Genomic DNA, 144,179 nt, shown 5'->3' on the forward strand with positions numbered 1-144,179 from the left:
ATGGATAACATTAAGGAACAGTAGATTATTGACTTTAGAAGGGCATGACTTGCTGCTGAGATGGGATGCTTTCCTCTGGTATAAGGGAACTAAAACACAGGGGTATTTTAGAAGACATTACATTAGAGAGGCACTGTTTTTGAACTGGGAGAAGATAAAAAGACAATACTACTTAAAAATCCCATTATGGATATCTACTGTTGAAGCTTTTTCTTATCCAATAATGTATAAAAAGGTGTTATGTTCGGAAGGTCGGGCTCATAAAGACGAGAGACTCCAGTTCAGTACCAACAGCTCTTTATTTATCGGCTAGAACAAGCTTAAAGAATAGTAGCCATGCGGCTCTTTTATAGAGCTCGCTGGGGCTTGGCGGCCAATGACATTGCTTTCAGCCTCCCGCGCTTGGTTTTGACCAATCACGGCAGACTCTTAGCGAGCCAATCATAACCGCCCTGGTTGTCAAATCAGGTAGTGGTTGAAACGGACCAATGGGAATGCAGGGTTTCAAGTCTGCTAATATGGAACAACCCTCCCCTCTTGGTATCATCCAAGGGGCGGGGTGACATAGTCGCGCAGGTAGGCAGGTCTCCGTACCTGCCTACTTGACTTGCGTGCTTCATTTAGTCTCTGGTCGTCAGCCGGTTCAGCCGGGCTCTGCGTCACTCTCAAACCTCCCAATGGAACCGCCTGGAAGGGTGAGCTGGGCCTATAGCTGCGACTCCCACCTGGTTCGCCCAGGTTGGTTGAGTCGTTTGCTCCGCTGCTCCCGCCTGGATTTTCTGGGCTGGTCGAGCTTGTCCGGTTACTCCTTTCAGGTGAAGCACCCGTCTGCAACGGCTCTGTGTATTCAGGTGAGTATGGTTGGTTTATTGTTTGGTTTCTGCCTGGGGGGTGTTCTGCTTGTGTTGCATTTTTTTTCTTTTTCTATGTCCCCCTAATTTCTTTGTTAAAGTCTGTGCTGGCTAGCCTTGACCATAGCTGGTCGATGTGGCGCTTCAAGCTTCGCCCATCGGTTGTTTCTAGGCTATATGACCAGGGGTCGGTTATTTGGGTGATTCATGTGGGTACCCAGAGAGGGTTCCCGGTGAAACTTTTCACGAAGATGATGTTGCCGATGTTGAATACGCGATGTCGGCTAGTGGAGCTGGGGGGTTTCTCCGGATTATAAGTGGGATGCAATCAGTCTAGTGGTGAGCGGAGTCTTCTTCCCATAAGTAGTTCTGCTGGGCATTTGTTAGTGGTTGTGTTAGGCGTGATATGTCGTATCAGCAGCATTTTATTGATTTTTTCCTGGATATTGCTGTCTTCAATTTTTTGTATGGTTTTCTTTGTAAACTGAACCATTCGTTCCGCCCGCCCATTCGCCGCCGGGTGACCAGGTGATGTTAACGCATGTCTGATGTCTCGGGCCACGAGGTATTGTTCGAATGCCAGTGCCGTGAACTGTGGCCCATTGTCCGACACTATCACATCTGGCAAACCGTGTGTGGCAAAAAGTTTGTTAAGTTTAGCTATGACGGCCTCTGTGGTTGTTTTTTTCATAGTGCAAACTTCCAGCCAATTTGAGTAGGCATCTACAGTTATCAGAAATGTGTGCCCATGAGTGGGGCCGGCGAAATCAAGGTGGATTCATGACCAGGGGCCTCTGGGTGTTTCCCATTCCAGGGTGGTGCTGTGGGGGTGGATCACGTTTGTTGGCAACTGTTGCATGTGGCTACCCATGTTCGATCTGCCTGTCCATCCCTGGCCACCAAGCATAACTTCTTGCCAGGGCTTTCATCCGGACGATGCCCGGGTGCCCTTCATGCAGCATGTCCAGTACTGTGGTTTGTAATGTTTCTGGTATCACCACCTGATCTCCCCAAACAATGCACCCTTTTTGAGCAAAGAGTTCAATTTGCCAGTTCCTGAAGGCTTTAAAACATTCATCTTTGTCATTTTCCGGCCATCCCCGTTCTACCCAACTCAAGACTCGTGCCAGCCGCTTGTCTTTTTTTGTTTTGTGGGCAATGTCTCACGTGGTGAGGAGTGGGCTGGGTAGGATTTCTATTTGGAGGACTTGTGTGGTGGGTGCTGGGTCATCTTGCACATCTGGAAGGGGTGAGCGGCTTAAGGCATCAGCATGCAAAATGTCCTTGCCGGGGTGGTGTGTGAGCTGGTAATTATAGGCGGCCAAGAACTCAGATCACCTCGTCATGCGAGGTGACAGGATGTTTGGGGTGGTCTTGTTGCCCGCCAATATGCCTAGCAGAGGTTTATGATCAATAATGACTGAAAAAGTCCTACCGTAGACGTATTCGTGGAACCTTTTCACTCCAGAGATGATCGCTAAGGCTTCCTTGTCCAGCTGGCTTCCTTGTCCTTTCCGGCTTGGACAGGGTTCTTGAAAAGAAAGCAATGGGTGCCTCTTTTCCATCTGGTAAGATATGACTGAGGATTGCCCCCAATCCAAAAGGTGAAGCATCGCATGTAATTGTTAGAGGTAGAGTTTCACTATATTGGATGAGGACTGCGTCGGAAGTTAAGAGGTTTTTTATTCATTGAAAGGCATTTTCCTCCCGTTTTCCTCCCAAGTACAGCAGGCGGTTTTGTCCCACAGTCTATGCAAGGTTCTGCCACGGTCGCCTTTTGGGGTAGGAAAACATTATAAAAGTTAATGAGTCCTAAAAACGCCTGAAGCTCCACTTTGTTTTTCAGTCTGGGGGCTTCCTTGATGGCTTTGAGTTTTTTCTTGGTGGGGTGAATACTGTGTTTGTCTAGGAGGTACCCCAAAAACTCGACCCTCTCGGTGCATAGTTGGCATTTCTCTTTTTTAACTTTCAGGCCAGAGTCTTTAAATTTTTGGAGTACTGCCCTTAGGCGTTTTTCTAGTTGTTTTTTATTAGCCGCTGCCACTAATACACCATCAAAGTATGGTACTACTCCCTTAATGCCTTGCAGCATCCTTTCCATGATGCTTTGGAAAACCCCAGGCGCTATGCTGACGCCAAATTGGAGGCGGTTACATTTAAATGCCCCCTGGTGTGTTACAATCGTTTGTGCCTCAGTGGTTTCTTCATCTGCTGATAGGCTTGTGCCAGGTCAAGCTTTGCAAAGACCTGGCCTCCCCCCAGTGAGTGCAGGAGGTGATGGACTACTGGCACAGGGTAGGCACTTTGCTGCAAGGCATGGTTGAGGCTGGCCTTATAGTCCCCACAGATTCTTATGGAGCCATCTGGTTTGATTGGGGTGACTATAGGCATTTCCCAATGGGCATGGTCAGTAGGCTCCAATACCCCTTGGGTGATGAGCTTATTTAGTTGCTCATCTATTTTAGGCTTGAGTGCAAATGGCACTCGCTGCAGTTTGAGGCGGATAGGGGCGATATCTGGGTTAAGGTTGAAGGAGATTGGGGACCCCTTGTACTTGCCTAAGGTGTTGTCGAAGACCTCTTGAAAGTCCCGTGCAAATGCCGCTTCCCAATCTTCGTTTGTGTGGTGGATACCAGCCATTTCTATCCCTAGCGGCTCAAACCATTGTAGCCCGAGCAAGCTGGGGTGGTCTCTGTCCACGATGGTGAGTGGCAGTATGTTGGTGCGGCCTTTGAATGTGATTTTGAAGTGCCCGATGCCAGTTACAGGAATGCGGTTTCCCTGGTAGTCTCTGAGAATCAGTTTTTGGTCGCTTAGTTCGTGTCAGCATATGCTGGGTATTAGGCGCTTGATGGTGTGCCAGGAGACCATGGAGAGGTAGAATCCAGAATCTACCTCCATGGAGCATGGTTGGTTTTCGATGTTTACTGTTACGCGTACTTTTTGGGCATCTATGGTTGAAGAATGGCCGATGACAACTGTTTGATGGGTCTCTTCTTTCCGCAGTGCCTCATTGAATTGTTTGGTCCGTCCACCTCGGCTCCATCGACTGTCAGTCTGGCGATCCCGATGCTTTGGGGGAGTGCCGTCTCATCGTCTAGGGCTGCCACCTCGGCGCTGGGGGCTGTGGTTGCATTTATTTTGGCATACTTTTGCGATGTGCCCGCGCTTCTCACAATGCCGACAAATGGCATCAAGAAAATGGCATTCAGAGCGGGGGTGATCGCCTCCACATCCGCCGCATTGGAATCCCAACTTACAACCCTGCTGGTCTCATCGATCGTGTTCCGACTGGAGCTGGTGGATCTCTTCCTCCTCCTCATCGCTGTCAGAGGGGGATTTGATGTTGCCGTGGTGGGTGGAGGTGGTGTGTTTCTCCGGTGTTGAAGCCGTCTCGCTGACAGGATGGCGGTTGGTTCCATTTGATCGCCGCATTCGAGGCTCTGATTTGCGGGTGGCTTCTGCTGCTGTTGCTTCAGCTATGGTGTCGGTGAGGGAGATACTGCCCTTTGCCATCAACTTGCTTTGTAATGTGGGGTCTTTTAGGCTGAGGACGACCCGATCTCACATGGCCTCTTCTAGGTCAGTGAATCCGCACAACCCTCCAAGGTCCCTTAGATCGGCCATGAATTCGCTGATGCTCTCACCCTCGCGCTGGTTTCTTTGGTAAAAGTCGTGCCGGCAAATGAGGGTGGGCACAGCCGGAGCATAGTGGTTTCAGAGGATGGGTGCGAGGTCGTCCCAATCCATCATCTTGATATCTGTGGGTTTTGCCAAAGCCTTGGCCATTTTAAATACGGTGGGCCCGCAGTGTGATAGGAATACAGCTTGTTTCCGGTTGCCGTTGGCATCTTTCAGGTTGCTGCATTCCAAAAACATCTGAAACCGGTCGATGTAGGACTCCCAGTCCTCAGTGGCCGGATTAAAGGGTGCGGGTGGCGTGGCGTTGCTGGCCATCTTGATGGTTGTTTCACGCCATTTGCCATGTGCTGGATTGTCTCGTTGTCTTCTCTATCCCACCTTCATCGCCAGTGTTATGTTCGGAAGGTCGGGCTCATAAAGACGAGAGACTCCGGTTCAGTACCGGAGTCAGGAATTTTGCCGGACTGATGCTCAGAGTTCAAAATTCGATAAGACTATCTATCAGTCGCTAATTGGTAGTCTATCATACATTAGTAATTGGTCAAGGCCAGATATTGCCTATAGCATTAATCAATTGGCTCGATTCAACACTGAACCGGCTGAACGACACTGGCAAGCAGCAAAACGTATCTTAAGATATCTTAAAAGGACAATGCACTATGCATTGTATTTGGAGCCAAAAGATGATTTGATTTTAAGTGCATATGCTGATGCAAGTTTTGCAACAGATATAAACACTAGGAAATCAACTTCAGGAATGGCTATACTACTAGGAAAAGCATTAATTGGTTGGAGGTCAATTAGACAGCAACACATAAGTATGTCCACAATGGAAGCAGAATTTTCATGTCTATCTTTATTATGTACTGATTTAATTCTGTATAAAGAGTTGTTGTTGGATATGGGATTAACTGTTAATGATTCCATTGTTGTGTATGAGGACAATCAAGCAGCCATACAGATGGCTACAAATATTGCTGTAAATCGAGATCTAAGCATACAGATCTTAGATATCTGAATGTAAGACAATCTGTAAAAGATGGTGTAATAAGATTGGAGTATTGTATGACTGAGCAAAATATTGCTGATCAATTTACAAAAGCCCAAGGTGCAGTGAAACACAAAGAGAGTTGTGATGACTATGGGTTAAAGTTGTAAATAGCTATATATATTATTATATTACCCAAAAGGGGAGAATGTTAGGTATAACATTGGTCACCTAACTAGTTTGGGTAAGATAATATATATATATAAGCTATGATTCTTAGTTTAAAGTGTGTGTTACTTTAAAAGCAAAGCATGTAATTTTGGGTGTGGTGTGAAACCACCATAAGAGGGAGCAAGAGACGCTGACAATTTCCCTGACGATTCCCTGACGCTTTGCTGGCAATTACTGGAGTTGCAAACGGAAGAGAGGAGTTTCTGAGTTTGTTGTATATCTCTCTCTACTGCGAGGAGATAAATTACCGGACTATTATTTTGTAAGTGTACTGACCTCTCATTTTGGACATTGGAATTTGCAGATGAATAATCCCTGGACGGACTGAACTAAGTGTATGATATATGGACTGTTTTTGACTATGCTTTAACTCTTGCTGGAATAAAACTACTTTAATTGGCACTGTGTATGTTTTACTGAGTGTAAGCTACACAACACTTATCTCACATATTTTGCCTGCCTGCCTGCCTGCCCTGCAGATCCTTGCTAGGGTGTATCCCTAACAATATGTACCCATTTCATGTATTCATAACTATGTATACACTTATACTTATTATCTTGTAAACAATTGACAAATAAATAAAATAATAAATAAATAAATAAATAAATAAATAATATCTTTTAATCAGAATAGAGCTGGAAGGGTTCTAGTCCAACCCCCTGCTCAAACAAGAGACCTTATACCATTTTAGACAAGTGGCTGCCCAGTTTCTTCTTAAAAGTGTCCAGTGATGAAGCACTCAACTTCTGAAGGCAAGCTGTTCCACTTGTTAATTGTTCTCACCAGTGGTGGGATTCATTATTTTTTTTACTACCTGTTCTGTGGGCTTGGTTTGGTGGGCGTGGTAGGGGAAAGGATACTGTAAAATCTCCAGTCAGAGGTGGTATTTTCTGGTTCTCTGAATTACTCAAAATTTCCACTATCGGTTCTCCAGAAGTGGTCAGAAACTGCTGAATACCACCTCTGGTTCTCACTGTTAGGAAGTTTTCCCCTTAATTCCAGGTTGCTTGTCTCCTTGATTAGTTTCCATCCATTGTTCCTTATCTTGCCTTCTGGTACTTTGGAAAATAAGTTGATTCCCTCTTCTTTGTGGCAGCCCTCCAAATACTGCTATCACTTCACCCCTACTTCTTCTTTTCTCTAGGCTGACCATATGCAATTCCTACAAACGTTCTTCATATGTTTTAGATTCCATCTTAGTTGATCTAACAATGTCTTTAATGGCAAGAAATAAAGTTATGAAAGACAACAAAAATACCCAGAAACAGCAAAAAATACTTAATCTGTTTGTCTGAACACAACAAACAGATTAAGTATTATTGTTAGGAATAACAAGGTTACCTAACGTAGTTTGGGTAAAATAATATATATAAACTATGATTGTAAGTTTAAGTGTGTGTCACTTTAAACTGCAAAGCATGTAATTTTGGGTGCGGTGTGAAACCACCATAAGAGGGAGCAAGAGAACCTGATTGATTGCTGACGATTCCTGACTATACTGGATTGATGGTTTGTTAACTGCGTGTTTCCCTACTACTGAGTTGCTGAGTTGCTGAAGGAAGAAAGGAGGTGTGACTTCTTCATATCTCTACTGCGAGGAGATATATTACTGGACTGATATTTGTAAGTTTACTGGCCTCTCTTTTTTGACACTGGAATTTGCAACTGAATAATCCCTGGATGGACTGAATTAGTGAATGATATATGGACTGTTTGACTATGCTATAACTCTTACTGGAATAAACTATTTAACTAGCACAGTGTATCTGTTTTACTGAGTGTAAGCTACAAAAACGTCTATCTCATATATTTTGCCTGCCTGCCTGACTGCCATGCAGATTCTGCTAGGGTGTATCCCTAACAATTATTAATACTTAATTATTTCTTCAAGTATTTGTAGTGCTTTTCCATTCTTTTTCAATATAACCAGTTAAAACAATATCTGTGTTCATTACATTATGCACACTGATTCTGAAAGCTTTTAAAGACTGGTTAATATAATGTTCCTTATGTGGAATTTCTATTAAAGAATAACTTCTCAAATTTTCACCTGGGCTGAATTTAAACATAGGGAAAGGATGAAAGTGGAAAAAAATGTTGACATGTAAACTCTCCTGAAATATTGGGATTATGATGCCATTAGTTTAATTAAAATTAATTTTACAAAACAAATGAAGTTTTTTTTCTTATGAGAAAGCCTTGTGGCTGTCATTTATTTTGTTACTTTTGTTTGCATAATAATATACCATCACTAAAAAACATACTTACTCACAATGGAGATTCTCTTTCATCCATGTCATGATTCTTCCAAAAATTGTCTCCCCCCCCCTCCCCTTCCTCCTTCCCTCTCTCTCACTTTTCACACTTTTCTTTTAAGCAATAATTTGAAATTATAGAATCGTTATTTCAGCCTCTCTTATCTTATTTCCCTCAGAGATCTAGGTTTCAGATTATGGCTGTACACCCCCACCCACCACCCCCAGCATCAATAATGTTTTGATTCTGGATTTCCGGCTGTATTTCCATCGCCATTGGAAGCAAGGACTATGAGCTGCACAGCCCTGTTTCGAGCTCACCTTGTTGGAGGGCTCCAATCTGAGCCATAGCCACCCTGGAGGAGTGGTGAAGTAAAGGGGGACTATCTGGCAAGTAGAGGAAAGTCAGAGGAAAGCCAAGGGTGTCTTCTATGGGGGAGCAGGGTAATCATTCCTTACCAACTAAGGTGTCATATTTTGAATGTTTTGCATGAAGCGCATCCAGGGATAACCAGGATGAAGGCTTTGGCCCCACTTATGTTTGGTGGCCTGGATTAGATGAAGCTGTGTCCAAGAAGGTACAAGGATGTCAAGCCTGTCAGTTCTCAAGACCAGCACCCCCTGCTGACATACTAGGTGAGTGGGAAAATACCAAAACTCCATGGTCTCGTATCTACATAGATCTGGCAGGCCCTTTTTAAGGGGAAACCTCCTGATTTTAGTCAATTCCTCCAAGTGGGTGGAGCTTTCCCTGCTGAATTTTATTACAACAGAAGCTGTAACTAGGGCACTAAACCATATTTTTGGGACTCATGGGTATCCAGATACTTTAGTACCCAGATACAGTTTACGTGCAGTTCGAGTTATTTCTATCCAAAGGGGAATCAGACATTCACTCAGAACACCTTGGCACCCGGCTTTAAACGGCTTGGATGAACGAGCTGTCAGATCGGCTAAGGAGGCTTTAGGGAAAATAACCTCCAGGGATTGGCCTTCCCAGGTCATCCAATACCTCCTAATACAACACACTACTCCCGGTTCTACAACTAACCAATCACCAGCAGAACTGTTAATGGGCAGGTAATTGAGAACTAACTTAGACTGCTTGCAGCTGCCCCATTAAGTCTCTAGCAGCAAAGTTAGAACATCCAGTTTAAACAACCCTGTGTATGCCAGGAATTATGCTGGAAATCCATTGTAGCTTCCAGGGAAGATAGAGGTTATTACTGGTCCAAAATCTTATAGAATAAGATTGTCAGATGGGAGAGTTTGGCAATGGCATGCTGACCAACCAAGAAGTCGTTGGAGTGCACCTACAGGTCTGTCTTTGGAAAAAGCAAAGGCCAAAGCAAGCAACGTGTATTCCCCAACAACTGATGAACAAGACTTCAAGCTGATTCCAACAAGCGGTGTCTTGAGGCAGGCCTACCTTTGGAAGACTTCCTGCCAGTTCCTGAGTTGCTCCCGGATGAATTTCCAGCATTGCCTCTGGTGGAGACCTCCAGCCCTGCAGCAGATCCTCTCCCTTCGACTGCTCTGACTGAACTGAGAAGATCTGGGAGAATCAGGTGACACCCACCTATCTAAAGGACTACACATACTCCTAACCAGGGGGAAGGAGTATTGTGTGCTGCTGAAGTTTCCACTCCAGTCCGCTTTTTAAATGGGAGCCAGAAATGTTCCTGATTGTCTGATTCCATTTGTCAGATGAGTATAAAAGGAGCTGTCAAATGGAATCAGCTGTTACCTGTCAACTGGCCATTTCTTAGTCAGTGGCAGCCACAGGCAACCTGCAAACATTACAATAAAGCTGTTAGCCTTTCACTCTCACCTCTGCCTCATTACTTCCACATGCCAAATACAAAACCATTTATGGGGTGGAGTGCAGAGTGGGGTATACAGGCAGCCTGCCCCATGGTGTCCCAGCCAGCCTTCCCCATCCTTCCCTGCCAGGAAGAAGACTGCTGTCTCCCATCTTTCCTGCCGCAGCGCCCTCAGGCCCCACATGGTCGCCATCTCTGTATGGGCTCCATCCAGATAGGTGGCCCAGGATACTGTTGGGGTGGTGGGGCTTGCAGAGACCTGATGCTTGGTGTGATGAGGTGGCAGTGGTATGGTAGCAGCATCCAGACTATTGCCATGGCAACCAGCGGCAGCAGGTGTCTTTCTGGCTACCACCGCCAGGTGAAATGGAGAAAGGGTTGCTAAGGCTGCTGCTGCATCAGGGCTCTCCAGGTCAGGTGGCCAAAGATACTGTTGAGCCAGGGGACCTGCAGAGTCCTAATGCTGGCAGCGGTGGCATGCCAATGGTAGCAGGAATTCAAGCCACTGCCATGGGACCCTTTCCTGGGAGTGCTGTGGGAGCCAGGTGGGCCCCTGCTTCCCTCACTGCTTGCAGGCTGGTAGGCCAAAAGGTAGTGGCCCTTGAGCTTGCTAATTTGGCCCACAATGACCAGATAGGCCCTCCAGGCCATTTCATCAGCCAGCTGGACCAGATCTTCCTTGGGACTGGTTAGGCACATGGCTTATTCCAAGCTGCTCAGGCAGTGCTCAGTCGCCTGAGTAGTCCTTGCAGTTCTCTTGGTAAGATTTTTGAAGTGGTTTGCCATTGTCTCTTCCTGGGACTAAAAAGAACTGACTGATCCAAGGTCATCCAGTTGGCTTTGAATCTAACAAAGGATTAGAGTCTCCTAGTTTCTAGCAGGTTAATCCTTACCAGACTGGCTCTCAGATAGATAGGAAGTATTTATTTGAGGCTTGGACAAAGATAAATAGATAGATAAAATTCTTTATTGGCCAAGTGTGATTGAACACACAAGGAATTTGTCTTGGTGCAAATGCTCTCAATGTACATAAAAGAAAAAACACATTCATCAAGAGTCAAGGTGCAACACTTAATAATAGTCATAGGGTACAATAAGCAATCAAATCACACCAGGAAACACTCAATATAAATCATAAGGACACAAGCGACAAAGTTACAGTCATATAGTCACAAGCTTTTTCTCTGATAATATTACACTAATAACTAGAGTATACAAAACATTTGCTAGACCAATACTCGAATACAGCTCATCAGTCTGGAACCCACATTACACATCTGATATTAACACAGCTGAGAAAGTCCAGAAATATTTCACAAGAAGAGTTCTCCACTCCTCTACTTGTTGCCAAATACCTTATGCCACCAGACTTAAAATTCTAGACCTAGACAACCTAGAACTACGCTGCCTTTGGTCCGATCTAAGTACAGTATATAAAATCATACATTGCAATGTTCTACCTGTCAATGAATACTTCAGCTTCAACCATTGAGTCAAATGCTGAGTTTTGAAAGTAAGAAAATGCCACAAGAACTTAAGATCTTGTACTATATTTCTCAATTAGGTATAATAGTAAAATATCTAGAGTTGAGTGGCCAGGTCTAAATTCTGCTTGTTCATGGCCCCCCCAAAAGCTTTGTTCATGAGCCATTGAAATGTGATCAGTAATTTGTTTCATACTAGAAATTAATAGCAAAACTACACCTGTAGAATTAGGTATTGGTTTTGGAATATTAATTAGATCACACAGCAAATTAAAGCACCACCTCAAAGATGCCACACTAAAGCCAACAGAAATGTAATTCAAAACTTACTCTGGAGAAAATATTCCCATTTGAATGATTCTATAACTGCAAAATTCAGGGATAAGCAAGGTATATTGGATTTATATATTATGAAGAGATGGGCTAGATTCCGGGTTCATGACTGGGTGATAAGTTATTGCTAGCTAGGAATACAGATGCAGAAAATCAATATACCTCATGTAGCTTGGAGACTCAACTGAAATTCTTATGTTACCACTGCGGTATTTATTCCCCAAGTAGATAGTAATTGATGTACAAGCATCCTAAGCTTTTCCATTTGTGATGACAAACATTATCCCATTTGCATTCATAATCTATCACAGCGCTTAGACTTGTAAATATAATTAGGTCTGCATCTTGATAGAGATATGTAGTATATTGGACTGTTCTTGTTTATCAGCAACTTAAAAAGCATGCTTGTGATCTTGTACAATGGCTTGAGCAGTTGTATTTGTTGTAATTCATACAGACTCACTGAAATTAGTTGCTTTAGGACAGAGATCTCCAAACTTGGCAACTTTAAGACTTGTGGACTTCAACTTCCGTTAAAGTTGCCAAGTTTGGAGACCCCTGTTTTGGGAGTTACATTAACAATAGAAAAGACACTGTAGTGTCTCCTTTCTTAGAAATGTCTACCTGTGACTTTTAAAGACCCAAATATATTCATATATTCTTTTTGAATTTTTTTACACACACACACACACACACACACACACACACTTGATTTTTTGATAGAAAAGCAGAAATTAAACCACATCAATTCATCAATTAAACATTTCCTACCATCTGACATTGGAGAATATTTAATTTTAATTGTTCTATTATTAAAGTGTTTCAAAGTTACTGATTGGGCACTAGAAAACAAATATTTGTCACTCTTTGTGTGACAGAAGAATACTTTCTTGTTTTTCATTCTACACCTACTTTTCTCCACTAAATCTGTTCAGCTATTTTAACCCTTCATTATACAACTTTTTTCCACTCTGCCAATTTATTTAATTACCATCTGATACTCTCTTTAAAATACTATGTAGAACTAGACAAAATCTTTATAAAGTCTCACTAATTAAGAATAAAATGGAAGTGACTTGCAGAAATGCTGTAGGCTGTTTCCTCTATAGATGAATACTTTGGATTCACATCATAAAGCTTTTGTTACTGTACTGAGTTCAATTTGCTTCTCATGGAAAGCTAGTTCCTTTATCATAGATTATATACCTGACACATACATTGGAAGGCATTGCAATATAGTAGTTAGACTGCCAGATTGACTAGGGAAACTCTAGTTCGAGTCCCCACTCAAATATGGAACTCACTGAATGTTTTGGACTAGCATCTTTGTCTCATACCAGCCTAATCAGAAAGCTGTTTATGTGAGAAGAATGAGCCCATAAACTTTGGCATGACAAAATAGTATGTAAATGTGATAAATGTTGAAAAATAATTCCCTTTTCTAATTCATATCATTAAACATTTGTTTCTACAGAAACAGAATTGGTAATTAATACCAATTACAGAAACATTCTGAGTACAAGTTAATGGTTTATTATTGTTAAATTATTTGCACTGAATTTCATCCCATAAAGGAGAACAAACTAGGGTAGTTTAAAATCCAGAATATTCAAAATGTTATTTTCAATTCTTGGAACATTCCAACATTTCTCAATGTTCTTTAGAACTGACTGCATCTGGAATGCAATTAATGATTTCTGTATCTGATATATCATAAAACTGTTTGAATTCTGAAAAGAAATAAAGCACACATGGAATGGCTCCATCAATACAGCTGAGGAATAAAACAGAACGTTCCAGGGAACACTGAAACCTAGCTTTTTGCAGAGAGCTAAATTTTAATACAATTAGTTTGATAAATGTTTTCTAGCTGCAGACATTTTGCTATAAATGTTAGGTCTGCAAGAATCTCTTTTTATGAGGTGCTTTGCCATACAAAGCAATTGTGTCTAGCAGCAACAAATTGCTTTCAGAAGGACTTTTGTCCCAGAATCAAGGGGGGACTGATCTGTCTCAACAAGGAATGATCATTTGATCCCATTACCACCCAATGAATTGAAGTGATTCAGCCATCTGTTTCAAAGGTCAATATCAAAGGAAAGTGACCCTTCAAAGAGCTGCAAAACCAAGGTAGATTTTCTCTAAATACAGTAAGACTTCGAATAAACTAATACTATTTATTTATTAACAAAATAAAATATTTGGATTCTACTACATTTCACAATTTTCCTATTTTTGGCATTCAAGAAAAATAGGCCTTGCACAAGATATAAACCAATGGAAAAGATAATACAGCATGCAGCTAGGTATTGTTGAAAGGTGTCAAAATGCCTTTCTTTCGAGGATTCAATTTTCCCGCTGGGAGAGCTCCGGTGCAAGGATACGAACAACTGCTTGAAAGCTGGATCTTTTTATTTTTCAGGAAGGAGGAGAACAGCGAGAAGTCTGCATTCCTGGGCTGGCTAGCTTCTTATGGTAAGTCCCTGGTTTTTTATATCCTTTTCTCCCTTTGTAAGTTGATTTTGTGTGAGTGTTTGTATTTGTACCTAATGTTTCAAATCCTGTTTGAGTTTGTCTTTATTTCCGCCGGAGGGCAAGAAAGGGCTTTATTTCCTGCGGGGTGGCCAGATTGTATTATTGATTTTCTGTAATCTCTTTTAGCTTTAAGATAGTTTTTCATATTTGTTCTGTGGCAATCTCCTGTCTATCCCTTTTGTAATTTATATTTTGTGTCTTTTGTCTGTTTGTTTTGCTTATTTGGTATGTCCTGTGTTTGTAAGGGTTTTCTAAATTATCTTTTGTTTCCTTTTCCTATTTGTCTAGTTTTCTTAATTACTTAGGCTTTTGTCTATAGGAATTCTTTAATACTTTTTATTTGATTCCTTTTCCTATGTAAGTTTGTTTTCTGGCTGACCTGATGTTCCCCTTGGGCTTTTCCTGTTTTTTGTGACACTACTGCCTTCGTGAAATTCCCTTTCCACAATCCTTCATTTTTTTTTTAAAGAGGGTGGTCTCTGATTGAGTGTCTGGGTATACTTGGTATTCATGATCAAACTGGATCATCATCATGGCCGCCTGTCTCCCCTTCGATTTTCTCTTCTGAGAGGGGATACAAGCCTTTAGGCAACTAAGGCAGGGTGGTGTGAGGCAACACATGAGGGCTCCAAAGACACAAATTGTGACTATGGTTGTTATAAGGATTTTGAGCCAATGGAGATCTGGTATCCATGAGAAGAGCCATGAAAAGTCTAGGAATGATTGCTCATGACCAATATTTTGAGCTAGCTCTTTCAGGTGGTGGATGTCCCTCTCTTCCAGTCCTGAGGTTTCGTCTAGGTTGAAGCAACACATCCCGTGGAATGTTTCGCAGCCATAGTTATGCTTCAAGAGAAGGAAGCCTATTGCTGCCCTATTCTCCAAGGTGGCTTCTCTGACCTCCCTCAGTTCTCTGTTAAGGGCATCCAGGGCATGGGAGGTCGGATTCAAGCTTTTTGCCAGGGTACATGCTAGTCTATTCAAATTTTTAGAATTTCGCACTGCCAATCCAGGTAGCCCTACCAAGGATATTGCCAATGAGACATATTCTGCTTTGGTGAGAAGGGAGACTTTGGAGTCACAGTCTGAGTCTAGGGTTTGGAAGGCTCTCCTGTGCCGTCTCTGTAAGGATGGTATAAGCATGGTTAACCTTCCCAAGGTGCAAGGGCCGTTGGTGGCATTTGCAGGAAGGTATGAGTCACAAAGGAAAAACCACCCTGGTGGGAGCTTCAGGTAACTATATGAGAGTGATATGGTCTCTGTGTGGTTGCATTTTAGTTCTGTGTTGCTAAGGCTGGTGCATTCTGTGTCCCTAGGTGTGCTGCACCCAGTGACATTAAAGCATCTCTCAGAGGTGGTTACTGCAGCAATATGTAGGGTGTACACGGTGTGGTCTTTGGTTTTTTGATAGAGTGGCCCCAGCTAAAAATGCTTTCGTAGGAGTCAGGAAGGTTTCTAAATGTGGTGTAGTTAATGATGTTATGTTGTCTAGTTGCCACTCCCATTAGGCATGTGGTTAAGATGTCCTTGACTGGTTTCCCTCCTGCTAAGCAAAAGCTAGTGGTGTTGAGTATTTCCCTTGCTAAATATTCCCATACATTTCCTTTCTCTGGGATAAGCTTTGGTTCCAGGAACGCAGTTGCTTGTGTTACAAGTGTTACAATTGTTACAGATAATAATACATAGTATATATTGCATTTCATGTTTCCCATTGCTAGATTCCTTTTCTTCCCTCCCCCCGCCCTTTTTCTGTACAATGTAAAAAAAAGGTAACAATAAAATGTAAAAAAAAAAGGTATAGGTCAAGTCTCAAAAATTACTAAAAGGTATGGTTCAAGTCTCTTCCTTGTTTAAAAAAAAAACAAAGAAAAAAAGGAAAAAGAAAAAAATGGAGAAGGTGAGAGACAAAAATAAAATAAAAATAAAAATAGAGTTTTATAATTCAGCACCTGGGAGTCCAGTTTTGTGTAATTCAGTGTTTGAACTTGGTTCCTCACAGTTGTGTGGTTCAATGGTGTTGAAGATTGCTGCAAGCGTACATTGATCTGTCTCCAGATTTTTCTTGAGTTTGATGGGTGGGATTGATTCTGGTGGAGTTTGGCTATGGTCTATGACTGCTGGCTTTGCATGTGTCCAATGTATCCAAGAGTCTCGTTCTGCAACCTTTATGGCGGTGTGTGTAGTTAGTAAGACTTGGTAGGGTCCTTTCCACCTGGGTTGTAAAGGTGAGGTTCTGGTGAAGAACTTGATCCACACCCAATCTCCTGGCTCATATGGATGCAGGGCTTCTTCCAGGGGTAAGGTCTGTGTCAGCGCACTCAGGGTCCAGAGGGTCTGTAGTCTCTTTTGCAGGGCTGTAAGATAAGAAGAGAGAACCCTATCCCCACATCTAAGCAAAGGGAATGAGGATCTAGGCCTTGTAGGGTATCGGGGGAGTGGCCGGCGTGACTTGCGCGCGTGTTAGACTCCTTGGTCCGTGTTGCACTTAGATAGTAACAGGTGTTGCTCCTTTAAGTAGTCCTACTTTTGATGCATCCCAGCCCCATAAGGAGGGTGGCAGGCTTTTAAAATCTTCATGAAGCCCTGTGTTGCTGGTTATCAGCATGATTATCTTGTGTGTGCCTTTTCCTGGGATCTCCAATTGCAGCCCCTGTTTTCCACATGTTATGGTAGCTCCCATTTTACACAGGAGATCCTTTCCTAGTAGGGATAGTGGGGACTGGGAGCAAATAGTGAAGGAATGGTCTAATGTGAAAGGTCCTAGTTCTACTGTTACATTGTGGGAAAATTCTACAGGGATTATCCACCCCTCCACTCCCATTATGCTATCCCGAGGCCCTTCAGCCACTGAAGTTTTATATGGTGGTTCAGTAATTAATGAGGAGGTGGCTCCAGTGTCAACTAAGCAATTGTATTTTTTTTCCTCCTATAAGAATGGTGACAATGGGTTCCCCTTCAGGGCTGTTTTTTTAGGGGAATAACCAGCCCGTTAAAGGTAGCCATGAATTCAGTGTTTTCATTCTCATGTTCTAGTCAGGAAAGGGGCAGGTCATTTTCCCTTCTTTGCTCCCATTGAGGTCCATTGTTATTATTTATTTGAGGAAAAGGAGCGCTGGGTGGTGCATGATGATTAAAGCTTTGTTGTTCAGTGTAATGGACTGGATTATTGCCCGGCTTCATGTTTCTAGGTGGTGGGTGATACCGGTTGTGGGAAAGGCGTTGCCTACATTGCCTGCTGAAATGCCCTTTTTGTCCGCACCTATAGCAATGCTGGCATTTGCCTTGTTACCATCCTGCTTTATCACAATGCCAGCATTTCCTTGAATTATAGGGGTTTTTACCTGGCATTTGTCTGGCATCATGTTGCATTACAGCAAACATTTTTAAGTCCTCCTGTCTTTCTATCCTCCTTTTCCTATCTTTCTTTTCCTCTTTCAGTTTGTCTCTTTGATCATAGACAAAGTTAGCGATCCTGCGCAACTCTGCTATTTCTAAGGTTGGCCAGTTAGAGACAAAGCGGTGGAAATGCTCTTTGATATCCACGGTGGACTGGTCCACGAAGGCTGAAGCTAAAATCCTTTGGTCCTTCAGGCAGCTAAGGTCTAGATGGGCACATGCAATAGCTGTTTCTGACAGGTGGACCCAAAAGGCATCAGGGTTTTCCTTTTCTCTTTATGTCGTTTTTTGAAATTCTGACCAGTTTAAAGGCTTTTTACCTATTTCTTCTAAAGCTTCTAGTAAGTTATTTTTTGCTCTTGTGTATTCATCCCAGTGATTGGTATCATTGTAGTCCCAGTCAGGGTGATGTACTGGCCATGCGATGCCTGTCCAGGGATAGTTGTAGTTTAGCTATTTGGTCTGTTTTTTCAAATAGTTTTAATAGTTCATCTTTAGTTAGAAAGACTTGTAACAGCTGGGTCATATCACCCCAGGATGGATTATGGCTGTCTATGATAGATTTCAGGGTTTGAATTACTGTTTGAGGATCAGACCTGAAAGCGAGGGTATCCTTTTTCCAGATGACCAAATCAGAGGCAGAGAAGGGAGTGTGGGTTAAAACGTATTCTAATTGTCCCCTATTTCTGCCTGGCACTGGTTTGCTTAAAAGGGGAGCCATAATCCGTGCCTCAGTCTTTCCTTCCAGGGAATGGGTTTCAGGTTTTTCCTGATCTTTTCCCTTGGTCAGGTCTTTGGTCCTAGCCATTTCAGCCCAGCTGTACCAATAGGGTATTTGGCTGGGTTTAATGCATGTTCTAAGTGCTTTCAGGGTTTTATAATCTAAAGTACCGCTATCAGGCCTAATTTGTCTACCGTGTCATCCTGCAATAAAGCCCACTTTTTGCAAATTCTTTTTGCTTCTTTTTTTATGCATTCCAGTCAAGACAGGCATTTGCCTTTCGTCCCAAGCCTCAAGTAATTTATCCAAGGGGGTCTCTTCCATTGCCCTCAAGCTACAACTTCCCATATTCCCTGTTTGATGTGGGGATTACTTTGGTTTAGCCAGGCTGCAGCCGTCAGTTTTCAGACAAAAAGGTCTGGAAAGGACTCCGGTTTCCCTACACATGGAGTACAGGCCCCTTTCTTTTAGGGAAACTCAGCCGTCAGTTTTAAGACCCCCCCCCTAAAAACGGGGATCTTGGAGGACCATCTGCCCCCTAGCAGCTTCGGTACAGGCTCCTCCCTACACTCAGCCATCAGTTTTCAGATCTCCCTTAAAGGTGGGGATCTGGAAGGACCTTTTCTGCTTTTTTTTAGACAAACTATTTCCAATTTTGTTTGCAAGCAGCCAGTAGGGGCCCCTTCTAAATGCACAGGGCTTTGCTTCCTGGATTCACCGGGACTATTTTTCCTCTGCTTTTTATTTATTTCCTAAATATTTATTTCCTAAATTTATTTCCTTTTGCAGCCCGCTCGGTTTTTCTTACGTCCTTCAGAAGGACTCACACTCCGTGATCACCCCTTGCGTTCCCAAATCCAGCCGGTCACGGCTCGTGTTTGAGCTAGCAGCTGGCTGGGGTACGGCTGGCAATCACGGAGGTGAGGTCCCGCTGTTTCCGCAGAGAAAACCCACAATCACACACCTGTTCCACTCATGCTTCCACTCCCCTCACTAGTAAGATTATAAATTTGAAGCGGTACTCACCTGCTTTCAAGCAGCTGTTGAGCGGAAAAGCCCAAGGATTCCCTTTACTACCCTATACCTTTCGGGCTGGGTCCGTGGATGTTGTCCCTGGACAAAGAAGGTCCATGCCGGCTGGGTTTGGATCCACGGGCCCGGTCCGGTGGCAGGGTTGGCTAGGAAATCTTCATGGTCGCCAATTGTTGAAAGGTGTCAAAATGCCTTTCTTTCGAGGATTCAATTTTCCCGCTGGGAGAGCTCCGGTGCAAGGATACGGACAACTGCTTGAAAGCTGGATCTTTTTATTTTTCAGGAAGGAGGAGAACAGCGAGAAGTCTGTGTTCCTGGGCTAGCTAGCTTCTTATAAGTCCCTGGTTTTTTATACCATTTTCTCCCTTTGTAAGTTGATTTTGTGTGAGTGTTTGAATTTGTGCCTAATGTTTCAAATCCTGTTTGAGTTTGTCTTTATTCCCACTGGAGGGCAAACTCCGCAGGGTGCGGAAGGCAAACTCCGCGGGGTGGCCAGAATGTATTATTGGTTTTCTGTAATCTCTTTTAGCTTTAAAATAGTTTTTCATATTTGTTCTGTGGCAATCTCCTGTCTGTCTCTTTTGTAATTTATATTTTGTGTCTTTTGTCTGTTTGTTTTGCTTATTTGGTATGTCCTGTGTTTGTAAGGGTTTTCTAAATTATCTTTTGTTTCCTTTTCCTATTTGTCTAGTTTTCTTAATTACTTAGGCTTTTGTCTATAGGAATTCTTTAATACTTTTTATTTGATTCCTTTTCCTATGTAAGTTTGTTTTCTGGCTGACCTGATATTCCCCTTGGGCTTTTCCTGTTTTTTGTGACACTACTGTTCCATATCGATAGACTTGAAACCCTGCGTTCCTATTGGTTCAATTAACCGCTACCTGATTGGACAACTCGGACGACTGTGATTGGCTCGCTAAGAGTCTGCCGTGATTGGTCAATACCAAGAGCGGGAAACTTGAAGCGAAGTCATTGGCCACAAAAGCCCCAGTGAGCTCTATAAAAAAGCTGCCACGGCTGCTATTCTTTTGAGCTGAATTGACTGATAAATAAAGAGCTGTTGTTACTGAACTGGAATCTCTCGTCTTTGTGAGCCCAACCCTTGGAACTTAACACTGGCGATGAAGGTGGGATTAAGAAGACAACGAGACTAACCAGCAAGTGGCAAACGGCACAGAGCAACCACCAAGATGGCCAGCAACGCCACGCCACCCGCACCTTTTAATCCGGCCACAGAGGACTGGGAGTCCTACATTGACTGGTTCCAAATGTTTTTGGAATGCAGCAACCTGAAAGACGCTAATGGCAACCGGAAACGGGCTGTATTCCTAACACACTGCGGACCCGCCATTTTTAAAATGGCCAAGGCTTTGGCAAAACCCACGGACATCAAGGTGATGGACTGGGACGACCTCGCACCCATCCTCCAAAACCACTACGCTCCAGCCGTCCCACCCTCATTCGCCGGCACGACTTTTACCGAAGAGACCAGCGTGAAGATGAGAGCATCAGCAAATTCGTGGCTGATCTAAGGGACCTAGGAGGGTTGTGTGGATTCACAGACCTAGAAGAGGCCATGAGAGATCAGGTCGTCCTCGGCCTAAAAGACCCCACACTACAAAGCAAGCTGATGGCAAAAGGTAGCATCTCCCTCACTGACGCTGTAGCTGAAGCAACTGCAGCAGAAGCTACCCGCAAATCAGCAGCTCGGATGCGACGATCAAATACAACCGACCGCCATCCTGTCAGCGAGACAGCCTCGACACTGGAGAAACACACCACCTCCACCCACCACGGCAACATCGAATCCCCCTCTGACAGCGACTACAAGGAGGAAGAAATCCACCAGCTTCAATCAGAATGCGATTGATGAGACCGGCGGGGTTATAAGTCGGAGTTCCAGTACGTCGGATGCGGAGGCGATCACCCCCACTCTGAATGCCGTTTCCTTGATGCCATTTGCCAGCATTGCGAGAAGCGGGGGCACATCGCAAAAGTTTGCTGAAATAAACGCAACCACAGTCCCCGGCGCCAAGGCGGCAGCCCTAGACGATGAGACGGCACCCCCCCCCAAAGCATCAGGATCGCCAGACTGACAGTCGATGGAGCCAAGATGGCTGGACCAAACGTTTCAATGAGGCGCCGCTGAAAGAAGAAACCCATCAAACGGTTTTCATCAGCCATTCTTCAACTATAGACGCCCGAAAAGTACGCGTGACGGTAAACATCGAAAACCAACCATGCTCCATGGAGGTAGATTCAGGATCCTACCTCTCCATTGTCTCCTGGCACACCATCAAGCGCCTAATACCCAGCATACGCCGACACGAACTAAACGACCAAAAGCTCATTCTCAGAGACTACCAGGGAAACCGCATCCCCGTTACCGGCATCGGGCACTTCAAAGTCACATTCAAAGGCTGCACCAACATATTGCCGCTCACCATTGTGGACAATGACCACCCCAGCTTGCTCCGGCTACAATGGTTCGAGCCGCTAGGAATTGAAATGGCTGGCATCCACCACACAAACAAAGAGGATTGGGAAGCAGCATTGCACAGGTCTTACAAGAGGTCTTCGACAACACCTTAGGCAAGTACAAGGGGTCCCCAATCTCCTTCAATCTTAACCCAGATGTCACCCCCATCCGCCTCAAACTGCGGCGAATGCCATTTGCACTCAAGCCTAAAACAGACGAGCAACTAAATAAGCTCATCGCCCAAGGGGTATTGGAGCCTACTGACCATGCCCGTTGGGAAATGCCTATAGTCACCCAATCAAACCAGATGGCTCCATAAGAATTTTTGGAGACTATAAGGCCACCCTCAACCATGCCCTGCAGCAAAGTGCCTACCCCGTGCCAGTAGTCCAGCACCTCCTACACTCACTGGGGGGAGGCCAGGTCTTTGCAAAGCTCGACCTGGCACAAGCCTATCAGCAGCTGCCGGTCGATGCAGAAACCACTGAGGCACAAATGATTGTGACACACCGGGGGACATTTAAATGCAACCGCCTCCAATTCGGCGTCAGTGTAGCACCTGGGATTTTCCAAAGCCTAATGGAAAGGATGCTGCAAGGCATTAAGGGAGTAGTGCCATACTTTGATGATGTATTAGTGCCAGCAGCTAATAAAAAACAACTAGAAAAACGCCTGTCGGCAGTACTCCAAAAATTTAAAGACTTTGGGTTGAAAGTCAAAAAAGAAAAATGCCAACTATGCACTGAGAGGGTCGAGTTCTTGGGGTACCTCCTAGACAAACACAGAATTCACCCCACCAAGAAAAAACTCAAAGCTATCAAGCAAGCCCCCAGACCGAAAAACAAAATGAAGCTTCAGGCGTTTTTAGGACTCATTAACTTTTATAATGTTTTCCTACCCCAAAAGGCGACCGTGGCGGAACCATTGCATAGACTGTTGGAGAAAACCGCCTGCTGAACTTGGGGATAATGGGGGGAAAATGCCTTTCAACGAATAAAAAACCTCTTAACTTCTGACGCAGTTCTCATCCAGTATAGTGAAACTCTACCACTAACAATTACATGCGATGCATCACCTTTCGGAGTAGGAGCAATCCTCAGTCACACCCTACCAGACGGAAAAGAGGCACCCATTGCCTTATTTTCAAGAACCCTGTCCAAGCCTGAAAGAAACTACAGCCAGCTGGACAAGGAAGCCTTAGCGATCATCTCCGGAGTGAAAAGATTCCACAAATACGTCTACGGTAGGACCTTTTCCATTATTACTGACCATAAACCTCTGCTTGGCATATTGGCGGGCAACAAGGCCACCCCAACCATCCTCTCACCTCACCCAACGAGGTGGTCCGAGTTCTTGGCTGCCTATAATTACCAGCTCATACACCGCCCCGGCAATGACATTTTGCACGTCGATGCTTTGAGCCACTCACCCCTTCCGGACGTGCTGGATGACCCAGCACCCACCATTCAAGTCCTCCAAATAGAAACCCTACCCAGCCCACTCCTCATCGTGCGAGACATTGCCCACGAAACAAAAAAAGACAAGCGGCTGGCACGAGTCTTGAGTTGGGTAGAACGGGGTTGGCCAGGAAATGATAAAGACGAATGTTTTAAAGCCTTCAGGAGCCGCAAACTGAACTCTTTGCTCAAAAAGGGTGCATTGTTTGGGGAGATCGGGTGGTGATACCTGAAACATTACAAACCAAAGTGCTGGACATGCTGCATGAAGGGCACCCGGGCATCGTCCGGATGAAAGCCCTGGCAAGAAGTTATGCTTGGTGGCCCGGGATGGACAGGCAGATCGAAACATGGGTCGCAGCTTGTAACAGTTGCCAACAAATGCGATCCACCCCCCACAGCACCACCCTTGGAATGGGAAACACCCAGAGGCCCCTGGTCCTGAATTCATCTTGATTTCGCCGGCCCCACTCATGGACACACTTTTCTGATAACGGTGGACGCCTATTCAAATTGGTCTGCACTATGAAAAAAACAACCACAGAGGCAGTCATAGCCAAACTTAACAAACTCTTTGCACACACGGGTTGCCAGATGTGATAGTGTCTGACAATGGGCCACACTTCACGGCATTGGCATTCGAACAATACCTAGCTGCCCGGGGCATCAGACATGCAATAACATCGCCCGCTCACCCGGCGGCGAATGGGTGGGCGCAACAGATAGTTCAGTTTACAAAGAAAACCATACAAAAAATTGAGGAGGGCAATATCCAAGAAAAAATCAACAAAATGTTGCTGATACAACATATCATGCCTAACACAACCACTAACAAATGCCCAGCAGAACTACTTATGGGCAGAAGACTCTGCTCGCCACTAGACCAGTTGCATCCCACTTACAATCCGGAGAAATCTCCACAAGCCGACGTCGCGCATTCAACATCGGTGACATCTGGGTACCTGCACGAATCACCCAAATAACCGGATCCAGGTCGTACCGCCTCAAAACCACCGATGGGCGTAGCTGGAAGCGCCATATCGACCAGCTACGGTCCAGGCTTGCCAGCACAGACCTTTACAAAGAAATCAGTTGGGGGGGAACCCCGAACATTGAAAAAGAAAAAAACTCAACACAAGCAGAACATCCCCCAGGCAGAAATCAAACAATAAACCAACCATACTCGCAGAATATACAGAGCCGTTGAATATACAGAGCCATTGCAGACGGGTGCTTCACCTGAAAGGAGTAGCCAGACAAGCTTGACCAGCCCAGAGAATCCAGGCGGAAGCAGCAGAGCGAATGACTCGACCAACCCGGGCGAACCAGGCGGGAGTCGCAGCTATAGGCCCGGCTCTCCCTTCCAGGCGGTTCCATCGGGAGAATTGAGAGCAATGCGGAGCCCGTCCGAACCGGCCAACGACCAGGGACTGAATGAAGCGCGCAAGTCAAGTAGGCAGGTACAGAGACCCACCTATCTGCACGACTACGTCACCCCGCCCCTTGGACGATACCAAGAGGGGAGGGGTGTTCCATATCAATAGACTTGAAACCCTGCGTTCCTATTGGTTCAATTAACCGCTACCTGATTGGACAACTCAGGCGACTATGATTGGCTCGCTAAGAGTCTGCCGCGATTGGTCGATACCAAGAGCGGGAGACTCGGCGTTAAGTCATTGGCCACAAAAGCCCCGGTGAGCTCTATAAAAGAGCTGCCGCAGCTGCTATTCCTTTGAGCTGAATTGACTGATAAATAAAGAGTTACTGAACCGGAATCTCTCGTCTTTGTGAGCCCAACCCTTCGAACTTAACAACTACTGCCTTCCACAGTATTAAAGGGATTTCTTCCAACTTGATGTGATTATCAGATGTAAGCACTAATTGATAGAAAACAATGGGATTTTCTTTTTTTAAAAATATAGTTTATTAATTTTTACAATTAAAACCAGTCACAATACATACACAAATAAGCAAAAGAAAGAAAGAAAGAAAAGAAAGAAGAGAGAAGAGGAAGAGAGGGAAAGAATTTTAAGAAAAGAAAGAAAGAAAGAGGGGATTTTCAATTAGTTTTCATTGCTGTGTATTTTGCTTTAAATCAGAAAGTGCCATTTTCTCAGAGAATAAAATACTTTAAGTCAATTCTGCTTACAAAAACAAATGGAAGAACTGGGGTTCTAATTTATGATATAAATATTCACACAATCACTTGTTTGCTTTTAGCAGTGATACAATATGAAGTGATATCAAAATGTTGAAAATGTCACCAGATACTTGGATCATATTACCATATGTGGTGGACATGTGTAGAAGCAAAAAAATATTGGAAAAAAATACATACAGCACATTGATTTAAAATTCTTGTTGGGGATCTTACCTGGGAGGCTAGAGTGAGGTGTAGGGCCAGCTAGTGGTGGGATCACCCAACAAGGAGCCACAGCAGAGGGCCCGAAGAGCCACATATAGCTCCAGAGGGGCAGGTTGCTAACACCCAATTTAGGTGAAGTATAATTTATATTATAGCACTTGTATGCTTCTCTGGATCCGAGAACTATTGATTTACACTAGCCATTTCTAGATTTAGTTTTGGTCCTCAATCATTTTATTACTATCTCAAGGATAACATTAAACATAGAACAACTTATTCTGACTAATGCACTAGTGAACCCTCAACATCATGTAGTATGAGTTCTAGTCAATCTTTTTTCTGTCTTTCCATCCATCCGTCCCAAAACATCTCTTCATGGCACTCAGCACTCCTTTTAACAATTAACTAAAAAGACACATTACGCCAGCTTTAATGCATAAATCCATGAAGTACCCATGTGTTGCAGTGAACAAAATGTGGAACTATCTGTGAGTTTAACAACTGAAAGTATACTTGATCCTGGGCCTGTCTGGCCCTAACCCAATACTTTAATCATAAACCACACTGGCAGTCAGTAACACTTGTAAATAAAGACTGTACTATGTCTATATTTGCCTCATAAAGGAAGCATAATAAAAATTGTAAGTGAATCAGTAGGTAAACAGCCACTGACTATCTGAATTATATCTACTGAAAGCTAAGCTATCTTGAATCATCTGAAAACCTGGGCAAAGTCAAATCTTGCTACAGTAGAGAATGTAAGTAAATATTACCTAGCCTAATAATGAAATGTCTGCAGGAGGAGAAGCAAAAAGAGAACAATAAAAGTGCAACAGGTTCAGTTTTGTTTAATATTTTGATGAGGGACACTAGCAAACAGGGATATAGTCTAAACTTGAAAGATAAAAAATCTCTGAAAAGGGCAATAGCAAGCTATTTCTGTACTGTGTGGTGGCTAAGTAAACTGAATGGCTGTGACTGTAAAATACCAGGAAATGGAACATGACTTGAAAACTTTACTAGTTCACAGATGCTTTTCCAAAGCACATACATGGAAATGAAGGGTGCTTCTATTTCTTTTATCATTACAATAGGTAAGCAAGTTTGGTCAACATTTATAACATTTATTTTATTAAATTAAGTTAAATATACAGACATGTTAATTTTATTGTGTTGCTTCACTTTTAACTTGGTTTACAAATCTATATATATAAAACTGAAATACTACTCATGCATCATCACAAAATCTCCAAAATCGTAAAACCTACAAACTTGAAATTTGTCACCTATGTTCCTCTTGGCTTCTAGGCGCTCACTAACAAAGGATTTTTTGAAATGACCACCAGAGCATTAGTATTTCCTATATTATTATTAACACATTCTGATGTTAAGGAATTCTACTCCCTTCTCCCAACTCAAAAAGAAATCTGTTCCAACTGCAGTTGAGCTAAGCCATGCCCAGGCTCCTTGCTATCTCCCTCTTGCTCACACAGCTAATACAGTTTCAGTTTCCAAACACCCTCAACTCTCTCACTCCCCACCTGAAAAGAAATCTGTTCTAACTGCAGTTGAGCTAAGCCACATTTTGCTACCTTCTTGCTCAAACAGCAAATACTGTTTCAGTTTCCAAACAGCCCTAAACTCTCTCATACAGAGACAGGATGCTAGCCAGATGAATACCGATGGATGCTGGTAGGCAGACACAATTCCCCCCGCCTTTTCCTCCCCAAAAGCTTGCCCAGTCACATAGTTTCGTACCCTGCTGGGAATTAGATACAGGGCATAAAGTAAAATAATATGGGAAACTGCTTGCAGATTAGGCTAAATAGCATCTGTGGTCAACATACCTTGATGCAAACCATTTTGAACCGAGAAAATACCGAACTCCGGAAATACGTGTTAGGGTGGGAGCTTTCGGCCGTTCTCTTTTGTATCACGTATGGCGCAATACGAAAATGTATTTACGGATATGAGAATTAATAACAGGGTTTAAAGCCTGGGCATGTAGAGATCTGCGCGCTCCTGAGTCGGAAAGAGAAAAGCGTGAGCGAGATGATTGGGGAAAACGCCTTTATGAACCAAGGCTCGGGTTAACCTCCAGGCAGGGTTTTTCATACATTTCTTTTCTTGTTCATGTTCTTTTTTTCAGCTTGTGGAGTAACGGCTTGAGTCAAGAGAGGTCGGCCTAAGGCCGATGATTGACAGGCAGAGCGGGCTGAAGAGGTTTCATAGTGAAACGGGCAGGGAGGGGGGAGAAGCTGGGAAGAGGGAGGGGCAGAAAAGGAACTACTGTAAGAGTTAAGAAAGTCCTGCCCAGCTGTTTGCGAACTTTTTAAGATTTCCTGTTTCCCCTACAGCTAGAGAAAGGGAGCGACTCGCAAACGCACGTCAGAAGTACCCAAGCCGCAACTACTCCCGCTGCCTCGGCTGGGGCCTCTTTTTTTTTTTTATCCTGCATTTGCTTCAGAGCCGCTTCGTCCTCTTCCACCCTCGCCCCGAGTTCCGCCCGCTTCCCCTCGTCCCCCAGAGTTGTCTCGGCCTGGCTGTTTCTTATCCCATGTCTGCGGGCCGCCTCAGGGTGGAGGGAGATACAATGAGTTGGATTCCTAAGCATATTTTGTTATGGACTTTTCTGCACAGCACGGCTCACCCGCTGGGATGGGGAACAGGTAAATGTGGACTTTGATTTCCTACCTGAGATGTCTGTCTGGATAGTGTCTCCTTCCCAACCCTCTTCCTTTCCGCACTTTTCTCTTAATAGCATCCTAATTTGCACACCGCACTTCGAAAAAACTCATTAAAAGTCACTACCCCTGACTTAGGCATCCCCGGATGTGTGTGATTAGAGAAGTCCCATCACCCATAGCCAGTACGTCTGTTGGGTGCAGCATCAAGATCATAGTCGAGTATATCTGGAGCATATCAGATTTAGAGAGTCTGTTCTAGACAGTCTTTATTTGGGGTTTTATCTGTCTCTTGTCCAAATTTATTCTAATATTAACTGCCCCCCTTTCTTTTTTGAATCCTAAAGAACTCCAGAGGCACCATCCTTAGTATCATTATTGTTTTACTAGTTGGGCATATATTTGGGGCTTGCATTTCAGTAAAATGTAGTTCAAAAGTTTTAATCTTGGCCTTTGGTTATCAGAGACAGCTGCCTTATTTTGCAGTTCCAGCTGTTGCCACACCTAGCCTGGATGAGTTGCTGTTCATGTATAGGTCAGTTGTTCCCAGCTTGGCAGTAATTGTTGAGTTAGGATGCAGTGCAACAAAAAACAGAAAATGTATTATGCGCTAATGTTGTCTGAATCAGAAGTCCCCAAATTTGTTTTTAAGCAAATTTTCAAAACTCAAGTTGCCTTAATTTGAAAACACACAAAGTAATCTGTGGAGAAATAATTCTTCCAAATATAAAAGATGGCATAGCTAGTTGTTAGTAGTAATTTTCCCCAGAGAAAGCATATAGTAGTTTTGTTACTAAAAGCAGTGGTCTGGCAAGTTCATTTCTAAAATACTAATGCTAAACTCATGAGAATTTGGTCTTGGATCTAAGGCATCTCTATGTTCTTTTGCTTTCTATCTTTTTCAGAGGCAGGTCTTTGCATTCATATAATATACTTGAGTGCAGTATCATTTTAAAGAGATGAATATTTAAAGTTTTTTTATATATAAAATGTGATAGTAGTATTGGTTCTGTGAATTACGGTAGGGATAAAATGAATAAAGAGTGTTTACTTTCCACTGAAGCTGAGATTGGGTTTTTTATCATGTTTGTGGGTATATGTTGATTGTGTTATCTCAATGTTTATGGAAACAAAATTGTAATTAGGTTAGATTGAAGAACAGTAAGAATCTATGAGGTTAGATATATTTTAGGCTGGAAAAAAAAAACTTCTACTGTGTTTCCTAATCTGATATCCTGCAGATGAATAGGACTATAACCATTATCATCATTGACCAGTATGATGGGAGTTGTGATCCATTCATCTCAAAGTCTAGCTAGGGAAAAATTGCTTTGGAGCTGTATTATGTAATAATAATACAGGAACTGTCTAGAAGCCTTGTTATCCTCTTAAAAGTTTCTAGTGTGCTGGTTTTCTTTTCCTTCATTTTATGTCTGAAATACTTTTCTAAAACAATTTTTCCCTGCCCCCCCTTCAGACCCACTTCAAAAGTTTGAACACACTTTCATACACATTCATTTGTGATTTCTTTCCATTTGTTCTTACTAATCTAAAAATTCAGGATTCAAGTTCTTTAGAGCAGAGGAAATACCTCACTTATACATTACTGTCATGCTATAGTGAAATAATTTCTTTTATATATATTAAAATGAAATCATATGACATTACACATATAGTAATGATGCTTTTATGTTTCTTGAAAACTGATGATTTAATGCAAATTACCATATTGTATATATTTAAAATGCTCTTAATATTTAAATTAATACCAATAATAATAAGCATCCTGCAAGTTATTTTAAAAGGTTAATGTTTTATTCTCACTAGAGCAGCAAATGCATGTGGCAAATCATAATCACAGATTATGACTTACAATCACTTGAGTGATTGTAATTGCTAAAATTCTTGCATAGCTCAATATATTATTCCTGTAATGATAATGTGGAGTATGTCACCACAGTTGGTGGTATTGTTATGTGGTTGAACCTCAAACTGTAAGGCTCACTGAAGACTCTTCATAAAATGTGAAATATGTGCATCTTATAAGAAAAAAAGTCATGCTTATTATGCTAATGAATACATTGCTTGTCTTGCTAAGGAACTAGAATTTGATTGAGCTTTAAAGAGGTAATAGAGAATTAGATTAAAAGGTTAACATTATAGTTATTTTGTAGTTACTCCTGAAGATTGGAAGAGTTTCTGGAGCAGGATTCAGAATACCTGTAGTATTTGTTCCATACACAAGCCTGTTTGAGTTTTGGCCTGTGTAGCTGGATAGTTTAAAATTAAGGCTCAAGATGAAATAATAAACAAGCTTGCCTGTCTCCCAAAATTATAGTTGGAATGGGTGTCTTTAATTGAGAACTAATAATTTTTAATTGAAAATTCATAGAATATAATTAGAATATGTGAAAAGTGTAGTTAACAGTTATTTGGTATACATACTTTAGTTTTAGTCTGCCTTCCTGTTTCTGTTCCTTATGTCACAAATTTAAAATAAAGTAACATAAAGTACTTACAAATGTGAACATAGAGGCTGACTTCATAAACATCAAGTAGTTTTGAAATGTTCTTTTTTGAATGATTTGCAATATTAGGTAGGGGGATGGATATATTTTTTTCATTTATACAACTTTATTATAGCTGCCTAACATCACTAATAATTCATTTAAACATATATCAAGAATAAACTACATATATAAAATGGTTTATATCATTAAATAATATTTATCAAGTGAAGTAAATTAATTGGAAAAACTCCCTGCAAAATAGCAGTTTAAAAATTGAGATTGCTATTTTTGAATGGGTAATCATTATGAAAGCTTTGTTTATAAAATTAGTTAAGAAAAGCTGCTTTGTGTACCTTGAGACCTATATGAAAGTTCTTCAGCCCATCTTTCTTATTTTTTACAGGGACTAGTTTAAACTAATGAAAACAATTCAGATGTCATTTAAATACATGTTAGACAGTCAGTGGCATGTTTTTGTTTGAAAATGTCTTCAGTAACTTATAATGGGATGGCTCTACCCAGCAGTTTTCACAGATAAGTTTTCTGTAAGATAGCCATCTTCAATTACTTGCAGTGTAAGCTAATGTATGGCTAAGGAAGTAGATTGTAACTTGTTCAGACTGAGTCTGAGTTATGTGCATGTCAAGCATTCTTTCCAGATTTCAAAACAATATGAAGTCAGAAATGATATAGGGTTAAGGAAAAACATATAGAATGTCTTTACAAAGAAAATTAAAATTTTTGCAATCCAAAAGTAACTACTAGTCAATGAAATTTTGCATAACAAATAAGTGACATTGTCTTTACATTAATATCATGCCAGATGACATGTATTTCAAGCATGCTGAAAGGAGATTGGAATCCTTTTACGCTATTATTCCAGATAATGAAACACTGATGATGACCATAAACAAATCAGTAGAGTTTCTAAAGCTAAATCAAATATAAGTCTGCTTTTTTAACATACTTAGCATTCCTTTTCCTGGTTCTCTATGAGGAAAAAGTGGAGAAGCATGCAAGTGCACTGGAACTCTGGAACATTGCAAGTGCCACCTCCTCTTAGAGAAGGAGGAGATTGAGATCCACCTGAAGGGACGTGCTGAGGAATTTGCAGATTTTCTGGAAGACAAAATCATTGAACTTCATTCCCAGTTAGATGCCAGTCCGGTGGGAGACAGCGATGGCGAGAAAGGGACTGCTGCAGCTCGGCCTGGGTGCTTGGAATGCAGGAACGGGCTGCGCACCGGGACTTTTGCAAACTTGCAGAGCCCAAGGCTGGAGCACCAAGGGTAGCAGCAGCAGAGACGCTCTCTCGGCTCTTCTCATGCCCACCCAGCCGCTTGGGATTAAACCAAAATGCAGCGCGCGGTGCTCCCAGGTACCTCAAAATGTTTTTTTTCCTGTTGTTATGGGGACGGGGAAAAGCGGGAGCGACTCAGACGCTGTTGGAGACAGCGCTGGTGAGAGAGGTGCCAGCACCGGTGGGAACCATGGAAGCTATGGAGGCCTGAAAAGCGGCTGAAACGCTGCCGGACATCCACTCTGATGCTGCCCGCCTGCTGACCCGGGTAAGAGAGGGGTAAGGGAGCCCTCTGTGCTCCACCATGTTTGGCTGTTAGGAGCGGCTGATGGTGAGGCATAGATGCCCGCAGGCACTCCTAATGGCAAGTTTCCCCCGCCTTCCCCTCCAATTTTGCATATTTTAAACTAGGCCTAAATTTAACAAATTAGTATGATTTGCAAATGTTTCTATTTAATTGGAGAAAATAAGCCTAGGTAGTCATCATTAGATAATTATCAAAGAAGTTCAAACAATGCTTATTAATAAATACAGTATATATAATGATTTGGCTTTTGGCTTTTCATTGTCTTGAAACAAACACCCACAATTATTATATTTTAATTATATATTCTAGTGTATAATGAAAACAAATTTTGGACTTTTTTTCATTGATTCTTTATAATTCTGAAACATACTTTGACCAACTATGACAAAGTAATGGATACATTAGATTTTTTCCTAAGGAAAGCAGTTTATGATATCACCTTTCTCTTGCCTTTTATCTTTGGATAGTCACAGTTGAAAAACTAACCTTTTCTTTTTCTACCTCAAGGATGACTACTAAGGATATTGTTAGTAATATATAAAAGAATAACACATTAACAGAAATATTTGTGGACCAAATATAAATATGTATAAAATATCAACATTCAATACAGAAGATCCAGTCATCTTTTCCAAGCTAACCTTGTCCAGGTGTGTTGGATTACAATTCAAGGAATATCTAATATGAGTGTTACTGTCCTATACAGCTATCAAGTTTTAGGACATTACACTAAATCATAGGCCCCCAAACTTGGCAACTTTAAGATTTGTGGACTTCAATTCCTGCACCAAATCATTAAAATACAACATCTTGTATGTATTCTCAATGAAAAATAGGAGTTTGTTTTTTGATATGAAAAGATGTATATAAATGTATTGTCACTCACAGGAAACAAAATCTAGCAGTGTCATCTATGATTGTTTGTTTTAATTAACAAACTTTTAGTTAAAACTTTAGGTTAAAAAAATCAATATTTTTTGAATATTCTGTGATGCAATGGCAAGCATTCACAATTCTATCCAAAGTAAAAAAAATGCTTATATTTTTCAATATTACCAATCCTAATTGTTGCTAGAAGTGATATTAACATCTTTTTCATTGCTCCTCCTCTCAAAAAATAGTCTATTTTAGAAACCTGGTGTGTTGATGGGTGGGGATGCTCTTTTAGACTGAGATGATTATTTACCCGTGGCAATGTTGTTTTGCTTACAAGTAAATAATAATCCTGTTGCTAACAGTTGCATAAAACTAATTTAATTAGGATTGTTGTAGAAGAGGAAAAAGATAACTGGGTAAAAGGATCCAGTTTAGTGTAGTGACTAAGGTATTGCCTAGAAAGCAGGAGACTGTGACTTCTAATCCTGCCTTAGACATGAAAGCCATCTGGGTGACTTGGCCAGTCACACTTTTCAGCACAATCTAACTCATAGGGCTATTACTGTGGGAAAGGAAGAGGAGGGAATAATATGTATGTTTGCTGACTTGAATTATTTTTAAAATAATAAAGGCAAGATAAAAAATTAATAAAAGTTAAGTAATCGTTTCATGTCTGGTGTGCCATAATTTTGATCCTGAAGTGAAGTATTTTCACTCTCTGGCTACTACAGTATTTACTTATAAAGTGTTTTATAGTTTGGTACCTAAGTACGTGCAGAATCATCTCTAAACTGTACCAGTTCAATATACTAGATTATTAAAACTCCTATATAGTAAGGGCCATTGAAGCTAGAAAGTGCTGTTGTTGACTAAGAGCTGGATTTGTGGAATGTTCTCTCATGGAGATCAGTCTGGTTTCCTCCTTCATGATTTTAAAAAGATTGTTTAGTTTTTCAAGATAGTATTTCCAATGCTTATCTGTTGTGCTGTCTTTGACTTTTCTATTTTTGTTCCTTGGGGTTTTTATTGTTGCTGTCATGCATTGTCAGTAATTTTATTATTTAGTTTATTTTTGTAGTTTAATCTTTTTTCCCACAACATGTAAACCATTAAGGATCACAATATCAAGTCAAGATATAAATTTAATCAATAATTGAAGGCAAACATTCATTCATGCAACTAGACAAAAATGTGATTCTGAAGCAATATGTTACAATCAGAAAACCTTTTGAAAGCCTGCCATAAATACCTCTGGATTTGGGAATATTTTTTTCCTTACAAAATTGAAAGGCAAAAGTTATTCCTCGGAATTATACACTACCTTTGATAAGATAAACACACCCACCTGTAATCTATGACCAGCTAGAGAATTGTAATATTGTAGATGAATGCAGGAACAATAAACAAAGTGATTATAGCTTTATGAATTAAAATATATGCTGACATTATAGAGAACCTTCTCACTTCATTGAGTACATTCTACTAATAATGCTGCAAAGCAAAGTAAGCTCCATTAGGCTATTATGGGTCTGTTAGTTTTAAAAATACCTGTGTAAATGTATATGATATTATTACTTTAGATCAGATAATTATTTTACTTGCTTCTATCTAAAGATAAAAACATTTGCACTATTGCTTTTCAGTGTTGCAGTATAAAAGTGGTACTATAGAATTACATATCCTAATGAATATGAACAAACATCAGTCATGTGTAACTGAAAATTGCAGTATAAATTATTCCTCCTGTTTGTGATCTTATTATCCATGATTCATATATCCAGATTTTTGTGCATGTGTAAAGTATGCTTTTTAAGAAGTTAGATTGTGTCAGGCTACAGAACTTTTCCCATTCACTCAACTAGAATGAATTTCTGAAAATGTTTCCAAACATATCACAAAGGAATTCTTTATTGAGATGAGACAATTCCTGTAGGAGTTCAAAGCAGCGTCTGAGGTCTCTCAGCCATACAGGGATACATACGGGGGTTTAGAACCCCTCCCCTTATCTCGATGTGTATTTAGTGAAATAAAAGCCAGTATGTTAATTCGTCCCACCCCTCTTGTAAGGAACAATCTTTTCACAGTTTCCCAGGGCATACCTAATTTCCCCCCCACCTCCTTTTTAGAACGAACTATTCAAGAGATTCCCAAAGTACAATCTCACTGTGGAATTTTTATGACCTTCTCATCTCCTGGTTGTGCCTCTCAGAGGTGATAGTTCTGGCTATCTGGCTTTTCTCCCTCCCTCCCTCCATGACAGATACACGGATCTGACTTACTGCCCTCCTTAAAAAACAGATAGGTCCACCTGGAAAAAAACAAAAATCATGCATTACATTTGCAATTCAGGAAGGTTTATCAGGGTATTTTTGGTGGAACTTACATAGTAATGTGGGTGCTTTTACATGTTGTTTGGCTACCCACTGATTTTCTGAAGAAGGAAGGTGTTTCCAAGCTACTAAATATTGTGTGGATCCATGGTGAGTGTGTGTCTTTAATTTCAAAACGTTGTTCCCCATGTACCATGATGGGGGTTGGAGGTGTGGGAAGGGGGCGGTCTGAGGTTTGAAGTGATCTCTGGTTTGATCAAGGTACAGTGAAATACTGGATGAATCTGCCTAAGTGTTTTTGGAAGTTGAAGCTCTACCGTTAATAATTGGGGTTAATAATTCTGGAGATGGGAAAAGGGCCAATGAATTTTGGTCCTAATTTCTTAGAGGGTTGTAATGATTTTAAGAATTTTGTGGACAAGTATACACGGTCCCCAATCTTGAAAAGTTTAGGTTCGCAATGTTTTTTGTCTGCATGAGTTTTGTAAACTGCTCTAGCTTCCTGTAAAGATAATCTTACCACTGGTCACATGACTTGTAAGTTATCCATCCACTCCTTAAGGGAGGGGATTTCAGGATCTTTGGTGGGTAGTTCCAGCATGGGGTTGAATTCTTGGCCCGTGGCTACCTGGAATGGGGTGAACCCTGTGCTACTATGGACTGAGTTATTGTACGCTACCTCTGCAAACGGAAGGTCAGTCCAATTATCCTGTTGGTGACTAATAAAACATCTTATATATTGTTCTAATATGCTGTTCACTCTCTCCATCGATCCGTCCGTTTGGGGGTGATTTCTTGACGACAACTCCTGGGTTGAGCCTAATAGGTTTAAAAACGCCTGCCAAAATTTGGATGTGAACTGAACACCCCTATCTGAGATAATCCGTTGGGGAGCTCCATGAAGGTGAATGATGTGTATTAGAAACATCTTTGCCAATGCCTTGGCAGTTGGGATCTTTTGGCATGGGATAAAGTGAACCTGCTTGGAAAAAAGATCAGTTACAACCCAAATGACAGTATATCCAGCACTTTTGGGAAGCTCCACTATAAAGTCCATAGAGATCTCTTTCCAGGGAGCAGAAGGGTCTGCTACTGCTTGTAAAAGTCCAGGATGTTTTCCTTGTTTTCTCTTTGCAGCAGCATAGGTGGGGCAGCTCACAACATAGCTTTCAATGTCCTTTTTGAGGGACAGCCACCAAAATTGTCTTTTGATGAGGTGCAAAGTTTTTACAAACCCAAAGTGTCCTGCTATTTTGGAGTCGTGGCAGCGTTTCATGAAGTCCATTCTCTGGCTTGCAGGGACATAAAGTTTGTTCTCTACCCAAGCCAGTCCATCTTTGAGTAAACAAGTGTTTTTGTTAGCCTGGAGCCTGTCATCCTTAATAGTGCCTCCTTAAATATTGACGTCGTGTCTTCAGTCAGGGATGATTTTTTTTTTTTCTCTTGTGCCCGGGTGATTACTTTGGCTGCTAGTTGGGTCGGTTGGATCATTGGTTCTCCATAGAGCTGCTGCGAGCATCCAGAGTGGGAGGTGCTCCAGTCTTCGCTCTCACAGGCTGAGCTATAATTGAGGAATGCTCCTCCTCCTCCACGTGACTCCTCCGTAGCGTTCCCCAGTTTTAGCTCAACCTCGTAAGAGACAGGCAGCATTTTATAGCTCTTCCTTGGCCGATCCAGGATCTCTCTAAAAATAATTCAGGTTTGATTTCTTCTCTTTCTCCTTTGGTCCCTCGCAGTTGGTGTGCCTGATATCTAGCCTAGTGGGACATTTTTCGCCCCTCAGGGGGGAGAAAAGGGGAGCTTAACAGCCTTTTGAGCTAACGCCCCTCCCTCTCCCTGCCTTCCATTTTAAGCCGGGCTGCTCTCAGGCAGCAGCTTGCTGTTCGCGCTATTTATAGCACTTTATAAGTTGTTCCTTCAAAGGTGAGCTTGCTCCCTTCCGCCCCTCCTGCTTCTTTCAATCGAGGTGGCGTTTTTTCTTCCTTCTCTGTAGTTCGCGTCGGTCCCGGCCGCCATTTTGGGTGTGCCTTGTGGATGGCCGCCATTTTGAGTGTGTCTTGTGGCCGAATGCCATTTTGGGTGTGCCTTGTGGACGGCCGCCATTTTGAGTGTGTCTCGTAGCCGGATGCCATTTGGGGTGTGTCTCGTGGCCAGACGCCATTTTGGGTGTGCCTTGTGGACGGCCGCCATTTTGTTTTGACAATTACCTCAGCTGCGGTGACTTTGAAGGCACAGAGCAGGACCGGAAGGCCTGCTAGTGCCTTTGTAATTGGGTACCGTGACTCCTAGCCCTGCTACCCTATTTATCTCGTATTGTTGGCTATTCCCACAGCAGTATACAGAGGCGAGGTTCGAGGCCTTGTTAATACCTCCCATTTTGTTGGGAGACTGCCTCAGGAGGTCCTGCTTGTTTTTTTGTCTGCTTCTTTCTCAGTGTTTTTGTGGCCTCAGCATTCATTCGACTCATTGGCCTTTTTTTAAGTATCTGTGTTTCTGGTCTTTATAATCATACGGATCTGGTAAGCCCATTTGATCCCACCTCCAAAATATTTTATTAATAACAAATAAAATAAAAATAAAATAAATATAATTAATATTTGCAATAGACCCAGAAAACAGTTAATATATTTTTACGATAAAATTTTTTCCAAAAGGGGGACGCAGTTTAACTATAGGATATCCGGCCTTGTTGTAAGTCGAACTCCTAGGCATGCCAACCGCCTCTTTGAGTCTGCTTTCTGTATTTTTCACCTTCCTTGTTATGGCAGAGGATAATCCCAGAGGACCTTCTTTGAAGGCCAAGTCTAAGACACACCATCTGCGTAGGCAGGCCAAGGAGTCCTCCAAGGCTTCTCAGAGGGACACCTTAAGAGCCTTGGAGAAGGAATTTGACAGGCGTTCAAAGGACTCTCAATCTGTAACCTCAGTCCCTAATATACCCACCCCTTCTACCTCCGCTCAACCTCATCTTCTGCCAGATCAGATTTCTCTTTCTAGATGCAGTTCGCCCACTCGCAGCCCCCAAGCCGCTCGGGCACCATTATTCCAGACAGTATCAAGGAGTGGATGCAACTGGCCATCCGCCAGGGAATTGCGGAAGGTATCCAGTAGTTGTCCAGACCAGGTTCCCAAATGATGGCACACGAGGTCGAATCCGTTTCTGGCAGATCCCTCCCCAGACCGGAGCATCGCCATGGTCAGGTACTTTCTCAAAGGGAGATCCCCTTTCCAGAAGGAGTGGAGGAGGAGGAAGAGGATATGGGTCTTCAACACTTCGGGGAAGAGGAAGGATCAGATAGGGGGTCCTTACACTACTCTGAACCCTTGTCAGAGGTGGAACCGATGGAGGGAGAGATGTCTGAGGACGAGGGGATTTCTCCGGATCAACCCACCTTCGTAGGCCTATTCAAACCCCATCTGTTCAAGTCCTTGCTATTCAAGGCAAAGAACATTTCGGGCCTAATGTCCCAGTCACCCTCTGGCTCTTCCTCAGCAACTCCCGGAGACCCAGAGGACTCTATCTTCAAGCAGCCGGTCGTAGAGGCCGAGGTTATCCCCACTCCACCCATTTTCACCAATTTAGTTACAAAACAGTTGACATCATCGGGGCCCCACCCCGCCCCCTCCAGTCAGGACAAGAGATTTTTTAATCTCGATACGGATTTCTCTTCCTTGTTAAACACGCCTGAAGTGGATGACCCCATAGTTAGATTAGCATCATCCTCCAATCCAACTGACGCCCTGGAAGCCTTAAAACCAGAGGACAAACGGGCCGAGATGGCGCTACGCCGAGCTCATTTCTCCGATGCCTGGGCCATTCGATCAGCCACGGCCGCATCCTTTTTCACTCAATCTTCCATCAGATGGCTCCGCCAGCTGAAGCAGCATATTCCCCCATCTAACACCAGGGCCCACCAGGACATTGCCAAGCTTACAGCTGCGGCAGAATTTGTGGCCGATGCCACCTTTCATTCTGTGAAGTTTTCCTCCCGGGCCATCTCCTCACACGTTACAGCCCGGCGTCTGCTCTGGCTTAAACACTGGCAAGCAGACATCAAGAATAAAGCTAAATTGGCTTCTGCTCCCATTTCGGGGGGCAAATTATTTGGCCCGGCCCTGGAACCACTGTTAATGGAAAGCAGAAATAAAAAGAAATTCCTCCCTTCTCTTTTTCGCAGGCAGGAGTCCAGAGTGTCCCAGCCCTTTCGAAGGGGCTCCTTTCGCACCCCATATCAATCAACCTTCTCTCCTAGGTTCCAGAGATCCCCATCTTTTCGCCCGGCTTACCAGGACCGGGGCGACCCGGGTGACAGGAATAGGAGAGGGGCCAGTTACAGGAGACCCTTCCGGGGCGCTGGAAGTAAATCGTCCCGGTGCCCCAGATAGTTTCACCACTATCCATCCCATTGGCGGCCGCCTCAAATTTTTTGCTGACCAATGGGAATCATCCACTTCTGATAATTGGGTCAGGAACACTGTCAAATTCGGCCTCTTCCTTGAGTTTCAGTCCCCTCTTCTGGAGCGTTTGATGGTTTCCCCCCTTTCCAGAGACTGCACCAAGCGTGCTCTCGTAGAAGCTGCTATTAAACACCTTTCCAAGATCAGGGCCATACAGCCTGTGCCATCCTCGCAGCGAGGAAAGGGGTTTTACTCCCATCTTTTCTTAGTTCTTAAGCACTCCGGAGGCTGGAGACCCATTCTAGATTTAAAGAGTCTTAACCGTTACATTGTCCGTCATAAGTTCAAGATGCATACTTTTCAGTCTATACTTCAGGGCACCAGGAAGGGAGACTGGCTCACCTCCATTGACCTTTCAGAAGCTTACCTCCACATTCCTATTCATCCCTCGTTTTTTCAATTTCTGCGATTTTGCTACAATGGCCAGCATTTTCAGTACGTGGTGCTTCCCTTTGGTCTAGCCTCTGCCCCGAGGACCTTTACCAAGGTTCTGGTAGCCCTTGCGGCTCACCTCAGGAATTTCCCCATCCGTATCCTGGATGAAATCCTCATCCTCTCCCCCTCCAAAGACCAATCTGAGAGGGACACTAGAACCACTCTCTCGGTTCTTCAGTCCCATGGTCTTCTCGTAAATTGGGAGAAGAGCCAACTTTCACCCATCACCCGGATAGCTCACTTAGGGACAGTTATTGACTCAGTTAAAGGTAAGGTCTTTCTTTCCTCTGAGAGGCTTCTCAGCATCCGAAAATCGGTCAGGGAGGTTAGATGCGCAAGAAAAGCATCCTTACTGAGTCTATCAAAGTTGCTTGGCAAACTGGTCTCATGCATATCCATTGTTCCCTGGGCCCGTCTACATACCAGATCTCTGCAGTGGTTCCTGCTACCCTATCAATGCTCCGGGAGAAGCAACTCAAGAGCCGTGGTGAAGGTTCCTCCAAGGGTCCTCGCTTCGCTCCTCTGGTGGACCAGGCCTGCTACCAACAAGGGTCATCTCTTCAAGGAGCCCCAAAGAGTCGTTCTCACGACAGATGCCAGCCTATCCGGATGGGGGGCTCACATCCATTTGTTTTCAGCCCAGGGCACTTGGTCAGCACTCGAGCAACGTTGCAGTATCAACTGGCTGGAGCTCCACGCAGTCTACCTAGCTTTACGCACCTTTCACCCTCAGGTATGCGGGCATCACGTACTGGTCCTGATGGACAATATTACGCCCAAGGCTCACATCAACCGTCAAGGGGGCACACATTCCATCCGACTCATGAAAGAGGCCGAGCGGCTCTGTCGCTGGGCAGAGTCTCACCTCTTATCCATCAGGGCAGACCATATCTCGGGGGTCTCAAATGTTCAGGCAGACTGTTTGAGCAGGGCCACTCTAGACCAGTCAGAATGGCACCTGCACCCCTCCCTATTCAAGGAGGCCTCAGCAATCTTCGGTCGTCCACTGCTGGATCTGTTCGCATCACCACTCAAAACCCAGACTCCCAGATTCTTCTCACACTACCCCACCCAGGAAGCGGAGAATCATGACGCCCTACGCTGCCCATGGCCCATGGAGCTCTTATACGCTTCCCCCCCCTTCTGCTAATCCCCAAAGTGATCCAGAAATTGATCCTCAAGAGGGCGGAAGTTCTCCTGGTTACCCCGTACTGGCCCAGGAGACCGTGGTTTGCAGACCTTCGCAGCCTGTCAGTGGCCCCTCTTTGGAGGATTCCGCCAGACAGGATCTCTCTATCCCAGGGACCTCTTCAGCATCCAAACCCACAGTGGCTTCAGCTAACCGTCTGGAGGTTGAGCGGGACCATCTAAAAAAGGAAGGCTTGTCCAATCAGGTCATCAGTACCATTCTGGCAGCAAGACGGCCTTCGACCACCCGCATATACAATGCCACCTGGAACAGTTTTTGTAAATGGTGCCACAAGTTGCTCATCAATCCACTTTCCCCATCAATTGCACAAATTTTGGCCTTCCTGCAGGATGGGCTGGACAGGGGCCTCTCCCCCAATACCTTGAGAAGGCAGGTGGCAGCGTTATCAACTGTTGTCTCTGGCAATTTTTCTGGCTTGCTCTCGCACCACCCGCGTATCCGAGCATTTCTTAGAGGTGCCACCAATCTGCACCCTCCTGTGATCCACAGATACCCAACTTGGGACCTTAATAAGGTGCTCGCGGCACTGACCAAGCCTCCCTTTGAGCCCCTGAGGGAGGCGTCTCTGCAATTCCTTACATTTAAAGTGGTGTTCCTTGTAGCTGTCACATCGGGAATGATATCGGAAATAGCAGCTCTATCCATTAGAAAGGATCTCTGCATTTTCCACGCTGATCGGGTGGTCTTGCGACCAGATCCTTCCTTCTTACCGAAGGTCAACTCCACTTTCCACAGATCACAGGAACTTATTCTGCCTAATTTTTGCCCCAGACCTTCTCGAGAAAGGGAAAGGCAGTGGCACACTCTTGATGTCTGACGGGCGCTTCGTATATATATCCATCGTACTCTTCCTTTCAGGAAGTCAGAGTCATCGTTCCTGTCATTTCAACCAAAGACGCTGGGTTTCAGAGTATCCCCGTCTACCGTAGGCCGTTAGATCAGAGCTACAATCTCCAAGGCCTATTTAACACAGGCGCTTCCTGTTCCTAGTGGAATTACCGCACATTCTACAAGGAGTGTGGCTACCTCAGCAGCCTGGGCTACCCAGGCTCCGATAATTGATATCTGCCAAACAGCCACATGGGCGTCTCCGTCTCCCTTTATTTGCCATTATAAAATTGATGTCTTTGCTTCAACAGAAGTGTCCTTTGGCAGGCGAGTCCTTCAACAAGTGGTTAGAGACCCAGAGGAGATTCCGGCCCAGACGGAGTCCCTCCCGTAGGACAGGCCATGCTTTGGTATGTCCCACTCTGGATGCTCACAGCAGCTCTATGGAGAATGGGCGTTGGTCCTTACCTGATATGCCCTTTCTCGTCAAGCTGCGTAGAGCATCCAGCCCCACCCTAATTTGTCAGTCTGGTGGGGAATCCTGTTTCGGCCAATGATTCAAGCAGTTTATAGTTGAGAGTTGTTCAAACGTTAAGATGAGGGGATGCAATTCTGTCTTCTCATCTTCGTAAAACTGGGGAACGCTACGGAGGAGTCACGTGGAGGAGGAGGAGCGTTCCTCAATTATAGCTCAGCCTGTGAGAGTGAAGACTGGAGCACCTCCCACTCTGGATGCTCTACGCAGCTCTACGAGAAAGGGCGTATCAGGTAAGGACCAACGCCCATTTTATAACCTCAATCTTTTTACTGTTGTATTGGGGTTTTCTGGACAGTGCATCTTCTAAGAAGTTCTTTCTCCCAGGAAAATATTGAGTGAAATTAAAACGATTAAAGTATTGAGCCCACCTTGCTTGTTTTTCGGAGAGTTTCTGTGGATTTTTCAGGGCTTCCAGATTTTTGTGATCAGTCCATACTTCAAAGGGGATTTGGTTTCCTTCCAGAAAATGTCTCCATGTGAGCATTGCCCACCGCACAGCATATGCTTCTTTCTCCCATATGGCCCATCTTTGCTCGGTTTCCATCAGTTTCTTGGATATATAAGCACATGGTTGTAATTGTCCACTTCCATTATTTTGGAGGAGGACTTCTCCAACTGCAACATCACTAGCATCTGCTTGGATGACGAAAGATTGTTCAGGATCTGGATGCTTAAGGACCGGTTCTGCTGAGAATAGACGTTTGAGTTTCTCGAATGCCGCTTGGCATTCCATTGTCCAGATAAGGGGTTGCCTTGGTTTGGGTTTCTCCCCCCGCTTTCATTTTAGCAAGTTTGTGATAGGGAGGGCGATGTTTGCAAAAGCTGGAATGAATTGGTGATAAAAGTTTGCAAACCCCAGGAAACTTTGCAGTTGTTTGCGGGTGTGCAGTGGGTCCCAGTCCAGTACAGCTTTTACTTTCTGTGGGTCCATCTCTATTCCCTCGTGGGATATTCTATATCCCAAATAGTCAATTTTTTCTTGGTGGAATTCGCATTTAAAGAGTTTTGCATATAGTTTAGCATCTTAAGAGTTTTGTGAGGACTGCATGGAGTAGCTTGATGTGTTCTTCCATCGTTTCCGTGTAGATTAAAATATCATCAAGATACACTAGAACCCCTTTATATAAAAATTCATGAAGGGTTTCATTGATCAATTGCATAAAGACAGCAGGCGCTCCTTGCAGTCCAAAGGGGAGCACTTTAAATTGGTAGCATCCCAACAGTGTGTTAAAAGCTGTCTTCCACTCATCCCCTTCCTTTATTCTGATGCGTTAATATGCTTCTCGTAGGTCTAACTTTGAAAAAAAAATTCCTTTCGAGAAGTGGGTTAACGTGTCCTTCATGAGGGGGAGTGGATACATATTCTCTAAGCAAATTGTGTTTAATTTTTTGTAATTAACACACAAGTGTACAGAGCCATCTTTCTTTTCACTGAATAACACTGGGGCAGCTATTTTAGGATGGGCGGGTTCAATGAAACCCCTTTTTAAAATTTTTATTGATAAATGCTCTGAGTTCTTTCAGTTCTCTGGGGGACATGCAGTACATTTGTGGTTTTGGGAATTTAGCCCCTGGTAGGATTTTGATGGCGCAGTCTGTGGCACGATGGGGTGGGAGTTCATCACAAGCTTCCTAACTAAATGCTTGGGCCAGATCCTGGTACTCATTTGGGATGTTAATGGTTTCAACCGACTGTCCGGTCATGGCTGACTCTCTGTTCTCTGTTCCCTCCTTTATCCTTTCCTCTGAGCTATTTGAAAATACTACATCTCTCTGGAATTCTACAGTTCCTGTTTTCCAATATATTTTTGGATTCCATTTCTGCAGCCATGTGAGATCTAGGACAAGCGTCTCTTCCATTCCTGGGGCTACAGTGAATGTGAGCATTTTCCTATGGTTCCCTAGTCTTATTTTTAATGGTTCTGTGGTAAACCTGGATGACTCCCCCCCCCCCGCTATAGTTCTATCTAATTGGTAGAAAGCAATGGGGTTTTCCATTTCTTTCAGTTGGATCCCCAATTTCTCTGCAAGGGAGGGATTTATTAGGCATCAGGTGCATCCCGAATCCAGCAACGCTGCAACTTCCTCCCCCTTCCCTCGGCTGGGGATAAACAATCTCAGGGGTAGGGTGATTGGTTCAACTGGATTGCTTACCAGCGGGTTGTCTTCTGGATCGCTTTCAGACTGGCTCAGGTCCCCTCGGAGCATTGGGGGTTCTTCCTCTGAGTTGGTGGGGATTGAGTCCCACATGTATTTGGCCTCTCAGGCCAGTCTCCTTTCCTCAAGGGCTGGATGTTCCGGGTTTCCCCCCTGCTGGGTGATCTAGTTTTCTGGCAAGGATCTTTGAATGGCATTGTGCTGCGAGGTGTCCCTACTTTCCACACTTAAAGCAACCAGATGTTCTTGGTGGATTGGGGTTTGAAGACTTCCCGTTTCCCCAGGGGTGGGGATCTTTTCCAAGACTTGCCACTGCAGTACTGGTTTCGAGTCATGTCTAGCTACGCCTCCTCTGCCATCATGTACCATTTGTGCAACAGGTTCGGAGCCCCACGGGCCAGGCAGGCAGTGTATAGATCATTTAGTCCATCTTTGAACCAACAGACTAGGATATCCTCTGGCCAGTCCACCTGGCCAGCCAGGTCACGAAATTCCTCGGTGTATTCTGCTACCGGGCGATGGCCTTGTTTTACGACTCTAATGCAGTCGCGGGCTTTTCTATCAGCGAGGGGGTACTTGAAGCGGTGGCGTAAAGCTGTCATGAAGCGATCGAGGTTCCTTAATTCTGGGGCATTGATGTTGTGGAGTGTCACCATCCATCTGGCTGCTGCCCCTTCAAGGGCCAGGATGACGATTTGTACTTGGGATCCCTGGGTTGGGAAATCCCGCCATATACTTGCATGTAGGTGAGCACTTGCGCCAGGACAAATCCCAGTTTCTGGGGGTCTCCATCAAATTTTACTTCCAAGGGTGGGATCTTCCTCTGCAGTTGGATGTCTCTTGGTTGGCCAGGGTTGATCCGGGACGTTTAGGGGTTGGGTACCTGGTATGGCTCCTGGTCCTTCGGCTTGTCCCTCTGCCCGTTCAATTTCCGCTGGATCAGGGGTGGTGGCTCGGGTTCTCTCATTTTCTGGTTCCCTCGCTCTCCTGCGATGTGCATCTCTCACCTCGAGGTTCTCCAGGGATTCCCTCATGAGGCGTTTTGTGTACCGTCTCATTCGGTCATCAGCCAGTGGCTCCTCATCCCATTCTTCCTGATTCGATAGGGCCTCCAGCTCCAATTTCCACCCAGGTTTACGATTGCGCTGGGTGAAGGTTACTCCTCTGGTTCTTCCATCCCAGCTGTCTCTTTTTCCTACACCTATAGACCACCGGGGCTTGGTGAAGATTTCGTAGGCAGCCTCTCTGTCTTCGATGGGGTGCACCAAGTCAGTATCTGGGTGGGTATCTGTCGACGTTTCTCCCCAGCATTCGGCTTCCCCTTGGTCCTTGCTGTCCTCAGACATTTTTTTTTCTTGCAGAGTCCCCTCGGTAGAGTCCCCTCGGTAGAAAAAAGGGTCTTTTTTAAAAAAAAATTTCCTCTCCGGGCTGACCTCTGTTGCAGACGCTGCTTTATGTCAGGCTACAGAACTTTTCCCATTCACTCAACTAGAATGAACTTCTGAAAACGTATCCAAACGTATCACAAAGGAATTCTTTATTGAGATGAGACAATTCCTGTAGGAGTTCAAAGCAGCATCTGAGGTCTCTCAGCCATACAGGGATACATAAGGGAGTTTAGAACCCCTCCTCTTATCTTGATGTCTATTTAGTGAAAGAAAAGTCAGTATGTTAATTTCTCCCCACCCCTCTTGTAAGGAATGATCTTTTCACAGTTTCCCAGGGCATACCTAATTTCCCCCCCGCCCCGCCCCCTTTTTAGAATGAACTATTCAAGAGATTCCCAAAGTACAATCTCACTGTGGAATTTTTATGACCTTCTCATCTCCTGGTTGTGCCTCTCAGAGGTGATAGTTCTGGCCATCTGGCTTTTCTCCCTCCATCTGGGTTATACAAATTCGATATAAGATTAAATATATTCAGGTTACATCAAGAAAGGATTTCTTTATCAGCCTCCCCCCTCTTTTCTTCTTCCACTGAAGAAATGACAGATACACGGATTTGACAGATTGTCTGTGTAATAATACTCCTGTTTTTGTTACTGTCTCCCTTCACCAGGTCATAGTGATCCTTACTAAATCATGATACTTGACATGACTTTTTTTTACTGCCCTATATTAGATTGACGACTTCAGGGGTCATTTGATTACTGCAATATGGTTTATGCTGACCTCTCAGTTCTGCATGGCTATCTTTCATGTCAGTGGATTGGCTTTTTGATTATACTGCTGTCCGCTAATGTTACCCACAGAACAGTCACAGGGATACCTTGATTATATCACTAGACACAGCTTGGAATGGATCTATTTATAGGCAACACTACTAGTATCCAGGGCATGATTGAGAGATCACTGTGATTAGTCTGTAGGTTGTACTGGGCAAGAATCCCTCTGCTGAGATTGATAAACAGCTGTGCAGAGCACAAAGTCACTATGAACCATCATGAGATGCCTCAGAGAAGCTGTGAAGAACCTCACAAATGGGCTGTCCTATTAAGATTTGCCATAATAAAATGAGGAGAATAAGGAGCAAATACAGGTACATTTCTGAGATAACTGTTATGGAAGGAAGTTCTTGAGAGGAAAAAGAAAATCCCTGGATCCAGACAGTTTTGTTACCATGATTTTATAATGAAGACAATTGCTATATATAATGAGGGACAATTGTACCATATGGTCACATTGCTGGTTATTGATACAAGAAGCTGTCTGGCGAACAATTATTCCAGATTAATTTTTATATGGTTACTGTAAATCATCAATTTAATGTGGGATATATATGTAATTTTATATCTTCAAGAAACGTACCTTGATTTGCCTTGGAATAAGGAAGTCTTTATGAGGCTCTCTAAATAATTAATTCTTATCTCTAAGAAACCAAATCAATGAAAATATCAAAGACATTAAAATGTTATGATAAGATCAGTTCATACTATCATTATAAAAAAATAATGTAAGAATAGTAGATTGTAAAAGACATTGTTTTCATTATTTAGAACCTTAGATCTGATTAATCTCACATATGTCTGTATTTGTCTAACTTTATTTTGGTATGCTGTAATGCAAGAGTCTTCAAACTTGGCAAGTTTAAGACTTGTGGCCTTTAATTCCCAGAATTCCTCCTCCAGTCATGTTAGCTGAAGAATTCTGGGAGTTAAAGTCCACAAGTCTTAAAGCTGTCAAGTTTGAAGATCCCTGCTGTAATGCAAATAAAAATGGGGAACTATGCCACTGTGCACAAACATTTAAAGGCTTGTAGCATTCTTATTTGGGGCATCTCTTGAAGATTACTTTTAATAAGAATAAATTGCAATAGACAACTGTCTAAATTTGCAATAAATGAATCATGCAATATTTGTAATGGACAATTGCTGTGAGTTGTTTTTTCTTAAAAATAAAATGGAAATATTTTGTCCGTATGGGAAAGCGTTTTTCTAAGAAGACAGAACACTTCTTGAAATTTCTTGTTTTAAACTTGTGTATTCTGAATTACCATTATCACTATAAACAGAAATGACTGAATTTAGGATCACAGTGAACAGTTCATTATTAATTGGAAAGTTTGTGTAATGATATAATTTATGGAGGCAAAATTGTTTTATGAAGCACTTTGCTTAAATGTTGGTTATTTGGAAAAAAAAACCTACTTGATACTCTAAAACTATAATATGCTGTAATTAAGATTTTTTTTCTGAAAAATTGTTTAGCTATTTAAATAGATGTTGAGATAAAAAATGTTAGAAACCTACACTTGTGAGGGTATTTTTAAAGTTGTTTAGCCTAGTAATTTACCTCTCCCTGTTATGGGAACCACTAATTAAAATAGGGTGGTTTTCTTGCAATGTTAGATGGATCATCAAAAAGTTAAAATCAAATAGCAATCTCCAACTACATAATAAATTGCATTGATTTGCATTGATTAACTATTATATAATCTACTTAATCTATAGTTTTTTTATTACCAGTGAAAAGGATCCCTTAAAACAGTGGTCACCAACCAGTACTGGGGGTCCGCGAGAAAATTTTGGGGGTCCGCAGATAAATGTCACCCTCGAAGTACCCCCCATATATAGATACAGATATCTATGTGTTATGTCCCACCTTCAAAAATAAACAGATAAGGCTGAAAGCAGCAGTCCTCGCAAATAAAAGCAGCAACCGGGAATCTTTACTGATTACAGCTGTGGTTAGCCTTCACAAAATAATCCAAAATAATAGTTCCAATAAATCCAAATCCCAACAAGATATTTCAGATTTAAATCCTCCAAACCAAAGTCTTCAGTTCTCCTTGCAAACAATTTGTTCTCGACAGCGTGCAGAGTCATCCCTCTTCCTTTTATAGAGCAGCAACTGATTAGTCTAATTACTGATCTGCCCTCCTCCTGTGCTCCCGTTGGTTTCTTCTCGTAAGGAGACGCCTGCTTCTGACATCCACCCAGCGATTATCTAAATTATTACTTTCACCTGAAGACTCCATAAGTTCCTCATTATCAGCCGTTCCCGGCTGATAACCTGATTGAGAAGCCGAAGAGGTTGAAGGTTCAGGCCGGTCCTGCAAATCAAATGTGACCTCCCTTGTAACATTCGCCTCCTCCTCATCATTGCAATCACTAATACTTGCTGATTCATACAAGTCCTCCTCGCTGGAACTTTCATTCAAAAAACCTGTAGCTGGTGCCGGAATCACAACATCTATGTATGTCTGTCGGTTTGTCTGTCTGTCTGTCTGGACTTTTTCCCTTCAACTGAAAAGAATGAACTTCTGAAAGCTAGATATTTCAAAAGGAATCCTTTATTGAAAGGGAGCGAATCCCAGCACTAGTCAAAGCAGAGTCTAAGATGTTTCCAGGCATATAGTAATAGATAAAGGGAATTAGAATCCCTCCCCTTATTTAAATGTATATTTAGTCAAACAAAGAACCAACATGTTAATTCCCCCCTCCCCATCTCTGGAAATGTATCTTAGGAGAGTTCCCAGGGGTATATTCCAGAGCTGGAATTTTTATGGTCCCTTCTCATCTTGTTATCTCTTCAAGAGGTGATAAGTTTCTAGACATCTGGCTCCAACCCTCCAATTGTATATCATGTGTGAGTTATACAGAATCAGTATAAGATTTAATATATTCATATATATTCAATATATATGTTACATCAAAAAGGATTACTTGTGCCAACTTTCCCCCCTTCTTCCATTGAAGAATGACAGATACACGGACCTGACATCCTGCCCTCATCAAAAGTTTGATAAATCCAATCGGAAAACATAAAATGTGTTACATTTACAACTTAGGATGGTCTGTGAGGGTATTTCAGGTGGAACTTCCATAGTAATGTGGGTGCTTTTACATGTCATTTTGCTACCCACTCATTGTCTGAGGAAGGAAGGTGTTTCCAAGCTACTAGATATTGTGTGGATCCATGGTGAGTATGTCAATCAAGGATATCTTTAATTTCAAAATGTTGTTCCCCATATACCATAATGGGAGTTTCAGGTGTGGGAAGGCGGGGGGGTTCTAAGGTTTGAATTAATCTCTGGTTTGAGTAGGCTACAGTGAAATGAACCTGTCTAAGTGTTTTTGAAGTAGAAGCTCTACCGTAACAGAGTTAATAATTCTGGAGATGGAAAATGGCCCAATGAATTTTGGTCCCAGTTTCTTAGAGGGTTGCAACGATTTTAGGGATTTTGTGGACAAATATACGTGGTCTCCAACTTTGAATAGTTTAGGATCACAGTGTTTTTTGTCTGCTTGAGCTTTAAAAGCTGCTCTAGCCTCTTTTAAGGCTAGTCTGACCACTGGCCAAGTGGCTTGCAACTTATCAATCCATTCCTTAAGGAAGGGAATTTCAGGTTCCTTGGTGGGTAATTCCAGCATGGGGTTGAATTCTTGGTCTGTGGCTGCCTGGAATGGGGTGAAACCAGTGGCTGCTGTGGACTGAGTTGTTGTATGCTACCTCTGCAAAAGGAAGGAGGTCAGTCCAATTGTCTTGTTGGTAATTAATAAAACATCTTAAATATTATTCTAATATGCTGTTTGATCTTTCAGCCCTGCTGTTAGTCTGGGGGTGATTTGATGACAACCCTTGGGTAGAGCCTAATAGGTTTAAAAACACCCGCCAAAATGTGGATGTGAATTGTACACCCCTATCTGAGATAATCCTTTGGGAAGCTCCATGAAGGTGATAAATGCGTATTAAAAACATCTTTGCCAAGGCCTTGGCTGGGATCTTTTGGCATGATACAAAATGAACCTGTTTTGAAAAAAGATCAGTTACAACCCAAATGACAGTATTTCCTGCACTTTCAGGGAGCTCCACTATAAAGTCCATAGAGATCTCTTTCCAGGGTGCTGAAGGTTCTGACACTGTTTGTAAAAGTCCAGGAGATTTTCTTTGTCTTCTTTTTGCAGCAGCACAGATGGGGTAACTAGCAACCTAGTTTTCAATGTCCTTTTTGAGAGATGGCCACCAAAATTGTCTTTTGATGAGGTGCAGGGTTTTTAACAAAAGGAAAGTGCCCCGCTATTTTTTAATCATGGCAACATTTCATGAGATCCATCCTCTGGCTAGCAGGGACGTAAAGTTTGTTTTTAAGGACGACTGGCTCCAGGCTAACAAAGACATTTGCTTATTCAAAGATGGTGTAGCCTGGGTAAAGTTTGTTTTTTACCCAGGCTACACCATCTTTGAATAAGCAAGTGTCTTGTTAGCCTGGAACCAGTTGTCCTTAAGTAGTGCCTCCTTAAATATTAAAGTCGTTGCATTGTCAGTGAATGATTCTTTCTTCTCTTGTGCCCAGGTGATTACTTTGGCTGCAAGTTGGGTTGGTTGGATCATGGGTTTTATAATTTCAATCTTTTTGCTGTTGTATTGAGGTTTCCTGGACAGAGCATCTAGCAAGAAAGTTTTCTTCCAGGGGATTATTTGAGAGTGAAATTAAACCATTTAAAATATTGAGCCCACCTTGCTTGTTTTTCTGAGAGTTTTCGTGGAGTTTTCAGGGCTTCTAGATTTTTATGATCAGTCCAGACTTCAAAGGGGATTTGGTTCTCTTCTAGGTAATGTCTCCATGTGAGGAGTGCCCATTGCACAGCATATGCCTCTTTCTCCCATATGGCCCATATTTGTTCGGTGTCTGTCAGTTTCTTGGAAGTATAAGCACATGGTTGTAACTGTCCACATCCATTCTTTTGGAGTAGAACTGCTCCAACTGCTACCTCATTGGCGTCTGCTTGGATGACAAATGGTTGTTCAGGGTTCAGGGTTTCAGGATTGGTTCTGCTGAGAACAGTTGTTTGAATGCCACTAGGCATTCTATCGTCCAGGTAAGGGGTTGTCTTGGTTTGGGTTTCTCCCCCGCTTTTGTTTTAACAAGTTTGTGATGGGGAGGGCGATATTCACAAAAGCTGGAGTGAACTGGCAGTAAAAGTTTGCAAAATCCAGGAAGCTTTGCAGTTGTTTGCAAGTATGGGGCGGGTCCCAATCGATGACAGTTTTTACTTTCTGTGGGTCCATCTCTATTCCCTCGTGGGATATTCTATATCCCAGGTAGTCAATTTTTTCTTGGTGGAATTCACATTTAGAGAGTTTTGCATATAGTTTGGCATTTAGGAGTTTTGTGAGAACTGCTCAGAGTAATTTGATGTGTTCTTTTGTTTCGGTGTAGATTAAAATATAGAGATAAACGAGAACCCCTCTGTACAAGAATTCATGGAGGGTCTCATTCATTAATTGCATGAACACGGCAGGGGCTCCTTGTAATCCAAAAGGCAGCACTTTAAATTGGTAGCATCCCAGTGGGGTATTAAAAGCCATCTTCCACTCATCCCTTCCCTTATTCTAATGTGGTAGTATGCCTCTTGTAGGTCTAACTTTGAAAAAAAAATTCCTTTAGTGAGGTGGGCTAACATGTCCTTCATGAGCGGGAGTGGGTACATATTCTCCACACCGATGGCATTAAGATTTTTGTAATTAACACATAGACACACTGAGCCATCTTTCTTTTCGTGGAATAATAATGGGGTTGCTATTTTTGGTTGGGTAGGTTCGATGTAATCCCTTTTTAGATTTTTATTGATAAATGCCCTGAGTTCTTTTAATTCTCTGTGGGACATGCAGTACATTTTTGGTTTTGGAAGTTTAGCCCCTAGTAGGATTTCAGTGGTGCAGTGTGTGGCGCGATGGGTTGGGAGAAGCCTCCTCGGTAAATACTTGGGCTAAATCCTGGTACTCGTTGGGGATGTTAATGGGTTCAGCCGTCTGACCAGCCATGGTTGGTTCTCTGTTCTCTATTCCCTTTCTTTTCCTTTCCTCTGGGCTGTTTGCAAATGCTACATGTTTATGGAAATGTACGGTTCCTGTCTTCCAGTTTATTTTTGGATTCCATTTCCGTAGCCACGTGAGTCCTAGTACTAGTGGCCCTTCCATTCCTGGTGCTACAATGAATGTGAGCATCTCACTATGGTTCCCTAGTCTTATTTTCAATGGTTCTGGGGCAAAACTGGCTGGCTCCTCTCTCGCTATAGTTCCATCTAATTGGCAAAAAGCGATGGGATTTTCCATTTGTTTAGTTGGATTCCCAATTTCTCTGCTAGGGAGGGGTTGATTAGGCACCAGGTGCATCCTGAATCCAGTAACACTACTTCCTCCCCCTTCCATTGATTGGTCCAATTGGTTGCTTACCAGCGGGTCGTCTTCTGGATCGCTTTCAGACTGGCTCAGGTCTCCTCGTGGCATTGGGGGTTCTTCCTCTGGGTCGGGGAGAGACCAGAACCTCACAGCTTCTCAGCTTCTCAGGCCAGTTTCTTTTCCTCGAGGGTTGGATTTTCCAGGTTTCCCCCCGATGGGTGGTCTGGCTTTCTGCCAGGGGTTTTCGAACAGCATTCTGCTGCATGGCGCCCCTCTCTTCCACACTTAAAACAGCCAACTGGTCTTGGGGTCAGGGTGGTTTGGGGTTTGAAAAATTCCTGCTTTCCCTGGGTGGAGAAGACTAGGATATTTTCTGGCCAGTCGACTCGGCCGGCCAGGTCACGAAATTCCTCGATGTACCCAGCTACCAGGCAACGGCCTTGCTTTATGACTCTAATGTGATCCTGGGCTTTTCTATCAGTGAGGGGGTCTTCGAAGTGTTGGCGTAGGGCTGTCATGAATTGGTTGAGGTTCCTCAGCTCTGGAGCATTGACGTTATGGAGAATCACCATCCATCTAGCTGCTGCCCCATCTAGGGCCAGGGTGACGACTCGCACTCAGGCCCCCTGGGTTGAGAAATTCCGCCCGTGTTCTTGCATGTAGGTGAAGACTTGCTCCAGGAAAAATCCCAGTTTCTGGGGGTCCCCATTGAATTTTACCCTCAAGGGTAAAACCTTTCTCTGCGGTTGTATGTTTCTGGGTTGGCCTGGGTTAATCCCCTGCTCTGGGGTGACAAGGGGCTGGGTAACTGGTATGGCTGCCAGTCCTTCGGCTTGTTCCACTGCCCGATCATTCTCAGATGGATCAAGGGTAATGGCTTGGGTTCTTCCAATTTCTGGTTCCCTCGCTCTCCTTTCTTTTTTTAACTTCTATTTTTTTTGTCCCATGCTGTTAAGTACCTGAGGATGGTGTCCAAATTATTTAAAAGAAATGACTATGAAATAAAATATAGTCTTTCTACTGATTCAGTAATTATGGGAAAACTTACTTCAAATGATTTTCGCTATGCAAATACATATATTTGCTATGTATCTATCTATATCTATGTCTTTACTTTTACCTATACCTTTCTATAAATCTATATCTATAGCATATCTATCATCTATCTATCAGCTATCTACCTACGCTACTTTTGCTGTCTAATAAGGAATGTTGAATCAGTGTATTCTATGACTTTGTAAATTAGGATTGGAAATATTGCTTTCTCCTGTGGTACAAGTTTGAAAATCTACTGAATATTACTTGCAGTTTAATTTCTTACCCTTTAGAAAGGCAAATCTGCTTTCTAATACTGTATGAAAAACTTGTATATGTATTGTTTGCCCTGAAAATAAATATTCATTGTGTTTTGAAGTTCTATCACACTTTATTTAGCAACTGAAGAGGAAATACATGAAAGCAACTGAAGAGGAGGAAATACATGAACCAGTAGATTTGCTATGTATGTTATTACTATTCATGTTTACTCTCTTCAGCTGTTCTGTATATTGAGGCTATTAATTACAGGGGGTTGACCCTGAATGTTGTTGCTTATTTACAAAGTCAAAAGATTATTGTGAAAAAGAGCAAAAATTGTAATAACAAAATATTCTAGAGCACCAGCATAACTTAGCTTCATAGTACACAAAACTTAACACAAATTCTAAACAAATACAGATTATTTCCTTCAAATTCAGAGCATAGTATTACCCACGTACAAACATTTGCATCTGACTGGTCATTCCATTAAAAAAATGGAAAGTGCATAATTCTAGCAGCAGCCATGCATTTTCCCTAAACAAAAGGAGAAAAACAGAGATTTTATCTTAAAACTTGGCTATGAAACCTAAATGCAAGATGAATATTTTCATTTCTCAGATTTAAAATAATCCCTTACTTCTAAATTTCTTGTCCCAGAAATATCCATTGCAATATGGCGTGCTTGTTTTCTTTCCCGTGTTCTGGCTGAACTTTTTTGAATATCACTTACATTCCAAATATAGGTGTAATTTGTGCAGTGTAATTATCCAAAGATATAAGATACATGCAATATCTGAATGAAGAGCATCCTGGCAAATTAGGATGGTTGGTGTGTTCTATGTTCATTAATGCATGTTGGTACAGCAATAATTTTGAAGATTATTTGTATCAAATTTTAAATTTTATTTTAAATTTAATCTTAAAATTATGGTGTCAGAATTTGGTGGTTCTACACCTTTGCTTTAGACAATAATTACCCTATTTCCCCATGTATAAGCCACCCCTTTTTTCCAAAATTTTCAAGCCCAAAAAGTAGGGGGGTGGCATATACAAAGCAGGTACACTTTTTATATGTGAAAAATGCATAAAATAATAAAGTAGGAATAAACTGGTTTTCCAGCTGTATGCCATACTTTTTTGTAAAAATTGTACGTGATGATACGATTATGAGTGCGAGTATGCGATAGAAATGCATGCGCTAGGCATCGGCCTGAATGCTTCGTTCCTACTCTCGTTCCGATGCGTAGATTGCTAGCGTCCGCCTGCACCGCTTTGGCGTCATGACCGAGTTGTAGATCTAGACGTCGAATTTTGTTTCTTTGTAAATTTTCTTTCTTCATAACTTGTTTCTCTAATAAAATATTTTTTCAAAACTTCACAGTCCAAAAATTGGGGGTGGCTTATACAAAGGGGGTGCTTATACATGGGGAAATACGGTACCTTTGCTTGATGTATGGTACAGCCTGGCCAAAAAATTATGTTGTATTTCCCAAATGTGTGTGTGTGCATGTGCGCGCATGTGCATGCACACGTATATATAATTTTTATTGGAAGGATATGTTTTTTAAAGACATAGATTAATATAAGGTTAAAAGTATGTTATTGTTCAGGACAATAGCTATGTAAATCTGTACTAGCTAAAGCAAATGTATTGTAGTCTTACCTTATTTTGTCAGATGGAAACAAACTACATTTGTTGAGTATGTTTTGTCAGAGTTTGTTGCAGAAAATCAAATCCAGAAAGCACACACAGATAACTGATTCAGTAGGATTCATTAGCTTCTTTACATACATAATAACACATGAAGTACATTTACAATACCAACAGCAGATTCTTCCAATGTGGTAGAGAGGAAAGATTGTAAGTAAGTTCTTAGTTTCAGTTAAGCAGGCAGACTAGATCAGACCAGACTAGTTTCGTTTTAGAGCTGAGCACAGAGCTAAGCCACGCCCAGACTCCTTCCTTAAGTTTCTGTTTCCAAAACAGCCCTCATTGGCTGATCTAGTTGCCATGCCTATTCATTGGCTGACCTTGTTACCATGTCTCTGCCATTTCATGAATATTCTGACATGTTTCTGATACAAAAATATTGTTCATAATAATACGTTAAAATATAATTACATATTAAAATATAAGTTGGCAAATAAAGTGTATTTTAATATATTCTTTGTTATCTATCTATCTATCTATCTATCTATCTATTTCCTTTGTAGCTGAATATCGTGAACATAACATCTTCAGTGGTGGATTCAAAATGGGAAAACTATGCAAATTTTGTGATGTTAAATTGACAACCTGCACCAATGAAGGTCATTGTTGCAGTAACTGCAACATCACTTCTATTTGTGAACATAAAAATGAAATCTGTGCAGCAGTTTGGTAAGTACATTGTATCTATGTGCAAGAATTGGCATTTGATTTATTGAGTTGGGTTTTGTTTCATTTTAAATTTGTCTCTAACTTCCACTATACTTTTTGATTATTGTGTCAGTTTTCGGAATAAAACCAAGCTTCAATTCATATCAACGTAATATATTGAAATTCTTACTTCTTATATTGCATGAGCATAATTTTCTTGCAAAATTAAACAAATGTATCATTCCGAAGAAGGGGGCCTATGTCGTTATGATCTAACGTTCAGACATCCAATAGCAAGTTCCAGTTCTTTTGGAAACAGAAGCAAAGCAGATGAGTTAGAATATAATCTCTTCAACAGATAGTCACTATAGACCAGATTTGATTAGAATATATTAAGTCTATTTAAATTCACTCTTGTATGGCTCACTATAAACACAGAACCGTACAAGCTATAATAGATTCTGTGTCTGAAAGCTGTATGGAAGTTTAAAAGATGTTCAACAAGATTTAATTAAAATGCATTGATCTGGTTTAGATTATCATATGGCTTAATAAGTAGGTATGAGGAAGTATTTTTGACTTCTACAATTCTCACAACATAATTAAACTGGGAGACTTCTAATTAGCATCAAGTTTTGGTTCCATCTGTATTAGAAATTAATATTACAAGATTTGAAACAAGCCAATGTTATTAAATTGCCTTTAAAATACTGGCTTGTTGCAGCAGTATTGATTAGTTTTCCAATGTGTACATTAAGAAGAACTTTGATAATAAGTTTTATAGGATGATCTAAAGATGGCAAATTGAGATGGTTCATGTATTATATAAAGATGGCAGATTGAGATGGGTCATGTATTATGTTCTTACTCTCCCTATCTGCTATTTCTATCAAGTTCATTATGCAATCTTCCTAACATGAATAAAATATTGTAGATACACATTTGTATATCTTAGACACCACAAGATGTTCCTCCAAGCTTCTGGGACAATCTTTGTTTTAGATTTTTATCTCTATTTTACTTTTTTATAAACAACTCATGACACACACATACAATATTACAACTATTTGTGCATAATCAGTGATTCCAAATTCACATTCTCAGTTCAGTTGTTGGCTTTCATAGTGCTAACTAAGGTACATTATGATGAAGTAAGGTGATTCTGGCTAATTTCATTTCACAGTAAAACAACTCATGTATAAGGCTGTGTACCTGGAGATTATTACATCATTGTTGAATATATTAGGATGTACACCTTATACCTTACCAAGCTAATATTGCCTGTATCCATTTATTATGATCCATGAAAGATTTACCAATCCTCTCATCTGCTATTGAAAGAAAAGTAGGTGACCATCTAATAAATCACAATGCAGACTATGCATGACTAACTAGTAAGCTTTTGTCCTGATGATTCATTTGTTATGTTTATTTGAATTGTTTAATAAGCTGGATAAATACAAGCTATTTCTGATAACTTTTATTTTGTATAACTAGCCATTCCTCAAAAATGGTTCCCAAGATGATTCAACACTGTACAGATCTATGCAAGACAACTATTTCAGTAAATAGATATACTGTGATGGAAGATAACATTGTACTTTCTATTTCAGACAATTTAATGCTGTTTAAATTACTGCAGTAATCATTATAGAAATGTTGTAAATATAGCACCTGAAACCTTTTCTGAAATTTAATTTTAGTGCAGTTATTTTTTTATTCTGTATAACCCCATTTTCAGTTGTCTTTCTTTAGAAAGAAATATTTGTACTTTAAAAAAAAAATTCCACCATTTTTTAGGAGAAAGTATAATGGGAACGTAACTCTAGAAACAATATGCCATGATCCTACACTAGAACTCCATGGATACAAATTGGATGATGTCAATTCAAAAAAATGCTTCATGAAAGAGAAGAAAGGTGCTGGAGGATTGCTATATATGTGTTCCTGCAAAGATGATGAATGCAATGATGAAATTATTTTTTCAGAAAGTAAGTGTGTATTGTATTTCATTTTATACATGGGTCCATTTTTTGCCCAGGTTTGTCCAGTTGATAAAGATTCTGAAGTGAGAGAATGGTTGCTTTAATAAGTCAATAAATTGTGAAATATTCCGTGCAATTTGCATAGTAAACTTACAGAACAAAAGATTTCTGATTATTATATTTTCCTCCAAAGTAGCAATAGTAGAATTATTCATAAAATAATAATTTAAAGGAACATTCTCATTCAATAGATTCTGACAGACAGTTCTCTATGAACTCATTATTGTTATATGTATGGAATATATATATTTACCACCTTATCAAATATTAACTAGACATTAGTTCTGAAAATTATTAATCCCAAATCTTTGTAGTAAGGGAAGGAAGGCAAAAAATCCTGGGAGATTAAATAATAGAATTTAAAAAGTGTTTGTACCAGTTTATTCCCATTACATTATTTGAATTCATCTTCTGAGATTGTAAAACGCTATCATCCCTGAATTATATGCTATTTACAAGAAGCATTGCCTTCCATTATAAAGATTTTAGTGACATCCAGAAAGTGACTACTATTGGTAGTGAGATATTTTGCTTTTGACTCAGTGAGTCCAAGCTAATAATTATGACTTCATAAATAAAGATATATTACACTAGTTTGGATAAGCGATTTGGCAATAATTCCATATCAATTGTTGGCCAGCTGTTTTGAGCAGTTTTTATTGAAGTAGCTTAGCTTCTTCTGTAATTCTCAATAAACGTATAAATGAACATATTCATTATTTTCTTCGTATGGCATTTCTTTCTTAAAAAAAATGTATTTTGAATTATAGAGTGATTGAAAATTTAAATATATGTCAATTATAAATATATGTGCATATAAGTATTAATTATATTCCAAATTTCCATTACACTTTGGAAAAAAATGTTGTCCTTTCCTTTTCTCTGTTTTACTCACATGAATAATCGTGAATACAACAATATTTTTTTTTTTAAGAACAAGTTTTATTGATTTTTAAAGACAAACAAAACATAACACATAGAGGTATAAAACCTCCTTTCTAAGAATTACTTATAAATTTCAACAAGACAAATAAAGCATTATTTTTTAAAACATGGTTGCACATTATCACACTTAAAGCAAAACATTGGAGAAAAAAAAACCTCCTTAGTTATCATTTATACATATCTTTTCCCAATTTCTCTCCCTTTAATTTCATTTCTCCGAAATTTTATTAATTTAGAATCAAACATAGATAATCCACACATTAAACATAAAACATAAAACTACTTTTGAAAAGTGACTTGGTCCCAGGTTACATCTTTTTTGACAGACCTAAATCAAATTCATGCCCACCTTATATACCCTTCATATCTTATTAACCATTTTGTATTTTCTATATAACTTCTCCCATCTTTTCACTCTCTTAATTATATTTTATTTATTTCATCTTATTTCAAAGTCATTATACTTATGTCTTTTGTCCGTTCTTTACCAAACATCTATGTATCTCTTCCCTTTAACAAAAAATTTCCCCTGTAATCGCTTTTGAAGTATGACGCCTTCTCCTAAAATAAAGCTTAAAATAATACATAATTTCCATCCTGATTCTGCTTAGTACCTTCTACATATTGAATCTTAAAATAAAAGAATAGTAAACTTATAGTATAATTAAATATATAATTTCTATTCTAATTCTAATTCTGATAAGTACATTGTTTTAGAATAGAAAAAATAAAATACTAAAGTTATAATAATATTAAAACACTAACAAATTAAACTTTAACTAAGCATTAATCATTAATTAATAATTAATCCGGTTGTAAGGCTTCGGCGGCGGCAGGAATCCGCTTCTCTGCGGGTCCCTGCTGCGCTCGCCATCAAGGTACCCCCGATCCAACTGGATTTGGGGGTTGTCGCTGCCCTGAAGGGGCAGCGGAAGACAGAGGAGATCCGGGCAGGGGTCTGGGGACATCGCACCCCCCTTCCCCAGCCGGCTAGACTCCTTTTTCCTGAGACGGATGAGCGGCTGTCTCCATGGCAGCCATAAAGGATTCTTCAACTGGATAAGTTTGCGCAGGAGGAAGTCTTAGAAGGAGAAGTTTTCTTGGCTAAACCACGACATTATGTTACTTTTAAAACACCCTGGAAACCTGACTTTGGATTGATTCATTTGTTTCCAAAAGAATCTGTTACATCGGCGAAAGTGCTGAAGGAAAGTTCACTCCCCTCCCTACGGAGAAAGCAAAGGAGCACAGAAAAACTTGCTCTCTAAAGGTAAAAATAAGCTCTTTGTTATAAGTGGGAAGGGGAGGACTAAAAAAAAAAATTTTTTTTTTAAACTTTGCTGGAGGAGACGCATTGAAGATTACAAGACCATTAATTAATGGTAATACGGCTTTTAAAATATATCTGGGATTTTGCCTCTGGAGAAAAAAACTGTAAAGAGAAGAAGAGGAAAAAAGTTTTGTTTGTTTGTATTGTTTGATAACATTTGGAAACTACTTCAAGATTGAAAGCATCTGGGTTGTTTTTTTAAAAAAACCTATAATGGTACCACCGGTTGATGAACTGAAAATGGAATATGAAAAATTAAAAAGAAAGACAACAAAGTGGCAAGGATTCTTTGGGAGCTGCCTTCCATTTTTAGAAATGGCAGTTTCTATGTACCAGCAAACACTGGAGGAAGGAGAAGGAGAAGAAGAAGAAGAAAGGGAAGAAGCCATCTTTAATGGACTAAAAAGTTTGATTAAGGAAGAAAATGGGAAGGGAGGAAGGGAAAAGGAGAATTTAAGATTTAATAAAACAACCAAGAAAAAGAAAAATAGGGTGAAAAGAAGGTACAATGTTAGAAAGCAATTGAAAAGAGAATTACAACAGAGAGGGAAACTTAAAAAGGGGGAGAGGAGAGGAGGGGGCAAAAAGACCAGATTGGAGAAGAAAGGGAGGGAAAAAGAAAAAAAAAAGCCACGGGTTAGGACAAGATTTTTTTAAAAAAAGTTTTTTTTTAGAGATGAAGGATGATAGATAGCTTATAATTAAAGAAGATTCTGCAAGAGTGCATAAGATAGTATTGTAGTATTTGTATTTGGAACAGTTTATTGGAATATTTAATGAAATATTAATGTTTAATAATGATGGATGTTGATATTTGATTAAATATTAGGAGACTTGTTAAATACAACAATATTATTAATAAAGCATTGTTAAAAGAGTTATGGAAAACATGCAGATCAAGTCAATCCTTGGGAGAAAAGGTGTTATCTTGTGACTTCTGGTGGAAAAGTTAATTGAGCAAGGATCATACCACAATTAAAAAGAGGATATAATATCAAATCATTTTTCATTTTCAGGGTAGGTTTGCATATATTTTAAAAACAAAAACAAAAAATGGCATACAGAGCAAATAAGTAAATAAAAGTCTTGAAATAGTATAAAAGACAGAGTTTGTACTGGATTTAGTGGTAAATAGAAATCACTTTATTTATTTGAGAGCCATTGCACAATCAGACTGGTTTGAAGAAATAACATGGTCCCACAACAATTGGCTGATGTGGAAAATCACAAAGGAGAAAATAGTTGGAGAAAAAACAGGAAGGTACAGAAGAATAGCATGGGTTTGCATTTTTATGAAAGGAGATGAACCAAACCTTGGCATTAAATACATACAACAGGATAAATAGTAACACAGACAATTATTTTTGTGTGATAAATATACATGTTGTATGATGTAGACATTTAGACAAAAATAGAAAGTTCTATTTTGAATATACTGGAATGGTGATTTAGTACTCAAATAGCATTTTTCAACATGCAAAATGTAAGCATTTAAAAATGTCCATTTAGAAGATGGACATCTAAAATGCTATATCCCAAATACTAAATAAAGTTTCTTAAAGCTATTTTCTCTTAACTAAAGCAGTTGGGCTCCTTGATTATTTGGCAGTTTGGAGAACTGAGCAGATATATCTCACTTACATTCTGTCTCCGTATTATAATATTGCAGATCTTTAACTGTGAGTTGTAAACTAATTACTATGTATGTGTAAAATCTCGAATGTTGTGTAACCAATAAACACCAATTGAGACTGTCATAGGGCCAAAATATTTTCCTGATATTTTAACTTGCTTTCTTGATGTAATAATATTTCAGTACTGATAGTCAATAACTAATAGAAGTCAAATAAGCCCCACATCCTCTCCGATTCTTGCCATGGTTTTCTCTTTCACTTATACCACCATGTACCCTCCCAATCCTTACTGTGTTTCCTTCACATCCTCATCATTCCCAGATAAGCCCTTAAGCTCATTGACTTTCCTCACATCCCCATCCTGGCCATCATCATGCTTCCTCACACCCTTGTATATCTTTGGTCACTCTTCGAAGACTTGCTGTTCCTCTCTTGGCTCCTGCGCACACTTTCTGAGCCATGCTGCATCTCCCTACATACATGCTTCCCCCACCCCCTCCCAACTGCCAGCAGCCATTTACTTGCTTACCAGCCTATTTGTGACCCACCTGTCAATTCGCTGATGTGGTTTGGAAAGTCGTTAGGCAACAATCTTGGGATTCAGTAAATGATGGCAACTGTGACTTCAAGAATTATTTTTGTTAAATGATGTGGTTGTACTTTATAAATAGATTGCTTAGGAACAGAAATTTCAGTTATTGTAAGTTGAGGATTACTTGTAGAATATTAGTCATAATTTCCCCAAATTGATGCCAGTTTTTGCCTAGGGAATGATCTATTTGCTTTCTATCTTAACACATTAAGTTAAAATTTAGATAATAGACATGCTAGCCACATTTCTTTTGCATATCCTAATTTGAACATATTTTCCACCTTGTGTTTTGTGTGTGTGTGTGTGTGCGTGCGTATATAAAAATAAATGAATGATTAATATTTCCTGATTCATTGCTTAAAATGAAGTAATCAATCTAGTAAGAGTATTTTGTTCTACAAAAATGCCAAAGAACTGATAGTGCTATTTTAGAGTGATAACCTGTATAACTTTTTATAAGACTTGATACAGTTTTAATGGGAAAAAGTATGCCTTTATAGAGTTCCATTTGAGTCTGTAACATTTAAAATGAAACTTAGGTTAATAGAAATAAAATCTAGTAGTCAGACATGAACAGACTTGAGGTAAATGGTTAGGTAAGGACAACAACCAGACTTCTAAGCAACTGGAACCTAGAATCTTGATTTTAAGAAGGCCTCAAAGCTCTATTAGTTCGCCATAGGCCCAGCAACTGGTCTTTAGAAATTGTGTCATTCTATTCTGCTGTTGAGTGAGGCCTTATATGTGAATACATATTAAAATTTACAGAGTGGCAGATGTTTCTTTGCTTGACCTATAAATTGAACTCATTCTTCCTTCACTAAGGAAAAAAAAAACCCCAGCATTCTATCTCTTCACCGTTGCCTTTTATTGGAAAAATTCAAAAATATTTATCCAAATTTAGAATTCACAAGACTATTAGGAGTACATTCAGCTAAAATCCAAAGGTTCCTTTTGTAACTTTACACTACATACCCAGTTGATGTGTCGTCATTTGGTTTTTATTGTTGTGGATTAGTGTTCTTTTAAATGAAAATAATCCCGTTTAATTTGCTTGTCTGCTTAGCTCTGGCAAGAAGACAAATTATTTTTACAGTATCAGACATGTGGTTTCCTGTCTGTGTTTAACGCTGTACAGAACATCATGGCCAGCTGGTCCACTGTTCCCCAGACAACTAGAGTATATCCTGCAATAATTTTGTCTGTTGGACTGTCAACCATATGTACCCTTGTCTCACCCATTGCAGGCGCCTCCTGCTGTTTGCTTAGTGAGTGGAGATTGTGTTATGTTGTATAGATTTTTTCTTGTCCTATTTAATTCAGATAAAAGTGGTCCATTTATTTCAGTTACAGCCTACAGAAATCAGTAATGGGCCCAGCAGTTGCACAAATGAATCTTAAATCAAAGTCCTGGTGCACTGAATTATTTTATCTTTATTTACCTTAATTTGGTATTGAAAATGTCCAGCTGTTGAAGATATATTAAAACCTTGATTTATGTAGGAACGTATTTCTACATACAAGACATATTTGTTTGGGCTAAAGAAAAAAATTATGAATCCAGCATCAGGATCTAATTTTAAAGAGACTAGACACTAGCTTCTAACGAAACAGTTTTTAAATACAGACAATTTAGTTTAAATAACTGTCATCCTTAATATTTTGGAAGTCAACTTTGCTATACTTGGTATCTAAAGGCTTATTTCTCCCTATTTAAATATGATTGGTCAGTAATGCCAGTTATGGAGAGCTTACAAGAAAGTTTCATTTAAAACTACTTAAAATGGATAGAATGAAGCTGTAAAGTCCTGATCTTATGTGAATTTTTATTTTTCAGCTAGCAGACATTTGAGTAGGTGAAGAAAAGATAACTTTTAACTAATCAAATTGATCAAACTTACTGATTTTGAAAAGCCATATTTTTGAATCCTTTTTTGGCTCAGAGGGAGTCACTTGCACAATCACTTGAGGCAGGGTGGGTCTTTGTGATGCTTAGAGGGAATGGATTTGAAAATGAGAAGCATATGATAGGTTAAGGATTCTATTTGCCAAATAAAATTGGAAAAGCTGGCAGGCACAAACTAGAACTTTGTGGTGGCATCTTGGTGGGAAAATGTCTAAAAGCAAAATACCCTGCCAATATGTTTTCAGTCACTCTTTATGTAACTTTTTGCCACAAGAAAACAGTTTCCATTTGAAATAAGAGAACATTTTCTTTTTCTTTTAATGATCAAAAGTGTGGGGAAAATGTACTGTCAAAATAAAAGATATTTTATTTTATAGACATAACCAGATCATTATTCACAAGAGCATCAATGTTTAAGAAATATATGTCCCTATTTATAACTAAATTATTAGATATATTTTTAGCTAAATTAGTAGGTCATTCTAGTCAATAAGATCTTTCCCTGATAAAAACTGTGAATTAATCACCATAATCACCATATAATTTTATAGAATAGCGTAGATCTATCTTGGGCATTTATGGCCTATGGGCCTATCTGGCCTGCAGCAGTGGTGGGGAGCAGCAGCAAGGACTGGAGCAGCAATGGTGGGGCAGCACCCCCTATCCCCACAACAGTCCTAGTTTCTCATATAGTTGATTGAGAAAATTAATTGCCCATCCCTGGCATAGATAATTAAATTTTTATTATTATAGAAATACTGTAGTTTTAAGCATTGAATTTTTTTAAAAATTGTGTATATTTTAAATATATCTACGCTGCAGTCAATTTTTGTTTCAAAATGATTTTTCAGAAAAAGAAAAGTATCAATAGAGATGATAATAACCAAACCTACAAGTTACTTTTTATTCTTACACAAATTTCTTTTCTTTTTTTTAAATAAATGTATTTCTCACCAGTTGTGATTGGGAACAAATATAGCAGTTACAGTGAATAATAATGAAAAAATTCCTAGTAGCATCAGTGGGTGTTTTTTTAATATTTAATAAAAACCACATTATTGACACTAATATTAATAGCTGCTTCATGTACTGGTTTATGATTTAAGAATATCCCTGAGATCTTAAGGGATTTCTTTCTAAATGAGTTAGAAATTCTTTACTTGTGAGACTATTGATTCAAAAAAAACCCAAATAGACAAGGCAATATCTCATGGGTTTAATTTTTAGATGGATGGTTTTTGGTTGAATGTTAGTATGTATATTTAATGATAACAGCAATTTGGCAATGAAGCCAACGACCTCAACATTTTTAATGGAGAAGGCCTTCAAGTAGATTGTTTGGAATGCTCTAACTCTGAATTTCCTACAACATTTAAGCTATTTGACTAAATGGTCTACAAGACTGCTTCGTCCAGTTTTATTGTTTATGAAATTTTCTTGTTGTCTTGTCCTTCCAGTTATCATAGTGGTGGTGCTGGTTTTAATAGTCTGTAATCAGCATGCTGTCTGAGTTTAAATCACCCTCCTATAGCTGAAAGTGAGTGATTGGGATGAGGCTACTTTAGAGTGAAAACAAAACAGACTAGAGAATTATTTATTAATTATTTATTAAGTAGCATCATAAAAATTAGTTTGTATATAATGACAGGTCAATCATATATCCACACTTAAAACCTAAACCAGGCTTTTAAACTGACAGCACTGATATATCTTAAATCACAGGTGTCAAACTGGTGGCCCATGGGCTGAATGCATCATGCATAAGCCACACAGACCACAGCCTCACAAAGGAAAAAAACATCACAAAACATCATGTGACGGCAACACGACGCTTTGAGTTTGATACCCGTGTCTTAAATAAATTACACTGATTAAATTTAACTTTTTACCTTTCTGGAACTATCCACAATGTAGCATGCTGATCCCTAGGTTTTAGTAATTTAAAAATAGCTCAATTTCTCTAAGCCATGCATTTTTTTTACTTATTTCTTATATTCCTTTTTAGTCACTTTTTTTCCTAACCCCAAACCCTAAATACATGGTAACTTTTTCTTATGACTGTTATATAGTGTTCCTGAAATATTTTCATTATTATTTTCTAAATTCTTTCAACTTACCATTATATTTTGGTGTTATGTACCCAATATTCTGTCGCCTTTACCCCACAGTCATGTATAGGCATTAAAATATTGTTCATTTTCAATTATTTCCATAATAATCCTCAGTCTGAAAATATACCTCTTTTATTGCACACTTAAATTTTTCATCTAGTTATATACTGTAGATTATGCTGTGTAAAATTTTTTTATTTGCTTCAATATTCATTAATACATTTACTTATTTTGAAATTAGGAGAATAAGATAAACTTGGATATGAGAAATAGTTTGTTTTAAGGAAATGGCAGAGACATTTCATTAATATTTTTAGCACGAACATAAAACCTTCATGTTTCCTTTGCATTATATGCTTAGTAGAGTTCTGGGTTACCTTAGTTTTTCTATATAAAGAAAACTAATAACAGACACAATTAATTTGTGTTTTCTAGGTACTGTCTGAATTGACTCAGTCAGAGGAAGATAAAGCATGTGCATTTTCTGAATGTGTAAAGTCCTAATTGTCTACATTTTGATTGTATGTTTTTTCACATACATTATTTTTTTAAAAAAATTTTTTTAATTAATTTAATTTTTAAAAAATTAAAATTTTTATATATGGTGCTGAATACTAGTACAATTACCTAAACATAATTGACCAAATGTTTTGTTATTTATTTGTTTGAAGCTATTGAGCCAATTAATTAAGACACTGTGAATAGATTTCCTATATTTTTGTAGAATATACTTCATTTCCACAATAGCATAATGTTTTTCTTTATTGGTTAACTTTTGAAACAGCAAATGTGAACCAATTTAATGCTTAAAAGCTTAGAAGTGTACAGAAAGGTAAACACAAAGAAAGCATTGCAAAAGCAAAGAGCAAAAGGAAAGGAATTTAAATAATTTCCTGTGCAGTGGCTTGTGTAGTTTTAGAGGCCAGCTTTAGATTTTAGTTTAACCTGTCCAAATAAATATTAGTAAGAAGAAAAAAATTGTATGTTCAGCTGAAAACAATACATGCACATTGACGTGCTTAGCAGTGTCTTCATGGATAATAGAATAGTTCAGAATGGAAAGTATATGAGAAGTTAATAGGAACATAGTGAAATGGAAACACATTGAGAAATGAGTAAACTTTGACAGACTACCAGGTAAGGAAAGACATCTTCAAATGATTAGAGACAATAAGACCACAATTGAAGAACTAGCAGATACCCCTTATCCTGATAAAAGATCATTTGTGCTCTGGATTGCTATACTTCACAATAGATTTCAGAATAGCAGTTTTTCCACGGATTAATAAGTAAATTAAGCATTATCTGCTTAATGCTTAAACCTTATTCCTAAGTATGCATATTAGAGCTGCTTAAGTTTTTAGTCTTTAAAAAAATATTTTGGAGCTTGAAGGAATATAAAGGTAAGATCTATAGTAACTTAAAATTGCAGTTGTGAGTGGAAAAATCATGCTGTGCAGCTCTGATATGTCCATTAAGGCTGCTTGGATTGTCAAAGAGGCTTTTTTTGTTGTTGAAGGTTCAAATAAAGTGCTTCTTCAGAACAGACTGCAAAGTAACACAGTGCCCCAATCCAAAGTCATGGATCATCTTAAGTCTCTCTGGTCCTAGTCCAATATTTAGTAAGACAACAGCTTATTAAAAATGTTTTCATTAGATATAATGTCAGAAAAATTAGAAAAGTATGTATTTAATATTACATGTTGCAACAGTAGCAAAGATTATATTCATACAACATTGGAAAAATGAAGAAACAGCAGAAGATGAAGAGATAATAAAGGAGATACTAGATTATACAGAAATGGACATATTAACATTGATAATTAAGCAGAAAGAAGACACAGGATAGAATTTATTCTACCAGTGGTTGGAAAAAAAGGGTGGAAATTAAGAATATAATTAGTATTGTTAAGCATGATGTTTATTAAGCACTAATTAATAAAAAAATATTTTTTTAAAAAAATCAGCAAATCAGCAACAACCAAATACTATTAGTTGTTAAAAATTCTAAAAACGCAACAAACACAATCAGGTATTTTTAATTCTTGTGATACCATGACCAATCTAACTCTAATAAATGAATGTGCATTCACCTCTTCCCTATGAATAAATCTAATAATTTCATTGGAGCTAGAATAAATATGCCACTTTTAATAATTTAACTTACATCAAATAAAATAATCATAATCCCTCAAATTAAAATTCTATGGATATATTACACTGCAGTTTCAGCAGAGAAGACATTTCCCGCTATCTAGTAGTCAGTGTCAATGAATAGCCAATATCTGGTAATAGTCACATCAGAGACAATACTGGAGGAAATAGTTTTGTCGCTTTCATTTATATTCATATTCCCAATCTGGAATATTCATTACACTTTAATCAAAACCAGTTGCAATAATTTCATTGCCATTTTTGTCATAAGGATAAATACAACCAATTTGTCAAATAAGTTGTCAAAATCGTGTTTCATACCTTGGATAATGATTTAAAGAATACAGTATTATTTGTGGCTCATAAATAAATGAAGCAGGTCAAAATGTGTTCATAAGGTTTGTTTTTTATTCTGTCCAATTGTGGGCAATTCTTGGAGACTGTCAGGATAAGTCCCTGCAGTTTTCTTAGCAATATTTTTCAGAAGTGGTTTGCCAATCCTTCCTACAGCTGAGAGAAAGTGACTGGTCACCCAGCTGTCTTTGTGCCAAAGTGAAATTAGAACTCATAGCCTTCTGATTTCCCACTTGATGCTTTAATTATCAAACAACTTCCTTCGTAAACTGAATGGTATACAAAAGTCCAAGCCTGGATGTGATAGCTCCTGTAAATTGGACCCCTATAGGGTTCTAGCCCATGTGTTCTGAAACCCTGATTAAACCCATAGACTATGTACTAGATAGAATAGTATTCTAATAGTATAGCATTATGGTATAACTTGTAAACCTACTCAAATGCTTAAATAGTTTCAGACACTTAACTATGTTCTGTCCTTGTTTGCAAACCCAAATAGCTTCCTATTCTAGTCCTTACTTTTCTAAGACAAGGTTCTTCAAACTTGGCAAGTTTAAGACTTGTGGACTTCAACTCTCAGAATTCCTGAGCTAACATGACTGGAGGACGAATGGGAGTTGAAATCCACAAGTCTTAAAGCTGTCAAGTTTGAAGACCCCTGCTCTAAGATCTCCTTTTAAAGTGACAATTGAGTTTTAAAATATATTTTTAAAGCAGTACATTGAGATAAATATTTACTCTGTATTATAATACTCTGTATTATAAATGTGTACTGCATAAATTGTAGTTATGTAAATTCAATGTATCCTTCCATGCCAATGATCCATTGCTAAAAGGGAAAGGAAAAAGACTGTTGTTGGCAAGGAGACTTCTTCGTTTTAAACTCTTAAGTGGTGTCCGAAATTGTCTATCAGAATTGCACAGCAAGCAGTCCTGTGAAATATGCAATAGACCAATCTGTTGCTTGACAAATCATGAGTGATCAAGCAGATGGTATGCTGGAATCTCTTGCAGGCCAATTTATATCACAGTATTCTGTTGAGAACCCATGCAAAATGCATGGATGTCTCCAGTCTATTAGCATTCATCTTTTTCCAGAGACAATCAGTAGGTTTCAGAATATTCCAAGAGGATGTGATAGTTCTTACTGAATCTACTCTCTTACAGATTATAGCTGTTTCAACATTGTATTATAGGAACTTTTACACATGAACTCTGGTCTATTTTATACCCTTTGACATCCTTGTTTCTCTGTTCCTGATGGAATTTTCTCTAATTTATTCCATCACTTGTTAGTGTTTTCTCTTACCTCTGTTTATCTTTAATATTTTGTAGCTTCCTGTCTTCATCTGAGAATTCAGAACAGCCAAGCTGTATTTTCAATAAGCATGTTCAGCAATTGAGCAAACATTTTTGCATAAGGAAAATATCTTTTTGAGGTGGGAATAGAAATCATAGTATGCTGCTTAATGATTCTTTCATTCAAAAATATGTGTGTGTATATGGGGAGGGAGTTATCTATCTGCATTGTGTTTCTGTGATAGAGACCCCCCCTTGCCTCTATTTTGATACACATGAATGAGTGGCATAATATTGCTTTCAGTATTTTAATGAAAATCTCTGATCCTGCAGACATTCTTCACCCACATGCTTCTTATTACCCAAGAACAACAATGCTAACCAATAAATTTTGATATTCATGAAATCCATATTTGTGAGACTAATAAGAAAACAGTTAAGTTGGGTCTCTATTCTATCAACCCTTGCAAAGGGAAAGCAGATTTGTCTGTATAAAAAAGCTGAATGTTACTGAACTTGAATATAAAATGTTGTTTGCCTATCAGCAACAAGGAAAATTGATTGCTCAATTCATTTTCTTTTACATCTGGAACTGATGTCATCAGGAGTGATCCAGGTTCCATTTCTTATGAAGCGTGGCTTGGTAGGGCCTAGGAGGAGAGCCGCCGCCTTCTTTTTTTTTTTTTTACAAAATTTTATTAAGTTAATTATTAATAACATTGGACGTGGTGTAATCATTCCGACAATCCTGATTGTCATACATATTATGGCATAGAATACATACTTTATATACATATTTACATTTATACATCTGTACATTTATGCAACAGTTTTCAATTCTAGTCATCTGTTCTGCCAACTCTCTTTTGATTCTAGATCCTTCCTTTTTCCCCACCATTGATAGAATTTATCTCATATTTTATATTATTCTATTTTGTCTTTATCTTTCATCTCTAAAGTTAATTTATCCATCTCAGTGCATGTCCATATTTTTTTTATTACAAACATTTTCATTGAGAATTTGTCTTTCCACTTTTGAGCAAAGGTTAGTTTTGCTCCCATAACCACATGTATTATTAAATAGATCTCTTCTTTATTGTATTTTTCTATTACAATTCCAAGAAGGAAAAATTCTGGTTTATATTCCACTTTATGCCCTACCATCTCCTCAAGCCACTTCTGTGCCAAAATTCCTGGGTTTTTCTATATCTCTACCACATGTGGTAATATGAACTGTATTCTTTGGTGCATTTCCAACAGTCAGGTGATACATTTTAATACATTTTAGACAATTTTGCTGGAGGAAGATGCCACCTATAAAACAGTTTATATAAGTTTTTCTTATATGATGTAGCCAATGTTATTTTTTTGTTTCTTTCCCATAAAATTTGCTAATTGTCCAAATCGATGCCATGCCCATTTTTTTTGCCTATGCCAACATCATTTCTTTTACCTGCTCTTCCTCCAGCTTACAATCCAATAAACATCTATAGATTTTCTATATCAGTTTGTCCTCTGATCCAAGTAATATTTTGTCCATTATCATAGGCTACTGATCCCCCATTCTTTCATAACTTGTCTACATGTTGATTTGACTTGTAGGTAAACCCTCCATTCCAATTCTACTCTTTGATTTTTTAGTTTCTGTCATGGTTTTAATTCTCCTGCCTCATTTATGATGTCTTTATAAGTGATGGCTTTCCCTTAACTAAAAAAGTTTGGGTGGACTAAAGCTTCGAGTGTGGATAGCCAAACTGGGGTTTCTATGTATGTTTGTTGTTTGATTTTATACCAAAAGTAGTGCCTGTCTAATCTGATGTTATTGAAAATAACGGTGGGTATCATGTCTGCCATAACATAGAAAGGCATGCCACCCTAGTTGTAGATTATGTCCTTCTAATGCTAACAATCTTCTATTTTTTAGTGTTATCCAATTCTTTACCCAGGTAAGAGATGCTGCCTGATAATATATTTCCCAATTCAGAAGACCAAAATCTCCTCTTTCTTTGGCATCTTGTAATAATTTAATCCTGGGGTTTTTTTTGCCATATAAAGTTTAATGTTATTTTGTTTAATTCACCAAAAAACTTTTTATCTAATTTTACCAGTATGTTTTGAAAGAGGAAGATTAGTTTTGGAAGAACATTCATTTTTATTACAGCTATTTTACCTATAAAAGATAACCTTAGGTTTCCCCATCTTTCCAGGTTTTCTGATACGTGTTTCATTAATGTACCATAATTATCTTCCCTAATTGTTGTACATCTTGCTGACATTTGAATCCATAAATATTTTATTTTGTTAACTATCAGGATGCCCATTATCTTAGTCAATAATTCTTTTTGTTTATTTGTCATATTTTTAGTAATTATTTTAGTTTTCTCTTTGTTTATTTTCAATCCTACAATCTCTCTGGATTCTTCTAATATTTCTATAAGTTTTGGTCCTGATTGTTGTGGTTCTTCCAGAATAAAGACCAGGTCATCTGCAAAGACTTGTAATTTGAGTATTTCTTTCTTAATTTCTAGGCCTTTTATTCATGTTTCTTTTCTAATTATCCTTGTTAATACTTCTAGCGTTAGTATAAACAGAAGCGAGGATAATGGACAGCCTTGCCTCATAACTTTTTGGATTTTAAAATTTTCCATTGTCTCCCCATTTATTATTATCTTGGCTTCCTGCTTACTCTATATTGCCGTTATTACATTTATAAATTTCTGACCAAAGTCTATGTATCTGAGTTGTTGCAGAATGAAGTTCCATTTAATGTTATCAAATGCCTTTTGGGCATTTAGAAACAGTAGGGCCACCTGCTCCCCGCTATGTTCTTCATAAAATTCCAAGGTATTTAAAATTACGCTTATATTATTTTTAAGCTGTCTTTTTGGTAGAAAGCCATTTTGATCAGTATGTATGAAATCATTTAAGATTTTTTTCAGTTGAACAGCTATTATTGATACAAAGATCTTATAGTCTGTGTTTAAGAGAGATATTGGTCTATAGTTTTTGATAAGTGTTTGGTCTTTATTTTCCTTAAGGATAATTGTGATGGTTGCTTCTCTCCATGTTTGTGGTATTTTCGCCTCTTCCAGAACTGCATTATATACTTCAAGTAACATATTTCCTAAAATTTCTTGCTGATCTTTATACAGCTCTGCTGGAAGTCTGTCTGGGCCTGGTGCCTTGTTTTTTTTTTTTTTTGTTTGTTTGTTTATTGCTGAGGAGAGCCTTCTTTCATCCTCCACCACCACCACTACATCATTCCTCTGGAGATCAGATTTGCCCCAAATCTACTGGCTTTTCCTAAGGCGTTGAAAACCTGCTTAGATAGGGCCAATGCATTTTGTTTTGGGTTTTTAATCTTAAAATTAAGATTTTTAGCCTACTTATAATACAAGTAGGCTAATAATACTTAAATACTTAAAATATTAGTTTTTGAGAGTCATTGCCTCATTCCCTAGCCCTAGAGAGAGTAAACAGTCAAAATCACCCACTTGGCTTCATGTCTAAGGCAGGGCTAGAATTCAAAATGTCCTAGTTTCTAGCTTTCTGCCTTTAATTACAACACAAAATTGATTTGGTTTTATAATTATAAGACTATAATTATCCTAATGACATTGTACTATATCTTATTGCAGATTCACCTAATGCTTTATATCTTTTTTCCAGATATCACCTCAAGTACAGAAGTAAAATATGTGATAGCTTTGGTCGCAGTTATATGCCTTGTCCCATTGCTGGTGATCACCATTGCTGTGATCATTATCTTTTACTTCTACCGTGTTCAGAGAAGGAGGAAACTCAACAAGGCATGGGAGAAAAATGTGAAGTCCAGGAAGCACAAAGACTGTAGTGACGTTTGTGCCATTATGCTGGATGATGATCGTTCTGACATCAGTTCTACTTGTGCTAATAATATTAACCATAATACCGAACTGCTGCCTATTGAATTGGATACTTTAGTAGGCAAAGGGCGATTTGCAGAAGTCTATAAGGCTAAACTGAAACAAAACACATCAGAACAGTTTGAAACTGTGGCTGTGAAGATCTTCTCTTATGAAGAATATGCCTCCTGGAAGACTGAGAAAGATATCTTTTCTGACATAAATCTAAAACATGAGAACATCCTACAATTTCTTACAGCAGAGGAGCGCAAGACAGATCTAGGCAAACAATATTGGTTGATCACTGCTTTCCATTCAAGAGGCAACTTGCAGGAATATCTCATAAAACACATCATTAGCTGGGAGGATCTCTGGAAACTGGGTGGCTCTTTGGCTCGTGGGATTGCCCATCTTCATAGTGATCACACACCATGTGGTCGGCCCAAGACACCAATTGTTCACAGAGACCTGAAGAGTTCTAATATTCTGGTAAAGAATGACCTGGCTTGCTGTCTCTGTGACTTTGGGTTATCACTAAGGCTGGATCCTACTCTTTCTGTTGATGACCTGGCTAATAGCGGGCAGGTAAGTTGATGCATGAAGAGCAATTTGGACAGCCTAAGGATTTTGATGAATAATGTCCTTGTTGAAGTATCTAGCTTTGTGATGGATTGACTGTGACTAGAAGCAGGCTTGAGTAACTGCATGTCATTCCATGTAGTATCTCTTCAATAAAATCTGGACAATCATTTGAAAGCAGTGGATGGCAGATTTAACTCAAACTGCATCAAATCCTTTTTTCCTAACACCTGTTACCATTTATGGAGGAAACCCTAATAATTGCACTTGGAGGTATTGATTAAGTGGGGATTAAAGTCATGAAAATTGAATCTACTTTCATCTACCCAGTATTTTCCTATCTACACACTTTGATTTTTGAGAAAAAATATTTCGCTTTCTGAATAAAAGTTAAATCATTTTAACTTTAAATGCTGACAGGTTGGTACAGCAAGATATATGGCTCCTGAAGTCCTGGAATCCAGAATGAACTTGGATAATGTTGAATCCTTTAAGCAGACTGATGTGTATTCCATGGCTTTGGTTCTGTGGGAAATGACATCTCGCTGCAATGGTGTTGGAGGTACGCTTGATTCCATTGATTAAGTATTCCTTGTCTATTATGTTTGCAGGTGGTATATTTATTATTAAAGAGGCTTGTTGTTCATAGATGGTCTCCCTTTCAGGCAGTTTTAGCATTTAGTGAGCTAGCCATCAAGCTATCTTATTTAACATGTTTGAAACCAAGAGCAGACAGACTTGCTGGCACAGAGATTAGCAAGCAAATATCTGCACATATTGTGCATTCCTTGTTCTTATCAATCTTGAGCAGTCATCTGGGGGGTGGGGGATTCCAGGTCATAGATAGCAGAAAATAAGCTGTTTTAAAATGGGTTTATTGGGACATGGGAAACATCCTCTCCCTTCCAGCAGTTCTATTCAACAAAGCTTGTTTTATCACTGCTGATGGGTGAAAACTTCCTGACTTCTCTGACTCCACAGTTCTCTACTGCACTGCTAGTGCTCCTTCTAGAACCACATTTAATTGACCCGAAGTCAATCTAATTGACCTGAAGTCAATTTGTTGAGAGAGATTATATGTACAGACCATTAAAAACTTTTGAGCATCAAAGTTTAGTTTGTAATTTGTAGTTAGACCAGGGGCTGTTAAATTGTACCCACAATTCTTTGGAGCTGTATGATCAGTATAGAGTTAGATCTAATAATCTTTTTAAATCTGACCATACTTGCAGAGACATTGGTGATAAAATTTGTGCTTGCTTTGCCTAGGCCACCACACAATAGTTAAAGGGAAAAGGGAAGGATTAGAATTAGGATTAGAAGAACTTTATTGTCATTGTACAAGTACAACAAAACTGTGGATACACCCCAGCAACTGTTCACAATACAATAAAACCAAAGCACTTAAAAATGAAGATAAGAAAAATAGAGTACCCACGTCTCCATTTGCAATTTGAGAGTACAATATCTACGGATATACACAAAATATACATCCAACACTGACTGTAATGCTTTGCCGAGTATAATACACAAGAGATGGATTGTACTATAATATGTTATTGCGGCTTTGCTCCGCATTAGGAGGGCTTCTCATTGAGTCCAATGCATCAAGAAAGAGACCAAGCCGGTTCAGTCTTGGATGAGAAGCCCCGAACACGCGCTCAGGGAAGCTCTTTTATTGAACACACATTGTCAAATGTCACAAAAGAGAAAGTTCAGTCTACTTTACATGTTAAAAGAGTGGGGGGTCTCAGTGGATACATTGTAGCGCCCAATCACAGTGCTTAAGGGATACAAAGTAATCAATCCGCGCCTGCAGTCCAGCCAGTAGCCCAAGGTGGGCAGCATCCTTTTGTTCCTGATACCTGCTTTCAGCCTACATGAGGTCTTGCAGGTATCGAAACTCCTTTGCCTACATGAGGCTTGGCATATATCGAAACTCCTTTGCCTACATGAGGCTTGGCATATATCAAAACTCCTTTGCCTACATGAGGCTTTGGCATATGCCCAGGCTGTTAGATGTGGATTCGCTGCTGCATCTCCTCTGTTTTAGTTTTACGCAGAGGGATTTCTTCTGGTTCTTCGCTATAGCCCATACAGAAGCCCGTGCGCATGTTCTCATCGGGGTCCTCTGAGGGTATAGCTTTGTACAGAGATTATTTTTCCCAGAGGGCATTGACCTGTGCAATGGCGCGTTTTTCTGCTAGCAGTGACAGACTATTGGAGATGGTGCGAACAAAGATTGATAATATACATGGAAGAATGACACACCCAGCAGCAATAATACCTATGAGCGCTACTATAGCTTGTAATCCTGGCAGTTTTGGGAGCCAGGAGCCAAAGATATTTTTGAGGTCCATACCTCGCCATACTTGATCTGGATTGTAGGTTAATTGTCACATCTCAGTAGTTAACTGCGCTACGACTTTGCCAACCTTGTCAATTTGAAGACAGCAATTTGTGAGATTAAACCTTCCACATACCCCCCCTTCCTTGGCTAATAAATAATCCAAAGCCAAGCGATTTTGGTAGACAGCTGTGCGTAATTTGTCTGTAGCAGTTGCAAGAGTGTTTAGAGCCTTATCTATTCGTTGACCTGCTAAATCTAAGACAGCTTGCAAACAAATGATTCTATTAAGCATATATATGGGGGTCCTGTACCCATAAGACCCGTCTTGGGCCCAAGTAGCCATGCCATAGGTGCAGACGATTCTTTCTGAGGTCCAGGTGTCCCCTGTGTATTCTGATTGGCAGGGGAAGCCTGCAAAAGCATTGTCGGCTTCCCTTTTTTTGCGAGACAACATGTCATAAACAGGGATGCCTAGTTCCTGCTTCACTGAGATTGGAAGGAGGAAGAAGGAAGGTCTTATCCATCCCAATACACATGATCCTTGCCAATCTGCTGGGAGGGATGGGTAGGCTAGGTTGCCGCAGATCCAATACATGTCATTGGGTGCAGTCCAGTTCTGGGAGGATGAAGTGTCCCTGAGATAAGGGAGGAGAGTTGAATTTTGTGGGTGTGGTAGTAGCATTATCAGGTGCTGTCCAATTCCGGTAGGAGATGTCCCACGTACCTAAACAAAGGAGATGTCCTACCGGAATGGACCCGTTTTGGGAGAAGCAGTTTCTACCGATTAGATTGGTAGTAATTGTCCAGATAAGGGGGTCGGGGGCAGTTCTGGCTGTTATGTTTCCTATAGAAGACATGTTGTTGAACAGTGATGGCGAGGCTTCTAAGGCTTGCCATGGCCACTGTTCTCCTGTGGTGGTTCCCCCGCAGACAAAGCAATTGGTTATTACAAGTTGTTTTGCAATTTTTTCTGCCATGTCCATGAATAGGTTTTTTGCTATTATGCTGGTATCAGGAGCTTTATCTAACTTTCTTAAATTATTATACACCAACCAGCCTAATGATGTTTCCTTACCCTCATATATCACTTCTGTTTTTATAGTAATGTAGGTGTTTGGGTCTGCTCCTATGCCATCGATCCCTATACCATAGGTATCCATGGCGGGGTGTTGTCTGGAGATAGTGATCTCTACCTTGTTGTCCTTGGTAGACCCTGATACTCGTTTAAAATGTGACAGATGATTGCAGCCTGAGTACCCTCCCCCAGTATAATCACAGACACAAGACCAACCCGAGCATTCAATGGAGCCCCCGCAAGGGATTCAATGATTAGGGTTTCCTACGGCCCAATTGATGGGCGTGGGACACAAATACTTATGATCATGAGCATATTTGGTTTTCCAATCATCTGACCCACAAGGATATCCCCCTGGTTTGGAACAAGCAATGCAAACATCAAAAGTTAAGACAATTGGGTCAGTACCATCCTTAAGCACAGTGGTGTGATTTAGGTAGTAAAGTTTTCCCTCCCCTTCAGGATCGGCTCTGCCAGAAAGGCTTTTGGAAGTCCGGCCCACAAAGTAACATTGAGGCGAACAGCCATCTTGGGGTCATAGCAAATAGTTTTTGAGTTCATTTTGCATAACTGATACATAGTCCCGTTATTCTGGCAAGTTTTCCCAGTAGAAAGGCATCTCTGTGGTTGCTGGGTATGGTAAATGAGAGTCAGTCGAGTGAAGCCTGCTTGTGTGGTTTTGGTCAAGCAGGGGTGCAGTCATCTGGTTTGGTGGGTTTTTGTGATCTTTTAATCCTATGCAGCAAAGGGGGTTCTGAATATGAGTGTCAGGCTGATTCACGAATTGTCTGTGATGATGGTGAGGTGAGCGAGGTCTGAGGATTGTCCAGGAGCTGTAGGTGTTGCGCGTAGAATCATGGAGCGTTGACCTGAACAATAGTAGGTGGTTGCAGTAGGATGGGATATGAGGAGTGTAGCTCGAGGGGTTGTTCAAGGTGTTGACCCGAAAGAGGCGTTGCTGGAGATGTAGGACCATGGCTGAGGAAGCGTTGACCATCTGAGATAAGGGGAAAAATGTCCCAGGATGCAGTGCAGGTCAGCAGGAGGGGGTGTCTGGCGTGAAGTATGTTACTCTGGATGGAATGGAAACTTTGGAGCGTGTGCAGCAAGGAGGAAGAGGAGGAGGAGGAGGGTCAGCGAAGCAGCAGGGCAGATCATGTTGATATGTCTGCAGCTGGTGGTTTTGCTACCTTGGGGTGGTATGGTCTGATGTGCCGTCCAGGAACCCACAGGACACGATCTGGAAGCTGGATAGCTGCGTAGCCGCGACCCCAGGTGAGGAGATCAGCAGGACCCTTCCAAGCAGGGTCTGGCAGTTGGCGGTAGTATACCTGTGGTTTGGGAGAATCAGGAGGGGAGGAAAAGTGTCGCTCCGCTGCTGTCGTAGCAGGGGTGTCAGAGAGATTGAGGAAATTAAGCGTATAAAGGCAAAGATTAAGGGTGTTTTGCATCGCCGGGAGGCCAAGGGTTTTTTTACCTTTGGTCAGATGTCGTTCTAGCGCTGTCTTTAAAGTTAAATTGGCTCTCTCTGCCAGGGCTTGTCCCTGGCTGTTGTAAGGATCCCAAATTTGTGGGTGACCTGCCACTTAGAGCAAAATTCTGACATAGCCGCACTAGTGTATGCAGGACCATTGTCTGTTTTTATTTCGTTTGGGTGTCCCAATGATGCAAAGGTGCGAATGCAGTGGTTAATGACATGTTTAGAGGCTTCTCCTCTCTGTGGGGTTGCCATTATGAACCCTGAATAAGTATCAATTGTGACATGCAGGTACTTCCAGGGGGCAAATGGAGGAAACTGAGTAACGTCCATTTGTCATATTTCACAGGCTTTCAACCCGCGGGGATTTACTCCTAAGGGGATGGAATTGGCTTGCTGACTGAAGGTGGGGCATTGCTGTCTGATGGCTGAGGCTTCTGCCATGGTAAGGTTAAAATGTTTCATGAGGGCTTTGGCATTTTGATGAAAGTAAGAATGGCTTTCCCAGGGAGTTAGGGTGTGCGTGGTCATAATACCTGCAGCCGCTTGATCAGCCATGTCATTGCCTTCCTGGAGAATTCCTGGGAAAGGCTGGTGGCTGCGAGTGTGGGCTACAAAGAGAGGGTGTTGTCGTTGCGCAACAAGCTGTTGCAGTGTAACAAAAGGAGAGAGAAGGTTCTTGTCAATAGTGGGAGAGAGGTAAGAGTCGTGGATGGTAGAGACTATTTGGGTAACATACAGGCTGTCCAAGATCAAGTTGAGGGGTTCGCTGAAATTTTGGAGGACTAGTATGGTTGCAGCAAGCTCAGCCCTTTGTGGTGAAGTCTGCACAGGGGTGGTTTTGGTGTGCCATGCTCCATTCTTTTGCCAAGTGCATGCCCCTCATTCCCTGCTGCCATCAGCAAATATAGTCAGGGCATTGACCAAAGGTTGTTTGCTGATGGGAGAGGAGATGGGTATGGTTCGAATGATCTGAAAACATGGGTCAGCGGGTGGGTGGCAGGAGACTAGCCCAGGCCAGTCGGATAAGGCCAACTGAAGCTCCTGGGAGTTTTGGAATAGAGGTTCCCAAATTTGCAGCGAGAAGGGGATAAAAAGTGTGGAGACATCTATCCCATGAGTGCTTTTGTGCGGCTCCTGCCCTTTACGATTAATTGAGCCAATTGAGCTGGTTTGGAAGTGATGGAGCATCGGGGCGTGTGGGAGAGATGGATCCACTCTAAGATGTGGAGCTTTTGGTCCTTTTGGGTCACTGCCGCGGTCATGAGCCTTGGGGTGGCTAGAATGACCATATCTAGAGGACTATTGGCAGCGGCCCTATCCACCCATATTCTACGTATGTTCTCTTCTATATGGGTCAGCGCTTGAAGCTGAGGTTGCTGCAAGGATATTTTGTCAGCGGGCCCTTTTCCCCAAGTAAGGGCTTCGAACAGCGGAGAAAGAGTGTCAGTGGTTAGTGACAGGAAAGGTCGGGCCCAATTAATGGTGCCCAGATATTGTTGAAGCTGAACCAGGGTAGGTTGAGGTTGCAGAGAGAGTGAGGGGAGTGAAGGATAGGCAGTAGTTGAGAGCATTTTATAGCCTAGATATGCATAGGGAGTCAGCACTTGTACCTTTTCAGGCGCTATGTGCAAGCCTCCCTTTGCGAGGATGGCTTTCAGGAAAGAGAACGAAGAAAACACTGTACCTGTGGGTCCAGGAGCAGCAACAAGAATGTCATCCATGTAATGATACACCAGAAATTGTGGATAGGCAGAACGATAGGGTAACAGGACCTTATTTACATAGTGCTGACACATGGTGGGGCTGTTGAGCATGCCCTGAGGTAGGACTTTCCATTGAAAGCGAGAGGAGGGAGAGGAGTTATTCAAGCGAGGCAGAGTAAAGGCGAACAAGGTGCGGTCAAGTTCATGCAGTGGGATAGAAAAAAAAACAATCCTTTAGGTCAATAACCATGAGATCAAATTTTTCAGGGATGATATTGGGATTTGGCAGACCACATTGTAACGCCCCCATTGGTTTTATAATCATGTTCAAGGCCCTCAAATCCTGTAAGAGCCTCCATTTCCCTGATTTTTTCTTTACAACAAAAATGGGGGTGTTGTATGGGCTGACACATGGTTCAACATGCCCTTTGACAATTTGGTCCTGGACAAGTGATTGCAAGGCTTCTAATTTGTCTATAGTGAGGGGCCACTGGCTCTGTGGTTTTTAGTTGCAGCCGCAGTGGGGTTTCAGTGGAGGATGCCATTAGTCTATGATGAGTTTTGCATTAAGTTGAGACATGAGATCACGGCCCCACAGGTTAGTGTGTAGTGGAAGCACCAAGGGTTGGAGGTAGGCAGTGCGAGAGACGTCAGATGAACTCACCGTAGCCAGTGTTTGCTACGGTGGGCGTGCTGAACTCCTCCCACTCCCCGAACGGCCGGGGCAGTTTCCAGGGGCCAATCGTCTGGCCACTCAGCCGTTCGGATGACACTAACGTCAGCTCCAGTATCTAAGAGACCTGAAAAGACCTTATCATTGATTGTGAATTGTAATACAGGCCTGGCTCGTTCCATAGATTGATGGACAGCGAATGCCCAGGCATCTCCAGTTTTAACAGGTACTGGAACAGCAGTTGCCACTAGTTCTCCCTTGCTAAATTTTGTGGGAGTATTTCCAATTACCGCTATGGCAACTGAGGAAAAGTCATCGGAATCTCTCAGAAATGGAGATGCAATAATTCCTTTTGCCATGAGGTCCCGGATGGGATAAATTATGAGGGGCATCATGGCAGGAGGGATGGTTTTCAGACACGTGGGGAGAAAGTACACAGTGCCTGGGATGTCAATTTCTGTATCTTCAGAAGCAACTAATTGGAAAGATATGGTGTCAGCCTTTGGAGTGGGGCTGGCTGACTGCCCCCTCTGGTTTCCCCTGTGGTTGCAGGGTGCTGCTGCGACACTGGTTTGCCCAGTGGTACCCTTTTTGCAACTTGGGCAAATTGTTTTGGCTTGTTGTTGTTTTGTGGATTGTCCCTAGCCCTACATTGTGCTTTGAAGTGGCCTGGTTTCCCACAATTGAAGCAATTCCCAGCCGGCCTGTTTTGAGAATTTGCTTGCTGCAGGGCCATTGCCAGGTGTTCCATATTGTAGGAAACAGTCCCCACGATTCTGCAAGCCTTTAGATAGTCCGAGAGGAAGCCCCCTCGGGCAGCCAGAGGCTGCAGAATCCTTTTGCAATCCTCATTTGCATTCTCAAAGGCTAATTTCAACAGAAGCTCTCTGCAGGCCTCTCTGTTTGAAATTTGCCTCTGGACAACCTTTGGAGCTCCTCTATGAATTCAGCATAAGGCTGATGTGATCCCTGGGTAATTTTGGAAAAGGAGCCTATGGCCCCAGAGGCAGGATCATCGACCTTATCAAGGGCTTTGATAGCAATGATACTGACAAGGCGAGAACTTCGCTGTGGGATCGTTGTCTGGGATGTTAAGTCAGCGAATCGGCCCATGCCAAAAATTTGATCTGCTTTTGAGCCACGATCGTGAGCAACTTTCTCAGCTTCGGCACGAAAGTCTGATTCCCACACAACGTACTGCGGTCCTGTCAGTATCATTCGGAAGAGGTCTTTCCAATCTTGGGGTAGCATAAAAAAGGAGGTGCTGATGGTGTTAATGAGACCTCTGACATACGGTGCCTGAATGCCATACATGGCCACAGCTTATTTAAATCTCTAATTAATTTCATGGATAAGGGTTCAAGCCTAGGCACCATATTCCCAGCTCCATCCTCCACATATTCTATGGGGCAGAGGAGAGCTCCTCTAGGGTAAGAGAGCCCTCCTTGCGCCCCATGCCATGGCTTGTGCAAATGCTCCCATGGGTGTCTGATCCCCAGCGGGATTTAATTTAGGAGGAACTGGGGTTCAGGAGCTGTGGGGAAGAGGCTTCCAGTGGGAGAGCGTCTTTGGTTTTGGTCTCAGCAGCATAGGGAGGGGGACCTCCTGCAGGGGTGTGTGTGCCAGCGTTAGTCAGCGATGAGCTGTGAACTTTTAAACATTCCATAATTATCCGCCAGGTGGTTTAAAATCTTTGGCGGAGCCCTGGGAGTATCATGAAAAAGTCACCCAAACGTTGCCATGTGGAGACTTTTAAGGACCTCTTTTCCGGGTAAGCCGGACACTGCGTGTGGATGTACTTTAAAAGGGCTATGAGGTCCTTTTTAGTTGGAGCCGGGAGCGTTTTGCCCTGATTCCTAAGAATCAAAATTGAGCTCTTCGTTAATTCCCTTAATTCTTGCAGATGCACCATCTGCGCTTTGAAAATTTCCGCCCATACTCACCTGAAGGGAGGATTTTCTCCTGGGGAGGGATCCGTGACACTAGACGGCGTCCCTGGGTTGCAACTGGCTCATCCGGCCGGGTGAGATGGGAGGTCGAAGGCGGGCGGGTCTGCTTCTTTTCAGCAGATCACGTCGGGGTCACCAGATGCGGCTTTGCTCCGCATTAGGAGGGCTTCTCATTGAGTCAATGCATCAAGAAAGAGACCAAGCCGGTTCAGTCTTGGATGAGCAGCCCGAACACGTGCTCAGGGAAGCTCTTTTATTGAACACACATTGTTAAACGTCACAAAAGAGAAAGTTCAGTCTACTTTACATGTTAAAAGAGTGGGGGTCTCAGTGGATACATTGTAGCACCCAATCACAGTGCTTAAGGGATATAAAGTAATCAATCGCGCCTGCAGTCAGCCAGTAGCCCAAGGTGGGCAGCATCCTTTTGTTCCTGATACCTGCTTTCAGCCTACGTGAGGTCTTGCAGGTATCGAAACTCCTTTGCCTACGTGAGGCTTGGCATATATCAAAACTCTTTTGCCTACGTGAGGCTTTGGCATATGCCCAGGCTGTTAGATGTGGATTCGCTGCTGCATGTTATTATACATCTGAATGGGGTGTTGAGATTTCACATCTTTTCACATCTTAATAAGGTAGTGACTTAGTGTTTATTTGCGGTTCGGATGGCCCAGGGAAAGAAACTATTTGTTAGTCTAGTGTGGAATTTTATTGACCTAAAAACGCCATCCAGACAGCAGCAGGTCAAAAAGATAATTGCCAGGGTTTGAGGGGTCTCCTTGATTCTGCTTTGGCCGTGGGACCTGGCTAAGTCTTCCAGGGAGGGCAGAGGGCAACCAATGATCTTTTGAACTGTGTTTATCACCCTCTGTACAGTTTTCCTGTCCTCAACTGTGGAGCCTGCATACCACACACCCAGACAATATGTCAAAGTGCTCTCCACAGAGGCTTTATAGAAAGCCAGCAACAGTTTCTTATCCAGATTGTTCTTCTTGAGAACCCTCAGGAAATGCAGCCGCTGCTGAGCCTTCTTCACTAAGGCCTTGGTATTATGGGACCAGGAGATATCAGCTGAAATATGGATGCCAAGGAATCTGATAGTAGGGACAGTTTCCACTCGTTCTCCATTGATGATGAGTGGGGCCTGGTCCTGTCCATGTTTCCTGAAGTCCATAATCAGTTCTTTGGTTTTATGGACATTCAGTGACAGATTGTTCTGTGAACACCAGGTAGACAGGTTCTCTACTTCTGCCCTATATACCGTCTCATCCTCTCCGGAGATGAGACCAATCACGGTCATGTCGTCCACAAACTTTATGATGGTGTTTGTTGCGTGGCTTGGTGAGCAGTCAAAGGTGTACAAGGCATATAGCAGGGGCTCAAGACACAACCCTGGGGGGAACCAGTACTGAGTGTAATAGTGGAAAAAAGGTGGGGAGCAAGTCTAACAGATTCTAGTCTGTTTGTCAAAAAGTTCTTAATTCAGGAGCACGTGGGGGTGGGGACCTGCAGATTATACAGTTTGGTTACTAGTATATCTGGGATGATAGTGTTAAACGCAGAGCATCCTCACATAGCTCTGTTTGTTCTCCAGATGGCTCAGCACTCTATGAAGTGTGATGACCACAGCATCCTCTGTAGATTGGTTTGCTCTATAAGCAAACTGATGCTGATCAAAAGGAGAGCGGGAGGCAGTCTCTGATGTGCTGTGAAACTAGTCGCACAAAAACCTTCATAATGGAGCTTGTTAATGCTATGGGCCTATAGTCATTGAGAGTGTTTATATTTGTTTTTTGGGGAACAGGGATGATGGTTGCAGCCTTCAGGCATTGTGGGGTGATGGCATGTGTTAAAGATAGATTGAACAGCTCTGTAAGTATTTCTACCAACTTTCTACCACATGCTTTAACTACTGCACCAGGAATGCCATCAGGCCCAGCCGCTTTCCTGGGATTTACTGCTCTCAGTGTTTTTCTCACCTCATGCACCTGAAGAGAAAGAGGTGCAGCATGAATTTCATGGAGTGAATTTCAACTGTTTTCCACAAGGAGAACTCTCAAAACTCTTCTACTTCAGTTGGGCATAGTCACAGGAACTAATGTAATACTATGAATTATGAGTTCCATATATGGAAATTAAAACCATACTGTAGTTGTAGAAAGCTAAGGATATATTTATTTCCTATGTAATTATTCATTTTATCCATGAGGATAGTTCATAAAAAAATTATTTATCATCTTAGGAGGCCAAAGTACCACAAAGTAAGATGATCCGAGTTAAACCTTTATGGCTTCAAGCATTTTCATAAAGAAATGAAAAGCTGATAGGGTTGGGGCAAGGGAAGGGTATTGTTCTTAGAACTCCACCCAACAGCATTTCATGATTTCTCTGTTTTGAGGCATGGATGAATTGTTTATTCAGGAATACTCTTGCATCATGGCTGATTCCTGAGATCTTTTCCTGTTTCTGTTTGAGTATCCTGGAATAATGCCTAGATAAAGAACCACCATCATTGCAGCTATACTCAGGAAATTACAGAACTGCCTAAAACTGATACAAATATGTATTATTTTAGATAAAAAAGGAAATGTATCCTTTGGCATCATAGTGGGTCATGCAAAAGTTAAATATGTAATCGCAGCAGGAATATACTTGAAGAACAATAGAATGAGCTTGGAATTACAATGAGATTAGAATATGTTAAAGCAAACAAATTAATATGTATAAGAAATGGTTGTGATGGTAGATAACATAAATAAGAAGTAATACTAGGAGACTTATATCAAATAAATCTAAGAAAATGGGATGGATTTCTGAAAAGTTGCAGGTTACAACTGGTCTATAATACATAAGTAGTCTTTGACTTATAACCAGAACTGAGTCCAGAATTTTGATAGTAAGTTGTTACACTCATAAATTGAGTCACAATGTGACCAAACTCATTTTATCAACCATTTTTATGACAATCTCAAATAGAGTTATTGCAGTTATTAAACATATCATGTAGTTTTATCCAAAGTGGGTTTTTTTGCCATTTTTGCTTGAAAATTGCAAAAAAATGCAAATCATTATGGAGGCTGAAGGCAAACACCCAGATTCCCTTCCCATCATTTTAGGAGATTTCAATCAAGCAAATTTAAGGAAATATTTCCAGCATATCAATTGTCCCACCAGAGGCAAAAATACTTTAGACCACTGCTACACAACAGTAAAATATGCTTATAGGTCTTTACCACGAGCAGCTGATCACTGCATGATTCACCTTGTACCTGCCTACAGACAAAGACTTAAAACCATGAAACCAACAATTAAATCAGTGTGGACATGGTCTGATGCGGCAAAGCTGAAGCTTCAGGCTTGCCTTGATTGCACTGATTGGAAAGTTTTTGAAGATACCTCTGCAGACCTAGATGAACTCAAAGATACTGTAACATCATATGTCAGCTTCTGCGAAGACCTATGTGTACCAACAAGGAACCTGTGAATATATAGTAACAATACACCTTGATTCACAGCTAAACTTAAGCAGCTACGTCATTCCAAAGAGGAAGCCTACAGAAAAGGTGACAGAATGCTATACAATCAGGCCAGAAATGTATTAACAAGAGAGATCAGAGCAGCAAAAAGAAGCTACTTTGAAAAGTTAAAGAATCAGTTCTCAACAAATGAACTAGTAAACATGTGGAAAATCTTAAAAAATCTCACTGGCTACAACAAACCTCCTTCTCAGACAGAAGGAAATCAACAACTAGCAGACGACCTGAATGGTTTACTGCAAGTTTGAAAGGAAACTAGAGCCACCTATCTTCACAACCTCCATCAGCCAAGCCTCCTACAACTGACCCCAACCCATTGGGTTCACAACCTTGGGAAATCACAGAAAAAGAAGTGCAAGATCTATTTCACAGACAAAAGCCAGAAAAGCACCAGAGCTAGACAAGATAATTCCTTTTTGCTTAAAAGTCTGTGCTGACCAATTGGCCCATCTTCACCCGAATCTTTTTTTTTATAAAGAATTTTTATTTTTAAACAAACATACACAAACAAAACATAAAACATAAAACCATCTTCCAGTTACATACAGTGTGTCAGTTGGTTACAAGTCTTTTGCAACTTCACCCAAATCTTCAATAAATCACTAGAAATGTGCTATGTTACTTCTTGCTTCAAACGCTCTACTATCATCCCAGTGCCAAAGAAGCCCTCCATCAAGGAACTGAATGACTACAGACCAGTTGCTCTAACATCTGTAGTTATGAAAATCTTTGAAAAACGTATGCTGTCCCATCTGAAAACCATCACATATCCACTGTTAAATCCCATGCAGTTTGCATACCAAGCAAATAGATCAGCAGATGATGCTGTTAATATGGTTCTGCATTACATCCTACAATACCTTGAATCTCCAAATACCTATGCAAGGGTACTCTTTGTAGACTTCAGTTCAGCATTCAATACCATCATTCCAAACTGAACACTGAACACACTCGAAACCATAGAAACGATGAAAGACTTTAGGAGAAACCCTCCCATACTACCACCTCTTAGAATACTAGACAACACAGTATCAATGGTAGAGACCTTCAGATTTCTAGGTTCTATCATATCACAAGACCTAAAATGGACACCTATCATCAAAAACATCATCAAAAAAGCACAACAAAGAATGTTCTTTCTGCACCAACTCAGAAAGCTCAAACTGCCCAAGGAGCTGCTGATACAGTTCTATATAGGAATTATTGAGTCTATCATCTGCACCTCTATAACTGTCTGGTTTGGTTCTGCAACCCAACAAGACAGACACAGACTTCAGAGAGTAATCAGGACTGCAAAAAAAAAACACTAATTACTATCAACCTGCCTTCAGTCAAGGACCTGTATACTGCACCAGTCAAAAAGAGGGCTGTGAAAATATTCATAGACCCCCTCACATCCTGGGCATAAACTGTTTCAACTCCTACCCTCAAAATGATGGTATAGAGTACTCCATATCAGAACAACTAGACACAAGGACAGTTTCCCCCCGAACGCTATCACTCTGCTAAACAAATAATTCCCTCAACACTGTCCAACTCTTTACAAAGTCTGCATTACTATTGCTATTAATCTTCTCATCACTCCTTATCACCCATCCCACTTGTGACTGTATGACTGTAACTTTGTCGCTTGTATCCTAACGATTTATACTGATTGTTTCCTAGTATGATTGGATTGCTTATTTTATCCTATGACTATTATTAAGTGTTGTATCTTATGATTCTTGATGAATGTATCTTTTCGTTTAGGTAGACTGAGGGCAAGGTTGTCATAATTTCAAATGGTTCTTAAGTGACCAGTCATCAGTCTATGGGTAGTCCTCAAGGTATGCCCAAAACAGAACCTTTATTTATTTATTTATTGAACTTTTATTATTGGAGTTGCAGATCTGTTGCAATGTCAACTATCAGGGTATGTCATTAGCATAGCAGAGGTTTTTAAATAGTTATAAAAACAGGGATAGAAGAAACTATATAGTCTGTGATATTTATTTTTAGATACATATTTATTTTAATTTAAAAGCCTATTTTATGACAAAGAGGAGTTGTGTTTCAAGAGTGGATCTATACTATGTGGAACGATTGTGAGTTCCTATGAGGTGAAGTTGAAGTGAATATCTTTTGCATACAGAACCTCAGTATCATTTTAAGCTTTTTGAACTAGCCTTATCCCTAAACATAAGATATGAATATCAATATAATTGTAAATGAAGAAACAACCTTAGGAAACACCATTCAAATAGTGGTTGGACAAAATGTGGGAAGGAATTTATATTTTATTTATATAAAATATATTATTTATTTATAGCTTGCCCAATATTTCACTAGATTAGAGAGTAGTTTAGAAGCCATATTTAGAAATTGCTTTAGAAAAACAATACTGCTTTTAGGAAAGCTTGAGGTGCCTATTTGGAAGTTTAGTCAGTACAACAGCTGTACACCAGATGTTATGCATTGTGACAAATATCATTTCTATCCAAACAATTTGCCTTTGTAACCGACATGGATACCCTGAGAAAGGAAAGCATAGTGAGCGTTAAGTGATCTGACAGCTCTCCCAAAATCACTTCTTTTCAGTGTCTTTGTTGCCTGTATTTGAGATTAGTCAGCCAAACTCAAAAAAAAAAAAAACTTTGAAAAATATGTTTCTAAATAACTTATGCTCTTTGAGCTTCTTTAGGCAATGCTGGATTACTTGAAATGTTTTCTACCTTTGTCTGAAATAATACATTCGGATTAAGGATGAAAGTATAGAAAACCAGTATGTTGAAAGGGTTTGGGACTTTGGTATTTGACAGGAAAAACAAATCTAAATGTTTTGGAAGAAAAGTAGTCTACACTCCGTTTTGCAAGCACTCCAAAACTTTTGGTATTCGGATACAAATCTAGGACCAATTTCTCATTGCCTATAGCAGACAAGCACTAAATGTAATAGAAGAAAATGCAGCCACTTTTTCACTCTCCCTTTTCATTAAAATTGACTAGTTCAGTTTTACTTTTTTTCTTTGGTTCAGTCATGTCTAGTTTTCAGAGGCTACTTGCCTAAGTCACTGCAGCTTTCTTGGCAAAGTTTTTCAGAAGTAATTTGCTACTGCTTCTTTCCTAAGGCTAAGACAAAGTGACCAGCCCAAGGTCCCACAGCTGGCTTTGTGCCTAAGACAGGATTAAAATTTAAGATTGCTTGGTTTCTATCCTGGTGCCTTAACCACTACACCAAACTGGTTTTCTCTATTTTAATATTGGTACTTAAATAATGAGGCATGACAAAAGAAGGCAAAGCTACTGTTTTTCCCAAACAGTTTTGTTTCTAAAATGTGCCTACTTAATGAACTGTTTTTCATTTAAATTAAAATTAAGTATATGAACTGTAGCCTCCGCTATTTTGAATGAGAGTTCTACAGAAATAATACTATATACAAATATGCTGATTCCCCTTTAAATTGAATCATTGGCTTCTTCCTTTTTTTTTTTCTACAACAGAAAGCTTGGCATTTTAAAAATACCCTTTATTGTGCTGCAGGTCACACTTGTTTTCTTTTCTTTTTTTTAAAATAAACTTTATTAGTTTTACTTTTAAAAAAAAAACAACAACACAGCTACAAATTATATACAACAAAAAGACGAATAGGTCTTGGCATAGGCCAAGAGGGAAAGAGAGGAAAGCTTGAGAGAGGAATGAGGGAAAGGGAAGGGAGGGGGGTGGGGAAAGTGGGGAAAACAAAAGTAGGGAAAACAATTATAATAAAACCATATTTTTGTGACTGTCTGTAAGGTCTTTTCTTCTTCAAAACTATCATCGGCAGTGCTTTTCTTTATCTCTGCTTCGGAGGCCTCGGCCTTAATTTTCTTAGAGGTGATCTATCTTTGATTAAGCCAAATGTACAAAGGATTCCAATTGCTATAATAGGTTAAAGATTCTTTATTTTTTAGTGCTTGGGTTAGTTTGTCCATTTCGGCGCATTGTAAAATTTTCTGAATAACCATAAGATCAGTGGGGATAGAGGATAGTTTCCAGCACTGGGCAAATGCCAGTCTGGCCGCGGTTAAGATATTGATTGTAATATACTTCGACTTTTTGGATATTTGTTTATCAAAAATTCCTAGAAGGAAGGACTCTGGTTTGTACTCAATTTGTTCCATGGTTATTTCCTCTAGCCAGTGCCTAATTTTTTGCCAGTACTTCTGGGTTTCCTTGCATGACCACCACATGTGGAAGAAGGTACCTTCTATGTATTGACATTTCCAACACTTGGGGCTCGTGTTGGGGTGCATCTTCGCCAATCTCGAAGGGGGCAGGTGCCATCTATAAAACATTTTATATAAGTTTTCTTTATAAGCTGCTGATTTCGTGATCTTAATGTTCCTGTTCCAGATCTTTTCCCATTCTGCTAGGGTAATGCTCCGACCCACATTTCTGCTCCACGCAATCATATTTCCCTTGACAATTTCTTGTTCTAGTTCTGTTTCTAATAAATATTTGTAAAATTTAGATATATTTTTTTTACTTGGTCCTAATAGAATTTTGTCTAGAGTCTGTAATTTATTGTAGATTCCAAATTCCTTAATGTCTTGTTTGTATTTACTATGAATTTGAAGGTACACCCACTGATCAATTATAAATCCTCGCTCTTGTAATTCTTGTCGCGTTTTCAACTTTCCTTGTGGGTCTAATAAATTTTCGTACTTAATCATTTTGGTTATATCCAAATTATTAGGGTGTACTATCGCTTCCATTGGAGATAGCCAAATCGGTATTTTTAGATAAAGTTTTTTACGTACTTTTTCCAATTAGTTAATAAAGAGTCCCTGATAAGATGCCTATGGAAATATGATTGCCTGGGTTTCCCAGATTCCCACAGAAAGGCATGCCATCCTTTCTGCATATCGTGGCCTTCTAATACTAGTGTTCTTTTGTTGGTTAGGTTCACCCAATCCTTTATCCATAGTAGGGTGGCTGCCGTATGATATATTTCCCAATTTGGCAAGGCTAACCCTCCTCTGCTTTTCGAATCTTGTAGGGCTTTTACGTTAATCCTAGCTTTTTTCCCCTGCCAAATGAAATTCAACGTTATCTTGTTTAGTTCCATAAAAAATTTTTTATTTAGTTTGATTGGAATTGTCTGGAATAAATATAGAAATTTTGGCAGAATATTCATCTTAATCAAAGCAATCCTGCCCAATAAGAAAAGTTGTAAATTGCTCCAGAAATCTAAGTCTTTCTTAGATTGTTGGAGAAGTTTGTCATAGTTGTTTTATTTTAATGATTTGCTTTGTGGAGTTAGCCAAATTCCTAAGTATTTAATTTTTTTTGTCACCTGTATTCCCATTGTTGTCTCTAGCTCTTTATTCTGGTCTCCTGTTAAATTTTTAGTCATTAATTTTGTTTTTCCCCTGTTTATTTTAAATCCCGCGACTTCTCCAAATCGTTCTAGTTCTTCTAATAAGTTGTGTCCTTTTCTATGGGCTCCTCCAGAAAAAAACCAAATCATCAGCGAAAGCCTGTACTTTATATTCTTCTGATTTGATCCTCAGACCTCTAATTCTCAAATTTTGCCTAATGTACGTCAGAAGAGATTCTAGGGCGAATATGAAAAGCAGAGGGGAGAGGGCAACCCTGTCTTACCCCTTTTTCTATTTTTATTGGGCCAGTTTGTTCCCCATTTATTAGAATGTTTGCCTGTTGAGTGTGGTAAATTGTAGTGATGACATTTTCAAATCTGGTGCCAAGATTCATATTATATATTTTTGAATTAAGAAATGCCAATTTAAATTGTCAAATGCTTTTTCAGCATCCAAGAACATAAATGCAAATTGTTTTTCCGGGTGGGCTTCATAGTATTCTGAAATGTCTATCACTGTTCTTAAATTATTCTTAATTTGTCGAAATGGGAGAAATCCATTTTGATCTTCATGGATATAAGTGTTTAAAACCTGTTTTAATCTATTGGCTATTATAGAAGAGAATAATTTGTAATCTGCATTCAGGAGCGAAATTGGTCTATAATTATTAATAAGTCTGTGGTCTAGGTCCTCCTTCGGGATCAGCGAAATTAAGGCTCCCCTCCACGAGTCCGGCATCTTGGCTGCTAAGAGTACCTCATTAAATAAATCCAGCATCAGTGGTCCAATTTGTTCTATGATAATTTTGTAAAGTTCTACCGGTATCCCGTCCGGTCCTGGTGCTTTATTGTTACTTTGCTTCTCTATTGCTGACTTCAGTTCGGACCATGTTATATTTTGGTTTAATAATTCTATCTCTTCCTCTCCAATTGCTTTATCATTCGCTTCCTCCAGGTATTTCATTATTTATCCTCAGAGACTTCTTCTTTTTGTATAATTTCCCAAAGTAATTATAAGTGATCTCTTTTTCTTCTCTATCTCCTCTTGCATATTGCCCCCTCGTCCATTAATTGGTGTATCAATCTTTTTCTTTCGTTTTCTTAAGTTTGTGGGCTAACCATCTCCTGGCTTGTTTGCATGTTCAAAGTAGATTTGTTTAGTCATTTTCAGACTAATCTCCAATTTTTCTTGTTCCAGTAAATTTAGTTTGTGTTTAGTTGTTATTAACTGGTTCTGTATTCTTTGGTTTTTGGGGTTCTTTTGTAGTTGGGTTTCTAAATCCTTAATTTCTTGTTGTAGGTTACTTTGTTGGGCATACTTTCTTTTATTTCTCATAGCATTGTAAGAGATTGTTATTCCTCTTACAAATGCCTTTAATGTGTCCCATATATTTTGTTTCGAAGTTAGATCATTATTATTTTCCTTTAAGAAGTTCAGTTCTTCTTTCAGTTTATTAGTATATTCTTCTTCTTTTATTAAATGAGTGTTAAAAGTCCATCTTTTCTTTGGTTTTCTTCTACCTCTCCAGGTTATTTGAATTGGGTTGTGGTCAGCCCAGTCATTTGGTAAGATTTCGCTGTCTTTGATTTCATTAATTAATTCACCGTTTATCCAAGCCATATCTATTCTTGTCCAAATTTTGTGTGGGTTAGAATAATAAGTAAACTGTTCTTTTTTTGGATTTAATTTTCTCCAGATATCTACCAGATTCATTTCATTCAACATATCCTTACATGGCTTAGAGAATTCTCTATTTCCTTTTTTGTTCTTACTCCTATTACTATGATCCTTCCAGTAGTCAGCAATAGAGTTAAAATCGCCAATCAGGATAATATTACCATTTTCAAATTCTGTTATTTTTTGATGGAGATGTTTAAAAAATTTACCTTGGTCATCATTTGGGGCATAGATTACTACCAGTAAGAGTGTAATGCCATTAATCGAGATTTGTACCACCAGAGTTCTTCCTTCCGGGTCCGCCCAGATTAACTCTGCTTTTAAGTCATCTCTCACATAGATTGCAATACCTTTCTTTTTGTGTTTATCTGCTGGTGCTGTAAATAATTTTCCCAGTTTCGGACAATCTAAGAATTTCTCCTCACTTTTCCTAATGTGTGTTTCTTGTATGCAAATTATATCAACATTTTGTTTTATTAGTTTGGTTTGAATCCTTTCCCTTTTAGCTCTTGAATTTAGGCCATTTATATTAATGGAAAGAATTTTCCTTCCTTCGTCCATTTACTTAAGTCTGCCTCGCTTTTTGTCTCGTAACTCTATGGCTCTCTTCTTGTGGAGACACTTGTTTTCTTACACTGGCTCCAGGAAATATACTTTGTATCTGTTAATTGTGACCATGTTTCAGTTTTATCCTGCATCCTTTCATGTCAAAAATAGATTTTGGGGAATTATCTTATTCAGCCTATTGGTGTCCTGAAAGCAAATTGTATGTTGGATGATTGAATTATCTGTCCCTTAGAATAGATCTTGACTTTTCATGAAAATGTGGAAATATGAAGTGAATATTTAAATGCAGTAAATACCATTCCTCAGAGAAATCACAATGATTTGGGTCTCTGTCTGTTGAGTTCAGTATATTGATATAATCTAAAGCTTTTTATTGCCTGCAAAAAAACAATTCTAAAAACAACATGATAGAAAGCAGGATCTGGTCTAAATGGATGTTATTTTTCCGTATTTTTCTGCTATGATATGGTTTTATGAAAAAAATAAGGCTATTTAAAGTACTATTTGTTATGGGAAAGCAAGAAAATAAAAATTTCCAAAATAAATACTTGCAAAACATGTTTCATGCATAGTTGTAGATCATTTGTAGCTTACTGGTAGAGGTATGCAGCTAGGCAGATGGATCAGTGAAAGTTCACTGTGTGCTTTTATTTTTATTTCTGAGAACTATTTTCTTAATCTGGCAAATTTCCCTACTGTAGGGCACAAGTGGAGGCAGTTCACTTATATTTGGAATCTTTATAAGATGAGTTTAAAAAGCATTGTTTTGCGCTCTTCTTCCTTATCTTCTTCTTGCATGGTTTGCTCCTCTCTTGACTTGCTCTTTTTGTTTGCCCAATTGTCTCTTCCACATCCTTTTGATTTTGCGTCATTGGCCACTTCTCCCACCACATCTTGCTTTTTCCTTTGGTGATCCATCTTTCTCTCTTTTCATTTTTCTGCCTGAACTGTGCCATCATAGGTAAAGGTAAAGGTTCCCCTCGCACATACATACTAGTCTTTTCCAGCTCTAAGGGGTGATGCTCATCTCTGTTACAAAGCCAAAGAGCCAGCGCTGTCCAAAAATATCTCCGTGGTCATGTGGCCGGCATGACTAAACACAGAAGGTGTACAGAACGCTGTTATCTTCCCATGAAGGTTGTCTCTATTTTTCTACTTGCATTTTTACATGCTTTCAAACTGCTAGGTTGGCAGAAGTTGGGACAAGTAATGGGACTCTGTTACACGTTGCTAGGGATTCGAACCGCAGAACTGCCAACCTTTCTGATCGACAAGCTCAGCTTCTTAGCCACTGAAAGTGCATATATTACAGGATTCTGTATAAAATTGTCTGTATTAATAAACATAAGTTCCCTTATACAAATTTTATAGATGGGCTAGCAAAAAAATGTATCTGAAATATTAAATAGGTAATATTAGGAGAAAGATATGTCCCCCAATCGCGCAGCCCAGAATCGCCCTCCCCTCAGGGGGCAGCAACGACGCCCGGTGTTTCCTGAAACAAGAAGCTCCGCCATGCAATGAAAGCGCCCTGGCTCTAGGCTCAGAAAACAACACGAGCCGAGGTGGCTTCGTTTACTCAGCCCTAGCTGCTTTCAGTCCCCTCGGGAGGAGGAGGGGGAGGAGGAGGGGAGGCAGCGGCTCGCATTGTTTTCTGAGATCGCAGAAAACAACGCTAGCCGCTGCCGCCACCTCCTTCTCCCCTCCTCCTCCCGAGCAGACTGAAAGCAGCTAGGGCTGAGGAACGAAGCCACCTCGGCTTGCGTTGTTTTCTGAGATCGCAAGCCTAGAGCTCAGAAAATAATGCGAGCCGCTGCCACCCCCTCCTCCTCCCCTCCTCCTCCCCATGCTTACAAGTTGCAAAGGAAACACGGAAGCAGGGAAGCGGCTGCCCAGCTCCAGAGCTCCACACCATTTTTTTTTCAGAGGGAATCTGACTCAAGTATAAGCCGAGGGGGTTTTTTCAGCACAAAAAAGATGTTGAAAAACTCGGCTTATACTCGAGTATATACAGTAATACAGGCAAAATATAATGAATAAAATAAATAAAATAATATCTAGCTGCACTTTTATATCATTCTAGGTATGTGGATGATACATTTTAGCCAACAGTCCCAACAGTGATTATTGAATTTAACATTTTTTTGATCCACAAAACAATTAAAATATAAATTAATGAAATAGGCCTGGTTTTCACTACACATACAACTAACAACATAAAACAGAGTTTAAGCTTGTCAACTTTTGCATGTTATATGAATGTATCTAAAGCTTGTCATATAGCTGGCTAAAAATGTTTTTTCATGAACACTGCCTAAACTTGTCAGACTTCACCAACAGAAATGACAGAAATGAAATCTGGCTTGCCACTGGTGTTGCCTTTAGATTTTTCTCCATTTTTCCACCTGTTTCCTCATTTCTTTTGTTGGGAAAAATATAAGCAGCAAACAAATGAGGCTCTTGCTTTTGAAAAAATCTATTATAAGACTTGCAGTGAAGTTTTGAGATGTTTTCAAAACTTTCATGCTTTTTTTTTTTTACACATGAAGCACTCAATATAATGCTCTAGCTAGAATATATGTAAATGTACATCCTTGTATATACCCTTGCCTTCCTGTGTTACCATCTGTCTTAGTTCAGTCTTTTCATGTCTTTTCCAGAATTATCTTGCCAAAACTTGGAAGAAAAAAAATACTTCAGCATATACTTCAAATCATTTAGGATCTCATAGTTTGGGAATTGTAACGATTTATGGATGGGGAGTGAGTTTGGTTTGAATTTCTTTTGGAATCAGTTAAAAATTGTGCCTTTGCTTACTCTACTGTTAGAATTTAATTTTATTTGATTTTTCTAAATATCTTTTTAACTTCTTAACAAATAGCAATAAGAAAAACAACCAACCAAACAAGGCTTAGGGTTTTAACTATCTCTTAAACTCATTTTTATATCCTTGGATCATCACAATAATTTAAGGCTTAGAATAAAGCTTTAAATTTCAGGAAATGCACCCACACTACCCAACTGTCTTTTTCAATACTTTTTCTCAGGTAAATGACAGCGATAGACAATCTAGCAAAATGTGAGGCTTAGAAACAGAATGTGTAATACAATACTGAATTCAGATCATAAAGAACAGGTGCCAGCATCAGATTCTACAATATCAAGGAGAGGCATATGAACATCATGATTTTGATCGTCTTAGTCTAACCAAGTGCCTTCATTTTTGCTTATTTTCCTAGAAGAGGTGAAAGACTATGAGCCACCATTTGGTTCAAAAGTGCGAGAACATCCTTGTGTAGAAAGCATGAAGGACAATGTTTTGAGGGACAGAGGACGGCCAGAGATTCCTTGTTCATGGCTCAACCATCAGGTAAGACAGAATCTTGATTATTTTTGGAGGGAGAGAATTCATGACAAAACTGGCTAATTGTCACAAATAGTAGTTGCCATAGAAAATAATTTCAATTTTTGAAATGATTCAGTAAATGCTTTTTATCCAAGATGCTAAAACTAATATTAAAATATAATTCCAACTATTATTTCTACATGCTGTGCTTCCCCTTGAAGTCCTGTTTACTGGACCATTCTATTCAAGGAGTAAAAACAATGGAAAATAAACTAAAAAGAAAAACAAGCAAATAAACATTGTGCCTTAAGATTTTTCAAACTTGTAAAAAGATCTTGCAGTATTTACTTTATTATCTACGTACTATATATGTACTTTCATGGACCACTGAAAGGAGGAAATGGCTCAGATGCTTTGCCCAAGAGGGTGGTAGGCAACAGGCTTTTAGGAGCCGCCAGAAAGAGGGGGGGCAATGTATTTTCCAAAGCACCAGAAGGCAAACAATGTATTTTCCAAAGCACCAAGAAGGATGGAAAGTAATCAAGGAGAGAAGCAACCTAAAAGTAAGGAGAAATTTCCTGAGAGTGAGAACAATTAACCAGTGGAATTGCTTGCCACCAGAAGTTCTGGGTGCTCCAACACTGGAAGTTTTTAACAAAAGACTGGACAGCCATTTCTCTGAAATGGTATAGAGTCGCCCCCCCCCAAGGTCCCTTCTAAGTATTATTCTGTTATTCTGACACCTTTCCCAGGACCTCTGTTCAGATTTTGGCATCCTCAGAGTTTTCCTGCCTGCGCCCAGGCTTGGACTAGAAGACTTCCATAGTCCCTTTCAACACTGTTAAACAAACCTGTATTAATGCTCTGGACTATTGACATGTAAACCCTGAAAAATACCTGGGCAAAAGAAAGGCAGTAAAATCACTCTAGATGTAGGGACAGTGCAAAATATTAATATATGATAAATAATGGAACAATTAAAAATAATAGCCCAGAAATTCCTCTTTCCCCCTTCTTTTCTTTCTTGCTCTCTTTCTTTCTTCCTCTTTTTCTTTCTTTTTCTCCCTTCCTCTTTCTTGCTCTTTCTTTCTCTCTTCCTGTCGTTCTTTCTCCCCTTCCTCTTTCTTCCTTTCTTGCTCTTTCCTTCTTGCACTTCCTTCCTTCCCTTCCTTGTCTCTATCTCACACACACACACCTTTTCTGGGAAGAACTTATTGGGTGAACTCCAGAGCAGCCAGCGGCAGGACAATGAAGAAAGCAGCAGCCCCAGAACATCCCTTTCAAAGCACATGGGCGGTGGCAGCGGCAGGCAGGCGTGGCTATGGGAAGCAGCCCCAGATCACAGCCTCCCTTTTGGGGCACAACAGCAGTGGTGGCAGTGGCGTGGGGGGGAACAGCGGTGGTGGCATGAGGGGCAGCAATATGGGGGGCAGCAGTGGTAGCGTGGCTATGGGAGAGGGATGCAGAAGAGCCCTGAAAGGAAGGGAGAAAGCCAACAGCATTCTGTTTGTTTTCTCCCCTCTGCTGGGGCGGAGAGGGGCACGGAAAAGCCTTGAAAGGGAGGGAGAAAGCCAGTGGCATTCCGTTTGTTCTCCTTTGAGCTGCTCGGATCATCCAGAGAGTGGGAGGTGCTCCAGTGTGCGTCTGTGTAGGCTGAGCTTAATTACTGAGGAACGCTCGGCCCTCCATCACGTGGTCCCTTGCAGTGTTCCCCAGTTTATGCTCAGCCTTCGCAGAGTTAGGCTGTGTGTTTGCATACTCTTATCTTTGGCCGATTCAAGCACTCTATTGACTTCAGGTTTGATTTTAACTTTAATTGTGTTGTTTTTCCTTAGCCTCTGCGCATTTGGGGGTGCCTTGGGTGCTAGGGGTGCGCGAAATTTTACCCCCAAGGGGGTTGAGTGGGTGGCTTAGCAGCGCTTCTGCGCTAATTCCCCCCCTCCTTGTTCTCTTTCGTTTTCCTGCCTTTCCTCGTGCCGCCTTCACCAGTGGCCTGAATTGATTGTGCTTTAGCGCAGCTGGTTTTCCCCCCACCTCAACGCCGATCGTCCCTGGTAGAGGCAATTTACTTACTGTCCTCTCGTAGCGTTAATTGCCAGAGGAACTTTAGGCCGCCCTGAGCGGCCCGTCATCGAAGGACTCGCAGGCGGCCGCCATTTTGGGCGCTGCCTCGTGCTCGGGCGCCATCTTGTGGCCTCTCCGTAGCTGCGAAGTTGGTATTAGCCCTTGCCACAGGCCTTCCAGACTGTTAGGGCCTCCCCTGTTTCCACTGCTGGGGTGAAAATTACTAATAAAAAAAGGCAGAATTGTTTTCGAAGTGTTAGCTTCCACAGCAGCGCTCAGGGCAAGGAAACAAGTGCAGCCACTCCCTCGGGGGGGCAAGCTGCCAGAGGCCGTTTTACATTTCAGGCGTTAATTCGATCAATTGGATATTTTTCTACCTTACCCTGGTAATCTCTCGCTGCCAGACTTCTTTCTGCAAGTTTGTATTATAGCAAAAAGAAAAATAAAGAATATCTTCATATTTGTACACTTGTTGCTTAACTCTATTCCATTGGTGAGCAATCACTCACAGCATTTATATAAATATATATATATTCATCTCTGCAGAAGTATATTTTCAGATACGTATTCTGACAATATATTAATAATATTAATAATAATAATAATAGTAATAATATAATTATTAATTATATATTTCAGATTATTCTTTTACCAAATTCTAAAAGGGGGCACGGGCCAGCTTTAGGATACCCGGCCTCTCCCGTAGGTCGTATCCTTGGCATGCCAACCGCCTACATTGTTCTACTCAATCCCTTGTACAATGGCAGACGATAATTCCGCTAATCGCCTTTCTTTGAAGGCCAAATCTAAGTCCCATCATGTGCGAAGACAGGCTAAGGAAACCTCTCAGGAGGCTTCCAAGGCCTCTCAAAGGGATGCCTTAAGACGCCATAAGGCGTTAGAGAAAGAATTCGACAGGCGATCCAGGGTGTCTCAACCAGCACCTCCAGCCATTTCTTCTACTTCTATGCACCCCCCTCCTCCAGTTTGTTCTCCCCTCTCCAGGCACAGGTCACCCCAGGAGCCTCAGGTCCTTGGACCATCAACCAGGCGAATGCCCAAAGCCACATTTTACCCCCACGGCCGCCGGTCTCCGACAGGAGGAGCCCCCCACAGTCGAGATGCCTGATCATATGAGGGCTTGGATGGAACAGGCTATTCGCCAGGGAATTGCTCAAGGCCTGCGGCAGATGTCCAGGCCAGGCCTCCTTCAGATGGCTCCCGCACACGAGTCACTATCAGCCAGGTCCACGCCCACTCCGGACCCTGCTCACGGTCAGGTACCTTCACAGGGGGCCAGCCCTCCTCCAGAAGGGGAACTGGAGGAGGACATGGAGGTTCTGGACCAGTACAGGGAGGAGGAAGAGTTTGAATGGGGATCCACTTTCCATGGGGAGCCCTTATCGGAGTTAGATCCGATGGAGGCAGAACTGTCTGAGGACGAGGGTCTCACTCCTGACCAACCTTCCTTTGTGGGGCTGTTCAAACCCCACATGTCTAAATCTATCCTCTTCAAGGCCAAGAACACCTCTGGCCTAGCCGTACAACCCCCCTCTGCCCTCCCTTCCTCTGCTGAAGATCCAGAGGACGCCATGTTTAGGCAACCCGTGGTGGAAGAGGACGTTGTTCCGGCTCTACCCATCTTCCATGACCTAGTTTCAAACCAGTTGGTTTCTACGGGCCCCCCCCCCGCTCCATCCACTCAGGACAAGAGGTTCTTTAACCTTGAGCCAAGTTTTTGGACCCTACTCAATACCCCAGAGGTGGATGAGCCCATCGTTGGCCCTGCATCCTCCTCCTCCCCCAGCGACCCTCTGGAGGCCCTCAAGCCTGAGTACAGGAGGTCCGAACTAGCTTTATGTCGGGCTCATCTAGCCGACGCCTGGGCCATCAGATCGGCCACGGCCACCTCCTTCTTCACCAGGTCCTCGATCCGGTGGCTCCACCAACTAAAATTGCATGTCCCCCCCTCGAACACAAGGGCGCACCAGGACATTGCGAAGATCACGGCCGCGGCAGAATTTTCGGCCGATGCCACGTACCACGCGGTCAAGTTCTCCTCCCGGGCACTAGTCTCTCAGGTCACAGCTCGTCGTCTGCTCTGGCTCAAACCCTGGCAGGCAGATGTAAAAAATAAGGTCAAGCTGGCAACTGCTCCCATCAAGGGGGAGAAGCTTTTTGGTTCAGCTCTAGATCCCCTGCTAGCCGAAACCAGGAGCAAGAAAAAATTCCTTCCCTCCCTTTTTCGGAGACCAGACTCAAGAACCCCTCAGCCCTTTCGAAGAGGGTCCTCCCGACCCTTCTACCAGTCTCCCTTCCCGCCCAGATACCCGAGGCCCCCCTCCTGTAGGCCATCCTATCCCCAAGACCGAGCCGATCTGGGTGATCGGAATAGGAGGGGCGGCAGCTACAAGCATCCCTTCAGGGGCTCTGGAGGGAGGCCCTTCCAGCGCTCTAAATAAATCTTGCCCTTCATTTCCCATTGGTGGTCGGCTTAGACATTTCTCTGACCAATGGGACTCCACTACCTCCGATAACTGGGTCCGGGACTCCATTAGGTTTGGGCTTACCCTGGAATTCAGGACCCCACCCCCCGAATTTTTCATGGCTTCCCCTCCTTCCAAGGATCCCTCCAAACGCAGTTTGATGGATTCAGCCATCCATCATCTCCTCACCATCCAGGCCATCCAACCAGTCCCATCCTCTCAACGAGGACAGGGTTTTTACTCCCACCTCTTTGTGATTCCCAAATCCTCAGGGGGGTGGAGAGCAATCCTGGATCTCAAACGTCTTAATCGCTACCTAATCCACCGCAAATTCAAGATGCACACCCTTCAGTCCATTTTACTGGGTACCAGGCAAGGGGACTGGCTCGCTTCCATAGACCTCTCAGAGGCATATCTCCACATTCCAATCCGACCCTCCCACTCCAAATTCCTCAGATTCTGTTACAATCATCGTCACTTTCAATATGTGGCCCACCCCTTTGGGTTGGCTTCCGCCCCTAGAGTCTTTACTAAGGTCCTCGCAGCCCTGGCGGCTCACTTAAGGGACTGCCCGGTGCGACTCCATTGCTACCTGGATGACATCCTCATCCTGTCCCACTCCAAGCCCCAGGCGGAGAAGGACATCAGGGCTACCCTCTCTGCCCTTCAGGCCCATGGGTTCTTAGTAAATTGGAAAAAGAGCCAACTGCTTCCTTCTACCCGGATATGTCACTTGGGGGCTGTTATTGATAGGGTTCAGGGGAAGGTTTTCCTTTCTTCAGAAAGGTTCCTTAGCATCCAAAATTCTGTTCAACTTATTCGTTGATCAAAGAGGGCTTCTCTATTAGAATTGTCTAAATTGCTGGGCAAAATGGTTTCATGCATTTCTGTTGTCCCCTGGGCCCGTTTACACACCAGGTCCTTGCAGTGGCTCCTGCTCCCGTTTCAAAGGTCCGGCAGAAGCAACTCAAAGACCACAATCAAGGTGCCTCCAAAGGTCCTCACGTCTCTTCTCTGGTGGACCAACCCTGCCATCAACAAGGGTCATTGCTTCAAGGAACCTCATCGCCTCACCATCACCACAGACGCCAGCCTGTCAGGCTGGGGCGCCCACATCCAATCCCTTACGACGCAGGGCAAATGGTTGCAGGCAGAGCGGGTATGCAGTATAAACTGGCTGGAGCTCCATGCCATCCACCTGGCCCTGCGCCACTTCCTCCCTCAGGTACGCGGGCAACATGTCCTTATACTCACGGACAACGTCACCGCCAAGTCTCACGTCAAACAGACAAGGGGGTACCAAGTCCATCCGATTGATGAGGGAGGCCGAACGACTCTGCCGTTGGGCAGAGCGTCACCTCCTTTCGATCAAAGCAGAGCACATCTCAGGGGTCTCAAACACCCGAGCAGACTGGCTGAGCAGGGCCACGGTGGACCAGTCCGAGTGGCGCATCCACCCGTCCCTGTTCAAGGAGGCGACCATGATCTTCGGTCTCCCCTCAGTGGACCTCTTCGCATCCCCCCTCAACACACAACTCCCACGGTTCTTCTCCAGATACCCTTCCCCCGGGGCCGAGAACCACAACGCCCTCCGTTGCCCGTGGCCCCCGGGACTCCTGTACGCATTTCCCCCATTAGCTCTGCTCCCCAGTCATACAGAAGCTGATCCAAGAAAAAGCAGAATTACTACTAGTGGCCCCCTACTGGCCCAGACGTCCATGGTTTGCAGACCTCCGCAACCTATCGGTGACTCCTCCCTGGAGAATTCCCCCGGACTGGATCTCCCTTTCCCAGGGGCCCCTTCAACATCCGGACCCCCAATGGCTCCAATTAGCCGTTTGGAGGTTGAGCGGGAACGGCTAAGAAACGAGAACCTATCCGACCAAGTTATTGACACCATCTTAGCCGCTAGACAGCCCTCAACCAACCGAATATATAATGCCACTTGGGTCAGTTTCTGCAAGTAGTGCCATAGTTCCCAGGTCAATCTGCTCTCGCCCTCTGTTGCTCAAGTTTTGAATTACCTCCAAGACGGGCTGAAGAAAGGACTTTCTCCTAACACCTTGAGACGCCAGGTAGCGGCCCTCTCGACCGTCGTCTCCGGCGACAATCTTGGGCCCCTTTCTCACCACCCTTGCATCAGGGTCTTCCTCAGGGGAGCCACTAACCTTTGTCCCCCTGCCATGCATCGATACCCAACCTAGGACCTTGTGGCCCTCACTAAACCTCCCTTCGAGCCTATCAGGGAGTCTACCCTCCAATTCTTAACTTTCAAAGTTGTGTTCCTGGTGGCGGTTACTTCAGCACGCCGAATCTCGGAGATAGCAGCCCTTTCGGTGAGAAAGGACCTCTGCATCTTCCATGCTGACCGGGTAGTTCTCCGACCTGACCCGACCTTTTTGCCCAAGGTCAATTCCACCTTTCACAGGGCACAGGAACTCACTCTCCCCAACTTCTGTCCCAATCCCTCGCGGGAGAGGGAGAAGCGGTGGCACACCCTGGATGTGAGACGGGCACTCCGCATTTACATCAAACGCACACAACCCTTTAGAAGGTCCGAGTCCCTATTCCTTTCCTTTCAACCCAAGACATTAGACCATAAGGTGTCGCCTTCTACTATTGGCCGATGGATCAGAGCCACTATCGCTAAGGCTTATTTGTCTCAGGCCTTGCCGGTTCCCAGTGGGGTCACTGCACATTCCACCAGAAGTGCGGCTACCTCTGCAGCCTGGGCTACCCAGGCTCCAATCTCGGACATTTTTCGGGCCGCCACTTGGGCCTCCCCGTCCCCTTTCATTAGGCATTATAAGATTGACATATTTGCCTCAGCGGAGGCCTCGTTTGGCAGACGAGTCCTTCAGCGGGTTATCGAGGACCCATGAGAGCCTCCACCCCAGATGGAGTCCCTCCCGTAGGACAGCCAAGCTTTGGTATGTCCCACTCTCTGGATGATCCGAGCAGCTCAAAGGAGAATGGGCATTGGTCTTACCTGACCCGCCATTTCTCTTCGAGCTGCGAGGATCAACCAGCCCCACCCTTTTCCTTTCACCGTCTGGGGGAGTCTTGTTTTGGCCAATGATCCCTTAAGTCTAGTTAGATGAGAGTGCGACCTTTTCTTCCCTCTCGACTTCGCATAAACTGGGGAACGCTGCAAGGGACCACGTGATGGAGGGCGGAGCGTTCCTCAGTAATTAAGCTCAGCCTACACAGACGCAGACTGGAGCACCTCCCACTCTCTGGATGATCCTTGCAGCTCGAAGAGAAATGGCGTGTCAGGTAAGACCAACGCCCATTTTCTCCCTTCTGCTGGGGCGGAGAGGGGCGCAGAAGGGTCCTGAAAGGGAGGGGGAAAGCCAATGGAAAGCCATTTTCTCCCCTCTGCTGGGGCGGAGAGGGATGTGGAAGAGCCCTGAAAGGGAGGGAGAAAGCCAACGGAAAGTTTTCTCCCCTCTGCTGGGGCTGAGAGGGGCATGGAGGCAACCCAAAAGGGAGGCCAGGAACTCCTGCGGCTGTTTCCCATAGCTGCGCTGCTGCTGCCCCACTACCACCCTCTGGACTGTCCTGAAAACAGCACCCCACTTTGGCCTCCTCCCCCCCCCAGAAAGATCCTGGGTGGTGGGGTGGAGGTATGGAAAGGCCCCGGGCAGTGGGCAGGCAGATCAGTTCGGGTGCAGGCACCACGTGGGGAAGTCAGGATAGGCAAGCCACGAGGGCTCAGCGTGCCACATAGGAAGGGAGGAGTGACTGGGTGGGACAACTGGCGGGCGGGCAAGCTGTGTGAGCGAGCAAACATTGGGTGGGCGGGCAACTGGGGTACCAGGAAATTGGTTCGGGGACAAGGCCATCCAGAAGTCGCTACTGGTTCCGTGACCCACGCCAAATTCTTGCTACCGGGTTGCCAGAACTGGTGCAAACCAGCTGAATACCACTTCTGCATATCTCAGATAAGAATAGATAGAGGAACTTCTCCAGAATCACATAAGAATCAGAATCCAGTTTCCATATCTAGATCATCATTCTATGGTAAACAGGAAAATTAACCCAGAATTTTAATTGGCAGTATATAAGTATGGATTAATAACTCAGGCTTCAGAAGAGTTATTAATCCGTAGTTATATGCTGCCAATTAAAATTCTGCGGAGTGCAAGACAGGTAGATGGTGAAAAAAGTTTTGGTCACCACATCACAAAAAAGCTGATAATGAGGGGTGCAAAGGCAAGTAGATGTGGGGAAAAACAGGCAAAGCTCCTCCTTCATGTATTTTCATAAAAGAACTTTTTTCTTTGGTAGGATTATTTTGAAATTCATGCCTTTTATTTTGCTTTTTTTTTTTTTTCACACCACAATTATTGACAAAATTAATAATGGCCGGGGCATATCCTACCCGGGTATTAGTAGGAGCTGCCTAGATATATTAATTGCAGGCATCATGAAAGAACGTGACAGTTACTTATTTTGTTAATTTTTTATTTATTGCTAGCAAAAATGTTTGGTGGATTTTTTTTACTGAAAAAACATCTAAATAACTTGGCTGTTTCTATGTTATGCATATTGTGGTAACTGTTGATTTATCCAAGCCAGGAAAATGTCTTGGTCCATTCAAGACAATTCAGCAAGCATCCGTTAATTTGTGCAATGCCATATCTTCTTAAATATTGCAAACATAATAAAATCCCAAACTGCCTTTTCAGCATCATTACCCAGCTGCCTCAGTTGCAAAACAAAACAAAACAAAACAAAAAACATAAGATATGTTTATCAATTTATTGTAAAAATTCTAATTATAAAACAGGACAATATATTTATTGTAGGGTTTAGGATATCTATGCAGATAATGATTCCCTAATATCTCAGGATATATTCATCTTTCTCTAACATTAAATGTGACTTACATAAAGTAGTAACCTGAGTTTTTATAAATTGTGACAAGCTGGGTTTCTTGTTTTCATTTAAGATAACACAGATATATGGCATAAATTATATATTTTCTAATATATAGAATTATAATTATAGAATTATCCTCCAATATACAGAATTATATATTTTCTCAATTATTACTATCTGTAACATGAATTGTATACAATGAGATTTTTTATACATTTGTATCCTTTGTAGACTGCTCTTTATTGACCCCCCACCCCCCACCCCCGTGTCTTCCAGAATCAAAGGCATTGCTTTCTATGCTCTTTTCAGGGTATCCAGAAGGTGTGTGAGACTATTGTTGAGTGTTGGGATCATGATCCTGAGGCCCGGCTGACAGCACAGTGTGTAGCTGAGAGGTTCAATGATTTTGATTACCAAGATGGACTCTCGGGAAGAAGCAGCTCAGAAGAGAAGATCCCTGAAGAAGGCTCTGGCAACAGTGCCAAGTAACAGCTGGCAAAACAGAAGAATGCTCACTTTTAGGTTCTCTGTGTTCAGCCTTAGAATAAGAGGAACTTTTACCATTGGACCTACTTTCTATGACCCCGAAGAGCTGCCTTTTCCTCCATCCTGCAGCTCCAGAGAACAGGAATTTAACCATAATGAGCCATGTGCAGTGCCATGGCATAGTAGTTGCTTCCTTAAATGTGCCATAAGATAAATTACATTGGTGCTTCCTGAGAAAATAGGACTATATTACAGTGCCAATAACAGTTGCACTTTATCAAGGTCTGTATATAAAACTATGGAAGCTCAGTGCTAAATATAAATACACAAAGCTCTGACGAGAGTCTTCCAGAAAACTTCTAATAGATAAAAAATTGCAAATGTTTGCTAAGATACTGGCAGCAGTATTGTCTTATTCATGTCACTCAAACCATTAAAAATTATAGGTAACTACACTACAAATGTTATCAATTGATGCACCTTTTTTTTCAGACAAGGGGCAAAAAAAACCAAATGGTAACTAGAAGTATTTGGATATGTTTGAGCTATGTTAAAAAAAACAGCGGTGACATTATGCAATGATATTCAGTTGGTTCCTGAATGTTTAAAATTCAGAATTTATGAATTATTGGACCATTCACAGCAGGAGTTTTGGTTTGCTTTGTTTTTCTCTTCAGATGTAGAATTTGCAAAGGTTTTCTTTCTTTCTTTTTTGTTCTTTAATGTCAACGAAGAATTATTAATATCCCTCCCCTTCTTTCAGCCTGTACTTCATGTTCTCAGCCTTCATATGACTACAGGTTTCTCTTCCCCCAACTTCCCTCTGTAATTGGGCAGCGCCAATTATAACTGCAACAGATGTTTTGCATTTGCCATGGATTCTGGAAAAAGTAGATTCCTTCCTCTTTCCTCCATCCTTTTTTGGATCAATAACATCACGTCTAGTTTTTTAAACCCCTAAATTCATACTTGCTTTTGTGCCCAGAATGAATAGTAGATGATTCCTTTCTGAGTTTGTATTATGCTTTGGCAAAAATTTGCTCCGTACTCTGGACATGCATGGCTTTTGGTCCTTGTAACATGCCAACCCTGCCTGCCTGCAGTTAATGCTTAGAAATGCTATACATTCCTAAACTGATCCCCACAGGCAAGGCTGTTATTCTTTTAGTCTTCCAAAATATTTAGAATTGGAGCTGGCTTCATCAGGAATTTTTAATGACATGATTTGAATTGTTTGTGCTTTCTTGCAAGATATGCATTCTCCAACATAGTGCCCTTCAGATATATTGGATTGCAAACCTGTGATAGCAGTTGGAGTCCAACAGAACAGTGGGATGGGGATATTTCTGGTAATGGGCCATTTTTGAAAGTCAGCTACTATTTTGTAACAGAATGCATTCTTTCATTTTTCCTTTCATTAGAATTAGTCCATGCCAGCCAGAAACAATTCTTTTGGGGTGAAAGATATATTACAAGTGCATTTTCCCCTGTGTATCCAATAGGAAAGAAAAGATATATTCATATAGGAATTTTTAAAACTTTATGGACAAAAAATATTTATTTATTTTTAAAATCTGCATTTGTATTAAACATTTTATAAATATTTAAGCATTAAGTGGACAGAGGCTCAACAAAAAGAAACCAGATTTTAAAGTAACAATGTACTAAATTGGAGTTACCGTATTTATCGGCGTATAACACGCACTTTTTCCCCCTGAAAATAGGGGGCAAATGATGTATGCGTGTTATACGCCGATGTCCAGGGAGCGGAAGGGTACCTTACTAATAAAGTGGCTTTAGAAAAGTGTAATGTTGAGTAGTGATGGGATCCCATGACCTCTAGTGGCACTTATCAGAATAGCAGCACAAAAAACAGCTGCATAGAAAGTAAAAACGAGCTTTCTTTCAAACAGAATGGGAGGGTGTATTTGCTAAATTGCTAATTTTGTAGCCTACTTTAGACGTTACTGCATATTGCTATCATTTACCTCAGTAGTAAATTTACCATTTATGTCAGTAGTTCAGCTTGAAGGCCTTCAGTGCAACTCCCTAAAATTGTGGTTCTTCTAAAGTTGTCACCAAATAGTATTGTTTGAAAAGACAGAGTGAATGGGCTGTCAAATATGTTGAAGATTAATAATTTTACTTCATTTAAATATCAGCAAAATCAGTGTGCCCTAATTAAGGCAACTTTAAGGAATGTGGACTTCAGAATTTCCCAACCTATTCAAAAGTTTAGATCTGCCCCTCTTAAAATGAAGTTTCTCAGTGATTTGGTGCATTGATCTAAAAGAGGACTAGACAAAATTATGGGGAAAAGTCTATTAATGTAGAGTCATGGCTATATGTAATTTCAAGATTCACAATAATTTTAAAAACCATTTGCTGGTGAGTTATAGTGCACATAGGAGGCTGCTTTCTTTGATGATTTCTCTGAAGTAACCAATTCAGTCCTAAATAAGAAGCAGCATGGTAGGCTTTTATAGATAATTAGCCTACTGTAGAGGTCATCCACTTCTAGACCTGTCTACTTACGAGATTCAAGTAAGGTAAGTATTTAAATTGGCAGCATAGACATGCCTAGATCTTCCCACTGAAATGGGTGTGTGTTTGTTGTGCACTAGTAAAAGCCTGAGAGATCACTAAACTCCTGACAATCCTTTACCATTTTTGTATTAGTGTATTTAAAGAGATTTTTTTTAAAAAATTCCATGGAAGATTTTTTTAAAGTACAATATATATGAAAATAGAAATGTTTGCATATCTAGTCTCTTTATCAGATTTTTTTATAAGCACTTACAATATTTTTGTACAAATAAATATTGTACGCAATGCTTTTGTTTAAAGTCTTATTCATATGAAAATACCTCAGTGTGTTTCCAGGACAATGTAATTCAAGCAGCATGGTGCCTGCAGGTGCAGTAATGTTCTCATGAAAACCGTTTCTGATGCTTACCAAGCTCCCTGTCCTTATGACTCTACATGTTTTAGATTATTTTAATTAAGAAATAAGCAAATAGGCAGCATTCTATACAATACTAATTTTTAATATCAACTTCATCCCCAAGAAGGCTTCTGGGTATCAAATAGGTTTCAAAATACTCTTATATAATAAAAATGGATGATGGTTGTTTGTTTGGAAATGTTCTGGAAACACAGAAGAAAAGTCAAAAGTGATAGAAATTATACATATTGATATAGGGCAACTTATTTTAAGAATATAATAGGGAATATATTCAACAGTTGGCCAATTAGTATGTTTATTCATAACAGGTTAACCACACTCAGGTGTCAGCATTAATGGCTTTATATTTAATTGGAGAGCAGTAAAGAGTGAGATTCAGTTGGGATTCATCTTGGGACCAAAATTTTCATTGCTATTAATAACTTTAATAGCTATGAAAGTTATTCATATCTATTAATAACTATGAATAACAGACTAATTTGGACAGATTAGAAGACTGAACAAGATGCAAGATGTCCCTTAGTAGGGAGAAAAAAGACACAAGGACTGGAAATACTATACATGTGAAAGATATGAGTGTAGTCTACAGATTAACATTTTCTCCCTTTGAGTTAGTCTTGGTTCCCAGAAACAGTGGACAAATCTCTGCAGTTTTCTTGGTAAGATTTGGAAATGGTTTGCTATTCACTTTTTCCTAGGGCTGACAGTATCTGATACAGTGCCTGAGCCAGGAATAGAATTCATGATGTCCCAGTTTCTAGTCCAATGCCTCAACCATCATACAAATTGCCTTTTGCAAGCTACCATACCTTTGTGTAGTTTGTAATATGGTTAGACAAGCCTTCTATCTGTTGAATGAATGGGTCATTCCATGCTGTTGTCCAGAACTATTCCATATGTGTGAACTTCTACCTTAGTAATCAAGTGCCATCTTTGTACATAAATAGATAGACCTTGTTAAACATCGGTAGGAGATTCTAGGGTTTGTAATTTGTTCAGCCATGAAAATTTATGACTTAAAAATAATAATACGATTTCAGATTAATTCTAGCTAAATGCTATATGTAAAATGGGAATTCTAATTAAACATATTGTGTCATTATGACAATTCACACATATAAGTCATAATTTCAAATATTGATATGTCAAGCATAGTTTGAGAATAATTTGAAGCAGATTTCTGAATTGCCAATGAATTTAAAGTCATTTTAAATGAACTTATAATTCTCCTTTATGAAGATGTCATGTCTTTTCACAGAACCCTTTTCAAACTGATAGTTGAGATTAGCTCTTTATTCCTAATGTGTGAGGAAAAGCAGTTTTATCGTCTTAGTCACAATTGTTTCATTCATATATTATGGAATATCCTTCCCCAATTTTGACAAACACTGCACATACAAATAGACTCAGCTCTTACAATCTTTTTGCTGATGTGACTGGGGAAAATATTAAATCCAATACTTGGGGAGGATATTAAATTGGAGAAGAATGTCCCTGATGGAAAAATGCAACTTTCATATCATTTTAAGGAGATAATAGTTATCTCCTCAAGGCAATCATACAAAAGATCTCTACTACTTCCAAATTCTCAGTGACAAGAATGAGCAATGAATGACAGCAACTAGTAACAATGAATAACAAGTAGTAGACAATCATCAATGAATTAGCTTCAGAAAAAAATGAAAATTAAGCCAAATTTGTGTTTAGATTTTTCATTCTTGAAATGAATATACAACACATGACCACGTATGCTGCCCCACACAAATTAGGCTGCAGTAATCTTTCAAAAATGTTTTTTGAAAATGTAATTTTTCAATCATTATACATTAAAACACAAGCAAAGTTTTCACAAGATGGTATTAATTCAATACAAACAATGATCTCCCCAGGCCTACTAATAAATTGAACAATCTTACCTTGATGGATTATAAAATCAGAATGTAAAAAAGGGCTGTCTCCACAGCTTGATTATTGATTATGTGTCATCAAGCTGTGGTTGACTCATATAGAAGCATATAGACACATCATTTTTTCCATGATGATTAATTCCTAGTCTTTCTTCAAGTCTTCCTGCTCCTGGTCATCTTCTTCTCTACCTTCCACTTTTCCCAGCATTAAAGCCTTCTCTAGGGACTCGGGTCTTTGCATAATGTACTTTATCTGAAGTAGAATAATTTGAGCCTAATCATTTGTGCCTTAAGTTGATTTGTTTGGTGATCCATTGATTTATTTTCTTGGTTCTCCACAGTATTTAATGAATCTTCTTCAACCCTCCATAGCTAACACCACTCTTTACTGATGCAGTTGATAAGCTTTCCAAAAACATCAGGCTTTTTAAATACATCTTCGAGCTGATTGAAATAAATTCAGACATCAAATTCTGACAAAAAGAGCTTGATGGCAGCAAAAAGGAGTTTCATTTGTACTGATGGCAACAAAGGTTATTCATGATATTTAGGAACCTCAGAATAACCCAAATAAAAAATCTATATCTACAAATATATTAATTAATTGCTTATGTTTTAGATAAATTTCATTTATTATTTAGCTACCCATCTTACATATATGACTTTAAGCAGCTTGCAGCAAGTTTAATGGGGGAGGAATGTTTTTAAAGTCATTCTACATCTCTGCATGATGACTCTACTCTGTCATTACTTGCAAGGCTAATTATTTTGGGTGTTTATTTTAAAAGACACAACAGATTAATATGTCTGGTCATTATACAAAAATACATTAACTCCAAAGGGCCTCTCGGGAATTTTGTAAACACATGCGCAAACTCTTCCTTTATTCTGCTAGATACATGTGCAAGGAACAAGGATTAAAGAAGTATCAAAGACTGTTCTATGTGAAGCTACAGCTTATTTATTTCTCAGATATCAGAAAGCAACTGATCTTTTTCGACTTCCAGTTAGAAGGGCTTTGGCGACAGACAGGAACCTGCAATCATGCACGGTTTCTGCCTGGGCTCGTTGCTGGAGCGCCCCGAGCCGGCTGGTTTTGGGGCTAAGCCACCCCGTAGAAGTGGTGAAGAAGGGGGAGACTGCCAGCAGGGTCGAGGAGAGCCGCATCTCTCCTCCTCAGCTGGCCATTACTCCCTTTCCCAAAGGTGGTAGGAGCGGTGGTCAGAAATGGCCACCTCAAAGAAGAATTCAACTGGAAAAGAACGTGTAGGAGGAAGATAAGTGAAAGTTTTGGCTGACCGGGTTAAGTTGAAAAAGCAACAACTAAAGTATCCTGGAATTTAAATTTTACAAAAAATAACATCGCTCGCAAAGAAGAGTCGGAAGCAGTGAAAGAAAGTGAAAAGGGAAAGGTTTGGCTTTTTTCCCCTTCTCTCTCCTTCCTTATATTGACAACTAAGAGACCTAAATAAGAAATCGGAAAAGTCCTCTTTGGCATCAATAGGCAATTAAGCTGGAAATATAACTAAATGCCAAAGGGACAATAAAGATTTCTGGACATTAAAAACTTTTTTTTTCTATAAGCAGGAAGGGAGAGAAAAAGAATAAGGGCAGGATCTGGAAGAGGGTGGAGACTGTCTGGACTTTAAAAGAATCTAAAGTAAAATTTCAATAAGACTTCTAAAAGATACATTTTAACTGAAACTTTGCAACTAAATAGTAACCCCAGGAAGAGAAAGTGGGGAAAAAAAGAAAGAGCAAAAAGAAACAGCTTGCGTGTATTTGGATTACTTGGTGACTTTTGGATTTTTGGTTATTATATTTGAATGACTAAAACCAATCGGGTTTAAAAATGTATACAATGGCATCACTTTTGGATGAATTGAAAATGGAACTTAAAAAGTACAAAGAAGATACACAAGAAGGGAAGGGTTCTTTTGGCTTCATTTTTCAATTTTTAGAAATGGAGATCTGGAACTATGAGAAACAACAAGAAAAGACTGCAAAACAAGAAGACTGGGACAAAGAAGAAGCCATCTTTAATGAACAAGTAACTCTATGTGGGGAAGAAAAAGGAAAGGGGGGAAGAGGATAGAGAATTTAAGACTTAAAAAAACAACCAAAGAAAAGAAAAATAATTTGAAAAATAAGTATAATATTGGAAAGCAACAGAAAAGGGGAATACAGAAGAGGGAAATAGAGGTAGAGAGATAAAGGGGTAAAAGGGGGAGAGAGAAGAAGAGAGGGAAGAAGGAAAGGAAAAGAAATTACAAAGGTCCGGAGCATGATATAAAGAAACAGGACCTATTTAGAGATAATGGGTGAAAATCTAACTGAAAAAGGGATTCTGTAAAGGTACATAAGATTGTATTGTTATATTTGTAATAGAAATAACTTTAGAAAATTGGAAACAACATGTGATTAGAGTGAGGGATAAAATAGTGTAATTTAGTGAAATGTTTGTGAATAAAATAAATGAAATAAAATAAATGAGAAAATTGAATTAGGAAGGAATGGGAACATTTTAATTAGTCAATGTTATATAAAATATAAGTGAAGAGTGGGGGAATTAACTATGGAAAGTTTATAATTGTTCCCATAGAAGTATGATATTTAATTGAAAAGTAACGTGAAAAATGTTAAGACTTTAATGAATATTAATATTAATGATAGAATTGAATTGGAATGGAATGTTGTTTTAATTATATACATTTATATTTTTTTCTTTTTAAGAATACTCTGTAGTTTAAGAATGTACCAAGCAGAATCCGAATGGAAGTTATGTATTATATTGAGTGTTATAACTTTAGGGGAAAGATATAAAGGCGTCATACTCCAATCAGTAACTACAGGAGAAATTTTGTTTAATGAGAAAAGATAATAGACAATTGAAACAGGACAGACAAAAAATATAAATATAATGATTTGAATTGAGATGAAATAAATAAAATAAAATTGAGAAAATTAAAAGAGGGGAGAAGCTATGTAGAAAATGTAAAATAGTAATAAGATATGGAATAGAATATAAAAATGAGCATGAACCTGAATTTCCATCTGTACGAAGAAATGTAACCCGGGATTATGCTGCTTTCAAAAAAGATGTTTTATTTGTATTTCTTTTCTTTTTGTGAAAACTCAAATAAAATTTACAAAAAAAAAAAAAAGAAAGCAACTGATCTTTTTCTATAAAGAAAGGTGTGAAGATATATGTAAGTTCATATAACATTGCTCAATTATTTTTCTTAGGTGCACACTAGGTGTTAAGACTTATTATAATGGATTATTGACACCCAAGAATTTTGACACCCTAAGGTTAACAAGTCTTACCACAATGTGGGAAGCCGTGGCTTGAAGATTAAGTTGCAAATGAATTGGGAGCTTGAAAAGAAGATAAATTGATATGTCTAGGTATTTTCCAGTTAATGCCATTGCTTGCCTTTGTCATCCTATGGATGTATGTCTAGCCTTTCTGCTAGCAGCCTTTAATTAGCATGTCAATCATAGCTCTGTTTCTTTTGCAATCTTTTTCTGACAATACAAGAGTCAGGAATATGCAAGAAAGGATTCTAAGTTTTTCCAACTGTGAGGAAAACTCCCTTTTTATAACTATCTTGCTTGTTTTTAATATAAGAGTACTGTGGGAGTTATAGTAGAACCATTAAAATAATAATACAATGCCAATTAAACCACATGGGATAAAGTTGTAGCAGGGACAAAGCAATGGGAATATCTAAAACTAAAATAGGGAGCCAGTGACTCACTAGAAGCTGCCAAACTGTAATTCTTAACTGCTCCAGCCAGCATGTAAAATAGATGAAACATGCTGAAAATTATAGATCAAGCAACAGCAGGAAGTTTTCCATTCTTAACTAAAGCATTAAAATGCACAGGAAGAGGTTTAAAAAGAGAGATTCAGGAACTTCACTAGAATGAACTTAAACTTCAAGGAGTAAGAATTTGTTACATCAATGAAGCTTGGATGGAGACTTGAGAGAAGATATCTACCTCAACTATGCCTTTTTAAATATTCAGTACTCTTTCACAACTTGGTACTTTTATATATGTCTGGTATATAGCCAGAGGCAATGTTAGGTGGGGAATCCTACAAGCTGTAGTCCCATCTTACCTGGGTGTTAAATCTCTGCTCCAGGCTGGATTCCTCACCTAATATTGCCTCTGGCTATAGGCCTTCTGAAAGTTGTAGTCCAAACATATTTAAAGGGTACCAGGTTGTGGAAGGATGATCTCTAGAAAAGTTTCTTATCTGGTGGTAAGGCATATTTTAAAATAGAAAACTGGGGCAGAGTTGTAAAAGCTGGGACAGAATGTATTTAGCTGCCCCAGATTTCCATTTTAAGATATGCCTTTCTGTCAGATAAAAAACTTTTCTACAGATCATTAAGAAGATAAATTGTATTATGTTACTCTATTTTGTGTATATGTGGAATAGCTGTTACAGAATCCTAGTATTCCCCAATTAATATTAAATAATTATACAATGGTTCTGAAGATCTAATTTTTTTTAACCCATTTCACAATCAAGGATGGGAATAATCATAAAAAGACCGTAGACAATTGTTCACTGATGGGATGAGATTTTAAGAGGACTTACTAGCTTTTTCTTCAATATCTTTATGAATATAGAATTTTTAGCACTTATCAAATTCGGACAGAATATTTAAACAGAGCAAGCAAAACAGCTGATTACTTTCTTTAATAATTCTCATTCCAAACATTAATAATTAAAATTTAAAATCCATGCATTAAGCATAAAAAAGAGTATTAATAAAACATGTTTGTTTCAATATTCTTTTTACTTTTTTAGAGAAACAGCCATAGGTTCTTCTCCATTTAAAAAATGCTTAGTGTTCTATGCAGTGGAATAGACATATGGCACCTCTTGGCCACATTGATCGGTAGTACTACTTACTGATGATGCAAAGATTTGAATTTTTAGAATGATTTGGAAGGGAGGGAGGGTTGATATCTCCTAAGCTTTCCTAGGCCAGGGCCTACCTAGCTTTAGCTTAAAACCTACCTTGGTTCTATGGTTTTGAAAAACTGAGAGGTACTGCTCAAATTCTGTTATCAAATTCAGTATTCTAGGCTAATAATTAAACAATAAATTTAGAATAGATGGGACTCTGTTCCTTTTCTAAAAATGAATCCTGGTAAATTAATTGCTGTATTAATTATGGACTGTATTTTATAATCAGAAAACTCAATTCACAGCCACATGTTCAGCCACAGATTTCTGCAACCCATTAAAAGCAACACAAAGCAATCTGCATATACTTGTAGTTCCATTTTTTGTATGTTTTAATATGATTTTTGTTTTAATGACTATGTTAATTAACAGCCAGAAGTAATGAAAATGATATTGCATGCACTGTGAGCTGCATACCAGGCTGTCATTAAAATCACATTTTTTGTTTCTTGAGATTTTTGAATCATCATGTTTAGCAGTCCAAGGTTAAATATTCCTTTCTAGTAGTTGTATAGTAACTTTGCAGATGCTCAGTTTGGATTCAAAGATTGCACACTGTCGTAGACAGACTATTATACATCTAATCTGAAATCAGTATTCTTCAAGCTGGTAACCTTCAAAATGTGATCTCCAATGACCCACAACTGAATTAGAATTGGATCATTTTTAATTCTAGCATGGAAAGCAACAGGTTGGGGCTGGCTACCTATATTTACAAAGGTTCTATGTACCATCAACATGTTGGATCTTTTGTATAAAGTTACTTTATACAAACTATTTTGCATAGAAAAACTTTATACAAACTATTTAAAGTCATCTTTGCCTTCCCCATCCTATAGCTATTTGCTTGTGTGATTATTGGTATTAACTACTGATGAAAACTACTACAGCTCTGTCTAATGTTTTAGCAATTTCTCTTTACATTTCCAACAGCTTGGGTTTGCTTTTGGATATATTTTAGCTAATCTGGAGGGTGCTAGATGCCATCTATATATCATTTTATATAAATTTTCCTTATATGGTATTGATTTTGTAAATGTAAGATTTTTTTGCCAAATTTTCTCCCAATCATCCAAATCTATATTATAACTGAAGTTTTTTGCCCACACTAACATTGGTCTTTTCATAATTTCGTCAGCTAATTCATACTCTAGTAAAAAAATATACAATTTGGATATCACATTTTTCTCCCGGCCCAGGAGTATTTTATCTAATTGAGTATCTTTTGTTTCAAATCTGTGTTCTTTTGCATCCCTAATATGTCTCATTTTTATTTGAAAGTAGGACCAGTTGTCAATAATTATTCCTTGGGTTTTTAATGCCTGTATCAATTTGGTGGTATTTAAGCTTTTTGCTAATGTCCATCGTGTTAGGATGGAACAGTGCCTCCATTGTTGAAAGCCACCTCGAGATTTTAGTATAATGGTTTCTTCTAATATCTATCCAGATTTTAATCAAGGATTTACGTAAAGTGTGTCTGGATAAATATGAATGGCTTTTATTGTTCGGGTTCCACAAAAATACGTGCCATCCTATTTGCAAATCATGGCCCTCGAATGTTAAAATTATTTCATTTTCCAACTTAATCCAGTCTTTTATCCACACTAGTGCCATCGCTTTGTAGTAGGTCCCCAGGCAGGGAGACCAAGGCCACCTCTGCTTTCATTGTCTTGTAAATAGATTTTTTTTATTCTCGTTTTTTTCCTGCCCAAATGAATTTCATAATGATTTTGTCCACTTCTTTTAAAAAAATTGTCCAATTGTATCGGAATTGTTTGAAATAAATACAAGATTTTGGGTAGGACATTCATCTTAATCGTTGCTATTCTACCCAATAGTGAAATTTGCATTTTGTTCCACTTTTCCAAATCCTTTCCAATTTGTTGTGGCAGTTTGGTATAATTGTCCTCCCTCGGGGATAATGTTCTAGAGCTTAGCCAAATGCCTAGATATTTAATCTTATTCATGATTTGTAATCCCATTGTTTCCTCTAGTTCTTTTTGCTTACTGTTTGTTAGGTTTTTAACTAACATTCTGGTCTTTTCCCTATTAATTTTTAATCTGGCCAATTTATCAAATTTGTCTATTTCATTTAATAATGCTGGTCCCGAATCAATTGGTTCTTCTATGACAAATACCATGTCATCTGCAAATGCTTGTAATTTGTACTCTTGACTTTTAATTTTTGTTCCCTTAATTTCTTTGTTCAATCTAATTCTGTCCAATAATGTTTCTAGGATTGTTATGAGGAGCAGAGGTGACAATGGGCATTCCTGCGTGACGCCCTTCTTTATCTCAAATGGTTTGGTAGCTTCTCCATTTATCAATACGTTTGTCTTTTGTGTGGCGTAAATTGAATTTAGCATATTTGCAAAATTACCACCAAATTTCATCAAGTTAATCTGGTGTTTCATAAAATCCCAGTTAAGGCCTTTTGTGCATCCAGAAGACAAGGACAATTTGATTTCCTGGGTGCTATTCATAAAATTGTAATATATCTACTATCATTCTTGTATTATACCTAATCTGTCTTGTGGGAAGGAATCCATTTTGGTCAGGGTGAATTTTGTCGTTGAGCACTTTCTTTAGTCTTTCTGCTGTTATAGTCATGAAAATTTTATAGTCTGAGTTTAGAAGAGATATTTGTCTATAGTTCTTTATTTGATTGGCATCTGCACCCTTTTGGGGGATTAGTGTTATATAAGCATCCTTCAATGATTCTGGAATTTTAGCTTTCAGTAATACCTTATTGCAGATCTCTAGCAATATATTCTCTAATACCTCTCCTATCTCTTTATATAGCTCACTTAGAAAACCATCTGAGCCTGGGGCTTTATTGTTCTTTTGTTTTTTGATCACCTCTTTTAATTCACTCAAGGTTATTTCTTTATTAAGTAACTCCTTTTTATCCTCTGATAGTGGGTATATAGCTCCTTATTTCAAATATTCTTCTATTTTGTTTAAATCTACTCTATCTTGTTTATATAAATTCTCTCAAAATACTCTCTTACAATTACCTTCTTTTTTTTACAAATCAGTCTCTATTACTCCATTTTTGATCACTAATTGGTATATTGTTCTTTTCTGATTTTCTTTTTAAAATTTATATGCTAGCCATCTAGCAAGTTTATTTGCATGTTCAAAATAATTTTGTTTTGTATATTGTGGCTTCTTAATTAATTCTTCCTGGTCTAAAATGTTCCTTTCATGCTTTGCTAGCACCAGCTCATTTCTAATTTGCTGATCTCCTGAAGTTTACATTTGCCTGTTCTCCAAATCTTCTATTTTTTTTATTAGGGTATTTTATTTTTCCCATCTTTTTTTTAATTTCTATTTGCTATATATGGTATAGATGTTCCCCTTAAATATGCCTTTGTTGTGTCCCAGAGATTCTGCAACAAGGTATCCTTTTTATTCAATTAAAAAAAACCGATTAATTCTTCTGTAATATTTTGAGTGTAACTTTTTTCTTTCAATAGTTGCAAATTAAGCGTACATCTACTTTTCTTTATGAATTCGGTCCTTCCAATCTATCTGCAGCGGGTTGTGGTCTGCCCAGGTGTTAGTTAAAAATCTTTATTTCCTGAATCTCCTTAAATAAGTCACTGTTTACCCATGCCATATCCAATCTAGACCATGATTTATGCGGATTGGAGTAGAAAGTGAACTGAGTCACGCCTGGATTTAGCCCAAGCATCCACTAATTCTAGTTCTCAAAAAAACTTTTGGGCAATAATGCATAATCTTGATTGTTTTTTTTTTTGTTAACAGACTTTATTCTGTTTTTCACATTAAAAACAAAAATCTCTTTTTTAGTGGACAACATATTTCCGGGTCATCATCTTTACATACAAATATGACAGAAATTATACATTGATATATGCATACTTAATTCTATTATTACCTTTTCAATTCCAGATTTTCAGTAAGGAGAGAAACACACACATTAATTCTAGCCTCTTTCATTAGTCTCAATCAATTTTGTTTCATTTCAATTATTTCAAAAATAATCCTTTAGTATTTGTTTTTAAACATAAAGATAAACAATATGTATTTGCCTAATAAATAATAATAAAGTTTAATTCTAAATTATTTCATTAATCTCAATCTAAACATCTTTTTATTTCATTTCAATTATTTCAAATATAATCCTTAATATTTATTTTAAAAATAAAAATAAACAATATATATTTGCCTAATAGTAGTAATAATAAAGTTACCAATGTCTCTCCTTGCTTTTATTAATCTCTATTAAACTTATTAATTTAGCTGGTTCTTTAGTCTGTCATATTCCCTTTCCATTACACATTTTTTTAATAAATTCTAAATTAATACAGATCTTAACACACCCACACAAAAAGAAAAAAGAACAAGTATAAGTTTCCCCTCTTTTACTATTTTGAGTGTAGCACCTTAATGATTAGAATATGTATTTATTCCCTCATCTTAATTCCCAATAAACCATTAGTCATTACATCTTTTCAATTGGATTCCACAGCATATTTCCCCCCGCTTTAATAAGAGTTATCAGTTTCTATATTACCCTATTTTCTAAATATTTTTAATTGCACAGATATTCTTATTACCCCTTGTCACCCTGCAGAATCCCCTTTTTAATTCATCAACCATTATCTCTGAAAAAGCCATTTCTTTTCAGCATTTTACTAGTTCTGTGTTTCTTTCACATGCCTGTTTCTTACTGCTTCTCCTCCCCCTCTTTTCCCCATGTCTTTTGTCATGCCAATTTATCTCTTTCTTAATATCTTCCTTTCCCCCTTTCTGCTGAGTCTTTCTGCATTTCCTGACTTCACAAGTATTCCTTCTTTTAATTGTAAAGAAACAATTTCCTTTCAACATTTTACTAGTTCTGTGTTTCTTTCTTTCACATGCCTGTTTCTTACTGCTTCTCCTCCCCCTCTTTTCCCCATAACTTTTCTCATTCCAATTTGTCTCTTTCTTAATATCTTCCTTTCCTCTTTTCTGCTGAATCTTCCTGCCTTTTCTGACTTCACAGGTATTCCCTCTTTTAATTGCTTTCTTAAAACTCAACTTTTTAACCTCCCTACTTTCCCCACTTCTTTGTAGCATTCTTTGTGTTAATTGTCTATTTAAGATGTCTTCTCCTTGAGTCGATTCCTCCCCCTCTGAGAATCTTTCTTCTTGTTCTTCAATCGCCATTTCCATTTTTTCTAGCACAGAGCAAAGTGATTAGCCTCTTTCCTGTAGTAGTTCTCCCATATTTTTAAGTTCCATTTTTAATTCCCGAAGAGATATCATCATTCTTATATTTTATGATCGTTAAAGTCCACAAAAAGAAACCACTTTTACTCTTCTTTCTTCTTTCAGTTTTTTAAAGTTCTCAGAGTCCAGGGTTTATACCAAAAACATCAATCAGTCCCACAAACAATCTTTCCTTGCTTGCTTTTTCCTTTATTCTGGTTCTGCTTTCACTTTCTAGAATTCTTACTTTGTTTCAATATTTCTGTAATGTTATATCCACACCAGTTCATTCAAAAACAAGATGCTTTCCCTTTTATTTGAACTAAATTTTTATCAAAAGGTGACACTCCCCATTATTCAAAGTCTTCACTTTTTTCCCCTATATTTTTATTTAAGGTTTTTCGAACCTCAATATTCCAACACAATCCAGTCTCCAATTTGTAAATGTTGTTATTATTATTCTTTGACAATCTTAAGTCCAGCTTTAATTTTATATTGTTTATTCCCAAATTATTTTAGTCCAATTTCATTAAATCTTTAATTCCAGCTTCTTCCTTTCCTGGTTCGAAGCCCCATTTAGCTGTGAATTTTTTTTTATTTTTTTCTCTGTCCCTTTGTAATTTCGCCACTCACTTTTCTTTTCTTAAAAATTCTATGTTACCTTAATCCCGGGGTACTTTTATTTGATTATATTGCCCAGTTGTCCCGGTTCAGATGTTATCCACCTCTTTCTTCCCTCCTGCACAAATCTTAGTCAAGCTGAGTCATCCTCTTCGTGATGGCCATTTTAGACCATTGCTGCAGTTGTCTTCGGGAGGAAAAAAAGCCAAGCCCGGGGGGGGGAGATGCAGCTCCCCACAATCAGGCTTGCTGCTTCCTCTTACTCCACTGCCCCTCCAAGGCAGTTTCAGCCCCTAATCAGGATGATTGGGGCTCTCCAACAAAAGAGCACGAACGATAGCCGCAGAGAGTTGCGATCTGCCGTCCGTCGGCGAGGAGGCTCTGCCTTCTTTTCCCATTGATTGTTATTTGCAGTTGCATTGTAGTCTCCAAATATACAAATACTTGGGTTGCCAATTTCTATCAATTTCTCATATAAAGTTTAACAAAATTCATTCTGATTTTTATTAGGGGCATATATCCCCACTAACAGTAAGTTTTTATTTTGTAGGACCACCTCTACCATTAATATTCTTCCCATTGTATCATTATAAATCAATTTTGAGGTTATTTCCTCTTACAGTACCACTCATCTTTGTTTTTCCTCTACTAATGTTGTCTACATTTTCTCCAAGCTTTTATTTTGTAGATAGCTCCAATCCTGTTTTTTAATATGAACCTCTTGGAGGCATATTATATCGGTTCTCTGTTTCTCTGCTTCAGCACAATTACTTCTCTACCTTTATATTTTATTGTTTCTTCTCTTGAGATCCTGGAGATTATATCCTTAACTCGCCTCCTAGCGAACCTGATATGAACTTCCCCGGGGAGTCTGTGCCTCCTCGCATAACTTGTGTGAACTCTATACACGTCATCCAATTCATTTACTATCTCATTTTTATCTCTTTGTAGGAGTTCCACTAGTATTTTGGCCATTGTCAATGCTAAGTTTTCTTCTCTATCTTCCTCCACGTTCTGAAATCTGAAGTAATAGGAGACTATGTCCATCTCAAGGTGGATTAAAATCTCTTCCATCTCTTTGTTCTGGTCTGTGATTTTTTTTTTATCTATACGTTCTAATCTCTTCCCCATTTGATTGGCTTGTTCTTCAATTATTCTAATCTTTTCTTCATTTATCTTGATGGATTCCTGGCCTATTTTTCCATCCAAGTTCCTGATTTCAATTTTCATTTCCCCTATTTCATCTTTCAATTCTGTTTTCATTGTTTCTCTATCAGCCCTACTTTCAGTGTGATTTTTTGACATCGACTCCTGGAGTGCCAACATCGTTCCTTGAATTGCCAACAGGGTAGCTTGAACCGATTGAGTGCCAGTTGAAGTATTTGATTTCTTCGGGGCCAACATCCCTTCAATTGTTCATTGTGTTGCTGGTGCAGGGCTAGGTATTGCTACTGATGGTACAGATTTTCTCCCAGTCTTTGTGATGGTGGTGGTACTGCTCGTTATGCCTTTAATAATTCTATACTGTTTATCCACTCTTCTAGTTATATTATCCCAGATCATGTTACCAACTACCATCAACTTTATCAATATTTTATGCTTTTGATTTCCCTTATTAATAAATCTGAAATTTTTATTATTGAATGATTAAGTTAATTTCTAGTCCCCGTTTGTTTTAAAGCTTATTGCCAGTTAATCAACTATGTACTCAAATGTTCAAAACCTTATCAATCATTATTAAACTAATTTCTCAGTTAGGAATAAATTAAGCACTTAATAGATACTAATAATTGTTCAATATAAATATTTGAATTCATTATAATATTTTGTCTATTGCTTTTCTAAATAAAGTATACAATTCAAAATTTAAATTAATACTTCTTAACTCTTAATAGACCACAATATCCAATCAAAAGAGGGGAAAAGAAAGAGAAAGAAAGAAAGAGCAATTGTTTATGTTGTCATTGTACTAATCATTTTACTAAATTCATTAATCTACATTAAGTCAGCTATATATAAGAAAGGGAAAAGGAATGGGATAGTATCTGAAACAGAGAAATTACAAAGAAATTAAATTATAAGGTTAATAAATATTACTTTCCAGGCCAAATTCTATATAGAATAACCAATCAGTATTAGTCTCTTATTATTATTTAAGTATATATAAATATATTAAGTATATAAAATAGATATATATAGAATAAAACTATCCAAACCCAGTAAATTCAAAGGGGGAATAAATACTTCAAGGGGGTGAGGAATACAATCTCGTAATATCTTACTGTCACCTTAATATCTTACTATTAAATAATAATTAATACCTAAATACCTAAATAGCTAACTCTATTCAAATTTTAAATACAGTAGTAGAAATAAAAAATATTTATCCAGCTTGTTTTGTGTCAATTTTGTTCCATTCTCAGTTCTATTAATCACTCCAGTTACGTTGATACAATTTACCGAGGTCTGCTACTTTCAATGGCGGCTTCCAAAGTCTGCACCATCACTCCTCAAAGCTTTCTTAAAGTTCTGTCCAAGTCCCAAGTCCCTTTCTCAAGCAGAATAGATTCATTAATCTCACTTCAAGCAGTTGATGACAGATGGTTCCTTCCAGTAATATCCCCTTGTCTCTCCTTCTCAATTTTCTTTTTTAAAGTTGTATTTCCACTATTTCCCAGCGTTGGGGGTAGAAAACTAGATCGCTGCTGCCACTTTCCACCTTCACCCCTTTCACTCTGGATTTCAGTAATACAAGCAGTTCTTCTTCCCATGATCCAGTTATAATTCAAAAGATGTTTCTTGTTCTGATAGCTTGCCTGATCTCATCTTGCTATCTCCTTGCTGCTTCCTTTCTTTGGTGGTTCATCACATCTTTGGGTCTGCCCACTCTGGGCTGACTTCTTTCACCTCAGACTTTGGGCTCTCTTCCTCGCTGCTTCAGAATCGCAACTTCCGATTGGGCTCCAAGCGTCTCTCCTCATTTCAGTGATCCCTCCAGGATCTAACTGCATCACAAATGGCTATCCAAAGGCAAAAAAAGCCAATGCAGGGGAGCAGGACAGAGTCCCCCTGCACCGCCACAACATGACATCACCGAAAGTCTCCCCCTGCACCGCCACGACATGACATCACCGGAATATCCAGAGTTTCATGCCAACCACCTTTTCATACGTACCTCTGAATTCTAAAAGAAAGCTTTGGAAGGAAGGAAAAAAGAATAGGAAACTATTAAAAAGAAAGAAAGAAAATCCCTTTCTTTCACCATGCCAGTGTAGGTCCAGCAGGCTTTCGTATCTCTGCAGTGCTCACTAGGATCACTCCGTATGGGTCTAGAACTCTTTGGCTCTTACTCTTGGCCCTGCCTGCTTCTTTGCCAAGGTTCCACCTCTGTGCATTCACCTCTAGCTTTTCTCTTTGGCTGGCAACCCCCTAGCTGTTTGCCCTAGCCAGAGGGTCACAGCCCCTCCATCCCAGGCCCTTTGGCACAGCCCATTCAATGAAACACTCTTTGTCCTGAGCTTTTGGCTGCCCAGGACAGTTTGCTGCCAGCCAATCAGCTAGCTGCCAATGCTTGCAGCCAGAAGCCATGGGGTGTTTCATCTCAGGTCTGGGACCCAGGGGGGTTGGGGATGGTCCTCCAGCCAAATGTTTGTTAAGAGAAGGAAGGGGAGGGGCTGGAAGCCCTGATTGTGCTTCCTTGATAATGAATGGAAAGGGAAGAGTGGGAGTGGGAGGAGGTAAGTAAGCCGGCTCCATCCAAAGGAGTTTTTGTTTTGGGTGGCTATCCAAGTCTTAGAAGGACAGTGTCACGACCATGCAACACAAGTGACCAACGGGGCTCTGATGATGGTGTCGATCAGGGTGGGTTCCAGATCTGATGCACGTCATCATGGCTGCACACGGCTGGCATTGTGGGGAGACAAATCACTAGCAAAGATCCTGGAGTGTACACATGAAGAATGTACAGACTGGGAGCCATTTTGTTGCAGACATGTTGGTGAGGATATTGTGGTGGTGGATTATGTTGTATACTGGTTAAGTGTAACATAGTAAATGTAGATAATGGTGGATTAATTAAGTTATGGCTATTAACTACAATAACTGTGATTGGATAATGAGGGGTAATAACGGATAATACCAGGTAATAATTGGAAGTCTCCATAAATACAGTGCTCTGTTAAACTCAGGTTAGAGCTGTCTTTATTTATATTGCTTGACTGTATTCTTGGTGTCCTTTCATGAGAAGGAATTAAAAACTTTTGTTTTTCAAACACCGAAAAGCCTTGGTTTTCCTTTATCCACACATTTGACCCAAAGGGCGGTTGAGAGGAAAGTCAGCTATCTTCTTTCCATTTCTTAGTCCTCTACCACATTATGGCTGAAGTGGGCTTTATGTTGATGTGGGCTTGTTAGAAGTTTCAGAGGAGGGGCGGCTGCTGCGGATAGCGGAGCTGATGCATTGCCTGAGCAACCCTCAACCCAACTGGACAATGCTGGTTTTCCCGTTGATGGTGTAAAACCTGATAATGCAAAGTGTGAGGAGGATTCTCAACGTGTAGTAAGACTGAAAATCCAGAAGGAACGAAGATTAGGACGAGTTGAGGGACGATGTTGGTGGGAAGGTTTCGCAAGGGAAGCCTCCCACTTTTTTGCCACTGGCCTCTGGAACATTTGAAAAGTGGCAGGACCATCAGATTGCCAATGATGACAAGTGGAGTACTTCCACCACCAGTTTAAACGCCAGTACTTTGGAATTGCTCCGTGTCAATTATGGCAAACTGAGTATTCGAGACTCCCCCCCCTAGAAGTGTTTGGGACAGTCCGAAGGGATAATTAGAACTGAGGACATGTCCTTTTTCAGTTCAAGTGCAAGAGATAGCAAGGATATGGGTAGGAGGTCGGAGGGAGAGTTTTCTGCCGAGGTCAACTCCTTGTTAGCAGATGTTGTAGGAGTGTCTGGAGCTTGGAGTAAAAGTTCTAAACTGGTGGGTTCAAGAGTAGACTGTAGAGGGCAGGTAGCCAATGTCATCCTGGGGTCCATCAGGGGTATCTGGGTATTGGCCCCAATGCATGGTTTGGGGTCCACCTCCTATACAAACACCATTCAATGGGAACCCTGACGGGTTGGTGTTATTTTTAAGCCAAGTTTTGAACCATCTGGAGTTATATTCCAATTGCTACCCTTTGCAGTGATCTATTATAGTCACTATAACAGCGGTGTTGACAGGTGACGCTGCAGATTAGGTGGCAGAGTTGCACAATGTGCATGCAAAGGAATTGATTGATGTTGGATTGTTTTTGGATGCGCTTAAGATTCAGTTTGAAGATAGATCGAGGATCTATCAGTATGAAGAAGCATTGATGTCATTAAGGTAGGAGGGGAGACCTGCTGTGGAATACGTGATAGAGTTTAGACCAGTGGTTCCCAACCTTTTTTTCGCCCCGCACCCCTAAAGAAATTTCACTCGAACCTCGCACCCCCTGAAATAAATAATAAATAAAAATGCCAACATATAGCCAATATCCTATTATTTACTTGGACTTTTCTTGCACCCCTGGAATATTGTCTCACACCCCCAGGGGGTGCGAGCATCCCAGATTGGGAACACCTGGTTTAGACGGTTGGCAACTAGGTTGTGCACCTGGCCTGAAAGATTATTGATTAGGGAGTTTAGATCTGGCTTAGATAAGGGATTGAGGCAAACTTGTCTTTATAGGGGGGTTCCTCAGAAACTAGGGGAATGGTATAAAACAGTTGTAGAGTTGGATGTTGGGCTAAGGGAATTTCGACCTACACCTGAGGGCCTCAGAAGACAGAAGATGGGAGTATTAAATCCTGTAATAGAACAGGGAAGAACGGGGGAAGAGGGCAAAGGTAATGGTAGAGGAAGGGTATCACTGAGATGTTTTCAATGTCAAGGATTGGGTCATTGAGCGATAGAGTGTCCATCTATAGACACAGATTTTAGAAAACAAGTGGCTCGGGTTCCTGGTGCCACTAGTAGTAATGTATAAGGTAGTGGTATGGCACGTGGGGTGAGACAAAGGTTGGCCAGCTCTGAAAGGTCTCAATGTGTGTCACAAAAGGAGGATACAGATGTACTATCCAGTGGTCGAAAAAAGAAGACATGATGGGAAGAGAGCTGGAGGTGTTTTGCATTCCTTTACCGTGGGTAAGCAAGGGGAGCGGGTGTATGGATTCTTGTCTTTAACTTTCCATTTCCTTGCTAGCTTCTATCCCCTTTTGTGCAGCTGCGAAGTTTTATCAAAATATGTCAAGGTCAATGGACAGAGGCCTCATCACCACCTGAAGATGCCCACATGATCATATTCAGAACTTTTAATTGGAAGAGTCTTTTGGACTTTGGGGGGTGGGAACAATTCCATTCCTTTGTATATGTGATCTGCGTGCCAATTTCTCAGATTCGGAATTCAATCTGTAGCTTCCTCTTTGATTTCCAGTAAAAGAATAACTTTGCTCTAATCCATGGAGTCTGAGTATTTCTTTCTTGGATCTTGAAGGGAGCACACACTGACAAGGACAGTCCAGAGGATGATGATCTGGTAAGTACTCCCCTATGACCATTTGTTATACCAGTGGTATTGGAGAATCAGATAAGCAAAATAAGGGGTAGATATGGATGACACTGGATGTAATAGATGTTTAGTCAGTAAATGGGATAGAATTCATTCTCATGCCAGACTTGCAATGTGACGACAAGCATCCTATCAGTGCTAAAATATGGTCTAAAAAAGTACAAGATGGTTGGGAAAAAGTAAAAGAGACCCTCGACAGAACACCACAAGAATACAAGAGACAGGCAAATAAGAAGAGATGAGAATATAAACCATTTCAAGCCAGTGATTATGTTTACCTGTCAACCAAATATATAAAATTAAACATAAATAGTAGGAAACTAGGGCTAAAATATATTGGACCTTTTCAGGTCACTAAAGTGATTAATCCCATCACTGTACAACTTAAATTACCACCACGATTATGCCGAATCCATCCTGTGTTCCACGCTAGTTTACTGAAGCCTGTAGAACACAATAGTACCCCAGATTGAAGAACCTGTTACATCTGGGGACTCTACCCAGGCTGAAATTGACAAAATCCTAGATTCCCAAATACGCAGGAAGGTCCTGCAATATCTAGTAAGATGGAAAAGATATCCTGAAACAGAGGCAACATGGGTGAAAGTATCAGATGTGTGTGCAAACTGACTTTTAAGACATTTTCATGCCAAGTATCCAGATAAACCTGGACCACAGTATAATTTATCTATTGATATGATTTGTATTGTTTGATAGACTGGATCCTGGTAGATGGGGCTGCCTGTGGCGACCACACAACACAAGTGACCAACAGGGCTCTGATGATGGTATTGATCCAGGCGGGTTGCAATTCCAATGCACATCATCACAGCTGCACATGGCTGGCATTGAGGGGTGACAAATCACTAGCAAAGATCCTGGAGTGTACACACGAAGAGTGTACGGACGGGGAGCCGTTTTGTTGTGGACATGTTGGTGGAGATGTTGTGGTGGTGGATTATGTTGTATACTGGTTAAATGTAACATAGTAAATGTAGATAATGGTAGATTAATTAAGCTATGGATATTAACTACAATAACTGTGATTGGATAATGAGGGGTAATAACCGATACATACAAATGTTAAACTCAGGTTAGAGCTGGTTAGAGCTGACCTTATTTATATTGCTTGACTGTGTTCTTGGTGTCCTTGCACGAGAAGGAATTAAAACTTTTGTTTTTCAAACACCAAAGAGCCTCGGTTTTCCTTTATCCATGCATTTGACCCCAAGGGCGGTTGAGAGAGAGAGGGAAGGAGGAAGGGAAGGGGGGTGGGGAGGAAGAAGGGAGACAAGAAAAGAAAAAAAGGGAAAGAGAAAGAGAGAGAAAGAGAACAAAGAAAAGGGGAAAGGAAGAAAGAGGGAGAGAAGGGAAGGAAAGACAGGAAGGAAGGAAGGGTTAGGGTTAGAGGAGGAAGAGAAAAAGGATCACAAACCCTGGCACTAGATGCAGCTTCAGAGGTCCCTTAAACAGCACAGCAAGGGAAGGGCTGGAAGGGACCCCAGGGGCCATCTAGTCCAATCCTGCTCCAGCAGGAGACCTTATGTCATCTGGGTTATTTTAGTGCCTCTAACAGAGAGGAACATTTCCAGAAAAGGGAAGTCTGACATGCAGAGGAAGGTAGAAATAATTCTCAACTTATGACCACCATTGAACCCCAAATTTTGGTTGCTAAGCAAGAGCATTTTTGAGGGGGGTAGGGCTGAAACTGTGGCAAGACAATATAGGAGCTCTGTGAGACTGTCAAAACCCAAGCTGCCAGGAGATCTGTAATGGACCTAAATTGCTTCGGAAGAGTGACAACGGGGTTCTGGTAAGTGCAGGGAGGTTGCAATCTCCCTGATCAGCCCAGAACAGCCCCTGAACTTGACAGCTGGGAAGGCAGCCATTGTGTGCCTCTACCAAGCCAGAGACAGCTACTGGAAGAGAGGAGAAGACAGAAGACAACTTGATTGAGCTGGTGAGATTTTCCAAATTATTTTTGACTAAAAACAAGAAAGAGCCCTGGATTGCAGCTAAGGGAGTGAGACATAAAAGGGGAGGTGGAATCCTCTTTTTTCTTTCCACCTCCAAAAGAAAGTGGTGACGAAAGCAAAAGTGCCAGTATTAATTAGTACAGGAACCTGATTGAAAGACTTCTGATAAGAGTTTATATTAAGAAAAGTGGACTGGTATCTCAAAGATAATATTAAATAAGAACTTTGGGGAAGTTTTGGTTTTTTTTCTTCCTTTTTCCCAATATATATAAACTTCATTATTTACTTCACAACTTTTACCGCTATACAATGTATTGGAAGAAGGGGAGTAATAGAGCAACAGTGCCATCTAAAGCAGAAGTGACAACTACCACAGAAATTACAGAATAATATGGACAGTAAATATAACCTTAAAGTTTGAGAATAAAGAGATAAGCAGCTGCTGTTTGGACTAAAAATTTCAAATAGAGAGTGAAGCACTGAAATACTGTGTTTTCTTTGTTTCCCTGCTCATTTTTTGCTTGGAAAGTGTAGCTCTTGGAACTTAAACAAGACAGCAGATAAAAATAACAGAAAGTGAATATCTCCTTCCTTTTTTTATTTGTGTCCTGGTTTTTGCCATCATGCTCTGTGTACTCTCTCCTCATATAAAAAACAGCTGGTGGGTGAATTTTCAGGTGTGGTGGGCCTATTTGGATTATAATTTCCCCTCCTGCTTTTTGAATATATTTTCAACATAAAATGGATTAGGGTTTGAAGAACCCAAAGAAAAGAAGAAACTAAAAGACTAAAAGAGTGATAAAAACCTGGCTCGAGATTTGGATTACAAGTTTTTATAATTAGAATCACAAATTCTTGGAACCCACTGGAGGAAGACAAAAAAAGAAGAGGGACTACTTTGGTCTTTTAGTGGATTATAATTATTGAGATACTCTGAAAAATCTGAAAATGAGGAAAACACCATTGACTCCATCTTCAGTTACATCATCAGAAACCTCAAGTCCAGCAGGACAGAAAACTCTGGATGCTCTATTACAGCAAGAAAAGGCAAATATAGCACAAGCAGAACTAAAAGCAATGATACAAGCCATGCATGATAATATGAAAGAATGGAAAAAAATGGAAAGGAAAATAGAGAAAGTAGAAGAAAAGATAGAGAACTTCCAACAAATAATGGAGAAAAATGACCAATGTATACAAAAAGTAGAGGAGAAGGCTGAGTTAACAGAAAAGAGAGTAGGAGAGCTTGACTGACATTAGCAGATTGAAATAAAGAGAGAACAATAGGGATATTAGAGATGGATCAAGCAGATTATTATTTGAGATTCCAAAATATAGAAGAAAAGGGAGAGCACCTGGTGGAGATAATGGCAGAGTTATTGGTGGGAGCATTGGAGGTGACTAAAGAAAATATTTTGACAGATATAGATGAAATCTTCAGAGTCCACATGAGAAACAAGCTCCCCAAGAGAGGTCCATGTGAGATTTACAAAAAAAGCAACAAAAAACATTATGCAGAACGTGAGAGATGACCCCTTTAAATACAAGGGAAAAGAAATAGTAGTTTTAAAGCAAATACCAAGAAGAGTCAGAGATTCAAGAAGGGAATACCAATTTCTGACAAAACACCTAATTAAACTGGGAGTAAATTTTAGATGGCTGATACCAGAGGGGATATTGGTAACTTGGCAGGAACAGAGACATAGGTTAAATTCAATAGAGAAGGCAGAGCAATTTTATGATCACTATTTTGGACCATGAGAGGAAGAGAGAGGAAGAGAGGAAAGAGAGGAAAGGTATTAGAAAGAAGCAGTCAACGCAAAAGAGTTACAACAAAGAGAAAAGGGAAGAGATTGGGAAGCAATAGCCATAAGAGAAGAAGACAAAAGAAACAAGAGAGATAAGGCCAGAATGGTAAACCCTATTTACAAGTAAAAATGGAAGAAGTAAAATTAATGTCAATAAACATAAATGGCTTGAATTTGGTAATAAAAAGGAAAGGAATTTTCAACAAATTAGAAAAGCTAAGACTGGATATAATTTACCTACAAGAAGTTCATATAAAAAGCGACATAATACAGTATTGGAACACTCCAAAATTGGGAAGTTATATGCCTCCCTTGCACAACAAAGTAAAAGAGGGGTAGCACTATATATAAAAGAGACAATAAATGCCAAACAAATTTATACAGATGAGGAGGGGAGAATCTTGATGGTGTAGATAACAATAAATGAGAAACAGGTACTTTTAGTAGCTTTAATCAAGAGGTTTTCTACAACAAATTTCACAAGAAGATAATAGAATTGGAGTTTCAGAATATATGTGTGATAGGTGATTTTAATGCAATTGTGGACCCAGAATTGGACTATAAAACTAGAAATATGATCCAAAAAATGAGGAAAACTCTCCCCAAGGAATTTTTTAGAATGGTGGAGGAATTAAGCATGCAGGATGAATAAAGAAAGATGTATCCTGAGTAAAATTAATATTCATTTTGCTCACAGAGACATGTGTCATGGTCTAGAATAGGTATGATGTGGCCATTAGCAGAGCTAAGACCGAATATACAAGAGATAAACATTGAAATAGGTACCTGGGCAAATCATAACCCAATAACAGCTATATGGAAAGGAAAAAAAAGAAACTAAGATGGACAATGAATCAAACAATATTAAAGAGTAAGAATATATCAAGTTTATGGAGAAAGAATTGGAATTCTTCTTTAAAGAAAATAAATAGGAAGATACTTCGCTACAAAATGTATGGGATACTGTAAAGTCATATATCAGAAGACTGACAATAACATATACAGGAAAAAGGAATAAAAAGAAAGAAACAAGCACAAAAGAAATTGAAAGATGATTACAAGAGACTAGAGATGGAATTACAGAAAGACCCACAAAAAAAGAAGATAAAATACCAAATGAAGTTTAATAAACATAAGGTGAATCTACTGGAAAAAGATGAATTAGCACAAAAAATTAAAAGCTCCCAACAAAACTTTTTCAAAAATGCAAATAAGCCAGGAAGATGGCTGGCATATAAACTGAAAAAAGAGAATGGAAAAAAAGTAGACTCATCAACTAATAGATGAGAAGGGAGCTAGCTCCACATTATTGTAATGATGAGAAAAAGAAAATAATAAAAAAATACTATGAAAAATTATACAATAAAGAGACAATTTTATAAGATAAAAATTAAAAAAATCTACAAAAAGCAGACCAATACAATAGACAATAAAAACAACACTAGAAGAAAAGATAACAAGGATGGAACTGATTGAAGCAATTGAAAGACAAAATAATGGTAAAACACCAGGCCCGGATGGACTACCAGCAGAATTATATAGAGACCTTGTCAGGCTACAGAACTTTTTCCCATTCAATTAACAAGAATGAACTTCTGAAAACCAAACTTATCAAAAGGAATCCTTTATTGAGATGAGACAAGTCATATAGGAGTTCAAAGCAGCGTCTAATGTCTCTCAGGCATACCAGGATAGTAAGGGAGTTTAGAACCCCTCCCCTTCTCTCCATGCGTATTTTGTGAAACAAAAGCCAGTATGTTTATTCCACCTCCAACCCTTCTGGAGGAATGAACTTTTTCACAGTTTCCCAAGCATACATCTCACTGGAATTTTTATGGTCTTCTCATCTCCTGGCTGTTCTTCTCAGAGGTGTAAGGTTCCGGCCATCTGGGATTCCTCTCTCCATTGTATCATGTGTGGGTTATACAAATTCGATATAAGGTTGAATGTATACAAGTTACATCAAGAAAGGATTTCTTTATCAGTCTCCCCCTCCCTTTTCTTCTTCCACTGAAGAAATGACAGATACACGGATCTGACATCCTGCCCTCCTTAAAAAAAAGATAGGTCTACCTGGAAAAAACAAAAATCATGCATTACATTAGCAATTCAGGATGGTTTATCAGGGTATTTTACGTGGAACTTTCGTAGTAATGTGGTTGCTTTTATGTGTCATTTGGCTACCCACTCATTTTCTGAGGAAGGAAGGTGTTTCCAAACTACTAAATATTGTGTGGATCCAAGGTGAGTGCATGAATCAAGGATATCTTTAATTTCAAAATGTTGTTCCCCATGTACCATGATGGGGGTTGGAGGTGTGGGGAGGTGGGGTCTGAGGTTTGAAGTGATATCCGGTTTGAGCAACCTACAGTGAAATACTGGATGAATCTGCCTAAGTGTTTTTGGAAGTCGAAGCTCTACCATCATGGGGTTAATAATTCTGGAGATTGGAAATGGGCCAATGAATTGTGGTCCTGATTTCTTAGAGGGTTGTAATGATTTTAAATATTTTGTAGACAAATATACCCGGTCCCCAATCTTGAAAGTTTTAGGGTGACAACCTTTTTTGTCTGCTTGAGTTTTGATGGCTGCTCTAGCTTCCTGTGAAGACAATCTTACCACTGGCCACATGGCTTGTAAGTTATCCATCCACTCCTTAAGAAAGGGGATTTAGGGTTCTTTGGTGGGTAGTTCCGGCATGGGGTTGAATTCTTGGCCCGTGGCTACTTGGAATTGGGTGAACCCCGTGCTCTTATGGACTGAGTTATTGTATGCTACCTCTGTAAAAGGAAGGTCAGTCCAATTGTCCTGTTGGTGATTAATAAAACATCTTAAATATTGTTCTAATACATTGTTCACTCTCTCCACCGATCCATTAGTTTGGGGGTGACTTGATAACAACAACTCCTGGGTGGAGCCTAATAGGTTTAAAAACGCCCGTCAAAATTTGGCTGTGAACGGAACACCCCTATCTCAGATAATCCACTGGGGAGTTCCATGAAGGTGATAAATGTGTATTAGGAACATCTTTGCCAATGCCTTGGCAGTTGGGATCTTTTGGCATGGGATAAAGTGAACCTGTTTGGAAAAAAGATCAGTTACAACCCAAATGACAGTATTTCCAGCACTTTTGGGAAGCTCCACTATAAAGTCCATAGAGATCTCTTTCCAGGGTGCAAAAGGGTCTGCTAGTGTTTGTAAAAGCCCAGGATATTTTCCTTGTCTTCTCTTTGCAGCAGCACAGGTGGGGCAGCTCGCAACATAGTTTTCTTTTTTTTTTTTAGAAAAAACTTTATTAATTTTACTCTTAAAAAAACAACACAACTACAAATTATGTACAACAAAAAGACAAACAGGTCTTAGCATAGGCCAAGAGGGATAGAGAGGAAGGCTTGAGAGAGGAAAGAGGGAAAGGTAAGGGAAGGGGAGGGAAGAGTAGGGAAAACAATTATAATAAAACCATATTTTTTGTGACTGTCTGTAAGGTCCTTTCTTCTTCAAAACTATCGTCGGCGGTGCTTTTCTTTATCTCTGCTTCGGAGGCCCTCGGCCTTAATTTTCCTAGAGGTGATCTATCTTTGGTTTAGCCAATTATACAAAGGATTCCAATTGTTATAATAGGTTGAGGATTCTTTATTTTTTAATGCTTGGGTTAGTTTGTCCACTTCGGCGCATTGTAAAATTTTCTGAATAACCATATGTTCAGTGGGGATAGAAGGTAGTTTCCAGCACTGGGCAAATGCCAGTCTGGCTGCGGTTAAGATATGAATTGTAATATACTTCGATTTTTTTGATATTTGTTTATCAAAAATTCCTAGAAGGAAGGACTCTGGTTTGTACTCAATTTGTTCCTTGGTTATTTCCTCTAGCCAGCGCCTAATTTTTTGCCAGTACTTCTGGGTTTCCTTGCATGACCACCACATGTGGAAGAAGGTACCTTCTATGTTTTGACATTTCCAACATTTGGGGCTCGTGTTGGGGTGCATCTTCGCCAATCTCGAAGGGGGCAGGTGCCATCTATAAAACATTTTATATGAGTTTTCTTTATAAGCTGCTGATTTCGTGATCTTAATGGTCCTGTTCCAGATCCTTTCCCATTCTGCTAGGGTAATGCTCCGACCCACGTTTCTGCTCCATGCAATCATATTTCCTTTGACAATTTCTTGTTCTAGTTCTGTTTCTAATAAATGTTTGTAAAATTTAGATATATATTTTTTTACTCGGTCCTAATAGAATTTCGTCTAAAGTCTGTAATTTATTGTAGATTCCAAATTCCTTAATGTCTTGTTTGTATCTACTATGAATTTGAAGGTAGACCCACTGATCAATTATAAATCCTCGCTCTTGTAATTCTTGTCGTGTTTTCAGCTTTCCTTGTGGGTCTAATAAATTTTTGTACTTAATCATTTTAGTTATATCCAAATTATTAGGGTGTACTATCGCTTCCATTGGAGATAGCCAAATCAGTATTTTTAGATAGTTTTTTACGTACTTTTTTCCAATTAGTTAATAGAGAGTCCCTGATAAGATGCCTATGGAAATATGATTGCCTGGGTTTCCCAGTTTCCCACAGAAAGGCATGCCATCCTTTCTGCATATCGTGGCCTTCTAATACTAGTGTTCTTTTGTTGGTTAGATTCACCCATTCCTTTATCCATAGTAGGGTGGCTGCCATATGATATATTTCCCAGTTTGGCAGGGCTAACCCTCCTCTGCTTTTCGAATCTTGTAGGGATTTTATGTTAATCCTAGCTTTTTTCCCCAGCCAAATAAATTTCAGCATTATCTTGTTTAATTCCATAAAAAAAAAATTATTTAGTTTGATTGGAATTGTCTGGAATAAATATAGAAATTTTGGCAGAATATTCATCTTAATCAAAGCAATCCTGCCCAATAAGGAAAGTTGTAATTTACTCCAGGAATCTAAGTCTTTCTTGGATTGTTGGAGAAGTTTGTCATAGTTGTTTTCTTTTAATGATTTGCTTTGTGGAGTTAGCCAAATTCCTAAGTATTTAATTTTTTTTGTCACCTGTATTCCCATTGTTGTCTCTAGCTCTTTATTCTGGTCTCATGTTAAATTTTTAGTCATTAATTTCATTTCCCCCCTGTTAATTTTAAATCCTGCGACTTCTCCAAATCATTCTAGTTCTTCTAATAAGTTATGTCCTTTTTCTATGGGCTCCTCCAGAAAAAAAACCAAATCATCAGCGCAAGCTTGTACTTTATACTCTTCTGATTTGATCTTCAGTCCTCTAATTCTCGAATTTTGCCTAATGTACGTCAAAAGAGATTCTAGGGCGAATATGAAAAGCAGAGGGGAGAGAGGGCAACCCTGTCTTACCCCTTTTTCTATTTTTATCGGGCCAGTTTGTTCCCCATTTATTAGAATATTTGCCTGTTGGGTGTGGTAAATTGTAGTGACTACGTTTTCAAATCTGGTGCCGAGGTTCATATTATATATTTTTTGAATTAAGAAATGCCAATTTAAATTGTCGAATGCTTTTTCAGCGTACGAAAACATAAGTGCGAATTGTTTTTCCGGATGGGCTTCATAGAATTCTGAAATGTCTATCACTGTTCTTAAATTATTCTTAATTTGTCGAAATGGGAGAAATCCATTTTGATCTTCATGGATATGTGTGTTTAAACCTGTTTTAATCTATTGGCTATTATAGAAGAGAATAGTTTGTAATCTGCATTCAGGAGCGAAATTGGTCTATAATTATTAATAAGTCTGTGGTCTAGGTCCTCCTTCGGGATCAGCAAAATTAAGGCTCCCCTCCAAGAGTCTGGCATCTTGGCTGCTAAGAGTACCCCCACCCATTCTGAAGAAATGATCTTTTGCACAGTTTCCCAAGCATACATCTCACTGGAATTTTTATGGTCCTCTCATGTCCTGGCTGTGCCTCTCAGAGGTGTTAGGTTCCAGCCATCTGGGATTCCTCTCTCCATTGTATCATATGTGGGTTATACAAATTTGATATAAGATTGAATGTATTCAAGTTACATCAAGAAAGGATTTCTTTATCAGTCTCCCCTCTCCCCTTTTCTTCTTCCACTGAAGAAATGACAGATACACAGATCTGACAGACTTGCAAGATTCTTTGAGCATTCCGATATTGGAAATGTTTAATGAAGTGTTGCTTGAAGTTAAGATACCAAACTCTTGGACGGAAGCATATATTACTCTCATACCAAAAGAAAACTCAGACCTACAACAGATTAAAAACTATAGACTGATATCATTATTGAATGCAGACTATACAATATTTGCATCAATAATAGCAGAAAGACTGAAAAGATTTTTAAATCCATTTATACACCCAGACCAAAATGGTTTTTTACCTAAGAGACAGATAAAAGACAATATGAGAATAATATTGGACACATTGGAATATTATGAATTGCATCTGGGGAAGCAAATGGCATTGATTTTCCTAGATGCACAGAAGGCCTTCGACAACATGGGCTGGCAGTTCATGTTGGCCCAACTAAAAGAAATGGACTTTGGGAAAGATTTATTAAAATGGTTGCAGCAATATATCATAAACTGCAAAAATGATGGTAAATGGTGATATGACAGAAAATGTGGATATTAAGAAGGGCACAAGACAGGGATGCCCCTGTCTCCACTGTTATTTGTTCTTACCTTGGAAGTATTAAATAGAAATATTAGACAGGATAGAGAGATAAAGGGAATGGAAATAAAAAAGGTAGAGTATAAACTACAGGCATTTGCAGATTATTTGATTTTTATCTTAAAAGATCCACTGGAAATAGGACCCAAACTGTTAGGGAAAATAAAAGAATATGGTGAAGTGGCAGGTTTGAAAAAGAATAGAGAAAAAACTAAAATGCTAGTGAAGACTATCACAAATAAACAAAAAAAAGAATTAACAAAGAGATTGGATATTCAGATTATTAAGAAAATAAAATACTGGGGGATCCTGTTAACAACTAGATGTGTAATGATTAAGGAAGATAACTATCAGAAACTATTGTAACAAACCACAATAGATTTGGAAAAATGGAAAGGCTTGCAACTATCACTTATAGGAAGAGTAGCAATAATTAAAATGAATATATAAATAATTAAAATGAATAATTAAAATGAATATACTTCCAAGGTTATTATATTTATTCCAAACAGTCCCAATAAAGTTGGGAAAAAATATTTTGAGGACCTTAAAAAAATAATATTGAAATTTATCTGGCAAGGGAAAAAAGCAATAATAAGTTTTAAAATGTTCCAGGACACAAGAACAAGAGAGAGTTTTGGACTACCTAATTGGGAACTATATCACCAAGCTGCAACGTTATCATGGATGAAAGAATGGACAGTATTAAGGAATATAAGATTGTTGACTCTGGAAGAGCATGTTTTACAATTGGGTTGGCATGCATTTTTATATTATGGGAAAAATAAGATACATGATTACTTTCAGAGACACTATATAAGAAATGCTTTACTGTTAATATGGGAACAGCACTATTTGAAAGTACCATTCTGTCTTTCCATAATAGAAGCACTGAATACTTTTAACATGGAAAATATTGTAAGATACAAGGATATTCTAAATGAAAGAGGTGAGCTTAAAACCAAACAAGAATTGGGTGAACAAGGGATAGATATGATTTGGTATTCATACTTGCAAATACAGGCGAGATATGAAAAAGATGTTAAAACATATGGCTTCCATAAATAATTGACAGAATTAGATAAGATACAAACAGGAACAAAAGAAAGGTTGATAAAAAAAACCTGTATAGCTACCTATTAGGCATTAAACTAGAAGAGGAACAAGTGAAGGAGACAATGATAGCATGGGTAAAGAATTTTGGTAATACAATAGCACTCAATGACTGGCAGAAACTATGAGATAGAAATTATAAGGTAACAATATCAACCACAGACAAAGAGAACCTATACAATATGTTTTCTAGATAGCACAAGGTTGGTGAAGTTTTTTAAAGATAAATAAGTGAAATGATGGAAATGTATGTGGTGGATAGGTTATGAAGCTAAAAAAATTGGACAAAAATATGTTCAAGAATATTCATATTCATATTCAAGAATATGTTGGAAGAGATTATACAACAACATATAATTTAAAACCAGAAATATTCCTGTTTTTAATTTT

At 40.0% G+C, this 144,179-nt stretch overlaps 3 protein-coding genes across 7 annotated transcripts; all 3 read left to right on the forward strand.

Moving 5' to 3' along the window:
• The first annotated feature begins 27,544 nt into the window (after window positions 1-27,544).
• TGFBR2 (transforming growth factor beta receptor 2) lies at window positions 27,545-110,419 on the forward strand. Of its 5 annotated transcripts, none has more exons than XM_087916792.1 (8): window positions 27,545-27,694; window positions 27,951-28,262; window positions 57,364-57,529; window positions 59,309-59,499; window positions 75,548-76,347; window positions 76,762-76,903; window positions 99,934-100,061; window positions 109,781-110,419. In XM_087916792.1, exons 2-8 carry the CDS (start codon window positions 28,151-28,153, stop codon window positions 109,958-109,960), a joined length of 1,719 nt encoding a protein of 572 aa, XP_087772918.1. In that variant the 5' UTR covers window positions 27,545-27,694; window positions 27,951-28,150; the 3' UTR covers window positions 109,961-110,419. The 5 variants fall into 5 exon arrangements, with proteins under 5 accessions (XP_087772918.1, XP_087772915.1, XP_087772916.1 ...); XM_087916789.1 differs by having other exon boundaries at window positions 27,556-27,694; window positions 99,931-100,061; XM_087916790.1 differs by lacking the exon at window positions 27,545-27,694 and having other exon boundaries at window positions 27,863-28,262; window positions 99,931-100,061.
• On the forward strand, window positions 38,736-39,986 carry LOC148123996 (uncharacterized). The gene has a single exon (XM_087915860.1). It carries the CDS (start codon window positions 38,736-38,738, stop codon window positions 39,984-39,986), a length of 1,251 nt encoding a protein of 416 aa, XP_087771986.1.
• Window positions 41,582-42,520, forward strand: LOC148123997 (uncharacterized). The gene has a single exon (XM_087915861.1). The coding sequence runs from the start codon at window positions 41,582-41,584 to the stop codon at window positions 42,518-42,520; it is 939 nt and encodes a 312-aa protein (XP_087771987.1).
• Window positions 110,420-144,179: the final 33,760 nt, after the last annotated feature.

Source organism: Pseudonaja textilis, chromosome Z, assembly GCF_049901715.1.
Source record: "Pseudonaja textilis isolate UNSWEBS1 chromosome Z, rPseTex1.2, whole genome shotgun sequence".
Classification (NCBI taxonomy): domain Eukaryota; kingdom Metazoa; phylum Chordata; class Lepidosauria; order Squamata; family Elapidae; genus Pseudonaja; species Pseudonaja textilis.

Coding starts and splice junctions, on each gene's coding strand:
- LOC148123997 (XM_087915861.1), top strand. CDS start 41,582: ATGACGCCCTACGCTGCCCATGGCCCATGGAGCTCTTATACGCTTCCC.
- LOC148123996 (XM_087915860.1), top strand. CDS start 38,736: ATGGCACACGAGGTCGAATCCGTTTCTGGCAGATCCCTCCCCAGACCG.
- TGFBR2 (XM_087916789.1), top strand. CDS start 28,151: ATGTCTGCGGGCCGCCTCAGGGTGGAGGGAGATACAATGAGTTGGATT. Junction 57,530..59,308: donor GAAATCTGTGCAGCAGTTTG/GTAAGTACATTG, acceptor ACCATTTTTTAG/GAGAAAGTATAATGGGAACG. Junction 59,500..75,547: donor TGAAATTATTTTTTCAGAAA/GTAAGTGTGTAT, acceptor TCTTTTTTCCAG/ATATCACCTCAAGTACAGAA.